Source organism: Cinclus cinclus, chromosome 11 (assembly GCF_963662255.1).
Source record: "Cinclus cinclus chromosome 11, bCinCin1.1, whole genome shotgun sequence".
In the NCBI taxonomy this organism is placed as follows: Eukaryota; Metazoa; Chordata; class Aves; order Passeriformes; family Cinclidae; genus Cinclus; species Cinclus cinclus.
The window spans coordinates 21,881,044-22,022,434 of NC_085056.1; the positions used below are offsets into that span (position 1 = coordinate 21,881,044).

A 141,391-nucleotide genomic window follows, 5' to 3' on the forward strand; every position below is an offset into this window, starting at 1 on the left:
GGCAGGGATGTATTTCTGTTTTGGATCACGGGTAACTGCACAGAACCCTGAACCTTGTCACCGTAGGAGAAAAGCTGTGTGAGGTCCTGCTGCGATGACTCATAGATTTGAAACCTCTGGATCAAGTTCTTATCCATCTCAGCTGGGTACTCTGGGATTTCGGCTTCCCCCTTGTCATGGGCTTTGGTTTCCCCCATCCCAGGGGCTTTGGTATCCTGCTTGTCAGGGGCTTTGGGCTCCCCCTTCTCTACGTCCTTGAGTTCCCCCTTCTCTGGGGATTTGGGTTGTTCCTTCCCTTGGGCTTTGGGTTCTTCCTTCTCTGGGGCTTTGGGTTCACCCTTCTCAGAGGCTTTGGGTTCTTCCTTCTCTTGGGCTTTGGGTTCATCCTTCTCAGGGGATTTGGGTTCTTCCTTCTCTGGGGATTTGGGTTCATCCTTCTCAGGGGATTTGGATTCTCTCTTCTCTGGGGCTTTGGGTTCATTCTTCTTTGCGGCTTTGGTATCCCCCTTCTTTGAGTATTTGGGTTCCCACTTCTTTGGAGGTTTGGGTTCCCCCTTCTTTGGGGCTTTGGTTTCCCCCTTCTCAGGGGCCTTGGGTTCCCCCTTCTCAGGGGCTTTGGTATCCCCCTTCTTTGGGGATTTGGGTTCCCTCTTCTTTGGGGCTTTGGGTTCCCCCTTCCCAGGGGCTTTGGTATCCCCCTTCTTTGGGGCTTTGGGCTCCCCCTTCTCAGGGGCTTTGGTAGCCGCCTTCTTTGGGGATTTGGGTTCCCCCGTCTTTGAGGCTTTGGGTTCACCCTTCCCAGGGGCTTTGGTATCCCACTTCTTTGGGCCTTTGGGTTCCCCCTTCTTTGGGGCTTTGGTATCCCACTTCTTTGGGGCTCTGGGTTCCCCCTTTGGGGCTTTGGGTTCCCCCTTCTCTGGGGCTTTGGGTTCCTTCTTTTCTGGGGATTCTGTTTCCTCCTTTTCTGTGGATTCCGTTTCCTCCTTTTCTGGGGATTCGGTTTCCTCCTTTTCTGTGATTTCCCAGATCCTTTGGCCTTTGTATATACGCTCCTCTAGGATTTCAGTTTCCTCCTCTAGGATTTTGGTTATCATATCCTCTAGGATTTTGGTTATCTTTTCCTCTAGGTTTTTGGTCTCCTTCTTCTCTGGGGCTTTGGGTTCCCCCTTCTCTGGGCTTTTGGTCTCCTTCCTCCCTGGAGATTTGATTTCCTTCTTCTCTGGGATTTTGGTTTCCTTCTTCTCCAGGGCTTTGGTTTCCTTCTTCTCTGGTTTCGCAGACTGCTTCCCCAAGGAGACACCCTTCTTTTCCTTCTTCCGCTTCTCTTCCTCCTTCTGCCTCTCTTCCTCCTTCCACTTCTCTTTTTCCTCTAAGGCTTTTGCCTCCTCCTCAAGCTTTTGAGCCAGCTGCTTCATCTCCCTTCAGCAAACAAAATAGAAAACATCTCTGAGAGTCACCACCACAAGCCTGGGCTCACTAGTCCTGGCTGGCCCTGCAGTTTATTCCTTGACCCTGAGGCCAGGCATAACCATGAGACCATTTCCCTGAATTTTCCTCAACCCACAGAGGTTGGGAACACCCCAAGTGAACTGTGGAAGGGGACCTCCAGGACCAGCCAAACCTAAGCATTGCCATTGTAAGGTCTCGACTGTGCAACCTCCCTCTTAAGGCACACCCAGACACCTCCAGCCCACTGCCAAAGGCTGATCCACCAGCTCTCTGCACTGATGACTGAAAACGCCCTTCGTCTCTTGATTTCCCAGTTTAAACCACTTCACAAATTGCTAACATCTGCTTGTCCCTCCCTACAATTCTTACTCGATTCATGCAGCCCCCTTCTCCCTGGACATAGCCTGCTCCTTAATGAGAATAATCCTATCAGTCAGAAAGCAAAGGCTGCAGGAACTCTTCTCCTGCAAGACAGGCTCTTGTCAGCCAGATTTCCTGCTGGAACCCAGCTGTAACCAAGGCAAACTTGTGCTATCTGCCATGGAAACAATTTGAAGCAGCCTCGTCTGTCTCCTCCCCATGAAACCAACTTCAGCCTGAGCTGAAAGAAGTCCTGATACACAGGCTTGCTTTAAGCAGCCTCACCTCCCAGCTCCACACTTTTCCTGTTTGTCCTGAGCTGGGCTGCCTTGCTGGAGCAGAGCTTGCCTACTTCTGCAGTTTCAGGGGAGCCTAAAGGACATGGGCTTTTATGGGTGGTGTCCCACCATAAGGAGAACCTTGGCAGGTCAGCATTGCAAGGATTTCATCTGTAGCAGGACCAGGACCCAAACCAAGGGTTTGTCTGTGCCCCACACCTGCCCATACCACAATCCCACTGTTTTGGTGAAGAAGGGAGATGATGAATAAAGTGCAAATCAACACCATAGACTGAAATACACTTCTACAGGCAAGCCCTGAGCCCAGCTCCCTGCAGGCAGCATCTAAACTGGCAGAGCTCACCACTAAAATAGAGAAGATATTCTATCTCAGTAGAAGAAGGTCTTTCCTCTCTTGGGAGCCAGGGAGCTAAGAGTGGCCATCCCTGTGCTGCTTCTTGCCTTTGCTATCAAACTGAGCTCAGAGGCCTTGGAGCAGGGAAACCTTCCAGGGACACTACTCTAAGCAGTAACCCATGGAGGGCTTACTCACCTCTCCCTCCGTAGATGCTTTCTTCCCTGTATTATTTTATCCACTAGAGCTTGCTTCTCCTCAGGGAGGGCATAATACTCATCCTCATCCATTTTCAAGATACGTTGCATGTTCCTCTGAAAAGCTTTTGTCTGCTGCAATTCTTTAGCACAAACCAGAAGAGAAACCATGAGTGACCAGAAGCAGAGCTGGGTGCTCTGGGTCAGCCGCAAGGATTCACAGCTTTTCCCAACCCAGCCTATCATACCAGGAGATGTTGGGGAGCTCATAACCCTGCTCCAAAATTCAAACAATCACCCAAACTATGGCCGGGCAGTGAGTTCCTGTGCTTTGCCTGGCTTAAGCGCACCAAGGCTGAGGACAGTCATTTGTCACTGAGCTACAGCAGTTTGCACTTGTGCCCAAACTTTAATGTTAGAGATTAGGGTGAATCGTAAAACCTCAGATCTGCAACTCTGAGTTCTGGTTATGCTGAGGCAGAAGGTGGAAAGATTAATAAAAATGTTTCTTACAAGCTCTGCTGCAAACCCAGATACGCAGAGATAAGGTCGAGGGCTTGAGAAAGATTTGAGAGGGAGGGAGATATCTTACCTTCCTTCTCTCTTTTAGCGTCCCTCCTTTTTCTTTCATCTTCCTCCTTGGTTATCCAAGAAGCACAATCCTGATGCAGGTTCACTATGTAGATATGATGATGATTGTTAACAGCTTTGAGTACACAGAGCAGAGAAGATTCCAGGCTGCTTGTGAAGAGGCTCTCCAAGCCATCAAAGACCACTCCCTTGGAGCAGTCTTCATGCTGCAAATAAAGGGAAGAACAAGTCAGCCATTGCACGCAGGGGGCTCACAGCTGGACAGTTAAGAGATGTCACAGGGCACCAGCTATCCTTGTTCCAAGGGCATTAGCTAAGAACAGCTTGGATCTGTCCTTAGGCTCTGCCAACTAGGGGCATCTGCAGCTTCCCCCAAGGTTCCCTGCACACAGTCCAGGATCCTCCAGCAGCATGTACAGACCTCCTCCTCTCCAAGTCATACATCTCTGCCTGTCTCTCCAGAGCAGGAATGTCTCCTTTTCCCCCACCCCACACACCTTCAGCCTCTCACATAGGATGTCCACCAGCAGGTCCTCGGGCAGCACACAGCTCAAGCAGTTCAGCTTTTCCCCATGACTGCTGATGATGTTCAGCTGTTGTGGTGCAGGAGCAGTGGAAACTGTGAACTGTAATGTGGAGCATTGTTAGGAAAATAAACCATGGTGGAAAGCCCTGAACAATTCCCACTGCTGGGCTTGCAGCTGGGGTTCCTCACTAGTGGAGAGTAGAACAACCCTGCAGTGCAGTATGTGAGGCTCCAGGGGATGGTCCTGGAGGGTCCATGCCTTGGCCAGCAGAGACCCAAGCTTGCAAGCCCCCAGTGCAGCCTTCCAGCACTTTACTCACTGCCTGCAGCCATACTAGCCAGGACTGCACTTCACCAGCAAACCACTTAGAACCAGTATAGCTGTCTGCCAGAGCACATTCCCAGCTCAAGTCATACCCAGCCTGCCAGCTGGGCTTGGCACTATGGACCCACATAACAGGCCCTGGCTGGCACACAGCCTCCACGGTAAGCAGCCCCTGCCCATCTCAAAAACAATGCAAAGGTCCCAGACATCAACCAGAGCAGACTGTGTTTACCTTTTTGTTGGATTTGCTGGCTGGCTCCTTTTTCTTTTGTGCTGGAATGTTCTTGCCTTTGGCATTTTTCTTGATGATTTTTTCTCCAGAGGCTTGTTTATTCTTGGTCCGAGCAGTAAGCTTTTTACCTGCATAGGGGACAGATGGTTCAGGGGGGCTTTGAAAAACAATTAGGTACCTTTCCCCACAATGGGCGTAACCTTGGGCCCTTGAAGAAATGTGGCACTTTTTCCCCAGTCTGCCGGGCACTGGCAGCACGGTTTCCCAGAAGCAGCTCCTTCCCTCCTTCTCCTACCAGCATGGTAAAACATGCCATCCCGTATTTGATTTTAAAGCCAGCACTATGTCCCTCCTAACAACTGTGCATGCAGGTGACACTCTTGCACAGCAGCTCCCCTGCAGATCAAGCCAAAGATTTGTCCTTCAGGACCATTTTTCCATACACTGCACCCATCCTGCATTCTCATGTGGGGACCTGAAGCCCTACCCCACTTGCATCACCTGTCTCCACTGAAATGAAATCTTCCTTGTGGGAAAATCCCAGCTGGAACCCAGACTCTTCTTCCTTCCACCAGCTCCCAACCCAGCCAGGTTCAAAACTGAGCAATGCAAAACTTCCCCCTTGCACTGAGCCAGGTCTGCCTCACCCTGCAGAGCTCAGGGTACCAACTTCCCAGTAAGTTTCATTAAAGTCTTCAGTCTTACACGTAGAACAGCCCAGCATGCATGAGCTGTGTGCCCTGACAGTGGGCATAGGTAAATCTCTGGAGAAAAGAGCTCATCTGTAGCATGTCTCATTGGAAATTCCTCTGGGAGGTTGTCCTTCCCTTCTTCTCCTTTGCAAGGTTAAACCCATAGTCAGTCCTCTTGTGCTTAATGAGCCACTTCAGAAGGCTTTTTCCTTGTTAAAGTGGGCAGCAGTTCTGCCTGCTGCCCATGAGGAGCAAGCTTGACTCAGCTTAGAGGAAATATAAAATATTTGGGAAAGGGACAGAAGTGCTTCACCACCCGCAGAAAAATAAACATGTACCAATTATGTGCCAAGAACGGCAGCAAAGGGGCTATAAAAGAACCCCTGACTGAGCTCTTAAAATTTATTTCTTTTTTTTTAGACAAGCCAGAGATGCACTTCACCCATGTTCCCTAGGAGACCCAAGGACTGAAAAGGTGCTGCTCTGAGTAAGCAGAAGTGGAAAGTTATGGTAGGTTTCTCAAGCACTGGCTCTGGGTCCAGCATTTCTCCTTACCAGCATCATCTTGGTCTTCGCCTTTCAGCTCCATGGCAGCCTTGGTGCAAAGCTCCCGGGCGCGGCGCCCTGCTTGGCTCTGATCATTGGCGATGGCCTCTTTCACCATGGTGTCAATGGACAAGTGAGCAGTGTCATAATAGTGACACAGGGCCGCCACTATCTCTGTCTTTCCTGAGAGAGAGGAGGACTGCTTGGTGACACTTGCATACGAGGCATTACAGGGACAGGCCTTGGAAGAACCTCAAACAAGATGTCGAAGTAAAAAGGACAGTGGGAAAGCAAGTGTCCCTCTGGGGAGGCCATGAGGGAGGCAGCTGGAGTGTGGGTACAAGCTCTGAATTCTAGAGCCAAGAGGATCATCTCCACCTCCTGTTCAGCTGAGGACTTTGCCTTAAGCACCATGGTCCACCAGGATGTGTTCCTCCTGCCTGCCCCTCTCCCTGCAGCCCAGGGCTGCAGCTCACATACCTGCCCGGGGTGGCCCATGGACAATAACAACAATCCCTCTGTCCTGCTGTGCTTCACAACTCTCTGAAGATGGGTCGATGCCCAGGTGGCGCATGACAGCCTGAGAGATAGGGCTCCCAGTCACTTCCACCATGGGCTCAGGAGAGGGTGTGACAGCCCCATGATATGCTGCAGTGCAAAACCAGGGGGAAAAGTCAGCCTCCCGCCCTCCTTTGATCCTCATCATCCTCCCCATCTCCTCAGATCCCACGAAAGGAGACTTGGTGAAAGCAACATGAGCTTGTTCTTTTGTTGCTCGGAAGGTGCAAATATAAAAGAGCCAGGGATATTAGACCTGGTCCTACTGGCTGAAGAACTCATCCAATCCTAGTCTTTGTGGCTAAGGGACACAAGGGAATATCCTGATTTTATCCCCAGTCTATAGCAGCAGAGAGGAGCTTCCTTTGGTGACATTCAGGGTAGAGAGAGGATGCCCCAGCCCTTCACCCAAGAGTTCCTCCACCAAGCTGGGGAACAGGCAGCTGCTAAAAGCATGGGCTTTCCCTGGAGAACAAGGTGACAGACAGTTCAGGGTGTATGGGCTGGACTCCCTGCTGTGGCCACAATCAAGACAGACATGGCCAAACCCTCACTGTTTTCCTGACCTGGTGCTGCCTTGTCTATGGCCTCAGCCATGTCCTTGGCCTCTGCCATGGCCTTGAGCTCTGCCTGTTGAGCCTTCGGCCTCTTCTGTGCTTCACAGTCCTCCAGCACCTCTGGGGGCAGCATCCCACCCACGGTGCGTGGAGGCATTAGAAAGTTCTTTTGGTACTCAGACCCCGCTGCCATCCACAGGATCTGTGCAGGTAGGGAAGAGAAACCATACACAACGTTCCTTTTCTCGCCTCTCTTCACACACACTCAACAAACCCATTTTCTGTCTCCTCCCATCCTCCCAACAACACAAACTAGTTAAGTCCTCCCACAGCACATCAGCAGACTTGGCTTTACTCTGGGGATTGCCTCCATCTCCCTGGCACAAGCCTGGGAATGCTGGAGTGCTGTGAAGCTTGGGCAGCATGTACATGGGGACCAGACCTGCCTTCTCACCTTCTCCTCCTCAAGGTACTGCTCATCAAAATCCAGTGAGTAAAACTCAACAGGGAAGTTGCATGGGTTCTTCACCACCACTGTGGCATCCACCCCATCACTGTCCACCAGCACCCATCCCATCTTGAGTGCTGGGGGGCTAAACTCCAACCGTGGCTCTAGACCTTGTCCTGAGAGGTGCAGCTTTAAGTGATTGCTGCTTCCACAAATGTTAAGCTTCAGCTCATTCTTGTAAGACCTCTGAAAAGAGAAAAGTGCAGAAAACTCATCCACAGAGTCCCGGGTGACAGGACCCCAAATACAACGCTTGCCCCAAGGTCAGGGTGTTACCAGTCCCTCCAAGGTGAATGGAAACCAGGTATTTACTTATGCTAGATACTACAGCCTCTGTGTCCTGGGTCTGAGTAACTGGGATGAATCCTGGTGTGCATTCTAACTGCGTGTTTGGGTATCAGATGGAAGTACAATGGACTGTCAGGCGTTTCCACCTAGTCATGCAGGAGTGCAGTGCTCATGAGAAGGGCCCTCGGGGTTACAGTGTCCAGACACAGTCCTGGCACTGCCAAGTCAGGCAAACACCAGCTCCAGGAGAGAAGCAAATGAGCTCTCACTGGCTAGAAATAAGGGTCATCTTCTCTGCTTAGTGTCTGGCTCTGGTCATAGCCAGACACAAGATGGTTACATCTCTCGAGCAAATAAAGACCCCTGCGACTGTTAGCGGGCACAGAAGCACTTGTGTCCATACTGGTACACACTGTCAGTTTCCAAGAGCCAGCAGCCACAGCCAAACTGCTCTTGGGAATACTCCATCCTTTAAGTTGAATCCCCAGCTGCATAGGAATGAGCAGGCAGGCCAGAGCCCTGGCTACTGCTGGCAGCACACCAGTACAGGTGATTGTCCTGCCGTGCCCAGGAAGGTGTCTGGTGACTGTTTTGTCTGTCAGTTCTGCAGCAGGACGAGCCTAGACTGGCCATTCCAGGACTGTCCTCTGCAAGTGTGCAGCGGCAAATACAGCCAGGCAAGAGGGAGGCACAAGGGGAGTTGGGCACATCCCCCTCCTTGTGCCAGGAGGCAGCCACAGAGCCCTGATGCTCTCTCTCTGTGCAAGCTCCCTGTGGGCATTTCGAAGCACATCTCGCAGGAGTACTCTTGGGGTGAACTGAGCCATGCTGAGAACGGGGCTTGCAGAAAGCTCCCTGTGAAGGCAGAGCTCATACCTCTGCACCAGGCCCTCATTTCCAGATAGCCCTGACAGGCCTCCTGGGCTGACACCTGCCAATCTCACCTCCTGCTTGGGTGTAAACTGGATTTGTAAGTTCTGCCACCTTCCTGGATTGAGGGTTCCTTTGGAGGGCGTCACTTCAAAGGGACAGGGCTCATCCTCCAGCACCTGCTGCTTCTGACACATGGCTGGTGTAATGCGTTTGCGTTGATTGTCCTGGGCACAGAAACCAATTGTGTGAGGTCTCCTCAGTGTGTGAGGACAGAGCCTCAGTTCTTGTAGTGCTCTGAGGCACTGATGATACTGTGCTCAGAGTACCCACAGCCAAACCAAGTGTGGCCCCCATAGCCTGGAGCTGCAGCAAAAACCTGTGAACTGGGCAGGCAGATAGGGAACTACTGTCCTGAGAGGAGGAGGAAGGGGTGAAGATGGCAGAGAAGCAAAGCATCAGATAATGGAACAGGTCCAGGCAAAACAGTCTTGATTTAGACCCTCAGAAGCTTCCTCAGACACACTGTAGATCCAAGTGCTCAGGCAGCCACAGGAGCAGAAAGGGCAAGAGACACAAAGAAAACCCAACCAAGAAGTTACATGTTCGACGTCGCCTGTGCTTTACCTTCCTGACAGGCTTGATGGCAGTAATGAACCACTTGCAGGGTATTTGGAACCAGTTGTAGAGCTGGACTGTCTCAATCTGGCACTGCCCAACGAGGGTATCAGAGAACTGCAGCATGTTCTTGGAGAGGTTGAGCGACAGTCCCAACACAGTGGCATGGAGGTGGATGTTATACGTGGGGCCTTTTGCCACCTGGAGAAGGACAGAGAAGTCAGCGGAGGGTGCAGGTGACATCTGCTGCTGCACCCAGCCTGCTGCATGCCCCAAGAGCTCTGGTACCTCTATGGGCAGCAGCACATCCACATCACCCCATGGCCGGCGGGTGCTTTCAAAGCACACCTCAAACATTATGGTGTGTCTGTGAGGCAGACCCTGCATCTGGTCCAGATTCACTCTGAAACCTTGAACAGATGAAAACAAAGCAGCTGAGATACTCAAGAACCACAAAATGTGTCTTAAGCACGTTAAGGTCTTACAGGTGCCCTGGCTGAGAAGTCTGGGAAAAACCCCATGCCATGGTGTGACCTGGACAAAAAAGAGTGCACCTGAACACCCCTCAGACACAGTGAGCCCTTGTGTGATGGAAACACAGCCCTGCCTCAAGGCCTCTTTTGGAAGACTCTTTTGATCCACCAGAGGATGTCACAGGCTGTTTCCTCAATAAAGGCTGAATACAAGTGCTGTGACAGTGTGGACTCCAACCAAAGCACTTCCAAAACACAGCAGAGTCTGCTGGTTTGCAAAACAAGCCCACTGAGTGCCCAGAGAGACTTGATGCTTGTGAGAGCCAAGGGCAGAAGATGCTGAGAGGTGATCAGGGTGATGAGCCCTTCTGGCCTCTGCACTGAAGCATTAGGGCAGTCACAGACAGCCCAGGTCCCCTGGGCATGGCTGGCCAGGAGAATTCTGCCTCTAAAGCTCCCAGCAGGGGCACTGAGAAGAAAAAGCTCAAAAACCTCACCAAGTTCAGTGGCTTAAGCTAATCTGTCTGAGACACCTCCTTCAAGCCCACAGGAAGTGTCTCCAGCACTGCTTACCTGTGTCCTGCAGGGCAGATACATCGACCTGGAAGGACACTGGGATCTGCCCAGGGTTGGTGATCACCAGAGTGCGTCTCTCAGTGTAACCCTTACGTACAGTGCCCATGTCCAGCACATATTCAGGCAGCTCAACTCTGCAAGGAGGAATAAGGACAGTCCTTAAACCACAGCCTGGCTGCATGTCCAAGTGGATGGGGGATACAAATAAAGTGGCTAGTTCTTTATTCTCTGCTGTAAAAACTCAGCTCAAGCCCATGAAATCCATGGCCTGATCACCTGACAATGACTTTGGGAAGTCAGGAGTACAGGTCCTAGGTTTTATCAGCTACTAATGGTACGTGAAAATGAAATTAGTTTTAAATGGACACCTGCCACAGCTGCTCTGCCATGAAAAGCCAGTATAGGTGAGTACACTGGGCCTTCACTGATCTCAGTGAAACTGCTTAGCCTGTGTATAGCCTGAGCCTGAAATTGCTTTGGGGCCTAGCAATAAGTTTGGCCTGCACAGATCTTCATTGTTCTGCAACCAGATTACATGATCTGCTCTGCAGAGAATCTTCTTCCTGAATTGAAGCATCCTGTACTTGTGCTGCATCATGGTGGTGTAAAGGGACAGACCAAGTTACCTAGATAAGCCCTGCCTGCCCACCAGGATTCAAGCCATCTGATTTTGGGTTTTAAAGGGTTTGCTGACATGTGCAGTTCCCTTCCCTTCTCTTCTTTTTGTTTTGTTTTGTTATTGTTGTTGTTTTTGTTTTTGTTTAGTGTGCTCTGTTTCTTGGAACCAAGATATCAGCTGGGAGTTGTCTCTTTCAGAGCTAGTCAGCAGGGACAGAATTTGTGCTGTCTGGAAGGCCTTGAAGGTCTGCACTGGGTCCCCTCAGCTCAAGGGACAGAACCCCACACCTGTGGGGAGCTGAGCAGTCCAAAGCTCAGCGTAGTGCTGGGGAAAAGAGGACACTCCACTGCTCACATGGAGAGTGTCACAGCCACCAGGACCACATCCTGTCTCAAGTCCAGGCTATTCCCAGCTCTGCAGACACAAGGAGATCTCAGGACAAGGGGACATTGCTGGGTGTTCCCCACGAGGCACCTGGTGATGGGGATGGGAGTCCCTACTCACTTGACAAGACTCTGGCGCAGCTTTTTGTCAGGGAACCTGCTGTATGGGGGATGGGATGGGAGCTTTTCCTGCAGCTCCAGGGCAGCCTCCTCTATCAGCATCATCACCGTCTCTATCTGCAGCTCAGTGTTTGGCTGAGGAAAGGGAAGACAGTGCCTGGTTAGCAAAGGTCTTTCCCAACGTTGGCATCTGAGAAAGGATCCCACCCTGCTCTTATGGACAGGGGGTGTGGGGTCCTCCTGTCTGGCTGCTCAGTGTCGGTGACACCTCCTGCTCTCTTAGCCAGGACCTCATCTCCACAGCAGTTAACTCCAGCATCTTCACCTGCCCAGCCACTGTTAGCAAAGTTTGCCTCATCTGGCCAGGCAGACAAGCCAGGAACCTTCCAGAGCTCCAGAGACTTGCCTGCCCCCAGCCAGTACCAAGGCAGCTTGGACAAAACCTGTCTTGAAAGGGAACTGGGACCAAGCTCATCTTGGAGGTGAGCACTACCAGCACAGTCCCAGGGCACAGTCAAGCAGCTGCTGTTCAGGTCTGTAAATCTAGCAGGGCTTGGGTTGGGACCAACAAACTCCCCAGCAATGACCTGCATCTCCTTCAAAGCACCATCAACTCCATCCCTTGAGCATGGCCTTCAGGATCTCTCCCTGGGGTAGCCAGGAATCTGGTGCAACCCCAGAAGAGAGCATGAGCAGAGTGGAAGCCCTAGGGGCAATGCTGTGGTGACACATGCTTGTAAGTGGGCAGGGAGGTCCCAGGTGCCATCAGGGCACCGGTGGGCTGTAAGGGGCTCGGGTGCCATGGAGAGGGTGGCATGTGCCAAACGGGGCTGCAGCTGCTCTTACTACAGTGCCAAAGCCAGGTGCGTGGGGCTTCAGGTTCTGAGTCTTCAGGGTCTGAGTCTTTGGAGTCTGAAACTTCAAGGCCTTAGTCTTCGGACTCTGAGTCTTCTGAACAACTGATTGATTCCTCTGACTGAATTGTTGCAGGGGTTTTATGAGCTTCTCATATTTTTCATTTCCTGAAGGAAGAAAACGTCCACAAAGTGAAGTGTGAGCAATGTGCCAATCCCATTTAAGCTGGGAAGTCCCCACCTCTCAACACTGGTTTCTTCCAGAAAGAAATCCCTCCAGCCATCTATGGAAGGTGGATGCTGCTGTTCCTCTCTGAATCCTCATTTTATTTGCTCCCACCCATCAAGTTTGTCCATCCCCACAGAGGAGCATCTCATTGCCTGCAATGTCACGCAAATCCAACCCTGTCAGAAGCCCTGCCATCCTCTCTTACAGTTTTCCCAAGCCTTTCAGTCTAGCCATCATCCTTCAGGACCCTGCCAGATGTGCAGGCAAGCTCTGCAGGATGGCTTCTGAGACAAAGCCCACGTGGGATCCTCTGCTCAAGACTCATGAAGCAGTCAGAGGGCTTGAGTTGGTCTTGGAGTCCTGTAACCCTCAGGCTTGGTGGAGCTGAGCATGAGCTACCCTATGTGCATATGGTAGGAAACAAAACCAGAAGGACCCTTCCTAGGGGCAGACAGGCAGTGCCCACCTTCGATGTTCCAGGGCAGGTTCACACTGATCACAGGAAAGAATGCTTCTCCTTTCAGGCAGATATTTTCTGGGTCCAGGTCACCCACTTTAAGCTGGAAAGTCCTGCTGAAGGCTCCTGGTACTCCTGGCATGTAAGAGAATTTCAGCACTTGCTTCTCACCAGGTGCAACGGAGCCCTGCAGGGATGGGAGAGGAGGGAGGGAATGCATCAGAGTGTTTGATGGGGGGATGGCTCAGGGGACAGACAGGCTGAGAGGACAGGTCCTCATCTAGAAGAAACCATCAGACCACATCACCTTCATGATAGACGTATTACAGTCTTGGCTTTGGCGATTGTTAAAGTGAATATTACCTGTTTCATAATGTTTTCTTTTGTAAAAGATGTTTTGCTAAAGTTTAGAGTTCTTTCAATGTGAATGTTATCTTGCATTGCAATACCAATGTTGGTGAAGAGTTGATGCAACATTAACATTTAACCAGTGGAGGAATGGAAACCTGTTGAATGTGCTGAAGAGTGACAAATGACCAGGACTAGGACAACTGCACGTGCTCCAAAAAGGTGGGACGGAGGAGGAACTATGTTAAAATATTTCAATACATATAACCATTTGTAAATATGTATGAGGCTGATGCAATACCCCGGGTATATAAGGGGTCTTGATGTGTGGTGTGGTGTGCCTCTGGCTGCAGCTAAGCACCCAAGTCAAGCACCCAGTGCTGTTACTTTTGCTTTATTGATTTTGTCCCCCTTTAGATTTTAACTGAGGAGTGGGCTTCGCTTCTCACACCTTCTACGTCTCTTGTGCCCATAAGGTCGAGCCTCCAGCCCCAGGGTGCAGTGTGTTTTCCCAAGGGCTCATAAGGCTGCAGCCTCAGCACAGCCTGATATAAACACAGCTCTGCTGCCAATGGGGTTTGCCCTCTGCCAGCAAGAGCCCGCCTCAACAAAAAAATTAAAAAAAAAAAAAACCAAAAAAAAAAGGCTCTTTTGCTGCTGCTGTGGAAGAGAAATCCCTGCGCTCAGCAGGGCCAGCAGCTCCTCTCATCCCTTGTAGGAGACAGGCATGAAGAAATGGGAACGCCATCGGCTTCCTCCTCCCGCTGCAAGGAGGGACAAAGGCAGGAGTGCTACTTTGGCTGGGAGACATCCAGGCAGGACTGAGAAGCTTGGACAGTGGTGGGATGCTGCTAATTTTTCTCCTTGCTCTTCCAGCCCTGCTGCTCCCTAGCTCCCTCACTGCCCCACAAAGCCGCTGCACAGCAGCAGAGCTGCAGGAGGCAGGGAGCAGCAAGCCTAGGAAGGGATATGGAAGTGCTGCTTAGCGCTGGCAGCAGGGAGGCAGGGCCAAGGGCTATGTCCTGTGTGATCACACAGCCTGGCTAAGGTGACCCTCAGCAACGCTCCAGTGCCAGCACAGCCTGAGATCTCAGCTGTCAGAGTCCCAGAGTGACTGTGAGGAACCAGTTAAATTTTAATTTATGCCTCAATATATGTTAAGAAGACACTTTCTGATACGGGGTGAAAAATTACTATGGGGGCTGTACCCTAACCCTTAACACCCTCCACGAGGAAAGGAAGTTTCGAGGAGAAAATGCATGCAGGCTCCACCTCTGGGGGGCTGCGAGCAGACTCCAAAGCCCAGGAGAATTTTGCCTGTCTGAACAATAGTCTTCCTAAAAGGGCTGAATTACAGGAGGAATCTTTCCATATGAAAGCAGTCAACGCTGCCAGTTTTTCCCTGCCGTTTTTGGCTTTTTGTTGGGCTGGGAACAGCTGGAGGGTCCGGCTCCCGGCAGAGCCACTCCCCGCTCACCGCGGCACCCTGGTGCTCGGCTGTTTGCCCGCGGGCCAGCCGCGCCTGCTGCCGGCTGCGGGTGGTGGCCAGCACTGCGGCAGGCGTGCCCGCTCGGGGCGGCTGGCCGCACACAGCTCCATCTGCCGAGCGGCACACGGACAGAGCGCCCCAGGGTTACAGCAGCACCGCTCTGTGCCTGCCAACTGTTACTTTGCGTTTCTCACTTTCTCTCTCCGCTGTTTTATCCCCTTCTGGTTGGGACCGCACACTTTCTTCATCAAAAAACAGTTTTCAGATATAATACTTGTTTTGTTTACACTTTGTTTTCATCTGAGAAATCTAGCAAGTACAATTGTTCTCTGTTCCCCTTACAGCAGCACAAGACAATAACTGTGAAGGGCAACCAGCCTGCTACTGGCACTGTACCACTTCAGCTCTGGAGAGGCAGAAGCAGGCAAGGAGAAACGCCCCTCCAGGCTGGGGTGAGAAGTGCCTCCCTCCCAGAGGCCTTTGCAGGCACATGTTAATATCTTGAGTTCTATTGGTTTGTACAGTTGTTCCACCCCTGTTCACCTTGGATGTACCCTTTCTGGAAAGTTCTTCCTTTCCTTGATGCCCCTTGGCTATAGTTTGCCCTATTGCTCCAGCCCTGTTACCCTATTGGTTCCCCTGGTTGGCTGCCCCTCCTCTGCACTGCTTTTCCCTGTCCCTATAGGACCTTGATCCTCAGGACTCGCCTCTTTCGTCCCATATTTAACCCTGTGCCCTAAACCCAGTTTTGTCTTTGTCCCTGGATTCCCTTCCAGACCCAATAAAGCTTCACTCAGATTTCCATACAAAGACCTGCCCTTCACCTGTTTTGTCAGCCACTTCTTGTTTTTAGCAAGTGTGCTTGGGGCTCCAAAAGCACAGCTCGTTCTCAGAGGAACCCAGTGAAGCGCATCACTTGAGGTGACCAACAGACTTGTGCCTCCTCCCACTGGTGTGTGCCCTGTGACAGCAGAGCCACCCACCAGCCAAGGCCATGAGGGAGTCTGTCAGGAGAGCACTTGCTTCTCTGCACCCAGCAGAAACAGCAGAAATTACTTACAGCCCTCTCTCTCTAACAGCTGGGTTTGGGATTTTCCCCTCTGTTTTTTTTTTTCGCCCTTCCCCCCCTTCTTTTTTCCTTTTAACACTCTCCTGGGCCACTTGACACAGGACTGGGGTCAGTCACTTGTGGTACTTACAGTGGGGGGGATGACCAGAAACACGCCAGGCAGATGTTGCTCTGCAGTGCTAGGATTTAGCACCCAGTTGAATTCAGTGTTGCCAGTGTTCGCCAGGGTGACTGTGCTGTGACGAATTTCATTAAATATCTGGAGAGAAGGCATAGGAGTGGGAAGTTACAGACACAGGCCTGCTGCTGGGAATCTCCTTCCTCTCTCCTGGGGCTGAAACCAGACACATAATGGGAGCAGGGACCACGGAGGAGATACAGGCACGGGGGGACCTAAGGAACTCCCAGGCACAGGGCACCTGCACAGGAGCAGGGAGCTCTGGCAGCACACAGAGGTGTGGTAAACAACCATGTGAGGGCCAGTAATAAAGGAACCAGGGGACCCAGGCCCTCTGCACTGTGAGGGTTCACCAACAGCCAGGAGAAACAGAAACAGCACTGAGGCATCCCAGAAGAAAAGGCACCTGCATGCAAGTATTGGCAAGCAACATACATGCAACAAGGGAGTCACACAGGGCAAAACAGACAGGGCCAGCAGCTGGAAATATCTCTGTGCTTTCAACTGAAAAAGAGTGAAGTGGGAGTTATTCTGGGACAGACTCTCCAACTAGAGCAACTGGAAGCCCAACTTGTTCCCTTGATTATTGTGTGGATTAAGCAAGACCTTTAGACAAGAGCATGTCCTTGGGAGATCAGGCTTTAGGAGTGGATCAGCAAAGGGATGTCTCAAGACATGCCCCTCCGAGCATCCCCCCTGGGGCCCTGCCTGCCCCAGGAAGCAGTGTTAGGTACCCTGAAAAAGAGGCATTCCCAGCCTTTTGGAGAGGGTTAGAGATGGCCATTTCAAACCAGCTTGGATGCCAGATGTGTCCCTCAAAGGTTGCAATTCCAAGCCCCAGAGCCAACAAAGGGGCTGGGAAGGGGGAGGAGCCCTGGACTGAGGTGGGCAGGAACCCATCGGCCGTGGTTCAAAGGCAAGGAGCTGTGCCAGGGCACACGTGTGGTACCTGAAAGCCGCAGTTGATCTCCTGGAGGCTCAGGGCGTAGCTGATGCATGAGGCCTCCCCGGTCAGCTCCACCTTGTAGGTGGGGCCTCCCTCTACATGGCACAGCGCCGTGACACTGGCGATGGTGTTGAGGTGGCCAAAGAACTTGAAGGAAACCTTCTGTCTCTCTCCTGGCTGCAGCACACCCGACTGCGGCAGGACACTGAAAACCTGGAGGACAGGAACGATTGAGATGTTCAGTGTGGAAATGGATGCAGAAGAGCACCTTGGAGCAAACTGCAGCTGTAGCTGGAGGTGCCTATTCCTCAAGCACAGCCAGAATCATCCTGATCTCATCCTGTGTCCATGCCACTGACCAGTGGAGAGACCACAGGGAAGATCTTTTCCCATACTCACAGATCAATGCATTAATTGTACATTCAAGTGAACTGGGATATCTCCTGGCAGTAGAAATTCCCTCTGATGCACAACTTGCCTTTAAAAAGCGTTTCCTACTGCTTTTAGAAAAGGAGGAGACTCAGAGTGAGAGCTCTTGGAGCTCAGGGATCTCAGTGAAGGACTCCAGCCCAGCTGCTCTGACTCCTGAGGCTTTTCCCCTTGCTCTCTGATTTATATGCTGCATTCACAAGGTGCTACAGCAAAAGGCCCTGCAAAAATGTCCTATGGACCACCTGATGAGCTCCAGGGGGAACAATGCCCTCCATAGGTGCTGCACAGTGTCCTTGGGCAGCCCTATGACATGTCCTGCACGGCCTCTCCAACAACCAGTTGCTTCAGCAGCGCTTTGAGATAGGTCTAGAGGGATGTGAGGCCCCTCTGTGGGCAATGTTGAGGGCTTCCAACGGGACTGGGAGCTACAGCTCTGCTTGCCATACCGAAAATGTGGAAGTGAGACAGATTCCCTCTTACATTCTCCACTTTGAGGGGAGTGTGCAGTACGTCCGTGGATAACCTGAATCCCCCCCCAAGCCTAGTGGGATGTAATACTTTTCACAAATATATGGCAGCACCTGAAAAACAAGCCATTTTCTATGCTAGGAGGAAGAGACAGCCACTTTGCAAAGTCTCAGTTTATAAGACAGCTTCAGGGCCACCACTGCAATACCAGCTCTTGGGTAAAAGCAGAGACCTGAAAACACTTGGTTTTGGCTGGGTTGGGAAGAGGGTACATGGAGATCAGCACTCATCACAGCTTGCTCTGGGAAGGAAGCTGGAGGTCTTATCATCATGATGCAGATAAAAGCCTCATCTTACCTTTGTGAAGAAAACATGGCCACAAAGTCCCACACTCCGCACAGGTCTGTAGGATCTCAGCAGGCTTCTCCAAAGAAAACTCTCTCCCTCCCACACACCCCATGTCCAGCCACTGGCCCTGCTGCCCAGCGCACTCTCGGGGCACAGGACAGTAGGGCAGCAAAAAGGGAGGACAGCAGGAGCATGACTTGGTGGTGGTAAGCTGGGGAGGCAACACAAGCAGTAGGTGTACAAGAAAATCTACCTCTGCTCCTAAAGACTGGACAGGCACCCACGATTCTCTGAGGGCTGTGTCTGGGTCCTCCCCATTTCTAATCTTGAAGCGTCTCCTTTGAGATGCTGAGTAATCCAAGCAGGTTCTCTTCTCCTTTGGTGGTTGGGGTTTGAACTTAGGTGGGTAACGCTCATGCCTGGAAAATAATGTAACTATGAACAGGGACCTGCCATGGGAGGAAGGGACACCTGCACGAATAGCTCCTGGTCAGGATGCAGCTGCTGGGTGGGTGCTGGTGCGTTGAACTGAGAAAGGCTTTGATCCAGCCCTTCTCAATCCAGGCTGGAGCAGCTCTGTTCTAAAGACAGCCCAGGGATGATACTGGTAGCAGTGGTGCAGGCAGCTGCAACTGCTTGCATTGAGGAACTCCAGAGGATGGGGATTAACACCTTGTGGGGATGCAAAAAGCACAGTGGGAGAGGAAAAGACAGAGAAGGCAAGCCAAGAAGGTGAGATCTGAGGCACCAAGGGGCACACCTGGCCAGTGATGAGCCAGCACAGCCCCCCCAGTGCCCAATGCCAGAAATTCTGCAGCTCTACCAGGTATTTATCAGGGATGTTTCCCTGACACTCTTGGGGGGTTGGATGATATTTTCCAACACTCCCAAGTGACTCAGGTCACATTCCCCATTTTAAATTGAAGCAGGTGCTCAGGGTAACTCTGCTTGTGTTTCTAATGCCACGTCAGAGACACAGTTGAGCCATGCCTGCCTGTCACCCTGCTGAGCTGCAAGTGCTCCCCACACAGTCAAACACAACCTGGATGTTCCATTCCCAGACCGGCATTCAGTGCCTATAATGACCTGCTCCCCAAAGAAGCCCTGTCTTTAGCTTTGTAGCTTGTTATCTAAAGCTGGGTTTTATTTCTGGATGAGGGGCTCTCTCATCATAACCCCCAAGAGCCCCCTAATCATCTGTTCTACTGTCTTTAGTTTTAATGAATGGTTTGAGGCAACTTCTCAGGACCATGGTGCCCAGACAATGACATTTTTCACTCTAAAGTAGAAACTCTCTCGGAGGCAGGGATAGGAGATGATGTGATGAACAAGTCCTGCTGTCAAGCAGTACAGTCCCCATAAGGGACATGTTGCAGTGGGGAAAAGTTAAAAATAGTAATAAGTGTCACCAAAAAAGAATCCAAGGTGTCCACTGAAAGCGGAGCCCTGTGAAAGAAATCATCCTGACACTAAAAGAGTTGCCTCAGAAAAGAAGGAAAGGGAAGGTAACAAGATGTTCAGCATCAGCCCAGGCTCTAAGTAGCTCTTTCTCTGGTGTTGGGACTTTCTGGGCATCCTCCAGCACAATGCAAGGGAGGAAGATAAGGAGCAGACAGGAGCTCCTGCAAAGAGAACCCATCCCAAAGCAGAGGGGTCAAAAGGGCCTACCAGAAGCACTGTGGGAGCTGGGACTAGGGGCCCTTCATCAAGGTGGACATTGCCTCAGGCCACAGAGGTCTGAGAAAGCAGCTTTCAGCCCAGCTTTAGCTTTCTTTCCCAAGGAAACCACTACGGGTTTGCCCCAGGAAGTATAAAATTGGTGGAAAACCAATTCCCTGAGCATCCAGCTTGACCACGGCTGGTCACTGCTACTTACAAAAGGAAAAGTCAGAAGCAGTCTGTCAGATCCTAGGCAAACAGCTTTGTTCTTTGCAAAGCAGAAACAGGACACCAGGAAGAAGAGCTTCAAGGAGAGAGCAAAGGTGCACATACCTCAGCCTGTTCACCTGGCCGTCTGAATGGAATGACCAGTGATACTGGACAGGCAGTGGGCTGCAGTTGGTTATCTCCAGAGAACGCCCTTCTGCAGTGCCAGCCAGGATGCAGCCAAACTCCAGGGTGCTGCGCTGGATTTGGAGATTGGGGAAGTGGACTTCTCCTTGAAGGGTGATACACTCCACATAAGGATGGCCGTTGACCATGTTTATCTTCAGAACCTTCTCTTCCTTCCAGCTATGAAAATCCAGTTTATAAGATGGGTCAAATGCAATGTAGAGATGACAGGTCTGTCCTACATCCACTGTCACAGGCTGCAAGGAGATGAACAGTAATTAATCACCCGTGTGATGACGTCCCAAGGTCTCACAGCTGAAACAGTAAATGCTTGAAGTGTGATTCCCAGCATGGGCTTCTTGGTTCATCGTGCATTTCTTTACAGCAACACTGTGACTGCAGCCACAGCAGTCTAGTCCAGGATTCCCTCAAGCCCATGTTTCTGTGCTCAGCAGCAAGACAAGGGGGTGGCTGCTGGAGAGCTGGGATGCTTTCCAGGAGACACCTTTACTGCATGGCTGGCCCAGACCTAGTTGCCTGCTCCTTCTCCTTGTGCCTTAAAGCCAGGATGGACCTTCTCAATTCAGATAAGATTTTGATTCCTTCAGCAGCTCTGCTGATGCAGCTCAGGCCAATCCACTGCTGACACTACAGAATAAACTTCTTGACTCAAGGCTCTCCCAACAGAAAGGCACCACCACATCCCTCCTCTTCAGACCCCACTGGAGGAGTCCAGGGCTGCTCACCTGGCCATCCGGGAGGGGCTGCTGGTCCGCATCGCAGAGCAGAAACGGCTGCTCCAAGTCCAGCATAAGGTCGAGTGGCAGCAAGCAGGTGTTCTTTAAAGCCAAAGGCTTGTACTGCAGAGTCAGGACATCATCACTGGGTTTCTATGGAAACGGGAGACAAGGAAAAACAAGCCTCAGCTAGCCACAGACCTCCTTCTGCTTCTGCTGCATCTCACAATTTTCAGCCCCAGAAGTGCATACATCCCTATTTACCCTTTCTATTTGTTTCTACCCTTCCAGGACATTTGTCTTTAAAGCAGATGCTTTTCATGTTTAGAACCACAGCATTCCCTGGGGGACAGGGAAACACTCCCACACATGGATGAGGGAATAGCCCCCTGAGAGGAGGCAACTGCTTAAACAAGATCTAAATCACAAAAGTCAATCCAGACCATTTGTCTCCAGTTTTGTCTCTCTGTTGGGCAGAACAGCAGTAGATGGTCATCACTCACATACAGACATTTCTTGCAACCTTAATGGCTCTAGCAGCCTCATCAAAGCAGTTCATCTGAAACATGTGTCCTGCAGCCCCTGCTACAGGGACACAGTGTCTGGTCTCAAAGCTATGAGCAGCCTAGGCTCCTCCTTCCTCTCTATCCATAGTGATGGGCTTCCTGCACGGTTTGCAGAAACCAGAGGGTTTGGGAAACTAGTTCTGCATGTACTGATATCAGGCAGGTGCTGTGCCATGGCATGCAATGAATCAGTTTGTGTGTGTGGCATCAAGCAGAAGCCAGGCAGAATCAGGGAGAGCTGAAAAGCTTCTAGTTACACCTGAACTGCCTGTTCCAGGGATTCTGTACTTCAGTGGAAGCCTAGGAATTGGAAGAGAGGCCTGAAACTACAGACACCAAATAAGGAAACATCCTCTCTTTTTCAGACAACTGTCAGGAGAGGAAAAGGTGATGCTGGAGTTGGGATCCAGAGACTAAAGGACACCTGCTCTGCCTCAGTGTTATCATCGCTGCAGCTGCAGGATGTCTGGAGGTCCTTTGAAGCAGGTGAGGCTCAGGGAAATGCACAGAGCTATACCATATAGCTATATCATAAAGCATCCATGCCAATAGCAGAGAAGGCAAAGAGACACAGGAGATGGTGGGTTTTTCCTTGTCAGCCTGAGGAATTCACAGGAATCTCCATTTTTCCCAGCCTCCCTACAGCATCGGGGTACAGACATCCCTGTGCCTTGGAGGATCCAGAAAAACCTCCCTTTACACTGAGCAGAGAGACTGGCATTTCTCTGGAAGTGGCCACAATCCCCCATGGCAGTGAAGCTGTAACTGCAATTTTACGTTGTGGAAGTTAAATACCACTCTCATCCCTAAAAGTATCTTCACTCACTTCACAAAGTGCCTCAGGAAGGGTAAAGAGGGGCTTTAACACATGCAAACAGCCCCCCTCAGCCATGCTGTTAAATGTCAGGATGCAATCCAGAAACTTACCTTCTCCACCCAGAAAGAGAATTGTCTGGCTGATATTTCGATGGAGGGATCAATAAACTTGCAGGTAATGGTGGTTTCCATTATCTTCTCTGTCCTGCTGGCTGTCCCAGTGACAGCTTCACACATCACATAATCCTGCACCTCCTGCATGCAAGGGTCTCTTGTCACTGCTGGGTGGTGGCAGAGCATCCAGACAATGCCCTGCCCTGGCTCAGCACCCACCACCCACCACAGGCCCTATTGTTGCCTTAGAGTTATGGCCACTGTGCCTTTTTCTTCCTGTGATGCAGCTTCTTTATTCTCCACTCAGTTGTCCGTAACAGTGCACCCAAAAACCACAAAAGGCACCTGTGAGAAACTCCATCCCTTCACACAGCTTATGTTTTACTCTGTTCTTACCCCAGATAAACCACTTGGCATTTTTTTAATTCACTTCCTTTCTGGGCTTCTAGTCTAAATTATCTCTCTGCTCTTCTTTGCTGACTAAGCATGAAACACGGTTTGCCTCAAAAGAGCAACATTTCCATCCACCCCTACTTTGGGATCAGCACTGGGTTTTGGTAGCTGTGCCTGCAAAGGCCTATGGGAGGGAGGCACCTGTCACCATAACCTTAGAGGGGTGCTTCTCCTTGCCTGCTTCTGCTTCTGCAGGACTGCAGCATATGGCCCTAGTGGCAGGCCCCTGGGCCTCCACACACCTTCCCTTCCCTTCCCTTCCCTTCCCTTCCCTTCCCTTCCCTTCCCTTCCCTTCCCTTCCCTTCCCTTCCCTTCCCTTCCCTTCCCTTCCCTTCCCTTCCCTTCCCTTCCCTTCCCTTCCCTTCCCTTCCCTTCCCTTCCCTCTCCTTCCCTCCCCTTCCCTCCCCTTCCCTCCCCTTCCCTCCCCTTCCCTCCCCTTCCCTTCCCTTCCCTTCCCTTCCCTTCCCTTCCCTTCCCTTCCCTTCCCTTCCCTTCCCTTCCCTTCCCTTCCCTTCCCTTCCCTTCCCTTCCCTTCCCTTCCCTTCCCTTCCCTTCCCTTCCCTTCCCTTCCCTTCCCTTCCCCCCTTCCCTTCCCTTCCCACACCTTCCCACACCTTCCCACACCTTCCCACACCTTCCCTTCACCTTCCCTTCCCTTCCCTTCCCTTCCCTTCCCTTCCCTTCCCTTCCCTTCCCTTCCCTTCCCTTCCCTTCCCTTCCCTTCCCTTCCCTTCCCTTCCCTTCCCTTCCCTTCCCTTCCCTTCCCACACCTTCCCACACCTTCCCACACCTTCCCACACCTTCCCACACCTTCCCACACCTTCCCACACCTTCCCACACCTTCCCTTCACCTTCCCTTCCCACACCTTCCCTTCCCACACCTTCCCTTCCCTTCCCTATTCCAGCATGTGTTAGTAGTAGAGGAAAGTAATGACTGAAGGAGGGGTGAAATGCCACAGATATTTTTCTCCCTTTGTTTCAAATTAATACATCTTATGTATAACAATAATTAATTGTGTTACTGGGCTGCCAGGTTAGTGTCCTCTAATTTAATCCACTGACAATCTGGTTTTCTTTTCAAATGTGAAGGATAACTTAATTTTTTTAACCTTTCAGGACATTATTGAGACTGGTAGAATGTGGACACCCTGAGAGGCGTTCCCTAGTTAGGGAGACCCAAGAGGCTTCTCTAGACGCTGCTCTGTTATGCCAATGTAGCCCTGTTTTGTTCCCTCAGTCAGCCCTGTGCCCCCTCCCTGTCCCTCCGTCTTTCAGTCACTCCCACACTGTTTCCCCATCGGCTCCCATACCCAAACTCCACCTTTGTGCCACCCCTATGTCCCCTGATAATTGATCTCTGATGCTCTCCCTGCCCCGACCACCCATATGCTTGAACCTAGACCCTCACCATGAGGCTTTTGCCTTGCCTTTGACCCTGGAGTATCCACGTGTGTGGCTGAAATAAACATCTCTGTGGAACCCATTCAAAGGCCCTTGCCACCTCTTTACCTTCCACCATATTAACAGCTAGCCAGGCTACAACAGTGGAACAATGAAAGCATTGCTTTCAAAAATAAAACACAAGGAACCAAGGATGGTAGAAGTTGTAAGGTGCAAGGATATAGCCACTCACTAACATATTCAAATCATCTGGGTGAATACTCAGTGTATGCTGACAGGTGCTTGTTTAACTTCAAGTTTGGGAGGGAGGAAGCAAATGCAGGATGTGATCCTTATGCAGCTGCTTAAAAATTAAGTTGCTTAAACTGGGAAATTCACCCATGCACCACCATCTCCACTGCTCAAATTAATAAAAAAAGGTTTTATGGCTCTTCTGTGTAGTCCATGATGTCTGATGGATTCCCTGTTTCTTACTTCATGTTTCAAGGAAATTCATCCCTTCCATAGATTTTCTAATGACAAGACCCCGGATATTTTTTAATATCCTTAACTGTAGAAGTTTCCAGAATTTAAGTGTCTGTCAGCACTTGGAAGTTGACGTCAAGTAGCATTCTAGATCTACTTTTAGTAGATCACTAAAACAAAATTTTGTGGAATATCCCTGAGTCTGTCAAGTAACTACAATGCTTTAGAAAAAAACATTGCTTTATGCAGCAGTTATTCAGACAGTACTTCTAGTGACTGTCCAGGAGGTTCTCAGTTTCTTCTGAAGTGCACAGGCAAACCAAGAATAGAAATTATTTTGCAGAAGAAATTGTCCTTTTCTCCCTCCCTTCCTCCCTACCCACTGAAATCATTACCAGTCATTTGGACATGCTTCCCCCTCTGTGCTATTCTAGTGTCCTGGGGCATTGCTGCATGGAAGGGAAGTGATCTGAGACACAGGACTGGAGGGAACTGGAGGGAACAACGTAGAGCCACTTGGATATAGAGAATGGACTTAGATCAGAGCCTTTGCTTCTCCCTCCACTCCAAGGCTGAGCACTACTTCCTTCTCTGCAATAATCTCCCTGTTTTGACTTAAAAGCATGATTCTAGAAGCCTATGGGGAGGCGTGGCAGAAGGGAAGTCTACAGCTTAGAGCAAGAGGTATTTTAATAACCAACCTTCTCTGCTCTGCCTTACAGCCAGCTTGTTTAAAGGATATGTCAGGGTCCAGGTTACACACAAGACTGTAAGTATTGTGTTTTTCTAGTATCTTTTTTCTGTATTTTCCCAAACACAGTCTTACAATTTCATTTCAGGCAGCACATCTGACAACTGGCACATAAGTTTAATGAAGGCCAAGAGAAATGGGGAGAAAGGACATAAAAACCTGTGAACTAATGACCAGCTATTCCATCCTGAGACACCTCATGACCACCTTCTTTTTTTCCTCTGCTTGGCCTGAGCGCAGCTGTAGCTATTTGATATACAAATTTAACTATTTAGATAGCAGAAACAGAATCAAACCTTATCTCTTTTGCTTTGCTTTGACACTCGAGGGCATATGTTTTGATTCTGCATTATTAAACCTGCCTTATTCCCAAACTGAAAAGTCCTACTCAATCACAGTTCATCTACCGTCACTCAAGTAAAATCTCGCTCCTTGTCTCCTCTCCTAGTTCTAACTCATAACTAGGTTTTAAACAACTACTTTGTTAATAAAAATCATTCATTTAGCACCTTAATTATCTCACTGAGTAAAGGGAATAGTTCAAATTCTAACCTCTGCCATCAGTTCACAGCTCAGATTCTTAAGGAAGCATCCTGAAAGAGATGATGCCTATTACTCTTAGCTCGAGTATGTGTTGAATAGAAACTGTGCACTTAAAAGCTACTTACACCACTGAAGTATAAAAAGAACTGTATTTTCTTACAGATACAGGCTTTGAAATTCCAGATAAATTTGTGGTTGGGTATGCTCTTGACTATAATGAATACTTCAGAGATCTAGATGGAAGTACATGCACATTCCTCCACTGCCAGGTGCCAGGTACCTACCTACCACAGGTACCCAGGGAGAATATTTGCTTCTACTCAGAGCTTTTCAACAATTAAAAACCCTTCAATCCCAGCTAGAAACTTCCACTGAAAGAGCAAAACCACTTTTAAAGTGACGAGTTGGTAATGCAATGTAGGTGCATAAGAAATGTTTGTGCTTCACCTTTTTCTAATTCTACTGCACAAGTCTCATGGCTCAGCTATTCTGCAGGACATTCGGAGCACCCAGGCTGTTGAGCAGCATACAGTCTGCAGCCCCATCTGAAAAGAAAATAACTTGTAATGTGACTTTAACTGGATGTTTGTCTGTCTTAGTTCAATCCCATGTTGCTCTTCTGTCACCAGTCTTTAAAGCAGCCACGCAGGAGCTCCGTGTGAAGGTTTTCTGTACACTGAGGGATAACACGGCTGTAAGATCCTTCTTCCCTTGTTCCATTGCAGCTTCCTTAGGCTGCACAGAGTAGTAGACCCGGAAACATCCTAAATTAATAGGCTTGATGGGTTTTCTTCCCCCTCCTTTGTTTTCAAAAGTACTTCTAAAATTCTGGGGAACTTGGAAAGTGTTTCACTTCAAGGTCTTTTTACTAAGACAAACCACTTCTGAAGACACAAACGATCTGTGCTATTGCTCAACAGCATGAAGGAGTATGCAGTTATTTAACAAACCTAAGTTTTTTAAAATATATAAACCTATGTATTACAGATAAACTTGGAAAGACTATTAAAACCGCAAGTTTACTGCAAGTAGGAAACTTGGAACCATTATGGTTCCAGCACGTTTTAACTGCAATGCTGGTAATACAACTGAAAATCAGTCTTGCATTTCATTCGAAGATAGAGGTTGATAAATATTGTACTTTTTGGTTTTTCTTTTAGCACATCTTTATTCTGAAAGACAATGACAAAGAGAAATAAATACAGGATGTGGTAATGCCAGTCTTCTGGAGCACCAATTCCTGGCTGCTGATTAGGTGCTGAACCATGACACCAGGAAATTACTTCTGCTGCTTGTGTGTCCCTAAGAAGAACGGGAAGCTGCACGCTAGTGCCCAGGACCTGCAGCTCGCTGACTGGCACTTGCACGATGCGCCGAACACAAACTGTTGAGACTCTGGGTTTTCCCGTTCTGACGGGCGGCGCGGAGCTGGGTGCGAGGCTCTGGCGGTACCGAGCGCTGCCGCCGTGCCCGTCACGTTCCGGGCCCCGGAGCGGATCGCTCCCGCTCGGCCCGGGGACCGAGGGGCACCAAGGCTGGAACAGGCGGGGACCGAGCGGGGATCGAGGGGGGGAACGAGACGGGACCGAAGGAGGGAGCGAGGCCCGGCCGGCTCCGCCGCCCCCGGGCCGGCCCCGCCCCGCCTGTCGGGTGCCGCGGTTGCCCGGTAACCGCGAACGCGGCCCCTGCGTCTGCGGCGGCTTTGTGGCCTCAGCACCCGCTGAACGCGCTCCTGGCCCGCTGGTCGCAGCCTGAGCGTGTGCGGGCGGCCACACTGCGCCAGTGGCCAAGTGAATTGTTCTCAGAGCTTTGGTCTCTGAGGGCGAGAACTGAACTCGCAGAGCTTTGCTCGGGCCCTGCGAGCCGATGCTGAATTAGGTTTGAAGGTAAAGGTTGACTAAAGTTGCACTTTTTGGTTTTGTCACATCTGTGCTCTGAAAGAGAATGCCGAAGGGAAATACAGGATGTGATAATGCCAGTCTTCGGGTGCAGCAGTTCAGTGGCATGTACTGAACAGGGGCTGAGTGGATGAACAACATATGGTCTACTGATTGGGCTTTTTTTCACTGAAGACATGCAACTTTTCCGAAGTATACTAGTCCATACATTGGTTTCCCTATAGTGACTACTTACACTGCCTAAAGGTGAACGAGTTCTGTTCAAGTTTCAGTGAGTTGTTACCATCTGGTTACTAAAATTATTAGGGAGACACTCCTGAATTAAGGAGTAAATGAGACCATATGCCAAAGTAAAGAATCTGCATTTCATGGAAATGGGAGGAAGAGAGAGAGAAAAACAAGTAGAAAAAGGGAGGGAGGGTGAAAGGCGTTTGGGAAGGGGGGGGACAAAGAGTGTCAGAGACGATTAAGTAGAAAATATCACCATACCTCCCTGGGGTGGGGCAAGTTTGACTCTTTGTCTCTTGGTACTTTCGAAGAATATAAAATCTTTAGCACCAGTGCATCCTTCGAGTCTGCCATGAACTGGGCTCTGGATTTTCAGATCTGTTGTGTTACTTTGCATCCCATGCAGTCATCTGGTGAAAGGCCTCAGGCGTGGGTCTGGGGGCACTTTGGTGGGCTATGACACCCCCTCAGCTGCCCCCGTGGGAACGTCCTCTGGATGTGGTCTCGTGGGAGTGGGGAGTTTTAGAGCCAAGCCAGTTTGTGTGAGGGAGGATGGGTGTCCACTGCCTATTGCCAGAGGTTACACCACACCCAAAATTTCCTCCTTCTCCCTCTCTTGACGGGAGGTTTGTGTGCAAACCTGGCCTCAGCAGAGGAGCCTGTGGCTATGACTTCCCCACCCTGAACCCAGACAGAGCTGATTTTCTGGACAGCTGCTGCGTTTGGCTTTGTTGTGGATACATTTTTCTCCCTCAGCCTTGTTTACTTCTCCCCAGACATGAGATAATAGGACAATAGTGTTGCCTGTACCTTGTCTCAAGTTCCTTTAGGCAGCTTAGCTCACAGTCCAAAGTTCCAGCCAGGAGGCATTTTCAGCGAGGGGTGAGCTTCAGTGGTCACAGCTTCTTCATACAGTTTTGTCACAATGGGCAAAAAGTCCTTTAAAACAATATTTAAGCCATTTGGCATAACATTCCAGTCTCTCACAAGTCCTGTGAGGAGCAGCTGAGAGAGCAGGGGTTGTTTAGCCTAAAGAAGAGGAGGTCCACTCTACCTATTTTAAAGTAGCATTTTAGCTACAGCTTTGTCTCTTTTAACTATTATTAATTTTCAGATTTTTAGCTCTGCTTTTCAGTATGATCCATCTTTGCATTGCAGAACATAGCCATATATTTAAAGTCCAACTAGAGGCCTAACAATACTAGCTACTTACCTCAGACAAGCACTTAGCTACTTTCAAATAATATAAAATTTTTAGCACCAGTATCCTTTGAGTCTGCCATGAATTGGGTTCTGGGTTTTCAGAGTTCCATTGTTGCTCCTTCCAGTTTTGTTGAGGCATTGTCGTTCATCTGCGACATCCTGCCTCCACAATGGCTTCTGCATCCCCGAAAAAGACATCGACACCTCGTCTTTTGTCCAGGGAAAGACTGAAGTCTATTACTGTAAGTACCCACTGGGGCTGTGTTGAGGCTGGAAACCCCCCTCGTGTCCCTCCTCTCCCTGCCCTGCCTGTTGTGCAGCAGCACTGTGAAGCTGCAGAACCCCTCCCCACCTCTCTGTGCCGTGTTCCTGTGGCTGGGGGCTGTCCTGGTGCAGTAGGGAACATCGTGTGTTTCTTCAGGGACAGCCCAGTGTCTTGCCTGGCTGTGCCACCGCAGCCAAGTTAAGCCAGGTTCAGCCAATGTAAAGCTGAAGCCCTGAGCATGTGCTTCTTTCCCTTTCCATTTCCCACGGTGATTCCTTCTGTCAGGCTGGACACTCACCTGTGCTGCTCTGACCAACCTGCTCCTGGGCATGTGAGGATGGGGGGGGGAAGCTCAAACTCTGCCCAAAGCCTTGAGAGACACGGCTGGTCCCAGCTGGGGGAGCTTCCACACCAGCTGCTCTGTCTCATCTCCTGTGTGGGGCACAGATCCAGCCCTGCAGACAGCAGAGGAGGAGTCAGGGCCACAGAGGTCCCCTGGCTGGCTGGAGCTCACTTGACTGAAGATGCCCCAGTGCTGAGGTTCTGTCAAGGAGATCCCTTTGGCTTCTTCTGTGGAGGCATCTGTGAGCCCAGACAGAGAACACAAATGCTAATTAACAGAGAGGACTAAAACTTGGACACACTCCTGTGCACCTCACTCTTGGTACAACTTGGCTTTCTGTGTCTCTTGGACGCACCCGGCGGTGTTCTCTCCATGCTGTGAGTTTTGACTGTTGTGCAGGGATGGAGTTAGGGGAGTTCTGAGAGCTCCTCCCCACTCTCTGAAAAGGTCACTGCCTCAGGCCAATGACACAAAAGAGGAAACAGATGCCCAAAGAGCAGAAATCCCCAAACATGTCACATCTAATCACGGAGAAGCTAATGGCACAGAGCCATGTGTTTGGAGCATGTGCATTATGAATTTACTGGTGCTAAGTATTTCAGCAGGTAACTTCCAGGGCTTCCAGAACTGTCCTAGATGATGGGGTCACAAATTATTCACCGGTGCCACTTGTTCAAGGAAAGCCTTTCTGAACAAGTGCATCTCTGAGTATCTGAGGTTCTAGCTGGTTTTTTGTTTGTTTGTTTGTTTGTTTGCTTTTTGGGGTTTTTTTTGCGTTTTTTGCCTTTCAGCTGCTTCCTTCTCAGTTCCCGAAGGAGGAGTTTCTCAATGTGAAGAAGGTGGCCAGCACTGGGGCGAGTTTTCTGCCCAGAATTGGCCCATTTCAACACGTGAGTGAGACTCGTCAAAAGGTAGCCTTTTCCTGCTCTTTTCTGTTTGATGTGAAGTTTGAAGAGGGCGTGTGCTTGTGACAGGCTTGTCTCCAGCAAAATACCTCAGTGACCAGGTCCTGTTGACATTGCCAACTGCTGGTCGTGCTGGACTTGGAGTCCTGATCTGCACCAAGCCAACACAAATAACCTCTGCTGAAGCTGCTGGTGTTTACTGAATGTAGCTGCCATTGCTAAAGCAACAGGGGGAAGGCAGGGGGCACAAAGACACAAAATTGCCATCTGCCATTCTCCTGCTGAAATAGCCACCTCTTGCTTAGGTGTGGTCACCATCAAATGCTTGGGGTCATAGGATTCCCTCCAGAGTGGCAGTGTTGGCCTTTGAAGGCCAAGGACCTGCAGTAATTCCTTCAGATTTAACAAAATTTAATGTGTTAATGTTTTGGGTTGGAACAATGTGTTGGGACCCGGATGGGGTGTTTGATTTTGCAGGCTGCCAGATGTACAGGGGACTCCCCCTGGGCAGAGGCAATGGATGTGCTTTATCTGGATCAGTGCCTACATAGAGAGGTGTGTTTAAAGCTGCCTTTCTTGCAGGACTGGCTCAGTATAAAGCACTGTCCAAACAGGTAGGTGGCCGAGGTGGGCTGTTGAGCAGGAAATTGGCAGCAAGAGACATGTAATACATGGGTTAAGGATTGCCCTGGAGAGGGGCCTTAGGGACACCTCAGAGAGGGGCACAACTAAGGGACAAGTGTGCTGCAGCCATTCCCTTCAGCAGATTGTGTCTGCTGTGAAGGCACACAGGAGACCTGCTTGTGTCTCTGCACTGACAGCAGTGCAGCTGGAGAAGGCAGACAAAGCAGGGGAGAGTTTTCTCAAAGCAATGTCTGCTCCAGAAGCATTTGCTGCTGTTGTGTCATTCCAGACGTGCCTCTGCAATGATATCAAATAAGAGAGCAATAATAGATTACAAGAAAGCACCCATTTAAAGCTTATGGAAAAAGGAGATACCAACTCTACTCTTACCCAGGTTGCTGAGAAAAGAACTGAACCTTATCATCATTCAGCATTCACCTCATTTGTCATTTTCCCAACTTCTGCATTACTTTAGTTTTGCCTTTACCTCTGTTAGAAATGCACTGATGTTTAAATACAAGGGGACAAAATCATTGATGCAAAAGAAAACTGTTTATTAGTAACGATTCAGATGAGCCAGGTGTGTCACCTTCTCCCCCGAGACAAGCACACCCTCAAGTAAAATGGCAATCTTTCTATACCCTTTATACCTGTCCAGGGCACTCCCTGTCCTCTTTGCCAGTGGATGGGTACTGGGGAACTCACGTACTCTCCAGACCGCCAACTTTTCTGTGCCCTCCCCTCTCATCCTACTTCCTTTTGGTCAGGTCTTCAAGCCCATCTCTCTCCCAGCTCACAGCAATAACCAACCAACCAACCAGAACAATCCAAACCACAAACAACACACAGAACCAACAACTTTCATTCTTTCACTTAATAACCTTTTGGCTTCAGCAAAATATCACCTCATCTCTCACACCTCCTCTGGTACTGTTCTCTTCTTACTGATGTCTAAGTTCTAGATCAAAAAAGATATTTGCAGCTGTGTGGGCCTCGGTTTCTCAGAGTAAAGGACATCCCAAAATTGTTTCCCAAGGAGTCTGATGTAAATTTGCGGGTTTTACTGACTCCATGAGTGCTCAGTCAGTGCCCCAGACCTGTGTGATCACATGGGCACAGAGCTGTGCGTAAGGTAAGTGCTGCCTGGCATTCTGGAGAGGAAACCTGGAGAAATACATGCCAAAAGAGCAGCTTGGCTTGAACCTGCTCTGTGTGGCCCAGCAGCTCTTGATCAGCTCAGAGCAGAGGTGGGTGAGCTACTGTTTCCCCAATGTGTCCTGGGCACATGTGCTCACCCAGAGTGTGTACTTCAGTGGGGATCAGTGTAAAATTCTCCTTCATGAACCTTCCTCCCAGCAGCTGAACCTCTCCCTGCTCTCTCTTGCCTCTCCAGTTGTTGCCAGTTCCCCCGATAGAGAGCTTGCTCCAAGTTTCCCCACCAGAGATGGTATTTCAGAAATTCATCGCTCATGAGGTCTCGGAAATGGTACTGTCTCTCACAAACAAGGACAAGGTAAGTGCTGGCACGTGGAGCTTCAAGACTGTGCTGAATGAGGAGAGTGGTGTAATTCCCACAGTGTACAGCAAAGCGAGTTATCTGCTGCAGCACATGCAGAAGAAAATGTCGCAGGTGGAAATCTTTGTGTGCTGGGAATTCTCCACTGACTTTGGCCATGCATTGATGGTATCCACTTCAAAGGAGTTTCCTTCTCTTGAAAGCTCTGGATTAATAGGAATGCTGGGGGCTGTACAGCTCTTACCTGCTCTCATGCTTTGTCTTGAGTGTATGCCACATCCTGTGTCTCCTTGGCTAATCTGGGTTCCTGGGAGGACTCTCTGCCTCTCTCAGCCTGTTTAGCTCCCTTTGTGCAGCTCACAGTCAAAGCCCAGAGGCTGAGTCTTCTCCAATTTATGCTGGAATCACTTCTTATTAATGGCATTGGCACTGCAGGATATGTGTTCTGAAACAGCCCTCGAATCAGACTGATGTAGCAGAAGCAGCGGGAGGCCTTTAGGTGCCACTTCAGGCTCCTGCTAAGCTTCATCCAGCTCCACTCAGGTTTTCCAAAAGTGACATGGTGCTCTGCTTTCCCTTTGGAGAAACCACAGCACATCCAAAGCCACATGCTCTTAGAGGTTTACACATCTGCCTGAAGAAGTTGAGATTGTTTTGCAGTTTCCCAAGAGAGCTGAGAGGGGAAAAACGTGAAAATGTCAGCAGTTTTGTTCTACTGTAAAGAGGAAAACTGAGACCATTTGAATTTCAGTCAGGGAAACATTTTCTCAAATGAAGCTTGTGCCAAGAGTGGGCTGGTGGGAAGAGACAGGAGGGTCTCAAAATCAGCTGGTTTTGACTTTTTGAGAGCATGTTACAGGTGCTCAGGGTTGATTATCTAAGTGCTGCAAAATGCACGTTTGCTGTGTCTGTGGTTCCCAGAGGGCAGGACCTGTCAGGAATGCCCAGGAGCCCAGCTTGCCTGCACAGGCAGCAGGAACCCCTGGAGAGCCAAGACTGGCTTTTAATACTGGAACCAGAGTGTGAGTCAGTGCCGGTCATGTTTCTCCAGGAAGAAAATGCCTTTGTAGCCCATAGTCGATGGGCACAGCCTGGCTGTGTTTCTGTCACCTTTAACAAGCTGATTGCTCTCATCATTTTGTGATTCTTCCTTGCTGCTTTACTGCCCATTTAAATGCTCTTTGCCAGCTCCTTGTTTTAGGGATAGTCTTGCTGTATTCCTTCTTTTGCTTTTCAGTTTGCTTCCATTCCCAGTAAGGCCACAGTGTTTGGTCTCCTCTCTTGCTGCTCTGCCTGCATGACCGTATCCCCAGAACTGCCTTACCCAAACCTGATCTGCTAGAAGGGAATTTCTTCCTTCCCTCAGGACAATGTGCTGTTTTGCTTTCCGGTAGCACATCCCCCCTCTGGAACACAACAGCATGGCTGTGTGCAGGCAGAAGCCAGCAGGTGTTTTGGCCTTGTTGAAGATGCAGATGACTTGGTTCAGGGGCTCTGTCCCCATCCTTCTGGTGCTGACCTGCTCAGCCCTTCCTTCCCACCAGACATTGCCCTACTGCCCCTGGCCAAAATGCTGCACCCAGACAGAAGGGGTTCAAGTTCACCCTTGTGAATTATGTGCCTGTACCTCCACAGCTGCAAGTGCTTTGGAAAAGGGGTCAGGGAAGGATGTCACCAGGGCATGGACAGGTCTCCTCTCGTCCTGCTTCCACAAGTTGCAAAATCATTCTTTCATTCCTTTCCTGCAGTCTCCTCGGCTGGTGAAGGTCTACATGGAGAGATCACCTTATTTTGAGCTCGTGTGCCCCAGTGATGTACGCCACATCATCCTACCAGGCACTTCTTCCCATGTGCGCATCCGCTTCACCCCCGACGAGACCGAGGTGAGACTGGAGGAGCCAAAACACAGAATTATCTCCAATGCCACTGTTTTTTCTGCACTCTGGGTACGGCCCACTCCATGCTGTGAGCTTGGCTCCAGGCTGGGGACAGGCAGCCTGCAGCCAGTCACACCTTGGCATGTGCTGTCAGGCACTGCAGCCAGGCCTGACGGGCTCTGCCTGCCCTCCTTGCACATTGCTGAGCATTCCCGAGGGAAGATGCACAGGGAGCAGTCTGAAAATAACAGAGGGGTGTTGATGGATATTCAGCCATCTCTAGGTACACTGGAAAGGGTTTAATTAGATGGAAAACAGTAGCGGAACAAAGAGCTTTCCTCCTTCCTGGCTGGCAACAGCTTCCCTGCCTCACCCTGGGCTGCAGCAAAGATGGTGCTTTTTCACACCCTCTGTTCTCCAGCCTTGCAGCTGTGCTGTCCCAGAGCACAAATGACCATGACACAGCTGCAAGGCCAGGGCAGAGCACGTGCTATGCCTGTGAGCCCAGCCTGGCACAGGCACACTGAGCTCTAGGGGCCCTTAGTCAGCAGCAGGTTGCTGAGCTGCAGGGGACTTGGACACCTGCCTGAAAGAGCTCGTGTAGCACAGGTACAACCTGCGGGCAGACCTGTGACCCCAGAGCCTGTGGCGGTGACACTGCTGTGGCTCTGTCTTCATGCCTGTCACTGTGGTTGCTCTGTTAACTGGAACCCATTCCATGCCAAGCATGCTTTTGTGTGGAGGTTTGAATACCAGTGCTGAGGCCCTGGCAAGTCTGATCTCAGCGCTGTGATCTGGAGGCTTGTTCATGCAGAAGGGTTTAGGACATGGCATGGAAGGGAGGAAGCCTTGCAAGAAAACAAAGACAGGCTCTTTCCAACAGCATCCTGCTACCTCTTAGCACTGTTCTTCCCGTCTTGGTTGGAGAGGCAAAGTTAGAGTGGAGTTCTGAGCCAAGTGATGTTTCTACACCAGGCCAGAGGTGCAGGAGCTCTTTGGGTACAACTATTTTCTCATCTTCCTTTTGCTTCTTAGTGTCAGTATAACACTTTGTCCTACACTCAAATAGCGGGGATAGAAACCTAAACAGGAATGTCCTGTGTTCCCTAGCTCCATGTTTCTTAGAAGGAACTTAGGAATTAACCTCATGAAAATTTAGAGTAAAAATTGTGATGGCCTAGAGCAGTTCTCTGTATGATCCAAGTGACACACGATTTTAGTGCCACTGAGACAGGTTTTGTAAAGTGCACTGGTGCCTTTAAAATGTCACAATTTAGTACAACTTAAGCATTCATTTTGGGGCGGAAGAGGCAAGTTGATGCCCTCGAAGGGTTATAGGAAATGGCTTTTCTTCTGCCATGGGGATGGCACTAAATGCCCTGTGCTGAGACAGTTTCTTTTCCTGCAGAATTACTCCCATGAGCTCGTCTGCCTCACTGCAAGGGACAGGATAGTTGTGCCTATTCAGGCCATTGCTGCCCAAGCTATCCTCCTGGACTTCCCTGACCAGCTGGACTTCTCACGGTGCCCAGTCAAGTACAGCAGCCAGAAGACTCTGCTGGTTCGCAATGTTGGTAACGTGGAAGCTCATTACCAGCTGAGCACCCAGAGGTGAGGCAGCTCACGTGTCCTTGTGAAAAAACACCTGTGGGTGATAACAGAGCTGGTAAAGAGCAACAAAAGAACCAGAGCATGGGAGCTGCTGCCCTGCAGGCCTGGCTGGAAATGGGCAGGATGTGTGGGGTTTGCTGGTGCTTCTCATGTTTTAAGCAGGATGCAGCCTTTGAGTTTTCTCTGTTCCAGATTTCCTGGAGGCTGCTAGAACCCTCCTGGGCACAAGCAGCTTCTGAAATGGTTACTCAGCACTGTCAGCCAAACAGACCCGTTCTCTGGGAGGCCAGAGGCATGTGGCTTTCCTGTGGTCCCTGCATCAAATGCCCAACATGAGCTGTGTTACAGGGAGCTGGTGCTGTTCCTGTCACTAAAAGCTGATCTGATTTCCCTTGTCAGCTGAGGGCATCAGTCACCTCTTCTGTTCTATGACAAGCCTTTGCAAGCCAGTTAAAATTTTCAAACAGATGATTTCAACCTCTGAATAAGGTCTTGCCCCCATTCTTTGAGATTTATTTTTAAATACTCTAAAGTTCCTGTATTTCTGCTGCTTTTTCATTTTGGCTTGTGTAAAATGTTTGCCAAAAGATCATGAATTCTTCCTTGGAAACCTTCATAAAGGGCAAGCTCCTCTAATGCCTATCAACATACCACATGCCCATAGGTACATGCACAGGTGTGTAGGAAATACGAGATATTTAGTGAATATGTGAAAAGCAATTGGGTTGATTTAGAAGACAGAAGTATAGAATAACTTTTGCTGGATGGGACCTCTGGAAATCATGTGAGCAGACACACTGCTCAAAGCAAGAGCGGTGTCTGGGGATTGCAAGGTTCCATTGGGAGATCTGGACCTGTCTTCAGATGCCATACAAGAAAACAAACATACAAATGGACCTAGTTAAAAAGCAGAAGAAAACAACCCATTAAAAACTCCCTCCCTACCTTCTCTTTTCTGCCTGTTGGGTGCAGTGGTGTTTCATTGAAAGGGTAGATCTAACAGGATGAGAACTATCTTAAGGAACAGCTCACAATTAACAGATAAAAGGCCAAAATTTAGCCTGCCAGCCCCATCTCTTGGTAGTGGTTTCTTTTGGTTCTAGCAGTGTCAGTGATGTCTCCTTCACAGCTCTTCTATCTGTGGCCTCAGGGAACAGCTTTGTGATGTTGACTGAAATTCCGAGGAATTAACTGCAGAGCTTGTGTCCTTGGGTCTTGGGGAGCCAGGTCTGTGTGAGAGATGACTGCTACTGCACTAACAGGGGAGTCTGCTGGGTACAGCCTGGGGTGGGATGTAGGAGATGCAGGGGCTGATTTGCGCTCAGTTTTTAGTCCTGACAATTGAGTCCTGAACTTGGCTGTATCCTCTTCTCTTGATCATTTGAAAATAAGAAGATCCCCTCTTTCTCAGGTGACTTCTGAAGTCACACCCAGGATTGTTATTCCCATCCTGTCAGCTGAGGGCAGGAGTATGTAACATGGGGCAAGAGTGGGAATGGGATGGAATGGAATGGAATGGAATGGAATGGAATGGAATGGAATGGAATGGAATGGAATGGAGTGCTGAAGTGTGGCCAGAGATTCCCTTAACTGGGAGCTTCTCTCTTCCGGCAAAATTTTTGGCAAAAGAATATGTCCTGTGCCCTGCCCACACCAAGCTCCAGCAGAGACCTGCAGCAGTCCTGGCATCACTCCCGGGGCACATGCAGGAGCATGTACAGTAATCCAGCTCTGGGGCTGGTGGGGTCTTGTCATCCCTCCCCTCTCTCCAAACTCTCTCGTCCAGCACATGAACAGTGCTGGCCCAAGGCTTCTCCCTCAGCCAGCAGTGATGTTCTCACTGGTGGTAATGGGAACAGCCTTAATGAGCACAACCTGAAGCAAGTTCATCTGCTGTCATTGCCCACATGAATAAAGTTCAGCTTGCCATATGTTCTCCTTATTTTTGCATGTGATGCATTCATCACCAAACTCCCCAGAATTAAATGACAGATTGAGCACCAGCAAATCACCGAGGCCAGGAACTTTTCTTTCCTCAGTGGTGCTGCAGAAGAGCACGAAGCCCAGCAGCTGCTGGTCAGAAGCACATTTCACCGGAGCTGTCCCTGAGCATCAAAGTACTGAGCCTTGTGTTTGTCAGGCAAGAGCGTTTGACCTGGTGACCAATCCTAATTGCTCCTGTTAAATCCAAAGTGCACCAACACATCTGCATAATTATTTCCAACACATTGCACAGTTTGTCTGGTGGGCCAGGCAAACAGTTACCAGCCTGGATGACAACCTAGAGTCCCAGACTGCATTGCTGGTAAATACACAGAAACCTCCTGTTCTGCTTCCTTGATGTGCTCCTGATAAGGATGCTACATTTAGCTGTGATTGGATCCTTCACACTGTACATGGCATCCTCCTTTTGGGTCTTGTTTCCAAAGTCACTGTATTCTCTGCATTTGCCCTCTGTTTCAGAGTGTGGACTGCTCCTTTTCTTAGAGCAGCTTCCATTGAAATGCTGATAAAATTTGCTCTTTTAGGCTAAATCGGGATGTTATCAAGGTAAAATAAACCAAAGAACCACACTTTAAATTCACAGTAATTATTCCTTGCTCTTCAAAGAAAAGTTCATTCTCCCTGTCTGACTCCTAGGCTGTAATCTCACAGGACAGGTAATGCCCTAACATTTGCATCTCTTGAAATGAGGTTTATAGGCAGCAGGAAAAGGGAAATTCCTGAGGCAGTCGGTGTCAAGCTGTGCATGCAGATAGCTCTTAGCCTTCTCTGTGCTTTTCACAAACCATTCTCTGATGGGATTGCTGGCAGTCAGACCCTTGAGTCTCCTTGCAGGGGGCTGGATGCAGAGTATGGGGGAGATGAGGTAATTTTATCCCACAGGATCTTCTGAGGGCTGGATCTTCTCAGAAGTGGGTCAGTAGCTGTTCCTGATCCTGTCTGTTCTGTCTGTCTTCTGTTGACTGTGATCTGTTTGCTCCCTGCTTGCCCAAGTGAGCTGAAGTGACCTGCACTGCAGAAGGAGTATCATCCCCAGATGTGGCCCTGAGTCCTGATCCCTGTCTTTGTGTTGCAGTCCTTTCTGCGTGGTTCCAGACAGGGGAACTCTGGCCGCTGGTGACACCATGCAGGTGACAGTGGGATTTCACCCGCTGACGGTCGGTGACCATTCCGGGTCCCTGGTAGTGTGCTGCAACACAGGTGAGTGCTGGGCACTGCATGGGGCACAGGACAGTTCTCCACCATCACTCCCTGTTGTCCCATCCCCCTCGATTCCCTCTAGGTGTACCACCACCCCTGTTACAGCTTTACCCCAAAGAAATCTTGAGAACTCATTGGTGTTTAGGGGGTTGATAAAGTGGATCCCCTCTAACAGGGCTGGGATTTTTGGAATCCTGTTTTTCTGGGAGTTGCTGAGTGGAGGAAGGAGGAATCCTGAATCTCCACTATTGTGTGGCTATGCCTGGGTGCAGTTAAATTATTTTATTGTTGGGCAGTGCTGTATGTGAGGCGTGAGGTCTCCAGCACAGTCTCTCCAATGCAATGTATTCCTTGCACACCTCTGTCCCCATCTGCTGCTTCTCCATTGGCATGGACCCTTTTTCTGTGTTGGCTTCTACACACATATCTAGTTTCTGTCCAATAACATTTTCAGGCCCTCGAGTTCCTGTTTGGTGACAAATCAAGACAAATTTTTCCACATCCCCATTTCCTAGGCCGCTCATGATGTTGCAAATTTCTCACATCTCTCTCCCATTTGATTTGTAGACTGAGGAATCCCATTCATTCTTCATATAGACGCTGCTCTGTACTTATTAATATTTCTTTTGTCCCTTTTAAATTTAATTTTAAATGGGTCTTGAGATCAGAACAATACAAAATATTTCAAGACTGATGTGGCTGTGGGTTTGGACAGGGAGATAATGATGATGATGATTTTCATGGTGTTCATTTTGTAGAGGTTTGTCATCTTGCAGAGCCGGGCTGGTTGTGTTTCCTCACCTGTGTCCCCTCCTGCTGTGGGCTGTCACTTCACTGGTTCCTCTGGGCCTCCTTTTTCTGCCCACATGCCCCCAGGCATATTTGCTTGTCAGCAACAAGGGGTCCAAGGGATCAGGAGAGACAGGAGTCTCGTGGGATGCCCAGGGGAGACCCTGGGCAAGGCCAGACTGAACAGGGCTCCTCAGCATCACCTGGAGGGCTTTGATGCAGAAATCCTGGTGATCTGAGTGGGTCACCTGAGCACATCTGCCCAATCTCACTGTACATACTGTCACCTTGGGGCCAAACCTCTACCAACACAGTGAGAAATAAGGTGTTTGAGGAGGTGCCCAGGACATCCTCACGCTGTACACACAGAGCTGTCAGGATGTGATAAATGTACTGATCCATAGAATGGTCATTCAGCTAAAAACTGTGACACTTCCTTGTGCAACCTGTGGTTTGTTCTGCTCCTTGTGCTTCCATCAGCAACTGAGCTGAGCAAAGACTCCTCTTTGCTTTGTTCCAGGTGAAAAAGGTATCCGCACAAACCTTCACGGAGAAGCTGTAGATGTCAACGTTCGGTTGAGCACCAATTCCGTGAAGGTTGAGAACACTTTCATCACCACATCAAACTACACAACCGTGTTCATCAAAAACAGGAGTAACATCACAGCCCACTTCCAGTGGAAGACTTTTCCTACTGAGGAAGATGAGAATAAACTGAAGAGAAGGTTGGTTTGAAAGATGCGTTTCAGAGAGATACATGGCCCAAGACTAAATCTAACGTATGGCCTCAGGGGGGTGTGGGTGCTTTTGAATGGTTTAGGCCAAGTAAAGCATCTTTGGTATTAGGATGTGTGTCTTGGGCTTCAGGAGCTCAGCACTCAGCATTCCATTTCCATTTGTACTCCAGCCAAGGATGGCATTTTGGGAAGGAAAGGTTGATTGCAATGACTGGATTTCCTGAAGTTCTAATTGGGCTTTTGCCTCTCTAATCTTCTTCCTACATGACTTGGCAACATCCTCAAACATTTCCTGAGTTGCCAGGCACTCTTTCCAAAGGTGATACACCCACCTTTTTTTTTTTTTTTTTTTTTTTTTTCCCCTTAGTTCCTTCAAAAATTCCTTGCCCATCCAGGCTGGTTGTGGTTCCTGTCAGCTCATCTTTCAGCACGCAGGGACAGTCTGTTCCTGTGCCTCCAAGACTTCTTTCTTGAAGTATGTCTATCCTTCCTGGACCCCTTTGCTTTTAAGGGCTGTTTCCCAAGGTACTCTCCAAACCCGTCTCTTGAACAGGCTGAAGTCTGCCCTCCAGAAGTCCAGAGTGGAAGTTTTGTTGATGCCTCTCCTTGTTTCACTGAATATTGAGAACTCTTTCACAGTCACTGTATACCAGACAGTGGTGAACAGATGAAGTTCATTAGTTCTTAGGGAATCTCCTGCTGATATCCAGTACCTGGGTCCCAGGGAGGCAGCAGACTTCCCTGTGGAATGGATCTGGTCAATACACAGGACCCTCAGTTCCCCTTACAGGGGAGTCACCCACTACCCTTCTTTTCTTCTTAATACTTGAGGCTGTGATCTGGCTGACAGACAAAGTGCAACTGGGACACTCTCCAGACAGAATTTTTTTCTTTAGTGCCATCTGTCTGACCCTCTGGATCCAGGGCCCCATACCTATTCTGTCAGGGCACTGGGTAGGTGATAGGGGTCAGGATGGAATTTTATTACCTCTCCAGTAGAGAGCCATTTCCATTCCCCATTGTCTCCTAGGTCTCCTCCTTCTGCCTGAGTGCAACAAGGGCAGGGCTCCTCTGACTCCCGCTGAGCTTCTCTCAGAGTTGGAAGGGTGTAACTCCACCAGTTAATTTCTGTTTTGTTCAACAATGCCCAACCGTAACTGTTGTGCCAGAACTGCCATGCCCAAATTGCCATGGCAAGCCCCAGCTTCCTTCGGGTCAGGTTGCTCACACTCCCCAGAGTCTTTTAAAATTGCCTAGAAAGCACCAGGAGACGCACCCTTGCCCACTTGAATGGATGGCAAGAGGATCCTTTAGTCCCCTGGACTTCTTGGTTTTCCACTGTTCTCTATCTACTTACATAGTATCTGACTTCCATACAAGCTCTCTGTGCTGAAAGAAAATCCTCTTACCTTCTCTGGCTACTTTCCTGGGCTGTTGATTTCCATTTTTTCTCATTTGGCTGCCTCAGCCTGAATGCCAGTTGATCCACTGTTCCCTCTGAAGCAACAAGGTTTCCCCAGGGTAAACTTCCAACTGGTTGTGGTTTTGTGGGCCTTTTCCCAGTTATATCTGTCTGCATGCTAGTTAAACTGTCACCAGGACATTTTCTCCTTCCTTCCTTCCTTCCTTCCTTCCTTCCTTCCTTCCTTCCTTCCTTCCTTCCTTCCTTCCTTCCTTCCTTCCTTCCTTCCTTCCTTCCTTCCTTCCTTCCTTCCTTCCTTCCTTCCTTCCTTCCTTCCTTCCTTCCTTTCTTCCTTCCTTCCTTCCTTCCTTCCTTCCTGCCTTCCTTCCTGCCTTCCTTCCTGCCTTCCTTCCTGCCTTCCTGCCTTCCTTCCTGCCTTCCATTCTTAGGGATAATTTTAGCTCCAAGACCACTGTCCTGCTGTCACAGAAGCTTCTGAGATCTCAGAGTAGAGAGGACTTGTTTATGAGAGGAGATAGTGCAAGATCCTTTCCCTCTCAGGACATTCTACTACCATGTACTGGCATGGGACCCAAAAAGCTCTGGATCATGAAAAGGTCTCTCCAGGAGTTTGCTGTCTCCCTCCTGCACAACAAAGTCCCTCGCTCTCTCAGAGCCTCTCTTTTCATCCATATAAAACCTTGAATGTCACTGAAGGGGTGCGGTGTCTCAATTAATTGATTTCCTTTGGAAGTGCTCTGGGATGCTCTTGTGAAAGACAGAGTAGGGAACAGGCCAGGTCCAAAATGGAAGAAACAAAGAGTGATGCTGGTAACACGTAGCTGCAACCCAGAATTGTCTCCCCTTCCCAGGGAAGTCCTGCAGTGGGCAATCCATGATCTTTATCTGCCTTCCCCGAGCAGCTCAGGGGTAGGAAAAGACAGTTGAGGTGCCTGGTGGATTCTCCCTCAGTTTTGGCAGAGGCTTTGCGACAGAGGCTTTGGGGCTTCTTCTGAGGGGTGCTGGCTTTCCAAAACTCTCCTGAGCTTGCAAGTGTGAAGTAAAACTACCTGCTGTGCCAGTGAACAAGTTATCCTCTCATTGATTTGGGACCCCCGTGGCTTGGGGTCAGCACTTGCTGGGGAGCTGCTGCTGCTCCTCCCCAAGTGCTTTGCTCTCCTGCACTCAGACGTCTCTCTTCAAATGCGTGGTTTATTAAATGATCTGCTGGCTTTGTCTCTCCCTGCGGCTGCAGGCAGTGCTATTTTCTGCAGCCACTGAAAGAGGTGTCGCTGGAAAAATTCATTGAGGAGGAAAATATAGAGCAGGAGAAGGGCTATTGTGAAGATAACACTGCCCTTGTGAGCCACACAGTCCAGGAGGAGATGGCAAAGGTGAAAGAAGACCCCATGCTGTTTTCCGATGACATTTTTTCCATTGAGCCCGTGGTAAGTGATAGTTGAGAACCTCATTTTCCTCCTCTTCCTCCTCCCTCTCTTCCTCCTCCCACCCTCCCTCCCAATCCTCCTGGATGCCGATGCACTCACTCAGCAGATCCTCAGGTGGATCCATGTGCTGGGACGAAAGACATCAAGTCTCTGGTGGGGCTGCAGAGCTCGCTGCTAAAAGCAGTTCTGCCCTGCAGGCTCAAGGCAGGGCTGGGAGCCTGACAAAGCTGAGCTCTGCTGCCAGGGCTCCAGCTCAAGGGCACTCAGTGCATGTTCTTGCACTGTCCACAGGGACCAGTTCTTGTAGGTAGGGGCTCCCCTGGCTCGTGGTGTGCAGGGTTTAGCAAAGGGTGTTGGAGCTCTGCCAGTTCCCATCTTGACCTGAAGCATGCAATGGTTTGCCGGGAAAAGGAGGCCAAATTCAGCCCAAGGTTAATCCTAGAAATGACAATCCTTTCCTGCATCCATGACTATTTCTGAGTCTCCCTTCCTGTGTCATCTGTGAGCCTGGACTCAAGGCTGGAAGGTCTAAATGGGCCTTTTGAGTTCTCTTGCACACAGGGACAGAAAGCCTTTCCTGTTTGTGTAAGCAAACCCCCATGTCCTCCCATCAGCCAGAGCCCTGATTCTGAGTATTGGTATGGTGAGAGATGATGAATGCCTGGTGCCTGCACAGTGCAAAATCCCTTCTCATCCTGGAGTAAACCCTAGAATAATGCCAACCTCCGCTTTCTTTCAGAACACGGGAAACTATTCTTTTTATTTCCAAGTAAGGGGATCATGGTCTCTTCTTGAGAAGAGCCACCAGTGCACAATGGCAGTTCCACACCGCTGTAGCTGACAGCAGCATGATGTGACCAAGAGCTTGCTGTGTCAGAGCAGTAGGATTGTTGTGGAGAGTGGGAGCTGATCAGCTGAGCATGAAGAGCTTCCAGCAGTGTGCTGAGCTGGGTTTGGAGTGCTTCCTTGGGCTCCTTGTGTTCTTCACTCATCACTGACGCTCTAAATAAAGGCTTAGAGGACTGAGGTTGAAAACAAGAAATGTGAAGTTGGAAGATTAACGTTTTGCTGTCTCTTTGTGCCTTAGGAGGGAGAAATTGGGCCGAACTGTTGCGCCAAAATCAAGGTGACCTTTAAACCTCTAGAAGCACTGGAGTATCGAAGTGTGGCTTACTGCAACATCTCAGGTACAGCTCCTTTCCCCTGCTTGTCTCACCCACAGTGAAGCCATGGTGCAAGCCTGAGCCCGCTGGGCTCCCCTGTAACTGCTGGGAAGAGTCCCTGCTCAGCAAGGCAGAGCTGGCACATTCCCACTGTCCCTGCAGCTTCCAGGGAGTCTCTCGTGCAAGGCCAGGGCTCAGAACACCTGTGTCTGGATTACTGATCCCAGAACAAGCCAGGCAGTGCAGGGAGACGTTTTCATGCCATGACTTTGCCAGCATTTCCACAAAGGCCAAAGAGCTACAGAGCAGAACAGCTTTAGTGAACCAGCACTAAGCCCCTCTAGACCACTGACCTCCAGGATGGGTCCATTTGACATGGATCCATCATCAGGCAGTAGGAGCTGAGTTAGAAATGTGCTCCCTGCCCCTGGATCACATCCCACTGCCCAGACACCAGCAGACCAGAGGTGGCTGAGCCCTGCTGAGCCCAGGGTGTTTGTAGAAGGACCACCCTCAGCCAGCAGCTTCTTCTCTCCCTGTGTGGCAATTGTCACCTTGCAGCTCTGTCTGTGGAAATGGAACAGAGTGCCGAGTGTCAGAAGTTGAGGGCTTTGGCAACAAAGTTGTGTGCTACTGGGCTAGACAGTTTGGCAGTTGCCAAACCATGAGCTTTGTGCCTTCATTGAATGGATTTCAAAGCTCCTCTAAGTGCATGAGAAGGAAAGCATAGAATCTTAGTAAGTTAATGATATTAAGGATGGAATGGACCTTAGTGGCAAGACCAAGTAGCTCCAAGCCCCATCCAGCCTGGCTTTGAACACTTTGGGGCTGGAACCTCCACAACTCCCCTGGGGAACCTGCTCCAGTGTCTCCCCACCCTCACAGTACAAAATTTCTTCCTACTATCTAACCTAAACTTCCTTTCTTTCAATTTTCCTCATTACTTCTTGGCCTGTCACTACAAGACATCAGAGATGTTTTAAACTCGGCAGATTGGTGGCTAAAATTGGAAAGCAGCCCAAGGAATGGCTTAGAAATTGGAAGTCAGCCCCAAGGGATATCTCCCAAGGGAAGAGAAGAGTCCAGATCTTCTCCTGTAGCAACAGGAGCTGGTTGCATCCAGCTCAGAGTCAGGGACTAGCATTGAGGTAGCCTGGAAAATGCAGTATAACAGAGAGAATTATTGTACTGAAATGGACATCTCTCCCCAGGCCGAGAGAGCAGGCTGCCCCTGCGCCTCATCGGGGAAGGCCAAGGACCCTTCGTTGAACTCCGCTCTCATACACTGAACCTTGGGAACATTTTTGTCAACACCCCCTACGTCTATGAGGTGAGCAGCAGGCCTAGGGATGGATCCTGATGGCTCCTGAGGCAGCAGCAAGCCTGGTGGATCTGTGGAATTCCTGCCAACCTGGCTAGTTGTGAGCAGGGAATATTTGATGTACTGGTCAAATCTGGGAGGTCAGGAAGGTGTGTCTGTTGTTCATGAAACCCCAATCCCTGCTTTTGTGTGGCCTTCCTTGGGGATCAGCTGGGAGGCTTCCTGCAAAACAGCCCCCTGGCATATGAAACCAGCACTGGGTTCAAAAAGCTGCATGTTCAGAGGCTTTTGTGGCAGCTCCAGACACAAGGCACCTTTGTACTGAGCTGTTCAGAAGCAGCTGGAACAAACTGGCTACGTTTGAGCTTCGGTCCATTGCAAACGATTTTCAGTCAGGTGTCTCCTGCTTATTCCTGGAAGTCACAGGAAAGCCATCCAGCCCTCTGGCTCAGTGCTGGCCCTTTCAAAGGGCTTGGCAGTTCTTCCCTTGCTGACCAGTCCAGCACCACACTTCAGCCTTGGTGCATCTCTGACTCTAGAAAGAGAAGAGTGTTCCTAGGAATAAAGCAAAGGATTTTTCTACCTATTTGCCTTCCCCCTCCCCGCCACAGTAGTGTCAAGTTTGCAAAAGAAAACGGAGAACAACTAAAAGAGGTAAAAAATGAGGCACTACATCATGCTAGACACTTTCAAGAGCTTGGCTGTGGAAGAGAAAGACATGCTGAGTTTTCTTACCAAAAGATGGTGCTGTCTATACATTTTGATGTTGATGCCTCATTTTCAATGTATTGTTTTCATGATATGGGACAAGGTGAATGAGTAGATGATACTGCTGGAGCTGTGTTAACTGGGGCAGCAGCAGCAGCTCTGTGGTGATTCACTGTGCAGCTGCAATCACCCCATGCTGCTCTCAGGGCCAGATCTGAATGAGCTTGCTGATGCTGACCAGAGGTGGACTGCTCTGTGTCCATGGGATAGCCCCAGAGTGACTCCGGTTATGTGGAGTTAACACTGCTTTGCATGAAAACCCAAAGGCAGAACTTGTCCTGTTGTATTTTTTTGCTTTCTGCCATTCAGCAGCACAAAGCATCTTCTGCCTTTTCTGGGTGTTAATTGTGTCATTAGACAACAATTCACACAAAGGGAAGACTGCAGGTGCATTTCCGTTTTGCTTTCTTGTTGCTGCAGGTGAAACTGATTAACCAAGCACCTATTGATGCTCCCTTCACCTATATCTGTACAACTGCAAACGTGGGCTACTGCTTCAAGTTTGCACCTGAGGAGGGCATCATTGCACCAGGTGGGATCCAGACCATCCAGATCTCCTTCAATGCCACCGTACTGGGGAGGTTTGAGGAAGAATTCCAGTTCAGTGTGGCTGGATCTCCTACGCCTGCAATCCTGATTATCAAGTAAGGACTCTGGGAGCTTGCTGGGCACATCTGTAGCTGTCTCTGGGACATCCCCCACCGACCTCATTTTGGGGTCAGGAAGAGAAGTGCTGCCTGAGGTCCTCATCTCTGCTCTGATTGTGGCATTGCCTTAGGGGGGAGGTGCCTGCTGCCCTGTGTGCTACCTGAGAGCTGGAATGACACCTCCCTGCAGGGATCTCCCTCTGCCTTGGGCCATAGCAGGCAGTGGGAGGGATCAGCTTTGGGCAGTAGCTGCTCTGGGATGTCCCACCTAAACTCCCAGCAAGGCTCCCAGGGCTTTGGAGATGGGCCAGCCTGGGTGATTCTGCACCAGCAGCAGTGATTTTAAAAACTTCTGTGAATAATCCATCCCAAATGGGCAGCAGCAGCCTCACCTCACCTCTCATGGCCATGCTGTGGGGGACAATCTGTGCTCCCAACTCCTGTGCAGAGAGTGCTCTGGTACCTCCTTTCCACAGCCAGGAAAGGGCTGATCCCGTGGGCTGGTGCCATTGCAAGAGATAATCCTGGTCCAGTAGAAGGGAGAAGGGGTGATAACAGGGGAGGCCGAGCTCAGTCCTCAGGACCACAGCAGCATGAGGGCTTGTCCCTGCTAGCCCGAGCCATGTGCTGGAAGGATGATGTAGTGTAAGCAGGAAAGCTGATGCTGGCTGCACTGGAGCTTTGGAGCTGGGCTGTTGCTGTTGGGAGGCCCTGGATCAAGGCAGCAAAGAAACAAAAACAATCTGCAGTCCATTATACCAATGAGATAAGGGAGATGGATAGGAAAGGACAAGCAAGTGATCACTTAGCAAGAGAAAAGTAGTGAGTAGATCTTCTCATAGTAGAGAAACAATTATGCTGGCTTTGTCTTTGGAGTACTGCTTTTTTATTTTGGAAATTAAGAGGGAGCCTTCCACCATCAAATGACTGATTCTCCTCTGTCCCTGCCCCAAACTGGTCACAGGATGTTATTGCATAAGCAGCTTTCTCCTTGAGCAAGGGCAGGTGTGCCCTGTTGAGGTGTGTAGAGCAGAGCCAGTGGCAGTCCCGTGAACACAACAGAAGGCACAGTTCACTGGTCCTGGATTTTTAACCAAAGGCCAAGTGGGCATTGATTGGCATCAGCCATGAAATAAACTCGTGAGTGTTGTGCAGCTTCAAGTGCTGATTTCAGTGGATGTTGGGGCCTGTCTGCTGAGTTCAAGCACAGCTGAGGTGGTGTGGTAGATTCAGGACATCCACGTCCTGAACGGATGAAGTGCAGTAGCTGTTGGCTGTGCCAGCTGGTGCACTTGTGACAAGCTGATCCTTTCCTGAAGCGATGCACTTCACTGGGCTCCTCTGAGAACGAGCTGTGCTTTTTGGAGCCCCGAGCACACTTGCTAAAAACAAATAGTTGCTGACAAAACAGGCGAAGGGCAGGTCTTTGTATGGAAATCCGAGGAAAGTTTTATTGGGTCTTGAAGGTAGTCCAGGGACAAAGACAAAACTGGGTTGAGGGCAAAGGGTTAACTATGGGACGAAAGAGGCGCGTCCTGAGGATCAAGCTCCTATAGGGACAGGGAAAAGCAGTGCAGAGGAGGGGCAGCCAACCAGGGGAACCAATAGGGTAACAGGGCTGGAGCAATATGGGCATATCAGGAGCAATAGCGATCAGGAGAAGGGAGAACATTCTAGGAGGAATAGCAATGAGGTGAACAGGGGCTGGACAGGGGTGGAACAACTCTACAAGCCAAGAGAACTTCAGACATCACCATGTGCCTGCAAAGGCCAATGGGAGGGAGGTACTTCTCACCCCAGCCTGGAGGGGTGTTTCTCCCTGCCTGCTCCTGCCCCTCCAGAGCTGAAGCGGTACAGCCCCAGTGGCTGGCTCCTGAGCCTCCGTGCTTTCCTCTAGGATTCATCTGTTGACTGGGTAGAATTGTTGCTGCTGTTTCCAGAGAATTCTTGAGGCTCCCTTGACTCCATGTCTCAAAACTCTGTTAATGATTGTGTGGGTTAAAATCTGCTGAGAAAGTTCCTGCATGGGAACACCAGTTACAGCTAAGAAGCAGCCAAGCAGGGAACCTGTGGCTGGAAAGGCTGGTTACAGAAGTTTGTGGGGACACCTTTATGTCCGTCATCTTACAGATGGGGAAACTGAGGCACAGAGCCATGTCTGGGTGTGTGTTCAGGGTCCTTCATGGGACCACCAGCAACTTGGGGGCTTTTCCTGCCTGCCCTGTGCCCGAACCCCATCCGTGGCTGTGGCTGCTAGCCACTTGGGCTTTAGCTGCCTCCTGTCCACATGACACTGTGCTGAGCACATGGTGGTGTGTTGATCCGAAACCCACAGTGCACCCGACTAGGTTTTCTGCCCCCAAGCCACTACAGCCAGACACTTTGCAATTGCCTTTAACCAAGCCATTTCCTCCTCATCGCAGGGGACATGTCTGTGAACTGACTGTATACTTCAACGTCGATGAGCTCAACTTCGGTGACGTTTCCTTTGGTGAGTGTTCCCTGGGCTTAGACACAGCATGAGGGATCTGTGCATTCCAAAGTGGAACGCTTGAATGTGAAGGCATCTGTCACTCATGTTCTGCCACTGCAGCAGCCTCTTCAGGGTGTGAACTCCAGGGCTGCTGGTGCCTCAGGTAGCATTTTGCCATTGTGAGATCAAATAGTACCAGGGAATAGAAAGGCAGTATTTTCTGATGGCTCTGTCCTGGTTTAAAAGACAGATGTCTGCCAAGAAAGGAGGAAGTCTTGCTGAATGGGAAGATGACCCCCTCCCTCCAAATTATTGTACCTGTGGAATTCCAGGGGTTCCAGGCAAAACTATGGGAAAAGGAATGACAGTTCTTTACTAGAATATAGCAGAATAGCACAAACAACAAGGCAGTAGCAGAAGTTTCCAACCAGCCAAGTACTGTTTTTCCCCTTTGGTGTAGTTACGATCACAGGCAGGAGGAACTGTGGGATCTGGCAGGGCAGTGATCCCCTCCCAGCTGGCAGGGAAGGAAGGAAGGGAAGAAGGAAGGAATTGTGCAAACTCACGGGCAGCAGGGGATCTCGGCAGTGCCAAACAGCAGCAGGCAGAAGCAGGGAAGGCAGGCGAGTTTGATGATGGTGCTGAGCTGCAGCCTAGTGAAGTGCTGGGGACAAGCACTCAACCTCCCACAGCACCACACGGCCGAGCTTCCCCATCCCCGAGTGGAAGGAAGGAAAGGTCCACTCCCTGCAAAACCTCAGGTCCCACTTCAAAACCGCCCATGGCATCATGCCACAACTCACAAAAAACCCTGAACAGAAAGACCCACCCCCCCACAGCCAAAACCCCCCAAACCCCTATCCCCCTTCCCAGACCAAGGGGAAAATTCACTACAAAGCCTAAACCCATAACAATGAAGTACATGAACTTTTTAAGAAAACTAATTGCCTTTCCTGAGCTGCTGCTTCCCCACACTTCATCACCTCTGAGGCACTTGTTAAGTTGCCTTTTGAATCAATGAAGCAAGAAAGGCAACAGGTAGATCTATGGTTCTGTAATAGCAGATTCATCCTGCTTAATCCAATTTCATTCCTGAGGTCTCTTCAGCTGAAGGCAGCTGTTGTAGTTTTGCTTCTTTTTAACTGTTGATTGCTGTCTGCATGTGGTGACCTCAGTCTAATTGGAGGTTTTGAAATCTGTGTTTGTCCTTCTTGTGGCCTCTCTTGTCTCCCTGCTGGAGTCACTGCTGGAGCTGGCACTGATCACTGTTGATGTGCACAGAGAAGCCCTGGGCTGTGCCCGCAGTTGTTTTTTCCCCCCATCTGTGTTCAAATGACTCTTGGTGAGCAGGCCTGGAGAGAAGTCTCCTCCCCACCGAGCTGGCCAGGCAAGCCAGACGTCCACTGCAGAGCAGGTTGTGGCTGGTGTCCGGGCTCTGCAGGACATCCTCACCGTAGCAGCGTGCACTAGAGGGTGAAGTGCCGCTACCTTCCTGAAAAGTGCCTTTAGTAGAAGGCGGTCAGGCAGGCACACAAACACACACTAAGTCCACACGGCCGCAAGGAGCAGAAAGGAGCCCACGGAGAAAAGACGAGAGGGATCTTCTGTATGGAGTTCTGATGGAGGTTTATTGTAGCCACACACCAAAGGGGTCCAGGAGCAGAAGAGCCAGAAAAAAGGAGGGTCGAGGCTTAAGTACAAGGCAAGACGGGGCAGAGTAGAACATGAGGGTCCAAGGGGCTGAGAGCACAGGGGCGATACAAAGGTGGGGCAAAGGGCAACAACCAACAAGGAAATGGGGGTGGAACGCTGTGGAAAATTTGGGCCAATGGGTAAAGAAGGAAAGGAGAACTTTGCAGAACTGGGGAGGACATTAGGGATGACATAACTGGGGTACATTAACATAGAGGAGCAAAGAACTGTGGGGAGAATCCCTTTTTGTCACCCTGGGTTAAATGCCCTTTAGACGTCTCCTTGTCTTTCCTTCCAGGGCATGGAGATTGGTATCTCCCTGGCAGGCCCCTGGGTCTCCACGCCACACCATGTGTGGCTGTATCTCTGGCTTTCCAGCAGGGAAAGCAAATCTCAGAGCTAAAGCGGGGTAAACACTTGCAGGCAGCAATCACAGGGAGCAGCACGGGTGTGATGTCCGGGTTTTTTGGGTGAGGTGGGACATGTTATTAATTGCTAATCTCAAAGCAAGGCTCGGGTTTGCCTCCAGCTGAGTGGGCTCTGAGCTGTCACGTGCTCAGTGTGTTTGGCCCAAACCAAGAGATGCCTTAAGGATCCTGCAGAGAGAAACTGCATTAGTGTGCTTTGCATCATATTCCAGTTCCTGATTCCATCCTCGCTTTCTTTGATGTAGCTTCTCTCAATGACAACTCACTGTTTATGTACCTTGAACATGGTGGGAGTTTTGGCAGATTATCAGGGAATTCGACAGCTTGGATTTTCAGAGTAAATGCTTGGTGTGGGTGCACACTCATCAGTGGGAAATAACTGGTGCTGGTTTGGGGCAGGTGAGGGAGCTCCTCCCCATCAGAGAGAAGCTTGCAATACTCAGCAGGGCTCAGAGTGGGCATTTTCAAGGCTACAGTCTGGAATCAGCGTCAAAGAGAACTAAATGACAATTAATTTCTCATGCAGCTTCTCGGTGAGCTGTAGTTCAGACAATAAAGAGCTGAACTCCAATCACACTTTCATCCTACCAGGATATTCACAGCAGGAGTCATGACATAATTGGTGCCTAAATGGAATTTTGTGTCCTTTTCCTAGGCTTTCCCTACACCATGACCTGTCGCCTCACTAATGCCTTCCCAGTGTCCCAGAGGTTTAAGCTCCGCATGTCTGACGATGGCACTCAGCCTGCTGTTAGTAGCTTTGATCAAATACAAAAGCAGAGTGACCCATCCTGGAGGCAGGGAATTCATTTTTATGTGGAGCCAAGGGAGTTTACAATGAATCCCAGCCAAGGGACCATTGCTCCCCAGGGACACCAGGATATCAAGGTATGGGGGGAGTCCAGCTGAAGCTTCACTGCTGTGTGGGAGGGCTTTAGCTCTGCTGCCAACTTTGAGCATTGTGTGAGTGAGATCTGCACTGGCGTGAGGCCTCTGTTAGCTGGGTTAATCTGGACGCTCCTGAAGGAGCACTGTTTTGTTTCCAAAATCCTACACCGAGATCACATACCAGATGGTCAAGTACTGAACCATTCTTGTGTTCTTGAGAGTGATTTCTTTGATTGCAAATGGGCAGAGGAAGGATGAGGAGAGAGGGCAGCTGTTAGAGAGATGTCATTGTATGAAGCAGTTTGCTTTTCTGCTTGGTCTCATTTCTCCTCTCCTGGGAAGCAAAATGATTCGTGTTTATGGCAGGGATCACCAGTGGAAGACAAAAAACTCTGCAGCTATGAACTGCCCAGCACCTGCTGAGCCACACTTTGCCCTCAACTTCCTGCTGTAAATCTGATTCTGTGCAAGTCAGCAGATTTCCTCTGCATTTATGTCATTGTAGTCAGATGAAAAATTGGCCCCTTAATTTGAATACAGTGGTGTGTAGAGCTTTTGTCTAATGTTTTAATTTATTTGACCTATACCCTGATAGCAAGGTGTGTTTAACACATCTGGTATTGCCAGGAGGCTTTGGTGACTTTCAGAGACTGTGCTCCACACATGGAGCAGCAGAAGAATTAAGGCAAAATCCACCCTTTCCTTAGCATGAAACAAGAACTGGAGGATATCACACGTGGGTAACGAGCTTTTGTAAGGAGGAATTTACTGCCCTCTCCTCTCCTCTCCTCTCCTCTCCTCTCCTCTCCTCTCCTCTCCTCTCCTCTCCTCTCCTCTCCTCTCCTCTCCTCTCCTCTCCTCTCCTCTCCCACCAGGTGACCCTGTGTTCCAACACCGTGATGGATTTCTGCCGGAGAATGCTGGTGGACCTGGAGGGTATTGGCAATGGAGTGGCATCAGTGACCATCATGGCCAGGTACCAGCACTTCCCTGGCCTCCCCCAGCACGCTGCCTTGACCTGGATTTTCTGGCTGGAGCTGCCAAGGAGACGTGTTGTTTAATGACCTCATGTTCTGCCCAGCCGGATGAGAGAACAGCAGTGCTTGGAAAGCAGCCTGTGCTGAAAAGCACCCCTGCTCACAGCCCAGCATGGTCCTGGGCCTTTTTCTAAAGGGACCAGGAATGATGTGATTTATTGGCCTGGTTTTTGGTGCCTGAAGTGGAAGAAATTTCCCGGGGGACTCCTCTCGTCCTTCCTGCAAGAGGTGGAGTTGTGCTGGGTTGTAACCAACCTGCACTGGTTTGGGACACACCAAGCAGCTTGCTGAGAGTCAGGGCCTGGTTCTGTTAATGAGGGCACGTGACCGTGGGGAAGTGGCTCACAGCAAGAGTGGTGAGGGCAGGATCTTACAAGGGGGAAACAGCCCTTGAAGTGACAGGCCAGCTCTTGTTTTTCTCCTTGCCTCTGCTTCCCATTTTGAGCGTTAATGTTCTCAGACTAAAACCAAAAGTTGTTCTTGCTGCAGCAGCATTCCATCCTGCTATGCTGCCGCAGGCGTCAGTTTAATGAGAAGAGAGATGCAGTTCCCTGGTGCTGTTCCCTCTCCCAGGTAGAGCCATCCAGTCAGTGCCTGGGCTGCAGTTTTTTTAAGCACGTGCAACTGGAAACAGGCATAGACCTGTGGACTGAAGGACTGAGGGAGATGTAGGAACTGGGAAGGGGTGATCACCCACTCTGCAGGACAGGTGGTGTCTCATGCCCTCCAAGGTTAGGGCAAATTGTTGAGTTCTCAGGCAGGGCAACAGTGCCAAGGGAGAGAAGGGAATCATTTTTATTGAGACACTAGAGTCGTGTGTTCCTTGAGCCTTGGTGAGCACTGCTCCTTGTTGGGAAGGCTCCCCCAGAGCTCATGGATCACTGGAACTGTTACAGGAGTCCTTGTAAGCCTTCTTGGGTAAAGGAGGGGCTGAGGCAGCTGTGAGACAGCTGTGCTCTGCTTGGGGCACTTGGCAGTCTCTGGGTGCTGCCTCTCAGGATTTGCCCCTCCTTGACAGGACATGTTTGAGTGGGAAGACATTGAAGGCAATTTATCAGTGTCGGGCTGTTAAACGTCTATTTGACAGTGACAAACGTGTTATGCTCCATTTCACAATCTTCGAGGGTAAACGTTCCCCATCCTCTCAGTATCTCTGATTCCCCTGGGGTCATCTCATTGCCCAGATGTCTCGTTCCTGAGCTGCGAGTGTACCCTCACGTCCTGCTGTACGACGAGTGCCGCCTCAAGGTGCCCTACGAGAGGAAGTTCCTCGTTGTGAATAACACCGACCTTCCTGGCTGCTACGGGCTTATTCCCCAGGTTTGGTATCACATCCACCTCCTTCTTGCAAATATTACTGAGGAGATTACTACAGGGGAAAAGGGTTTGGGTAGGTCCATGCTGGTTTCTATTCAGTCTTAAAGAGTTGCTGAGAACAGGATCCTACCTGAATGTAAATTTTAGGATGCAGTGTAATCTCCTGAGGAAACAGTTTATGTTTTAGTCTTCAGGGTCTTTTCTTGTGGGACACCTTAGAGGGCTGTGAAAAGCTGCTGCACCCACAGACACCCATGCCTGTGTTGGCAGCCTCCTTGCAGGACCACCCTGAGGATGCTAAGCCTACAATTCTTGCATCTTGTTTCTGCCTTTTATCTTTGCCCTGGGGATTTTTAAAAATGTGTGTAAGTTGGCATTGTGGTGAATGTTAAGGAGTTTGAAATTTCTTGAGAGGTCCCTCCTAAATTGCATTTGATTCTGTCCCTTCTAGAAACGCAGGGAGGACACTCCTGTGTTCTACTCCAGCCCCAAACCCTGTGGGATTGTCCAGCCTCACAGCATTGCAGAGATTCCAGTTACAATCGAAGTCCAAACATTGGGCAAGCATCGCACCAGTGTTCTTATCAGCGTGTTTGGGGATGAGAGAAACCCACGGGTGAGTGCAAGGGGAGATGTGTGCCTTTGTGCAACTCGTCCTGGCAGGCTGCAAAGTGTACGGGGATTCTTCTGGGGAAACCAGGCACAGGCTGCTTTGGAGGACAGGAGGGATTGGTGGCATAAACAGCTCATGCCTTATAGGTGGTAATCTCAGTGTCTGACACAGAAAGTGGCGCATCTTAGGTGGAATCGAGGATAATTCTAGTTAATTAACCTTTCAAATGCTAGTAACTTTGGAAACATCTGTTATAAAATGTCTTGTCATCTCTCTGAGCACAAAAGAAGATGTCAGAAGACTTCTGGGAACCTTGAGCTTTCTCTGAAAGAAAGGAAATGTGACATTTGAAGAGTTGTTGCAAGGATTTCAACTTCCATTAAAACCTATGCAAATGAGGATGCCAAATTCCCTGGATGGCACCAATCATCTGAACCTGGGCCACTGTGGCACTGCACAGAAATCAGTCACCAGGAAGGACTGGCAGTGCAGGCTGTGCCAGTGAACCTGAAGTTGGACAAAACAGTTGTTTCAACTCTCAGGCTGCTTATCTTTTAAGCTGAGTCTCTCCCCACCACAATAACTAGTTGTTCAACTGTCTGCCTGGTCTTAACCTGACATTTCTTCCAAAGCTTTACCCTTGGGGCCAATAATTTGTACTTCGAAAGTTTGTCTTTACCTTGATCCTTTTGAATTTGGAGGTGAATGTGTAACTTTGTTTTCTTTTCCAAAAGGCCAGCATTTCAGCAGGAGAGTGGTAGCTGTCCCTAAAGAAAGTAACTTAGGCAGTGTTGAGCTGCTTAAGCTTTTCTAGGTTTCCCTGTTGAGGTTTGTTTTGGTTTTTCAAAAAATCTTTCTTGCTTGCTTCCTGGAACAGAGACAAGAATTACAGAGCACTGGACAGCTGGCAGACATCTACCCGAGTCCAAGGCTGATAGAATTTGGCATGATCCCAGCACTACAGCCTAATTCACAAACTTTTACCCTCTTCAACAAACGTCTTGTCCCTACAGACTTCAGGGCAGAGATAGTAAGTATCTGTGGGGCTGTTTTCCAGGGAAATTGACTGGTCAGTAGCAGCCATTACTTGGTTTTTAGATGCAAGCTAGATTGCCCTGTGTGAGAGGAGGCAAGATACTCCAATATTCCATCTGAGCGAGGCAAGAGAAACCTGGTTCTGGAGGTTTTAGCTGGGGCACCCCTCAGTGAAATCAGGGGCAGAGATGCTGGAGCACAAATTAGTCTGGGTTGTGTTGACAAGTTCTCCCTTAATTTTACGGAAGGCATTTAGCTGGGTGTGTCACAGTTTTGGAGCTCTGAGATCAAGAGAAACCTGTGGTCCTTTGCTCCCCGGAGCGCATGGATCGCCGTAATGGTTTCCCTACATTTCCCTAGGGGTTCCATCTATCCATTTGCTTTGTGCCAAACTGCTGTTAATAGAGGAGGGCAGGCTACAAGGTCTGTCCTCAGACTGCTTGCAGGGAGACAATTTTCACAGCTCCTGTGGGTCGAGCCAGTTGGGCTGTCCACACAAAGACATGTCTGGGGGTTGTGCACCCCCACATCCTATGGTCTCTGTGCCTGACACGGTGCCAGAGCTGCTCAGCCAGCTCCCGAGCCCATGCCCAGAGTGGCTGCTCCCCGACCAACGCTGGGCTGGGTAGCAGGAGGGCAGGGCTTGCTCTCTACAGCACGCAGATACGTGGAAGCGTGGAGGACAGAGGCAAAGAGAAGACAGGGATCTTCTCTGTGGAATCCAAGGCAGCCCATTCCAAGGAAGGCCCAGGCACAATAGACACAGACACTGAGTGTGCAGGAACTTTTATACAGGGGAGGTTCTAGGGGAGGGTACAAATCCTCAAGCAATAGGGGGAAGATTGGGGAGGAGCACAAGGCAGGGTTTACAATGCTTTAACCAATGAGGAAACACAGGGAGAGGGAGCAATTCAAACAAACCCATGGAGCTTCAAAGCTTAGGGGATTGCCCAAGGGGATTTCCAAAGCAGGGGCTTGGCACAAGGAGGGATTGACAGCTTGGCAGGGGGAAGGGCAAAGAACATTCCACAGCAAGGGGCAGGTACAATGTGGGATTGACAATTCAGGAGGAGGAGGGACAGAGAACATTCTGTAACAAAGGGGAGGTCTTAGGGAAGATTGACAACTGGGTAGGAGGGTACAACTTGGACTAGACCAGCAATAGAGGGGGGAACAGGGGCAAACCATTAAAGAAAAAACACACCGCAACATGTGCCGCTGAAGAGCATCTTTGGGGACCAGCTGCAGAGAAAGGCAGCTCCTCAATATGTGGAGGTTGCATTGGGCAGAAGGAGCTGGGGCTACTCCCCAGGCAGGGGGAGCAGGGCTGGTGCAGCCAGTGGAGGGCTTGTAGGCTGGGGCTGGGACTGGGGGGATGACTGATGGAGGGGGTGATCTGTGAGCAGCTTGAGATTTGTTCTTCTTCACGTTGGGTGTGTTGAACTTGTGGAGCTGGTTAAAACCTGATACTACGGACTTGTTTGAGTCTGTGGATAAAGCATCAGGCTGTGTGGGAGAGTCCAGGCTCAGCCTCCTGCGCCAAGGAGGAGGGCCGTGAACTTTCCTCTTGCTGCTTTTCCATCTGTTTGGGGATAAATGTAACCTTAAAGTGAGGGATTTTTCCAGGACAGCTTTCTCTAGCTCCACAATGAAATTCTGCTTTCAGCCTGTGCAGGGAGCAATGCACCTTGGCTGGGTGGGCCTGGCGTGTCAAGGATGGGTTTCACAAGCTCGTACCAGGGCCGGACCTGCAGAGCTGTGTCCGTGCAGCTGTGCTGCTGCAAGGCCTTTCCTCCCTGCCTAGGGCAGCTTCCCACTCTCTTGCCCAATCCATGAAGTCCATGAGAAAGCAGATGAAGAGAAGAGTGGTGGGAAGAGTGGGCCATGTCCACACGGCGCATGTTATCCAGTTTCCTTTTTGCTTCCTGCTTTTCTGCCCTGCTGTAACCATTCAGAGGTGACTTTTCCAAAGCAGAGGGCACTGGGGCACCTCTCTACAGCTGATGATCAGTGGGAAGTGAGGGCTTCAGTCCTTCAGGGGATGTTGAGAAGCACTGATGGCCCTTTGGGAAAGAACAGTTTGGTGTTGGGGTTTTGCTGAACTGGTTTTACAGAGTTATTCTTCAGGCTCTCAGCAGTATCCCCCAGCTCTGTGGTTTCTGGAGTGGGATTTGAACAGTCCTGGCTTCCTCTGGCCTCGAGCCTTTGTAAGAAGCCACAAGAGACAAAGCAGCTTTCCTTGGCACATAGTGCAGAGAAAGACTGGGGAAGGAACACTCTCCTGTGGAGGAGTGTCCCGTCGGTCGGGAAAACTGGGATAATTAGGAGAGTCTGTTAAAGGAGGGGGAAATACAGGTTGTATAAGCTCTGCTGTTTCCTGGTACTATAGCTTAAATTTAGGGAAATTAAGCCTTTATGATTTTTTATCCTCCCCTCTTTATTCTTTCCTTTTCTTATATCCCCCAGAACACCAGGGTGTGTCATTTCCATCCTAAATGCGTAATATGCTTTTCTTACAGGCCTGCAAAGCCCACTGCTATGTCATCGAACCCAAAGAAGGAGTGATCCCTGCTACGGGTGAGGTTCCTGTGACCATCACAGCAACCTTGGATGACACTGGGATTTTTGCTGACACTATTCAGCTTTTCACTGGGAACAGCCTTTGGACCACCTTCATGGTGCTGGCTGTGGGCACCGGCACCACAATTGTCATGGACAAACCATTCGTCCCAGAGCTCAGCTTGGGACACCAGTTCAGGTAGGAGATCTCTCCACTGCCACCTCTCCTCCTGTCTCAACAAGGAGCAGTTTTGCTGTAGTTCTTCAGAAAAGATCTTCTTCAATTTACAAAGCCCTGACACCTTCCCCAAAGGCAGAGACTCCTTTAGAAACATGGGATGGCCAGTTGAATGTTGTTAGATATCCTCAAAAGCCACTGAAAGGGAAACCAGTTGCTAAATGGCCAGTGAATTGTCTTTAGTTCTCATACATTGTCCTGACTTGACCAAGTAATGCTCTCACAGGCTCCCCAGAACAAAAGGTTCTGAAATGGTGCCCGGATGAGGCGGTCCCTCCATGTGGCTGAGGGACCAAGGGAAGATGGCATCACAGCCTTCCCTTCCAAAATGGTGCCTCTCAGGCAAGCAGGGGCCCTGGGAACAAAGAGACAGGAGGGTGATAACGCCCAGCCGGAGGGCAGGAGCCCTCAGAGCAGTTCCAGAGGCAGATGGAAACTTGCTGGTTTGTGTGGGGTCCACAGCACCGCTGCTGCCGCTTCCTCGTGCTGTTCGTGGGCTCTGCTGCTGCCCTGCTCTGCCCAGGACCTCGCTTGGTTTTTCGCTGCCAGCAGAGTTTGCAAAGTTCACTTTAAAACAGCTTCTAATTGCAAAATGGATACCAGTGCAAAAGTTTCTACAAATGGCTACCAGTGCAACCCAAAGGTGCTATGAACCTGGAGGAGAGTCCCTGCTGCCCTGGTTTCCGGTCCTGGAGCAGGCAGATCATTTTTACCAGCTTGCTGGGATCATTCAGAAAGTGTCTCTGAGCTGGCTTTTAAAAATGCCTGCAATGGTACCCCCCCACACAAAAGGACCCCAAGTGCAGGATCTCAAAGATTCAGTAACGGTTTGGGGCCTAGATTAATACAAGATACAGTCACAGTATGAATCACCCCAGAACAAGCATTTTGGAGGAAAAACCAGGGCCTGAAGGGCACCTTATCAGACACTGTTTCTGATCCACATTAAGAGTTGGAAATGCAGACAGTCTCCAAGCTATTAACACCTCAGACTGCTCACTGGGAGCACTCTGTTGACCAAGGAAATAGCTACTCCCATACTGTTTTCCATCCTGGCCTCTATTCTAGGCTCGTTCCCTGTATTTGTCAGTTCAAAGTAACAAACAGGGGCCACCATTTCCATCGGCTCTTCTGGAGTGTGGAATGTCACAGCCCCCCTAAGAAGAAGGGCCAGAGCATCCCAGCCCTCAGCAGCCCCCTGGCCGAAGATGATTGCCAGAGCCCCAAAGGCACCAGCCCCGTGTTTGGGCTGGAGCCACTGTCGATGGAGCTGCAGCCGGGCGAGTCTGTGGACATGGTGCTGCGAGGCTTCTCCCCCATCGAGCAGGTGAGGTCCCCACCAAGGGCTGAGCCTGGGGAGCCATCAGATGCCCTCCCCTGGGCTTGTTCCACATTCCTTGACACTCGCCTGGGGAGATGAGCAGGGGCCTTCAAGAAACTGGTTTAAGGCCACACGTTCCTGTGGCAGCACCAGTTGCTTTCCTTGCTGGCCACCGTCAGACCAGCTAAGGCTTTCTTGTGATTCCACAGCTACAAAAACCCAGGGCTGATCCCAAAGTAGGGGCGGATGGAAATGTTGCTCTTTTGAGGCAAACAGTGTTGCCTGCTTAGTCAGCAAAGAAGGGCAGAGAGATCATTTAGCCTAGGAGCCCAAAAAGAAAGTGAATTTAAAAAGTGCCAAGCGCTTTATCTGGGGTAAGATTAGAGTAAAACATAAGCCGTGTAAAGGGAGGGATTATCTCCCAGGTGCCTTTTGTGGTTTTTGGGTGCACTGTTAGGGACAATTGAGTGGAGAATAAAGAAGCTGCCTCACAGGAAGAAAAAGGCACAGTGGCCATAACTCTAAGGCAACAATAGGGCCTGTGGTGGGTGGTGGGTGCTGAGCCAGGGCAGGGCATTGTCTGGATGCTCTGCCACCACCCAGCAATGACAAGAGACCCTTGCATGCAGGAGGTGCAGGATTATGTGATGTGTGAAGCTGTCACTGGGACAGCCAGCAGGACAGAGAAGATAATAGAAACAACCATTACCTGCAAGTTTATTGATCCCTCCATAGAAATATCAGCCAGACAATTCTCTTTCTGGGTGGAGAAGGTAAGTTTCTAGACTGCATCCTGACATTTAACAGCATGGCTAAGGGGGCTGTGTGCTTGTGTTAAAGCTCCTCTTTACCCTTCCTGAGGCACTTTGTGAAGTGAGTGAAGATGATTTTGGAGATGAGAGTGGTATTTAACTTCCCCAGTGTAAAGCTGCAGTTACAGCTGCAGTTACAGCTGCACTGCCAGGGGGGGATCGTGGGCACTTCCAGAGAAATGCCAGTCTCTGCTCACTGTAAAGGGAGGTTTTTCAGGATCCTCCAAGGCACAGGGATGTCTGTACACCGATGCTGTCGGGAAGCTGGGAAAAATGGAGATTCCTGTGAATTCCTCAGGCTGACAGGGAAAAACCCATCATCTCCTGTGTCTCTTTGCCTTCTCTGCTGTTGGCATGGATGCTTTATGATATAGCTATATGGTATAGCTCTGTGCATTTCCCTGAGCCTCACCTGCTTCAAAGGACCCCCAGACATCCTGCAGCTGCAGTGATGATAACACTGAGGCAGAGCAGGTGTCCTTTAGTCTCTGGATCCCAACTCCAGTATTATCTTTTCCTCTCCTACCAGTTGTCTGAAAAAGAGAAGATGTTTCTTTCTTTGGTGTCTGTAGTTTCAGGCCTCTCGTCTGATTCCCAGGCTTCCACTGAAGTACAGAATCCCTGGAACAGGCAGTTCAGGTGTAACTAGAAGCTTTTCAGCTCTCCCTGATTCTGCCTGGCTTCTGCTTGATGCCACACACACAAACTGATTCATTGCATGCCATGGCACAGCACCTGCCTGATATCAGTACATGCAGAACTAGTTTCCCAAACCCTCTGGTTTCTGCAAACCGTGCAGGAAGCCCATCACAATGGATAGAGAGGAAGGAGGAGCCTAGGCTGCTCATAGCTTTGAGACCAGACACTGTGTCCCTGTAGCAGGGGCTGCAGGACACATGTTGCAGATGAACTGCTTTGATGAGGCTGCTAGAGCCATTAAGGTTGTAAGAAATGTCTGTATGTGAGTGATGACCATCTACTGCTGTTCTGCCCAACAGAGAGACAAAACTGGAGACAAATGGTCTGGATTGACTTTTGTGATTTAGATCTTGTTTAAGCAATTGCCTCCTCTCAGGGGGCTATTCCCTCATCCATGTGTGGGAGTGTTTCCCTGTCCCCCAGGGAATGCTGTGGTTCTAAACATGAAAAGCATCTGCTTTAAAGACAAATGTCCTGGAAGGGTAGAAACAAATAGAAAGGGTAAATAGGGATGTATGCACTTCTGGGGCTGAAAATTGTGAGATGCAGCAGAAGCAGAAGGAGGTCTGTGGCTAGCTGAGGCTTCTTTTTCCTTGTCTCCCGTTTCCATAGAAACCCAGTGATGATGTCCTGACTCTGCAGTACAAGCCTTTGGCTTTAAAGAACACCTGCTTGCTGCCACTCGACCTTATGCTGGACTTGGAGCAGCCGTTTCTGCTCTGCGATGCGGACCAGCAGCCCCTCCCGGATGGCCAGGTGAGCAGCCCTGGACTCCTCCAGTGGGGTCTGAAGAGGAGGGATGTGGTGGTGCCTTTCTGTTGGGAGAGCCTTGAGTCAAGAAGTTTATTCTGTAGTGTCAGCAGTGGATTGGCCTGAGCTGCATCAGCAGAGCTGCTGAAGGAATCAAAATCTTATCTGAATTGAGAAGGTCCATCCTGGCTTTAAGGCACAAGGAGAAGGAGCAGGCAACTAGGTCTGGGCCAGCCATGCAGTAAAGGGGTCTCCTGGAAAGCATCCCAGCTCTCCAGCAGCCACCCCCTTGTCTTGCTGCTGAGCACAGAAACATGGGCCTGAGGGAATCCTGGACTAGACTGCTGTGGCTGCAGTCACACCCTTGCTGTAAAGAAATGCATGATGAACCAAGAAGCCCATGCTGGGAATCACACTTCAAGCATTTACTGTTTCAGCTGTGAGACCTTGGGACGTCATCACTCGGGTGATTAATTACTGTTCATCTCCTTGCAGCCTGTGACAGTGGATGTAGGACAGACCTGTCATCTCTACATTGCATTTGACCCATCTTATAAACTGGATTTTCATAGCTGGAAGGAAGAGAAGGTTCTGAAGATAAACATGGTCAATGGCCATCCTTATGTGGAGTGTATCACCCTTCAAGGAGAAGTCCACTTCCCCAATCTCCAAATCCAGCGCAGCATCCTGGAGTTTGGCTGCATCCTGGCTGGCACTGAAGAAGTGCGTTCTCTGGAGATAACCAACTGCAGCCCACTGCCTGTCCAGTATCACTGGTCATTCCATTCAGACGGCCAGGTGAACAGGCTGAGGTATGTGCACCTTTGCTCTCTCCTTGAAGCTCTTCTTCCTGGCGTCCCCTTTCTACCTTGCAAAGAACAAAGCTGTTTGCCTAGGATCTGACAGACTGCTTCTGATTTTTCCTTGTGCAAGTAGCACTTACCAGCCGTGGTCAATCTGGATGCTCAGGGAATTGGTTTTCCACCTATTTTGTGCTTCCCAGGGCAAACCCCTAATGGTTTCCCTTGGGAAGGAAAGCTAAAGCTGGGCTGAAAGCTGCTTTCTCAGACCTCCGTGGCCTGAGGCAATGTCCACCTTGATGAAGGGCCCCTAGTCCCAGCTCCCACAGTGCTTCTGGGAGGCCCTTTTGACCCCTCTGCTTTGGGATGGGTTCTCTTTGCAGGAGCTCCTCTCTGCTCCTTATCTTCCTCCCTTGCATTGTGCTGGAGGATGCCCAGAAAGTCCCAACACCAGAGAAAGAGCTACTTAGAGCCTGGGCTGATGCTGAACATCTTGTTACCTTCCCTTTCCTTCTTTTCTGAGACAACTCCTTTAGTGCCAGGTCGATTTCTTTCACAGGGCTCCGCTTTCAGTGGACACCTTGGATTCTTCACTCCCTTTTTTTGTGACACTTGTTACTAATTTTGACTTTTCACCACTGCAACATGTCCCTTATGGGGACTGTACTGCTTAACAGCAGGACTTATTCATCATATCATCTCCTATCCCTTCCTCCCAGAGAGTTTCCACTTTAGAGTGAAAAATATCATTGTCCGGGCACCATCGTCCTGGGAAGTTGCCTCAAACCATTTATTTAAACTAAAGACAGTAGAAAAAATGATGAGGGATCTCTTGGGGGTTATGATGAGAGAGCCCCTCATCCAGAAATAAAACCCAGCTTTAGATAACAAGCTACAAAGCTAAAGACAGGGCTTCTTTGGGGAGCAGGTCATTATAGGCACTGAATGCCGGTCTGGGAATGGAACATCCAGGTTGTGTTTGACTGTGTGGGGAGCACTTGCAGCTCAGCAGGGTGACAGGCAGGCATGGCTCAACTGTGTCTCTGACGTGGCATTAGAAACACAAGCAGAGTTACCCTGAGCACCTGCTTCAATTTAAAATGGGGAATGTGACCTGAGTCACCTGGGAGTGTTGGAAAATATCATCCAACCCCCCCAAGAGTGTCAGAGAAACATCCCTGATAAATACCTGGTAGAGCTGCAGAGTTTCTAGCGTTGGGCACTGGGGGGGCTGTGCTGGCTCATCACTGGCCAGGTGTGCCCCTTGGTGCCTCAGATCTCACCTTCTTGGCTTGCCTTCTCTGTCTTTTCCTCTCCCACTGTGCTTTTTGCATCCCCACAAGGTGTTAATCCCCATCCTCTGGAGTTCCTCAATGCAAGCAGTTGCAGCTGCCTGCACCACTGCTACCAGTATCATCCCTGGGCTGTCTTTAGAACAGAGCTGTTCCAGCCTGGATTGAGAAGGGCTGGATCAAAGCCTTTCTCAGTTCAACGCACCAGCACCCACCCAGCAGCCGCATCCTGACCAGGAGCTATTCGTGCAGGTGTCCCTTCCTCCCATGGCAGGTCCCTGTTCATAGTTACATTATTTTCCAGGCATGAGCATTACCCACCTAAGTTCAAACCCCAACCACCAAAGGAGAAGAGAACCTGCTTGGATTACTCGGCACCTCAAAGGAGACGCTTCAAGATTAGAAATGGGGAGGACTCAGGCACAGCCCTCAGAGAATCGTGGGATCCTGCCCAGTCTTCAGGAGCAGAGGTAGATTTTCTTGTACACCTACTGCTTGTGTTGCCTCCCCAGCTTACCACCACCAAGTCATGCTCCTGCTGTCCTCCCTTTTTGCTGCCCTACTGTCCTGTGCCCCAAGACTGGGCTGGGCAGCAGGGCCAGTGGCTGGACATGGGGTGTGTGGGAGGGAGAAATAGGAGTTTTCTTTGGAGAAGCCTGCTGAGATCCTACAGACCTGTGCGGAGTGTGGGACTTTGTGGCCATGTTTTCTTCACAAAGGTAAGATGAGGCTTTTATCTGCATTATGATGGTAAGACCTCCAGCTTCCTTCCCAGAGCAAGCTGTGATGAGTGCTGATCTCCATGTACCCTCTTCCCAACCCAGCCAGACCACCTGTTTCCAGGTCTCTGCTTTTTCCCGAGAGCTGGTATTGCAGTGGTGGCCCTGAAGCTGTCTTATAAACTGAGACTTTGCAAAGTGGCTGTCTCTTCCTCCTAGCATAGAAAATGGCTTGTTTTTCAGGTGCTGCCATATACTTGTGAAAAGTATTACATCCCACTAGGCTTGGGGGGGGGATTCAGGTTATCCACGGACGTACTGCACGCTCCCCTCAAAGTGGAGAATGTAGGAGGGAATCTGTCTCACTTCCACATTTTCAGTGTGGCAAGCAGAGCTGTAGCTCCCAGTCCCATTGGCAGCCCTCAGCATTGCCCACAGAGGGGCCTCACATCCCTCTAGACCCATCACAAAGCGCTGCTGAAGCAACTGGTTGTTGGAGAGGCCGTGCAGGACATGTCATAGGGCTGCCCAAGGACACTGTGCAGCACCTATGGAGGGCATTGTTCCCCCTGGAGCTCATCAGGTGGTCCATAGGACATTTTTGCAGGACCTTTTGCTGTAGCACCTTGTGAATGCAGCATATAAATCAGAGAGTGAGGGGAAAAGCCTCAGGAGTCAGAGGAGCTGAGCTGGAGTCCTTCACTGAGATCCCCGAGCTCCAAGAGCTCTCACTCTGAGTCTCCTCCTTTTCTAAAAGCAGTAAGAAATGCTTTTTAAAGGCAAGATGTGCATCAGAGAGAATTTCTACTGCCAGGAGACATCCCAGTTCACTTGAATGTACAATTAATGCATTGATCTGTGAGTATGGGAAAAGATCTTCCCTGTGGTCTCTCCACTGGTCAGTGGCATGGACACAGGATGAGATCAGGATGGTTCTGGCTGTGCTTGAGGAATAGGCACCTCCAGCTACAGCTGCAGTTTGCTCCAAGGTGCTCTTCTGCATCCATTTCCACACTGAACATCTCAATCGTTCCTGTCCTCCAGGTTTTCAGTGTCCTGCCGCAGTCAGGTGTGCTGCAGCCAGGAGAGAGACAGAAGGTTTCCTTCAAGTTCTTTGGCCACTTCAACACCATCGCCAGTGTCACGGCGCTGTGCCACGTGGAGGGAGGCCCCACCTACGAGGTGGAGCTGACTGGGGCGGCCTCATGCATCAGCTACGCCCTGAGCCTCCAGGAGATCAACTGCGGCTTTCAGGTACCACACGTGTGCCCTGGCACAGCTCCTTGCCTTTGAACCACGGCCGATGGGTTCCTGCCCACCTCAGTCCAGGGCTCCTCCCCCTTCCCAGCCCCTTTGTTGGCTCTGGGGCTTGGAATTGCAACCTTTGAGGAACACATCTGGCATCCAAGCTGGTTTGAAATGGCCATCTCTAACCCTCTCCAAAAGGCTGGGAATGCCTCTTTTTCAGGGTACCTGACACTGCTTCCTGGGGCAGGCAGGGCCCCAGGGGGGATGCTCGGAGGGGCATGTCTTGAGACATCCCTTTGCTGATCCACTCCTAAAGCCTGATCTCCCAAGGACATGCTCTTGTCTAAAGGTCTTGCTTAATCCACACAATAATCAAGGGAACAAGTTGGGCTTCCAGTTGCTCTAGTTGGAGAGACTGTCCCAGAATAACTCCCACATTCACTGTTTTTCAGTTGAAAGCCCACAGATATTTCCAGCTGCTGGCCCTGTCTGTTTTGCCCTGTGTGACTCCCTTGTTGCATGTATGTTGCTTGCCAATACTTGCATACAGGTGCCTTTTCTTCTGGGATGCCTCAGTGCTGTTTCTGTTTCTCCTGGCTGTTGGTGAACCCTCACAGTGCAGAGGGCCTGGGTCCCCTGGTTCCTTTATTACTGGCCCTCACATGGTTGTTTACCACACCTCTGTGTGCTACCAGAGCTTCCTGGTCCTGCAGGTGCCCTGTGCCTGGGGGTTCCTTCGGTTCCCAAGTGCCTTTATCTCCTCCGTGGTCCCTGCTCCCATTATGTGTCTGCTGTCAGCCCCAGGAGAGAGGAAGGAGATTCCCAGCAGCAGGCCTGGGTCTGTAACTTCCCACTCCTATGCCTTCTCTCCAGATATTTAATGAAATTTGTCACAGCACAGTCACCCTGGCGAACACTGGCAACACTGAATTCAACTGGGTGCTAAATCCTAGCACTGCAGAGCAACATCTGCCTGGCGTGTTTCTGGTCATCCCCCCCACTGTAAGTACCACAAGTGACCGACCCCAGTCCTGTGTCTGGTGGCCCAGGAGAGTGTTAAAGGGAAAAAGAAGGGGGGGAAGGGGGAAAAAAATCAGAGAGGAAAATCCCAAACCCAGCCATTAGAGAGAGAGGGCTGTAAGTAATTTCTGCTGTTTCTGCTGGGGACAGAGAAGCAAGTGCTCTCCTGACAGACTCCCTCATGGCCTTGGCTGGTGGGTGGCTCTGCTGTCACAGGGCACACACCAGTGGGAGGAGGCACAAGTCTGTTGGTCTCCTGAAGTGATGCACTTCACTGGGTTCCTCTGAGAACGAGCTGTGCTTTTGGAGCCCGGAGGACACTTACTAAAAACAAAAAGTTGCTGACAAAACAGGCAAAGGGCAGGTCTTTCTATGGAAATCCGAGGGAAGGTTTATTGGGTCTTGAAGGGAATCCAGGGACAAAGACAAAACTGGGTTGAGGGCACAGGGTTAAATATGGGACAAAAGAGGCCAGTCTGAGGATCAAGGTCCAACAGGGACAGGGAAAAGCAGTGCAGAGGAGGGGCAGCCAACCAGGGGAACCAATAGGGTAACAGGGATGGAGCAATAGGGCAAACTATAGCCAAGGGGCATCAAGGAAAGGAAGAACGTTCCAGAAAGGGTACATCCAAGGTGAACAGGGGTGGAACAACTGTACAAACCAATAGAACTCAAGATATTAACATGTGCCTGCAAAGGCCTCTGGGAGGGAGGCACTTCTCACCCCAGCCTGGAGGGGCGTTTCTCCTTGCCTGCTTCTGCCTCTCCAGAGCTGAAGTGGTACAGTGCCAGTAGCAGGCTGGTTGCCCTTCACAGTTATTGTCTTGTGCTGCTGTAAGGGGAATAGAGAACAATTCTACTTGCTAGATTTCTCAGATGAAAACATAGTGAGAACAAAGCAAGTATTACATCAGAAAACTGTTTCTTGATGAAGAAAGGGTGTTGTCCCAACCAGAAGGGGATAAAACAGCGGAGAGAGAAAGTGAGAAACGCAAAGTAACAGTTGGCAGGCACAGAGCGGTGCTGCTGTAACCCTGGGGCGCTCTGTCCGTGTGCCGCTCGGCAGATGGAGCTGTGTGCGGCCAGCCGCCCCGAGCGGGCACGCCTGCCGCAGTGCTGGCCACCACCCGCAGCCGGCAGCAGGCGCGGCTGGCCCGCGGGCAAACAGCCGAGCACCAGGGTGCCGCGGCGAGCGGGGAGTGGCTCTGCCGGGAGCCGGACCCTCCAGCTGTTCCCAGCCCAACAAAAAGCCAAAAACGGCAGGGAAAAACTGGCAGCGTTGACTGCTTTCATATGGGAAGATTCCTCCCGTAATTCAGCCCTTTTAGGAAGACTATTGGTCAGACAGGCAAAATTCTCCTGGGCTTTGGAGTCTGCTCGCAGCCCCCCAGAGGTGGAGCCTGCATGCATTTTCTCTTCGCAACTTCCTTTCCACGTGGGGGGTGTTAAGGGTCCCGGCACATGTACAGCCCCCATAGTAATTTTTCACCCCGTATCAGAAAGTGGATTTTTAACATATATTGTGTTTGAAAAGGCCAGGAGACCAGCTCCTTTTTAAAGGCCTTTATTAAAGGTCAGCTCTGGGTGGGGAGCCCAAGGGGTCACGCACACCACTGCTGCTGCTCCTTCTGGACAACGCTGAGGGCGAGAATGCACAGCTTTGTCTCTTGGCGGAGCTGGGGCTTCCATCCTCAGGAGAGTCCCTAGGAATACACCTGTTGGCTTGTGGTCTAGGGCTGTTATTCTGGCCAGATGCTATTAAGGTTATGTGACGAGATGGAAACCAGCTCTGGCTGATGATTTGATGTTCTTTATTGTTTTGCCGGCTCAGGATTGTTATTTTCAGTCTTTAGTTTTACGCTTCCTCATTGTCTTTGGGGGTCTTTTGGTCTATAAGATGCTGGATGTCTCTAATTTGCATATAGGCTTGGGCACACAATCTCTTGGGAGCAGCGGAAGTGATACCCGACAGAAGGGGGTACAGGTATGGGGTGGGTGATGGGAAGGAAGACAAACACAGGATCAGCAGAACACCTCTTAACTTATCAAGGGATATTAACACTTAACAATGACAACAAAAGGTAAGTTTTAGAATTTAAACATTAACATTCAATAGCAAACAAAGACTTTAAAGGTAAGTGTTAGATTTTTCACATTGAACATTCAACAGCAAACTAGCACTTTAATTAAGAGCTTATTAACACTTGATATTCAAAGGTAAACTGACACCTTAAGAGTTTGTGGCTTTGGGGTTTTATTCTTTACATATTGAGGCATAAATTAAAATTTAACTGCTTCCTCACAGTCACTCTGGGACTCTGACAGCTGAGATCTCAGGCTGTGCTGGCACTGGAGCATTGCTGAGGATCACCTTAGCCAGGCTGTGCGATCACACAGGACATAGCCCTTGGCCCTGCCTCCCTGCTGCCAGTGCTAAGCAGCACTTCCATATCCCTTCCTAGGCTTGCTGCTCCCTGCCTCCTGCAGCTCTGCTGCTGTGCAGCGGCTTTGTGGGGCAGTGAGGGAGCTAGGGAGCAGCAGGGCTGGAAGAGCAAGGAGAAAAATTAGCAGCATCCCACCACTGTCCAAGCTTCTCAGTCCTGCCTGGATGTCTCCCAGCCGAAGCAGCACTCCTGCCTTTGTCCCTCCTTGCAGCGGGAGGAGGAAGCCGATGGCGTTCCCATTTCTTCATGCCTGTCTCCTACAAGGGATGAGAGGAGCTGCTGGCCCTGCTGAGCGCAGGGATTTCTCTTCCACAGCAGCAGCAAAAGAGCCTTTTTTTTTTGTTGAGGCGGGCTCTTGCTGGCGAAGGACAAACCCCATTGGCAGCAGAGCTGTGCTCATATCAGGCTGTGCTGAGGCTGCAGCCTTATGAGCCCTTGGGAAAACACACTGCACCCCAGGACTGGAGGCTCGATCTTCGGGGCACAAGGGATGTAGAAGGTGTGAGAAGTGAAGCCCACTCCTCAGTTAAAATTTAAAGAAAATTAAGTAAGAGACAACAGGGGACAAAGTCATTAAACCAAAAGTAACAGCACTGGGTGCTTGGCTTGGGTGCGTAGCTGCAGCCAGAGGCACACCACACCACACATCAAGACCCCTTATATACCCGGGGTATTGCATCAGCCTCATACGTATTTACAAATGGTTATATGTATTGAAATATTTTAACATAGTTCCTCCTCCGTCCCACCTTTTTGGAGCACGTGCAGTTGTCCTAGTCCTGGTCATTTGTCACTCTTCAGCACATTCAACAGGTTTCCATTCCTCCACTGGTTAAATGTTAATGTTGCATCAACTCTTCCCCAACATTGGTATTGCAATGCAAGATAACATTCACATTGAAAGAACTCTAAACTTTAGCGAAACTTCTTTTACAAAAGTCAACATTATGAAACACATAGTATTTATTTTAACAATCGCCAAAGCCAAGACTGTAATACGTTTATCACGAAGGTGATGTGGTCTGATGGTTTCTTCCAGATGAGGACCTGTCTTCTCAGCCTGTCTGCACCCTGAGACATCCCCCCATCAAACACTCTGATGCATTCCCTCCCTCCTCTCCCATCCCTGCAGGGTTCCGTTGCACCTGGTGAGAAGCAAGTGCTGAAATTCTCTTACATGCCAGGAGTACCAGGAGCCTTCAGCAGGACTTTCCAGCTTAAAGTGGGTGTCCTGGACCCGGAAAATATCTGCCTGAAAGGAGAAGCATTCTTTCCTGTGATCAGTGTGAACCTGCCCTGGAACATCAAAGGTGGGCACTGCCTGTCTGCCCCTAGGAAGGGTCCTTCTGGTTTTGTTTCCTACCATACGCACATAGGGTAGCTCATGCTCAGCTCCACCAAGCCTGAGGGTTACAGGACTCCAAGACCAACTCAAGCCCTCTGACTGCTTCATGAGTCTTGAGCAGAGGATCCCGCGTGGGCTTTGTCCCAGAAGCCATCCTGCAGAGCTTGCCAGCACATCTGGCAGGGTCCTGAAGGATGATGGTTAGACTGAAAGGCTTGGGAAAGCTGTAAGAGAGGATGGCAGGGCTTCTGACAGGGTTGGATTTGCGTGACATTGCAGGCAATGAGATGCTCCTCTGTGGGGATGGACAAACTTGATGGGTGGGAGCAAATACAATGAGGATTCAGAGAGGAACAGCAGCATCCACCTTCCATAGATGGCTGGAGGGATTTCTTTCTGGAAGAAACCAGTGTTGAGAGGTGGGGACTTCCCAGCTTAAATGGGATTGGCACATTGCTCACACTTCACTTTGTGGACGTTTTCTTCCTTCAGGAAATGAAAAATATGAGAAGCTCATAAAACCCCTGCAACAATACAGTCAGAGGAATAAATCAGTTGTTCAGAAGACTCAGAGTCCGAAGACTAAGACCTTCAAGTTTCAGACTCCAAAGACTCAGACCCTGAAGACTCAGAACCTGAAGCCCCACGCACCTGGCTTTGGCACTGTAGTAAGAGCAGCTGCAGCCCCGTTTGGCACATGCCACCCTCTCCATGGCACCCGAGCCCCTTACAGCCCACCAGAGCCCTGATGGCACCTGGGACCTCCCTGCCCACTTACAAGCATGTGTCACCACAGCATTGCCCCTAGGGCTTCCACTCTGCTCATGCTCTCTTCTGGGGTTGCACCAGATTCCTGGCTACCCCAGGGAGAGATCCTGAAGGCCATGCTCAAGGGATGGAGTTGATGGTGCTTTGAAGGAGATGCAGGTCATTGCTGGGGAGTTTGTTGGTCCCAACCCAAGCCCTGCTAGATCTGCAGGCCTGAACAGCAGCTGCTTGACTGTGCCCTGGGACTGTGCTTGTGGTGCTCACCTCCAAGATGAGCTTGGTCCCAGTTCCCTTTCAAGACGGCTTTTGTCCAAGCTGCCTTGGTACTGGCTGGGGGCAGGCAAGTCTCTGGAGCTCTGGAAGGTTCCTGGTTTGTCTGCCTGGCCAGATGAGGCAAACTTTGCTAACAGGGGCTGGGCAGGTGAAGATGCTGGAGTTAACTGCTGTGGAGATGAGGTCCTGGCTAAGAGAGCAGGAGGTGTCACCGACACTGAGCAGCCAGACAGGAGGACCCCTCACCCCCTGTCCACAAGAGCAGGGTTTGAAGGAGGACCTCTCACCCCCTGTCCACAGGAGCAGGGTGGGATCCTTTCTCAGATGCCAACGTTGGGAAAGACCTTTGCTAACCAGGCACTGTCCTCCCTTTCCTCAGCCAAACACTGAGCTGCAGATAGAGACGGTGATGATGCTGATAGAGGAGGCTGCTCTGGAGCTGCAGGAAAAGCTCCCATCCCATCCCCCATACAGCAGGTTCCCTGACAAAAAGCTGCGCCAGAGTCTTGTCAAGTGAGTAGGGACTCCCATCCCCATCTCCAGGTGCCTCGTGGGGAACACCCAGCAATGTCCCCTTGTCCTGAGATCTCCTTGTGTCTGCAGAGCTGGGAATAGCCTGGACTTGAGACAGGATGTGGTCCTGGTGGCTGTGACACTCTCCATGTGAGCAGCGGAGTGTCCTCTTTTCCCCAGCACCGCGCTGAGCTTTGGACTGCTCAGCTCCCCACAGGTGTGGGGTTCTGTCCCTTGAGCTGAGGGGACCCAGTGCAGACCTTCAAGGCCTTCCAGACAGCACAAATTCTGTCCCTGCTGACTAGCTCTGAAAGAGACAACTCCCAGCTGATGTCTTGGTTCCAAGTAACAGAGCACACTAAACAAAAACAAAAAGAGAAAGGAACTGCACATGTCAGCAAACCCTTTTAGAACCCAAAATCAGATGGCTTGAATCTTGGTGGGCAGGCAGAGCTTATCTAGGTAACTTGGTCTGTCCATTTACACCACCATGATGCAGCACAAGTACAGGATGCTTCAATTCAGGAAGAAGATGCTCTGCAGAGCAGATCATGTAATCTGGTTGCAGAACAATGAAGATTTCCTGTGCAGGCCAAACTCATTGCTAGGCCCCAAAGCAATTTCAGGCTCAGGCTATACACAGGCTAAGCAGTTTCACTGAGATCAGTGAAGGCCCAGTGTACTCACCTATACTGGCTTTTCATGGCAGAGCAGCTGTGGCAGGTGTCCATTTAAAACTAATTTCATTTTCACGTACCATTAGTAGCTGATAAAACCTAGGACCTGTACTCCTGACTTCCCAAAGTCATTGCCAGGTGATCAGGCCATGGATTTCATGGGCTTGAGCTGAGTTTTTACAGCAGAGAATAAAGAACTAGCCACTTTATTTGTATCCCACATCCACTTGGACATGCAGCCAGGCTGTGGTTTAAGGACTGTCCTTATTCCTCCTTGCAGAGTTGAGCTGCCCAAATATGTGCTGGACATGGGCACTGTACGTAAGGGTTACACTAAGAGACGCACCCTGGTGATCACCAACCCTGGGCAGATCCCAGTGTCCTTCCAGGTCGATGTATCTGCCCTGCAGGACACAGGTAAGCAGTGCTGGAGACACTTCCTGTGGGCTTGAAGGAGGTGTCTCAGACAGATTAGCTTAAGCCACTGAACTTGGTGAGGTTTTTGAACTTTTTCTTCTCAGTGCCCCTGCTGGGAGCTTTAGAGGCAGAATTCCCCTGGCCAGCCATGCTCAGGGGACCTGGGCTGTCTGTGACTGCCCTAATGCTTCAGTGCAGAGGCCAGAAGGGCTCATCACCCTGATCACCTCTCAGCATCTTCTGCCCTTGGCTCTCACAAGCATCAAGTCTCTCTGGGCACTCAGTGGGCTTGTTTTGCAAACCAGCAGACTCTGCTGTGTTTTGGAAGTGCTTTGGTTGGAGTCCACACTGTCACAGCACTTGTATTCAGCCTTTATTGAGGAAACAGCCTGTGTCATCCTCTGGTGGATCAAAAGAGGCTTCCAAAAGAGGCCTTGAGGCAGGACTGTGCTTCCATCACACAAGGGCTCACTGTGTCTGAGGGGTGTTCAGGTGCACTCTTTTTTGTCCAGGTCACACCATGGCATGGGGTTTTTCCCTGACCTTTCAGTCAGGACACCTGTAAGACCTTAACGTGCTTATGACACATTTTGTGTTTCTTGTGTATCTCAGCTGCTTTGTTTTCATCTGTTCAAGGTTTCAGAGTGAATCTGGACCAGATGCAGGGTCTGCCTCACAGACACACCATAATGTTTGAGGTGTGCTTTGAAAGCACCCACCGGCAACGGGGTGACGTGGATGTGCTGCTGCCCATAGAGGTACCAGAGCTCTTGGGGCACGCAGCAGGCTGGGTGCAGCAGCAGATGTCACCTGCACCCTCCGTTGACTTCTCTGTCCTTCTCCAGGTGGCAAAAGGCCCCACGTATAACATCCACCTCCATGCCACTGTGTTGGAAGGGTGGCTCAACCTCTCCAAGAACACACTGCAGTTCTCTGATACCCTCGTTGGGCAGTGCCAGATTGAGACAGTCCAGCTCTACAACTGGTTCCATGTACCCTGCAAGTGGTTCATTACTGCCATCAAGCCTGTCAGGAAGGTAAAGCACAGGCGACGTCGAACATGTAACTTCTTGGTTGGGTTTTCTTTGTGTCTCTTGCCTTTTCTGCTCTTGTGGCTGCCTGACCACTTGGATCTACAGTGTGTCTGAGGATGCTTCTGAGGGTCTAGATCAAGACTGTTTTGCCTGGACCTGTTCCATTATCTGATGCTTTGCTTCTCTGCCATCTTCACCCATTCCTTCTCTCAGGACAGTAGTTCCCTATCTGCCTGCCCAGTTCACAGGTTTTTGCTGCAGCTCCAGGCTATGGGGGCCACACTTGGTTTGGCTGTGGGTACTCTGAGCACAGTATCATCAGTGTCTCAGAGCACTACAAGAACTGAGGCTCTGTCCTCACACACTGAGGAGACCTCACACAATTGGTTTCTGTGCCCAGGACAATCAACGCAAACGCATTACACCAGCCATGTGTCAGAAGCAGCAGGTGCTGGAGGATGAGCCCTGTCCCTTTGAAGTGACGCCCTCCAAAGGAACCCTCAATCCAGGAAGGTGGCAGAACTTACAAATCCAGTTTACACCCAAGCAGGAGGTGAGATTGGCAGGTGTCAGCCCAGGAGGCCTGTCAGGGCTATCTGGAAATGAGGGCCTGGTGCAGAGGTATGAGCTGTGCCTTCACAGGGAGCTTTCTGCAAGCTCCGTTCTCAGCATGGCTCAGTTCACCCCAAGAGTACTCCTGCGAGATGTGCTTCGAAATGCCCACAGGGAGCTTGCACAGAGAGAGAGCATCAGGGCTCTGTGGCTGCCTCCTGGCACAAGGAGGGGGATGTGCCCAACTCCCCTTGTGCCTCCCTCTTGCCTGGCTGTATTTGCCGCTGCACACTTGCAGAGGACAGTCCTGGAATGGCCAGTCTAGGCTCGTCCTGCTGCAGAACTGACAGACAAAACAGTCACCAGACACCTTCCTGGGCATGGCAGGACAATCACCTGTACTGGTGTGCTGCCAGCAGTAGCCAGGGCTCTGGCCTGCCTGCTCATTCCTATGCAGCTGGGGATTCAACTTAAAGGATGGAGTATTCCCAAGAGCAGTTTTCCTGTGGCTGCTGGCTCTTGGAAACTGGCAGTGTGTACCAGTATGGACACAAGTGCTTCTGTGCCTGCTAACAGTCCCAGGGGTCTTTAATTGCTCGAGAGATGTAACCATCTTATGTCTGGCTATGACCAGAGCCAAACACTAAGCAGAGAAGATGACCCTTATTTCTAGCCAGTGAGAGCTCATTTGCTTCTCTCCTGGAGCTGGTGTTTGCCTGACTTGGCAGTGCCAGGACTGTGTCTGGACACTGTAACCCCGAGGGCCCTTCTCATGAGCACTGCACTGCTGCATGACTAGGTGAAAACGCCTGACAGTCCATTGTACTTCCATCTGATACCCAAACACGCAGTTAGAATGCACACCAGGATTCATCCCAGTTACTCAGACCCAGGACACAGAGGCTGTAGTATCTAGCATAAGTAAATACCTGGTTTCCATTCACCTTGGAGGGACTGGTAACACCCTGACCTTGGGGCAAGCGTTGTATTTGGGGTCCTGTCACCCGGGACTCCATGGATGAGTTTTCTGCACTTTTCTCTTTTCAGAGGTCTTACAAGAATGAGCTGAAGCTTAACGTTTGTGGAAGCAGCAATCACTTAAAGCTGCACCTCTCAGGACAGGGTCTAGAGCCACGGTTGGAGTTTAGCCCCCCAGCACTCAAGATGGGATGGGTGCTGGTGGACAGCGATGGGGTGGACGCCACAGTGGTGGTGAAGAACCCATGCAGCTTCCCTGTTGAGTTTTACTCACTGGATTTTGATGAGCAGTACTTTGAGGAAGAGAAGGTGAGAAGGCAGATGTGGTCCCCATGTATATGCTGCCCAAGCTTCACAGCACTCCAGCATTCCCAGGCTTGTGCCAGGGAGATGGAGGCAATCCCCAGAGTAAAGCCAAGTCTGCTGATGTGCTGTGGGAGGACTTAACTAGTTTGTGTTGTTGGGAGGATGGGAGGAGACAGAAAATGGGTTTGTTGAGTGTGTGTGAAGAGAGGCAAGAAAATGAATGTTGCGTATGGTTTCTCTTCCCTACCTGCACAGATCCTGTGGATGGCAGCGGGGTCTGAGTACCAAAAGAACTTTCTAATGCCTCCATGCACCGTGGGTGGGATGCTGCCCCCAGAGGCACTGGAGGACTGTGAAGCACAGAAGAGGCTGAAGGCTCAACAGGCAGAGCTCAAGGCCATGGCAGAGGCTGAGGCTGAGGCCGAGGCCATAGACAAGGCAGCACCAGGTCAGAAAAACAGTGAGGGTTTGGCCATGTCTGTCTTGATTGTGGCCACAGCAGGGAGTCCAGCCCATACACCCTGAACTGTCTGTCACCTTGTTCTCCAGGGAAAGCCCATGCTTTTAGCAGCTGCCTGTTCCCCAGCTTGGTGGAGGAACTCTTGGGTGAAGGGCTGGGGCATCCTCTCTCTACCCTGAATGTCACCAAAGGAAGCTCCTCTCTGCTGCTATAGACTGGGGATAAAATCAGGATATTCCCTTGTGTCCCTTAGCCACAAAGACTAGGATTGGATGAGTTCTTCAGCCAGTAGGACAAGGTCTAATATCCCTGGCTCTTTTATATTTGCACCTTCCGAGCAACAAAAGAACAAGCTCATGTTGCTTTCACCAAGTCTCCTTTCGTGGGATCTGAGGAGATGGGGAGGATGATGAGGATCAAAGGAGGGCGGGAGGCTGACTTTTCCCCCTGGTTTTGCACTGCAGCATATCATGGGGCTGTCACACCCTCTCCTGAGCCCATGGTGGAAGTGACTGGGAGCCCTATCTCTCAGGCTGTCATGCGCCACCTGGGCATCGACCCATCTTCAGAGAGTTGTGAAGCACAGCAGGACAGAGGGATTGTTGTTATTGTCCATGGGCCACCCCGGGCAGGTATGTGAGCTGCAGCCCTGGGCTGCAGGGAGAGGGGCAGGCAGGAGGAACACATCCTGGTGGACCATGGTGCTTAAGGCAAAGTCCTCAGCTGAACAGGAGGTGGAGATGATCCTCTTGGCTCTAGAATTCAGAGCTTGTACCCACACTCCAGCTGCCTCCCTCATGGCCTCCCCAGAGGGACACTTGCTTTCCCACTGTCCTTTTTACTTCGACATCTTGTTTGAGGTTCTTCCAAGGCCTGTCCCTGTAATTCCTCGTATGCAAGTGTCACCAAGCAGTCCTCCTCTCTCTCAGGAAAGACAGAGATAGTGGCGGCCCTGTGTCACTATTATGACACTGCTCACTTGTCCATTGACACCATGGTGAAAGAGGCCATTGCCAATGATCAGAGCCAAGCAGGGCGCCGCGCCCAGGAGCTTTGCACCAAGGCTGCCATGGAGCTGAGAGGCGAAAACCAAGATGATGCTGGTAAGGAGAAATGCTGGACCCAGAGCCAGTGCTTGAAAAACCCACCATGACTGTCCGGGAATGTGAGTGAAATGCATCTGTAGCTCGTCTTAAATAAAAAAAATAAAAAAAAAAATAAAAAAAAAATAAAGAAAGAAAGAAACCATTTATAAGGGCTCAGTCAGGGGTTCTTTCATAGCCCCCTTTCCCCTTTGCTGCCGTTCTTGGCACATGTTCATTTTTCTGCGGGTGGTGAAGCACTTCTGTCTCTTTCCCAAATATTTTATATTCCCTCAAAGCTGAATCAAGCTTGCTCTCCATGGGCAGCAGGCAGAACTGCTGCCCACTCTAACAAGGAAAAAGCCTTCTGAAGTGGCTCATTAAGCACAAGAGGACTGACTGTGGGTTTAACCTTGCAAAGGAGAGGAAGGGAAGGGCAACCTCCCAGAGGAATTTCCAATGAGACATGCTACAGATGAGCTCTTTTCTCCAGAGATTTACCTATGCCCATTGTCAGGGAACACAGCTCATGAATGCTGGGCTGTTCTCCATGTGAAACTAAAGACTTTAATGAAACTGACTGGGAAGTGTGTACCCTGAGCTCTGCAGGGTGAGGCAGACCTGGCTTGGTACAGGGGGAAGTTTTGCATCGCTTGGTTTTGAACCTGGCTGGGTTGGGGGCTGGTGGAAGGAAGAAAAGTCTGGCTTCCAGCTGGGGTTTTCCCACAAGGAGGATTTCATTTCAGTGGAGACAGATGATACAAGTAGGGTAGGGCTGCAGGTCTCCACATGAGAATGCAGGATGGGTGCCGTGTATGGAAAAACAGTCATGGAGGACCAGTCTTTGGCTTTCATCTGCAGGGCAACTGCTATGCAAGCAGTGTCACTTGCACGCACAGTTGTTAGGAGGGACATAGTGCTGGCTTTAAAATCAAATATGGGATGGCATATTTTATCATGCTGTTAGGAGAAGGAGGGAAGGAGCTGCTTCTGGGAAACAGTGCTGCCAGTGCCCAACAGACTGGGGAAAAAGTGCCACATTCCTTCAAGGGCCCAGGGTTATGCCCATTGTGGGGAAAGGTGCCTAATTGTTTCTCAAAGCCCTCCTGAACCATCTGTCCCTTGTGCAGGTAAAAAGCCTCTGCTTACTGCTCAGACCAAGAATAAACAAGCCTCTGGGGGAAAAAACAACATGAAGAAGAAGAGTTCCAAAGGCAAGAACCCTCCAGCAATAAAGAAGAGGAAGCCAGCCAGCAAACCCAACAAAAAGGACACCAAGGTAAACATGACCTGCCCTGGGACCTTTGCATTGTCTTTGAGATGGGCGGGGGCTCTTATGTGGGTCCATAGTGCCAAGCCCAGCTGGCAGGCTGGGGATGACTTGGGCTGAGAATGTGCTCTGGCAGACAACTCTGACACGGCTACTGGAGTCCGGGCTAGCTCAAGAGAAACACTGGCACCACAAAAGGTGCGGGGAACTGCCTCAGTGTGGGTTTACTGCAGGCAGAACCTTATGTGCCACTTGCTCAAACGGTATAATAGCATCAGAGGTCAGGCAAAGGAGAAAAGGGAAGGCTCTCAGCTGCTGAGGTTCCAACAAAAGGCTTATTAGGCCTGAAGGGAGCAGGAGCAATAGAGCCCCAAGCACTGCTGTGCCCGGGATTTGTACCCACTGGGGGGGTGGGTACAAACGATCAACCAATAAGGAATTCTTAGGGGACGAGTGAATGGCAGGGTCTAACAAAGTACAAACCAATGAGGGAAGCCGGGGGGGAGGGAGAAAGGGTGACATGGGCCAATGGGGCCAATGGGGCCAATGGGGCATCGAGTATTAGGGGATTTCCAGGGGGGCAGAGCAACAAGGGATTGGCCCAGGGTATTCTCAGAATGACAGGGAAGGTTTGGGAACAAGGGGTGGGGAATGTCAAACAAGGTAGTTTCAGGGGCGGGTAGAACTTAGGGATAAACCAACTTGGGGAAAACACAGAAAACGACACGGAAAAGTAAGAACAAGCCATTATGACAACTTTAACAATGAACTGAATGAAACAAATATGCACCGCAACAAACTCCACTGGTTCTCAATGGTTTACTGGCAAGTATTGGCTGCAGGCAGTAAGCAAAGTGCTGGGAGGCTGCACTGGGGGCTTGCAGACTCAGGTCCCTGCTGGCCAAGAGATGGGCCCTTCACCTGGAGCTCCAGCCTGCACTGCAGGGTTGTTCTACTCTCCACTAGTGTGAACCCCCAGCTCCGAGCCCAGCAGTGGGAATTGTTCAGGGCTTTCCACCGTGGTTTATTTTCCTAACAATGCTCCACATTACAGTTCACAGATTCCGCTGCTCCTGCACCACAGCAGCTGAACATCATCAGCAGTCATGGGGAAGATCTGAACTGCTTGAGCTGTGTGCTGCCCGAGGACCTGTTGGTGGACATCCTCTGTGAGAGGCTGAAGGTGTGTGGGGTGGGGGAAAAGGAGACGTTCCTGCTCTGGAGAGACAGGCAGAGGGGTATGACTTGGAGAGGAGGAGGAGGTCTGTACGTGCTGCTGGAGGATCCTGGACTGTGTGCAGGGAACCTTGGGGGAAGCTGCAGATGCCCCTAGTTGGCAGAGCCTAAGGACACATCCAAGCCGTTCTTAGCTAATGCCCTTGGAACAAGGATAGCTGGTGCCCTGTGACATCTCTTACCTGTCCAGCTGTGAGCCCCCTGCGTGCAATGGCTGACTTGCTCTTCCCTTTATTCTCAGCATGAAGACTGCTCCAAGGGAGTGGTCTTTGATGGCTTGCAGAGCCTCTTCACAAGCAGCCTGGAATCTTCTCTGCTCTGTGTATTCAAAGCTGTCAACAATCGTCATCATATCTACATGGTGAACCTGCATCAGGATTATGCTTCCTGGAAAGCCAAGGAGGAAGCTGAAAGAGAGAAGGAAGGTGAGATATATCTGTCCCTCTCAAAGCTTCTCTCTCAAGCCCTCAACCTTATCTCTGTGCATCTGGGTTTGCAGCCAGAGCTTGTAAGAAATGTTTTTATTAATGTTTCTACCTTCGACCTCAGTGTAACCAGCACTCATCTCAGAGTTGCAGGAGATCTGAGGTTTTAAGACTCACCCAAATCTCTTAACATTAAAGCGTGGGCACGAGTGCAAGCTGCTGTAGCTCAGTGACAAAAGACTGTCCTCAGCCTTGGTGCGCTTAAGCCAGGCAAAGCACAGGAGCTCACTGCCCAGCCATAATTTGGGTGATTGTCTGATTTTTGGAGCAGGGATATGAGCTCCCCAGCATCTCCTGGTATGATAGGCTGGGTTGGGAAAAGCTGTGAATCCTTGCGACTGACCCAGAGCACTCAGCTCTGCTTCTGGTCACTCATGGTTTCTCCTCTGGTTTGTGCTAAAGAATGGCAGAGGAAAAAACCTATTCAGAGGAGCACAGAATATGTCTTGCAAATGGATGAGGATGAGGATGATGCCCTTCCTGAGAAGAAAGCTCTAGTGGACAAAATAATACCAGAAAGGAAGTGTATACAGAGAGAGAGGTGAGTAAGCCTTCCATGGGTTACTGCTCAGGGTAGTGTCCCTGCAGGGTTTCCCTGCTCCAAGGACTCTGAGTTCAGAGGTGTTTGATAGCAAAGGCCAGCAGCAACACAGGACGGCCACTCTTAGCTCCCTGGCTCCCAAGAGAGGAAGGATCTTCTTCTGCTGAGATAAAACATCTTCTCTATTTTAGTGGTGAGCTCTCCCAGTTTAGATGCTGCCTGCAGGGAGCTGGGCTCTGGGTTTGCCTTGGCACTACCTGTAGAAGTGTCTTTATGATGTTGATTTACACCTTCTTCATCATCCCTCTTCTTCACCCATACAGTGGGATTGTGGTATGGGTAGGTGTGGGGCCCAGACAAACCCTTGGTGCTGGTCTTGCCACAGATGAGGTCCTTGCAATGCTGATCTGCCAGGGTTCTCCTTATGGTGGGACACCATCCATAAAAGCTCATGTCCTTTAGGCTCCCCTGCAGCTGCAGCAGTAGGCAAACCCAGGAGAAGCTCTGCTCCAGCAAGGTAGCTCAGCTCAGATCACACAGGAAAAGTGTGGAGCTGGGAGAGGAGGCTGCTTAAAGGAAGCCTGTGCATCAGGACTTCTTTCAGCTCAGGCTGAAGTTGGTTTCATGGGGAGGAGACGGACGAGGCTGCTTCAAATAGTTTCCATGGCAGATAGCACCAGTTTGCCTTGGTTACAGCTGGGTTCCAGCAGGAAATCTGGCTGACAAGAGCATGTCTTGCAGGAGAGGAGTTCCTGCAGCCTTTGCTTTGTGACTGATAGGATTATTCTCATTAAGGAGCAGGCTATGCCCAGGGAGAAGTGGGGTGAATGAATTGAGTTAGAATTGTAGGAGGGATAAGCAGATGTTAGCAATTTGTGATCTGGTTTAAACTGGGAAGTCAAGAGATGAAGGGCGTTTTCAGTCATCAGTGCAGAGAGCTGGTGGATCAGCCTTTGCAGTGTGATGGGGTTGTCTGGGTGTGCCTTAAGAGGGAGGTTGCACAGTCGAGACCTTACGATGGCAAAGCTTAGGTTTGGCTGGTGCTGGAGGGCCTCTTCCACCATTCCCCTCACTTGGGATGTTCCCAATTTGTGTGGGTGGAGGAAGATTGTGCTTCTGCCTGGCCTCAGGGTCAAGCAGTAAAGTGCAGGGCCAGCCAGGACTAGTGAGCCCAGGTTTGTGGTGGTGACTCTCAGAGATGAGCGCAGGTTTGTGGTGGTGACTCTCAGAGATGTTTTCTATTTTGTTTGCTGAAGGGAGCTGAAGCGGCTGGCTCAAAAGCTTGAGGAGGAGGCAAAAGCCTTAGAGGAGGAAGAGAAGCGGAAGGAGGAAGAGAAGCGGAAGAAGGAAAAGAAGGATTTCTCCTTGGGGAAGCAGCCTGCAAAAACATGGAAGAAATTAAGGAAATCCCCAGAGAAGAAGAAAAGCAAGCCCCCAGAGAGGAAGGAAAGCAAACAGCGAGAGAGGAAGGAAAGCAAAACACCAGAGAGGAAGGAAATCAACATTCTAGAGAAGGAGGGTACCATAATCACAGAGAAGGGGAGACCGAAAGCCACAAAGAAGGACGAAGCCAAAGCCCCAAAGAAGAGGGAAACCAAAGCCCCAGAGAAGTTGGAAACTGAAATCCCAGAGTACTCTGCTGAGATGGAGAAGAGGTTTCAGATCTATGAGTCATCGCAGCAGGACAATGCACAGGTTTTCTCCTCCTGTGACAGGATTCAGGGTTCTGTACAGTTACCTGTGATCCAGAATGGAAACACATCCCAGCCTTCAGCTGAAAACAAGCTTCACAAGACCATAAAGCCTCAGGAGAAGGTGGAGAAGAAGCCTGAACAAAAATGTGGAGGCCAAAGGAGTCTTCAGTCATCTCATCTGGAGACACGAAGCGAAGTTGCAGAAGGGACTGTCAGAGATGAGCATGTCGGGGTGTGGTGCTTGGACATCCAGGTCACAGATCCAAAGGCCATGATTAGGGAGATCCTGAGGGATGGGAGGCTGCCAACAAAAGATAAGGTAAAACCTTGCAAGGCTCAGATTTTGAGCTTGCTGTGGTCTTGGATCCTGGAGTATTGTGTCCCCCCAGGTGACAATGGCACAGAGCCTTGTCCAGGCACCTGATGATGTTCCACAATGACTCTGTAGCATCTGTGTGGATGGGGAGGTTATCACCATCCATCCCTCAGTGGGCAGAAAGTGGGAGTGCTCTGTGTACAAGTATCCCATCTGTTCAGAGTTTCCCAGCCTGGAAATCATTAGAAATGGTCCCAGGACAGGGCAGCTCATGGTCATTGTTTTCTTCAGCTGAGTCACTTGGGAGAGGTTTCTGTCCCAGTCCTGCTTGTAGCTCTTGCCTCTGCTCTGGAGCCTGCTCACCCCACTGGGCATAACAAAGCACTTGTATACTTCAGATAAATCAAAAACCCCATTGCCAAAAGATCAGTGCCTTGAAAGAAGGAGCTGTGAGGATGAAGGCAACAGAAGTATAAGCAGGATTTTCTCTTCTGTTTTAGATGCTGAGACATCTGGGACTGCATCCCGAAGGGCCTCCCCTGCCCCCTGCTGCTGTCTTCTCCGTAGTCAACTACCCAGAGGAGTGGTTGGGTTCTGCAGAGTGTGTGAAGCCCTTCACCATTGTTGCACCGGAAGGTGCTGCTATGGAAGACAATCGGGTGGGTGCTCCAGTGGTGCTGGCACTGAAGGTGCCAGGGCAGGGACCAGGCTAGATGGGGGCATGGGGGACAGGTTGGATGGAGAAGGATCACTGTGGAGAGGTAGTGAAGATGTGATGGGGCCCCGTGTCTGCAGGTCTCCTTTCTGTCAGGGATGGGACAAAAGCGACAGCTCTGCGGGAGACAGAGCAGTTCTGTAAGACAAGAGGGAAAAAAATCACCTAAAACTGTCAACTTCCTTTGAGAACAGGGTCCTGAAGTGAGAAGGGGTGTCCTAGGTAAAACAAACACCAGTAAGGAAGACCAAGACCCTGGGCAGGTGGACTTATTTGTTTATTTATTCTCTCTTCCATTGGTTGAGAAATACCTGCTTTGCTTTCCAGGATGGGGATGTCTTAGGGCTCACCTGTCCCTCCCTTTTCTCTCTCCCCTTAGGCCAAGGCCCCAGATGCCAAGGGCAGTTCTGCCGAGGGCCAACCAAAGACACATAAAGCAGCCAGCAGAGACAACTCTCCAAAGGAGAACCAGATCTCCACACACAGAACAGAAAGTCCCCAGGATTCCTCTGCAACCAGATCCAAAAGTGTGCTGAAAAGAGCCTCAACCCCCACAGAATTCCACAGGTGAGCCACATGGGAAGAGGTGATGCCTCTGCTTCTTGGTCCTCTTGCCAAACAAGGTCCGTCATCCCCAGCTCCACAGTGACCCTGTGCCAGTGCCTCCACGGGATGGCCAGTGCACCCTCCTTGTTTCATTTGCTCCTTAGCAATGTCTGAAGCCTCCTCTTTAATTGCCAGGCTGAAACGGTACCGATGGATAGTGCCTGGCCACGGTGAGGTGGAACTGAAGGTCCACTTCTCCACCAAAAGGCCAGGGAAGTTTGAGCACACGCTGAGGTTTGAGCTCGTGGAGACAAAGCGCCAGTACGAGCTGCCCTGCAGTGGCACGGGCGTGTACCCCAGCATCAGCCAGAACCCGCGGTAAGGCTGGCCCTTGGCAGCCTCCCACACTGCTGCCCCCTGAACTCACAGCCAGGGCTGCCCCTTGGTGCTTCTGGCCTGGGCAGGTGGTGCTGCTTGAGGTCACCCAGCATCTCTTCCTGTGCTGGGAGCTGGGAAGGCAGATGGTGCCTCAGCCACCAGGAAGGGTTATGGCTTTCTGACTACATTTCCTACTTGGAGCATCTCATAGTTCCTTCTTCCCCACTTTCTCTGCCCAGGCTGGTGTTTCCACAGTGGAGGGAGACCATGGAGGCAGATGAAATCATCTTCAAGGAATATGTTGAGAGCACAAAGCAATTCCACTTTGGACCTCTGCTGTGTGGGAAATCAAGAGAGTGGTATGTGCTCCCTGCTGGGCCTTGTTCTTTCCTGGACATGCTTGGAGAGACATGCTGTCCTGCTGGCACAATCCAGGGCAGTCCCCAGCAGAGTCCTGGGAGACACATGGGATTGAAGGACCACAGATGTGTGAACTTGAGCAGATAAGAGGCAAATGGGCCTTGGAGGAGCTGCTCTGCCTACCCGGTGGGTGTCTTGGTGGCCGCCTTGGTGGCCAGAGCCGCATGCTGCTTCCAGACCAAAGGAGACTTGGGGGGCAACTTCTGTCCCCCTCCACATCTCAGCTTCACCCTGTAGGGAATGAACTGTATGGTGGTTTTAGAGGTGCTTTGAGCTCTGCAGGTAGCCTGATTGAGCAATTCTTCTGTAGATGGTTTTGTGAACCTTTCATTAATCTGTAATTAATAATAAGATTTATGGTTCACCTGCCAATGGGTGTCAGGGGGAATGTACAGCATCATGTACATTTTCCTGTGATGACATTGCATCCTCACTGCTAGGTAAAGTCTGCCTAAACACGCTGTCATTGAAGCTATTGTGTATTTCTACTTTTACTGTCATTTTTTTTTTAATTTTAAGAATATTTAACATCAAGTTCTTGTCTCCATGGGAGCTCTGGAGGGCTAGGTCTATTTTGGCAATGCAAGGAAATGAAATCCCGATAGTTAAAAAAAATAAAAGACAGTTGTTAGCCAGGTTGATGGATAATCTGGGATTTCTCTTTGCCTCTTTAACCCTTTCACTCCAAAGTAATCTCCACACCTGAGAGAAGGGTCGCTTGTTATCTATTTGCATTCCTCTTGGGAATTGGTGCTTTAAATTTCCTTCTCAGATGCTGAGCTAACGCATGAAATCCAAAGCAATTTCATGACTTTTATGAAAGAGACTAACTAAAGCTTTTTTACAAAAGAAAGGAGTTTAAAGAAGGAGTTTTCTTTCTTTATACCCTGCAGGGAAGGCACCCCATGAAGGGGAAAGAACCCATGTGCCTGGTGTACTGTTGTTTTTCTAGGCACCTTTGAATTTATATTGTATTAAAAACTCTTGAAGTGGCCTGAGCATCATCAGGCTTCTGGGGTGGAGGCACCAAGTCCAGGGGAAGGCATCAAAGTAAGGCAAGGATGAGCACACGTCCATGCCCCTGACTGGGATCCATTTCCCTCACTTGTTTGTTAGAACTGGGTCTTCCAGCACCGCTTCTTTGGGTGCACATGGAGCTCTCCTCGACGTGTGGCAAAGGCAACAGTCTCCTCTGCAGCCTTTTCCCCTTTTGTGGACAGGTACAAGGCCCGGAACTGTCCCGGCAACTCAGAGAATATAACCATCCTCAACAACTCCCCTGTGGATGCAGAGGTCCAGTTCTCCTTTGAGAATGATGGGAAAGCAGAGACATTTCTTTTGGACCCTCCCAGCATGACACTCAAACCAGAGGAGAAGCAGGTAGGAGGAGGGCAGGTAGAGCAGGCACTGTACAAGTGCCCAGGAGCTGCTCCTCCTGCTCACACACAGTGCTCTTTCTATTTCTTTCTGTGGGGCCGGGTCCAGGAGCTGACCATTTGGGCATACCCCACTTCCCCTGGCTTCCTGGAAGACAAACTCATCTGCTGCATTGAGAAGAACCCAGACCCAGTGGTTTTCAGCCTGTGCTGCCATGGGGTGCACGTGATGCTGGAGGTCAGCCCCCTGGAGCTGTCTTTTGACAAGCTGCTTCTGCACAGGTCAGTCCTCCCACAAGCACTCCAGGACTTGTGACAAAGAGAAAATGTTTGACCTGGTTTCCAGGGCATGGATGGAGCTGCTGCAAGTTGCATTAAGTGGTGAGGCTGGTGTGACTGTCCAGCAGATAATGCCAAGTGCCTTCCTGTCTCTGCAGGACTGACAGCAGGACCTTGGTCCTGAAAAACAACACCCTACTGCCCATGGCCTGGCAGCTCACTGGGCTGGATGACCTTGTTGAGGCCTTCTCCTTGTCACAAGATAACGGCATCATTGATCCCCGCTCAGAGTTTGAAGTGACCCTGAATTTCAAGGCCGAGCAGATTGGCAGCATTGAGAAGACCCTGCGACTAGAGGTGAGAGGGACTGGGCCCTGCCCTGCAGCTGTGTGCTCTTAGGGGTGGACTCAGGAAGAGCTGCACCTGACAGATTCAAGGGTGCTGTGACCCCAACCTCTGCCTCTACACAGCGTTTGCCAGGACGTGCAGTGCATCCACATCCCCCCAGATAACCAGACACTGCATCCTGAGCCTGTACCACAACCACTTTGTCCCTGTGAGTGGCTGAAGGCTGTTGTTTGGTTGTACAGACTGCAGTGTTATCTCTGCATTCCTCCTGGACTTTGTCTGAACCTCTTGCATAGTGCAACAAACACTCCCGCTGGGATTTTGTTCCCCGTGGTATAGGGGCTGAGTTTCAGAGAGGGTGCTAGGTGATTGGAGAGGCATGTCAATGCCATCTGCTCTGAGACACCTCACAGTTCTTGTGGTTGTTCTTACATCCCTGTGCCTCTCAAGGATGCTCTGGCAGCAGTGTTCCCTGCTATAGGAGCACAGATTTGGGCTGATAGGGCTTTTTTTCTGCAGCAGAATCCCACTGGGGCAGGCAAACAAAGCTTGTGAGTTCACCAACATTTGTGAAGCCAGGGAGACCACAGAGGAAGCAGCCAGCAGAGACAAGGACTTACAGGCTGTCTACTAAAAGAATCATCTGAACAATGTTTGTTTCTTGCTGCTTCAGGTTTCAGATACAGGAAACGTCCTGGGGATTGTTCAGGCTGAAGACATTGAGATCTCTGCAGAAGTCTGTGATGTTTCTCTGAGCATCGACATGCCTGAAGGTCAGTGGATGCCTCCCAAAGAAAGCAGTCCAGGTGCACTGCACTGCCTTGGGAGGTGGGAGACCAAAGCATTTGGGATGGGATGGGATGGGATGGGATGGGATGGGATGGGATGGGATGGGATGGGATGGGATGGGATGGGATGGGATGGGATGGATACATAAAGCACATACCCTGCAAGCTGTGTGTAATAAAACCTCATCAGGGCACTGACAGCCTTAAGTCCCTCCTCTCTGACCTTTCAAGTGTACAGCTTCACGTGCTGATTGGATTTGGGGGCTTTGAAACCACAGAGATGTGAACAGGCAGTTGGCAACTGCCACAGGCTCAGCACAGCATATAAAGTAATTGGATTTGTGCTTGGAAGTGAGGAAATGGAAGCCAAGCTCCTAAGGCTTAGCTACTAAGCTTGCAGATATTTTGAGTAAGAAGAGAACGGGTAGACAAGTAGCTGAAAACACTTTCAAGAACAGAAACTTGCTGAAAAGGGTTTTGTGCCAAGACCTCCATGTAGCTTGTGACCTGGTGTATTCTGCAGCAGCTCACAAATACCGTGTTTGACCTTGTTCTGCGGGTTTTCTGCAGGTCCAGATGGAAGCTTGGAATTTGGAACCATTAATGTCCTGGAAAATGTGAAGAAAGTCCTGAGTCTAAAGAACAAAGGGATGTACAACATTGAGTACTGGTGAGTCCAGCTGCCTGGTAGTGAGCCTTTCCTGGGGTCGCCAGGCCTGCCTTCTGCCTCTGTCAATGGCTAGAACGTGTTTCAATGCTGGCTACCTCTTGGTAAATATCAAACTAGGGCTCTCTAATCTCAACTATTATACCAGAGAATCCAGCAGTTCTCCACAGCCCAGGAGGAACCCAAAGGAGAGTCCCAGAAATGTCAGCCACTGAAATGCTGAGATTCATTGCCTTTCTTTGATGGTCACCTCCTTTCTCTTTCTGAGGCTCTGTAAAGAAGTGAATGAAAAATTTTGGTGTCAAGGGTTCTTGCAGTAATCTCATGATTGCCTGCACTCTCTGTCAAGATCCAGGATTCCCTGAGCAGAGTTGGACTCTCCCTTTTCTTTTTTTTCCCTGGTCCTATACAAAGTCCTGGCTGTGCTGGTGGGATGTATACTTTTAACTGCAGAGATCTCCATTCCTTCCCTTTCTCCCCTTCAGTTTTGTGCTGAAGAATGCAGGTCCCAGGATGCAAGATTTGGCATCCCACTTCACTATTGAGCCTCAGTCGGGCATGCTGATTGCCTCCCAGCCTGGTGTGAATGTTGAGATGGTCTTCCACCCCACAAGGGAAATGCTCCTCAAGAACAAACCCATCCTGTACTGCCAGGTGAGCCCCCTGGGCCAGGCTCTGTTATCACACGGTGTTTTGGGAGCATCAACAGGATAGGTATCTAAAGGAAGGAAGGCTTTAACTGGAGAATCCTCTCTCCTACATACACAAAGTCTTTCAAAACCATTGGGAGGCTTCCTAAGTGGAGCTGAGAATCTGACTCTGGAGGAGGTGCTTAAACAGGGAGGGTAAATTGATGGAGGCCTGGGGTGGAGGCTGGCGACTGGGGTAGAGCAAGCTGGCCTCTTGGCTTTGTTTACCACCCCTTCCTGTGCACACAGGTGATAGATGCCAGCTCAGGGGAAGGAAGCCAGACTGTTGCCACCATCCCAGTGAGGGTGTCGGCAAAAGCTGTGTACAGCAAGTACAGTATTGAGCCTGCCTCACCCATCAACTTTGGGGCCATGCTCAAGGGCACCAAGAAGACCCAGACTGTTGTGCTGGAGAACAGAGGCATGCTCAACTTCAAATTCCACATCCTCCAAGCACCCGAGGATGCATCTGCATTGGCAAGCAAAAGGTATGAGAAGCCCTGCACCACCCTTCCTGTCTGAGGAGGCACCACCCCATGGCTGGTATGTGGCAGGCAGCCAGGAGACCTGGGCTATCATCCATCTGCATCCCTGGCTTGGGGAGAGGGAGCAAAACATCACCTTGGTGTCCCCATGTGTACTATGAAGCTGGTGGTAGAGCTGCTCTGTCGAGCACTGGGTGCTGCAGGCTGCTCTCTGGGAGCCATCAGCAGCAGGAAGGCTTTCCTCTGTGGGGAGGAAAGCCAGCTTTGACCTCAGAGAAAGGCAGGGGAGCTCAGCATGACAGACACCTCTGCTTTCTCCTTCCTCAGCTCAAAGCAAGAGGAATCCTCTCCATCAGGAACAAAGCTGAAATCAAGCTCCTTGACACAGGTGGGTGACTCCTGCTCCCCAGCAGTGCTGCTGCAGGGGATGTGAGAACATGCTGCTGTGCCCAGGCTGGGGGCTGATCACCACAGGGTGGGATGTAGTCTTCAGGATGGAGTCCTGGATGTGCTCAGTCCCACTGACAGTCCTGTACTCTGGCTCAGACCTGGAGCTGTGGGGTCAAGAGAGGGGAGCAGGTCCTGTGTTTGACAGCTGCTAGCCAGCATAGGTGTGTGAACACCACAGAAGCAAAAACATCCCCCACTAAAATCCCAGTCCACAGAGCTCAGAACACATTGCTTTTTCTTCTACCCAGTCCCTTACCTCTCTCCCATCATTTCTCACAGCCATTTCTACTGTCCTGTGTTACCTCTGGAGGTTGAAGGATCACAGCTACCACCTTCATTCTGTACACACAAACTCCTTTCTCTCTGTCACTTGTGACAGGCTTGCAGCTCCTCTTGGCTTGTTGGTCTCAGCCTGGAGCTGCCTTTGGGCCATGGATTCATCCTTCCCTGCCCTGGGACTGGGTACTTGGCCCCAGCTGGAGGCCAAGGCAGGACATATTCTTTGTTGGGGTGCTCAGGGCACAGCTATTAGCCATCAGCCTCTCTTGGAACTTTTTCTGCAGGGTTACCTCAGTCTTGGCATGTTCACGGTGTCCCCCTGCTCCGGCTCTGTCGCTCCATGGGGCCAGCAGAAGATCACAGTGGAATGCCTCGCAGGGCAGGAGGGGACATGTGAGGGGCAGCTCTACATTGACATCACAGGCAGAGACCCCAAGGACAATCCCCTGGGCATTCCCTTTACCCTGATTGCCGAGTCCTGCCTCCCAGGTACGTCCTGTCCACAGGTTCCCTTGGTCACACCTGCTGCTGATCAGTACCTCAACTTGCTGCTAGGTTAGGCACACTAGCCCTGGTGTCCCACCTTAAAATCCTTGAAGAGGTTCCAGCCCTCTTCAAGTCTACCAGTGGACTCATCCCTCTCAGGCTGAGAGGGATGCATGGACGGATAAAAGGAAAGCACTGCTCTCTAAGACTGAGGATGACTGAGCTCCATCCTCACAGCCAGCTCCCTCACCCAAACCTGGGTTTAGCAGTCACGTCGGCAGAAGGGGCTCATCAAGCCTTCTGAGAGGCCAGCAGGGTGCAGATAAATTCATCAGGGAGGCTTTTCCACGCTCATTCCTCTTGTCTGTCCACAGCACTTGTTGAGGATGTCACGTTAACCTTCGAGGAGTACCCGATCTGCAGCAGCACCAACCTCAGCTGCAAGCTGCGGTCAGTCAAAGGCACGGGTCTGTTTGTCAGAGAAGAGAACAAATTCGTCTTCACCAAGGTTCTGGTTGGGCAAGAGGCTGAAGCTCATTTCAGCATCTACAATACAAGTGGTCTGCCATGGGACGTGGTCCTCTCCATCAAACCCCTGCCTGGAAAGGTAAGATCAAGAGGCCAAAGTGGTGGCTGCCCTCTAAAGGCCTTGTGAGAGTTTGTTTTGTTCTCCAGATGGATTGTTTCCTGTGGCCCAGACTAGTCTAGCTTAGTGCAGGTTAAACTGCAAGGGAGAGCAGCAGAGCCAGGGAACAGTTGAATGTGTTGTTGAATTTTGCATGTCCCAGGCAAGGTTTTGGCTCACACCTCTGGGTCTTCAGTGGGAAGCACACTCAGAGAGGGGCTGTTATGAACTGACATGCCAGGGCTCAAAGCAGAGCATTTCCTCGGGCTCCCTGGCTTTTCCTTCTCTTTGAAGGCCAGTTCTAGGTTATTTGCAGGGTTTTTCCTTGCAGCACCCACCTTCCATATATGCTGGGGCAGCTGCCAGCACTCAAAACACACAATGCTTTAGCACGAGGTCAGCATTCCCTGGGAGAGAGGGAGCCTGCCTCGGGAAGCAGGAAGGATGACACACTGTCTGGGGCTGTTCTCAGTAATGCATGTACGAATACAACCATGTCATGTTGAAAGGTGCCTTCTCCTAACTTTTCTCTCTGGGTTTCCCCAAGGAAAAAAGCCCTATCAATAACATTTTCAAGTTGTATCCTGACACGATGTCCATTCCTGGCTCATCCAATGCCATTGCTACGGTGACCTTCACCCCACTGGAGGAGCAGAACTACAGCTGTATTTTCAAGGCTTCCCTTGTCATCCCAAAAAGGTAAATTGCCAGTGGAATACTGGGGGTGGCCTCACTGAAAACTGCCTCTCCACTGGGAAGGCACAGATCTCTTGTTAGCTCTAATGCTTTCAGTAGCCTTAGGCAGAGTACTTGGCATGAGTTGATCTGGGAGGCAGTAGCTGTTAGAAAGAGCAGAAAAATGAGGCTGATGGTTTAGCCTGGAGGAGGAACTATGAAGACACAGAAATATTAGGTAGCCAACTGGAAGTTACTGAGATGTGCTGCAGCTGAGCTCTGGGTATCCAAGGACAAAGGCTAAGATGAAGCAGTTTGGTGCCAGCCTGTCAGCAGTCAAAATTTCCTGTTTGTTTCAGTAAAATTAAGTGATCCTCTGTGATTCCCTGACATTCATTAAGCTGTTTTATATGAGTGGTTGGAGCTGGTTTGAAAGAGGAGCCCAGTTCCTCTGCCCTGGGACCTCTCTAGTGGGGCTTTGACCGGTCCTTCCTCAAGCCTTTAGTGGCTGAATTGGAACAAGAGAAGTCTCATTCCTAATACAAAATTGCTTTTTTACTGTTCTTGGAAATTATCTTTATTGATGGTGATGATTTACTTTTGCCTCCTTGCTTTTGTACTGCTTTCCTGCTGTGCTTTTGCTTGTTGCAGATGTCTCATCTCCCTGCAGCCAGGGGATTTGCCATATCTCATCTAGTGCCTCATTATTTACCTGCTGTACTGCATGATTCAATTAAGTGAAATTATAACTGTTATTGTGGAAGGCTCTGGCTCTTTGGAGCAGATTCCTCTTGTGAATGGCCCTGCATGGATTGGGAAGAGGCTGGTGGGGGGCTGTGTTGTGGGGTACAGGGGCACCAGGCAGGGAAAAACATTGTGGGTGGCGCTTGCTGCTTCCCTTGCCCAGAGAGAAATGGGTTAGTGCCAGCTGAAATTGTTTCTGTGCCTCTCCTGCAGCTCTGTGCAAATTAAGCCCCAAACCCTGACCTTCACCATCAGTGGGAAGGGGCATGAGCCACAGGTGACAGTCGTGTGCCCAAGTGCTCGCAGCAAGAGGGGAAATGCTGTGCTGCGCTTCAAGAGACTCCGGGTGGGGGATTCAGAGATGCTCCCCCTGGTCATCCATAACAATGGCATCGTACCTGTCAAGGTGAGAACCTGCTCAAGGAATGGTCTGATTTGGGAACAAATGCCTTTGGCACAGGGGAAGGGTCCCAGAAAACATGGCACACCTAAGAAGAGGTGTGAGAAATTAATTTTAAGCAAGTGACTGACATCCAAGAAGGGAGTTCTTGGGAATTTTCCATCCAGTCTTTCTTCTTTAAGTTAAACACAGGTGGAGTGGTGGTGGAGTATTTTCCCCTATTTCTCATCACCTTTTCTTCTCACGGTGATGTGTGATTTCCCAGTTCCATTAGATTGCATTTGATCCTAGTTTACTACATTTCAAGTAAACTTAGTTGTAGTTTAATTACATTCTGCTCATTACTTTCTGTCCCGTTTGGTTCTGTGTTAGTTCTATCCAAATGCCTCTGAACAGCCTTTCTTCCTGGCTGGTTTGACTTAACTGTTGTGCTAAGGGCTGTTTGTAGTGGGAGAGGTGCTGGGTTCCCCTGCGGGACCAGCAGCACTGCGGTGTCAGTCCCTGTGCCATCCTGTACTCACACCAGTATCACTGTGCTCTCTGTTCCCTTTTCTCAGTTTATGTTACACCTGGAGGATGAGCACGGAGCGTTCTTTTTGAAAGGCAGGGGCTCCACACCTGAGAGATTCTACACTGAAGATGTGGAAGAGGACTGCGTTGGAAATGGTAAATTTATTAACCATGAAGCGTGATCATGCACAGAGGGAAAACATGTGCCCTGCTCTTGGCTTCTCTGAGCAGCAGCCAGATGTTAGACACAGTTTCTTTCCTTGGGCTCTCTGTCCCCCCAGCTTTTCTTGGAGACCTTCCTAGAAAGTTGTGAGAAGTTGTTCAGTTCTTCTAGACACGGTGGGTTGAGCTGGGGGGGACTGTCACTACCTCAGTGGACCCTCTGAGGTATTTGCTGCATTGGGAAGGTACCAGCTGGAACAGATGCAGCCCCTGAGCACACAAACAGCCAGCAGAAGCCAAAAGCACTCTCTGGCTCAGCTTTCCATATGGCTGGAACTGGCTGGAAGCAGATGGAATGACAGCTGGGCATCAACGTGAGGTTCAGCTGCTCTAAGTGCTGATGTGTCTGGAGGTGGCAGTCTCGTGAACATAGGAAGAGGGTTTGGAACCACTGGGGTAGAACCTGTGCTTAGAGGGCAGCTGGTTTCAACCTCTTCTTCCTCATATATCCTATGGAAGTATTTCCTCTGTAGAGCTGTATCACTTAACTCTGATTTCCATTGCTGTGCAGAGAGCAAGCCCCCAGAGAAGCCTTTCTTCCTTCTGCATCATGGGCAATCGACAAATATTGACGTCATTTTCAAACCCACCTTGACTCAACATCTGGAAGGGAAGATTTGTGTGTTACTGGAAGACATCTACTCTAAGAAGACCCTAATAGAGCTGGTGGGTGAAGGCCACAAGGATGAATTCACCCTTGATGGACTAGAGGAAGACACAGATGAGAGGAGAGCTAAGCGCAGTCTGAAGAAAGACATTATTGATGGTAAGAGAGGAGAGGCTGCCAAGGTGGAGCAAGGAAGAAGAAAATATCTGATCAAGTGTGTCCTTTCTCTAGCCAGGCCTGGGCTGTCAGCCATGGGACTTGGTGGCCCGTGGCTGTGGCAGCCATGCATGCAGAGCAGCGTGTGCCGTGCTGCATGTCGCTGGCTTAGGGATGTGTCAGAGTGTTTCTCTGAAAGTGGTGGGATGGGGAGAGGCCTGGGGAACTCCCTCCCACGGGGAGGAAGGCTTGGAGCAAGGAAGCATTGAACATACAGCTGTCTGTGCACATGAAAGGGGCGGGTGGAGCTCCCTGCATACTGAGATCTCTTGCTCTCCTCCTTAACAGCTGTCAGATTGAATCACATCCAGTTTGGGGACTGTCCTGTCGGGAGGCCCTACCGCAGGACCTTCACCATCACCAACCATACCAGTATGAAGGTCATGCGCTTTGAGTGGGAGGCAGACGCCGCATTCCAGTTCTCCCCCAAGGTGAGCGTGGACTGCTCTGCCTTTCCCCATTGCTCAAGCCCTGCCCTGCTGTTCCTGGGCGCTGGCAGGGAGTCCTGACATAGCAGTGATAGCCACTTCCAGTGCCATCCATGTAGGAGATGCAGTCCCTGGCTTGGCTGGGCCAAGGCTGCCAGCCTTGCAGAAAAGGCTTCACGTTATGGGAGGTGGCACCTTCTGTTCACACTTTTGTCTATCAGAGTTCACATAAATCCACACCGAGGTGCAGATTCCTGGCACAGCATCTCACCACATCAGTACCTTTCGCTGTCAGTCCTGCCCTTGGCAGTGCTTCCTTCCAGTTTGGTCTTGACTGCCTGATTCTCCCTAGATGGGACACCTCCACCCTGGATGTGCCAAGGACATCACAGTCACCTTGAAATCAGATGTCCCAGCCACCTTCAGGAGGCACCCTGTGAAATGTAAGGTGATCAAGACCAACTCTGAGCTACCACAAAGGAAGGTTGAGGACTGGGAGGACCGAATGTGCATTGTCACAAGGGAGGATACCACCAGGAAAGACATGGCAGCCAACCGGCCTGTGAAAAAGAAGGTAAGGAGCACAACGGCAAAAAAGCCAACCCAGCTTTTACAAAAAGAACCACCATAACACCATCACTGTTGGTTGGCTGAGCAGCTCCTGCTTCCTCTGGACATTGGGCAGCAGTGGGGTTCACCAGCAGTGCATTCTAGGGGAGATGCAGTGACCTCATACAATCACACAAGAGGGGGAAGCCTTCTGACAAGAGACCTTTAGCCACACACAAACTTTCAGTCTGTGGGGTTCAGCAGCAGTGCATTCTAGGCGAGAGGTGGATGCACAGTGACCAGATAGAAACACACAAGAGGGGAAAGCCTTTTGACAAGGGACCTTTAGCCACACACAAACTAGAAGTCTGTGCCACAAGCACAAGTGTTGCAGCCCATGTTGAATGGGAGACAACGTTATATGATTTTATCCCATTTAATGGTGTTAGAAATCTCTTCATCTCATTTGGTGCCTTTTCACCAACGAGCAGTTAAGTCTCTTGCACTATGTCTCTTCTTTTGAAGTGGAGAGAAATACACTTCTGCTGCACATACTGGTGAACTCCGAGTTTTGTCTGCATGGATACCAGAGTATGGTTGTGGTCTCTGTATTGTGGGGGATATCTCATCATGGAGTAGCCCAGGCTCAGTATGACAGAATGGAGGAGTCTGGAGAAGGATCATCTCCAGAGACTCCTGCTTTTATTGTCATTATTGCCAAACATACTCATCTTGGGTGAAAGTCCTGTCCGAGTATCTGGACCATTTTAAGGCCTCTAAACCATCCTCTTTTCTGTCAGCACATCTGCAGTTGGAGACTTTCCTAGTGAGATCTTTCACTTCCCAAAGTGCCCACTCCCAGCTCCCAGCAGTGTGGCTGTTGCTCCACACATGACATCTGGAGAGCACTTGCTCCTAAGACAAGAAGAAAAAGGTGCTTTCTAGAGGTCTTCAGTCTTGGGGTTCTCTATCCACAGAACTCCAGCAGGCAAACTCAATCCTAATTGTGAGACCTGCTGGATTTGTAGGGGACCAGGAAAAAAAACAGTCCCTCTACAAGGCTGAAGTACAGGGACTGGAATGCAGCTATAGTCTCCATGGATATATTAACAGCTGTGGTAGTGATTGCTTTGATCAACAGGTAGGAACAACTACTGTAGCGGATCAGTCCCAGTCTTGTCATCTTTCCAGGAAAGTAAAAGTGAATGGTCCTTTCTAGTCCCTCTGCGAGGCTGATCTTGGAGGCCAAGAGATTCCCTTGTCATCCTGACTCTGTGGGCTCTGCTCAGTGATTCTTCCCTCCTCTGTTTGCAGATGGTCCAGACAGCCCCAGAACCAGAACCGGCACCGGCTTACACTGTGGATGAGAGCATCCAGGAGGCCAAGGTGTACCTCAGTGCTGTTGTTGGCTACACCGAGTTCAAACAGAACCTGATAGTGGTTCAGCTCAAGGACACCTTGCCCAACCAGACAAGGAAAGACATGTGAGTGCTGGAGGCCAGCAGGGCCCTGTGAGCGGGTGCTGCCTTTGCCAGGGCTGAGCCAGAGCCCGCTTCCCCGAACTCTACCCCAGCCAAAACCAGCACAGGCCCATTTATGTGCACACAAAGCCAAGCAGGAGACGGTGGTCAACAGAGGTTCAGTGCTGCCATATCTTTCTGCTGAGACCAGCCATGGGTTTGTTTTTACTGCATGTCACTTGTCCTCATCTGCTCAAGAATAAGTTTGCAGTCAAGCCAAGACCTAAAGTGCAGAGTAAGCCTCTTAGCTTCAATGTCCTGGGCACCGCGTTGGCCCTTTCTTCTTAAACTTCCAGACTTGGAAATACTTTTTGGGCCACCCAGGACAGCAGTCTGAGCATAGTAGAGTTGCCTGGAGAAGAAGATGGTCCTCAGCAGAAAGTGGTACCAGGAGTCCATCAGACAATGTTATTGCACTATTTGCTTTATATTTATTGGACTTGTTTTATTTTTTTTATTTTTATTCCTCCTTCTTGCTTTTTAGTTTCAGGATACACAACACAGGAAATATAACCCTGGAATACAGCTGGATGGAAGCTGCAGATAGTAAAGCAGTGAAGAAGCCATACTCAACCACTCGGACGGGTAAGGGCATTTCACTTGGTGGCTGAGGGCCTGGGGAGAAGACCCTGCCACTTGACCCCGAAACATGAATTGCTTTTGCATCCTTGTCCACACGTCCGCTTTGATCAGCATCTTCCCCAGTGCAGCTGGAGAGTCTTCTCCTTGTCCCCCTCTGCCTTTCCACCCCTTCTGTTCTTGCTCTGCCCATTCTGCTCTGCAAAGGAGCTGAGCCAGCCACTGGGAAGAGCCACACGCTGGGTCAGGACCTGGAAGGGGGTCATCTCTTTGAGAAGTCTGAGACTGGGAAAAACAATGGTGTAATGAGTGAGCTGCCCTGCAGCCACTGTCTGTATGCAGTTCCCCACTCCAGGGCAAATGTAAAGTCACTGTCTAAAACCAACTCTTCTCATTTGGCACAGGAGTGTGTTCTGCAGGCAGACCCTGCTCCCAGATGCTCTATTTCCTGCTGAACGTACTCGGCTAGAGATGTTCCAAGTGCATTCCAGATCTCCTCCACCTACCTGCAGCAGGAGGCAGAGTTGCTGGGAACATAGGATTTTGTCTTTGAAAGGTGTTCTCTTCTTCTCTGCAGGTCAGTTCCTCTCCTCCACTCCTCTGAGGCATCACAGAAAGCTGCCGCATCCTTTCAGATGGCAGCAGGAGCATCCTTTTGAGATGCATCCTTCTGGAGTGCGGCAGCTTGCCAAGAAGCAGCAGCAGTCCAAGCAGCAGCAGCAGGATTCTGAGCAGCAGCAGCAGGATTCTCAGCAGCAGCAGCCCAAACAGCAGGACCGCTCCAAGAAGCTACAGCGCTTCAAACAAAAACACCTCTCTGTGCAGCGTTTTAGTCCCTCCCTGGAAATCTGCCCAGATGACAAAAAAGACCTGCCACTGTTCTCCATCCACCCCTGCCACGGCATCATCCCTCCTGGCCAAAAGCAGATCTTTCACGTGCTGTTCTCCCCAAAGCATGTGGGGAAGTTTAGGACCAGCATACTCTTCAGGTGAGCAACGTCTACACACTTGCCCAGAACTCCCGCTTCGGATGGGTATCACTGAGTCACAGGGTGGCATGGGATGGAAAGGACCACAGTAGGTCATCTGGTCCCACTTCCCTGCTCAAGCAGGGCCAATCCAGAGCACATGACATGGGGTTGTGTCCAGAGGGCTCTGGAATAATTCCAGTGAGGGACACTCCCTCACTGTTGCCTCTCTGGGCAACCTGTCACCTGCACAGGAAAGGAGTTCTTCCTCAGGTTCAAGTGGAATTTCCTGTTCAGATTCTGCCCATTGCCTCCTGTCCTATTGCTGGCCATCACCAAGCTCAGCCTGGTTCATCCCTTAAGACCCTCCCTTCAGTCCCTCTGACTGGGATGGGGAGGTGGGCTTGGAGACAGGCAGCCCCAGAGAGGCAGCAAAACACCCAGAGGAGCACAGAAAGATCATCATCTGGCCTTGCTAGGGAGACACTGTGAAAAGACACTCTATGAAACATTAAGCTCCTGGAGGGTTGCAAAATCTGTAACGAGAGATACGGGGACCAGCCAGTCCCTAGCTCTGCTTCCTTTTGGAACAAGCAAGGCCTGCTTCTCCACATGGAACCCCATGTGCTGTGGTTGGTCCCCAGGCACTTAGCTGGTCATGTTGCTGCCCTTGCACCTCTGCAGCCTCCCTGCAGCGAGTGCAGTTGTTTAATTTGCTGCTCACTGCTTGCACAGACAGAGGATGCAACACGGTGTGCAGTGCAAGGAGACAGAAAAGTGGCTGGCTGGAAATGTTCATCTGACTAATACCAGTCCCTTTCTTCCTAGGACTCATAAGCTGAAGCCGGCTCTGAAGAAGGTAGAGGTGATTGTGAAAGGCAGAGCCCAGGAGCAGGAGTGTCTTGATAAACCAAAACGCTCTGCGTTACGGCAGACAGACAAAGGCCAAGGACCCAAGAAGCAGGTGCACTGGAAACTAACACCTGAGTGACAGCGTTTGTGTTAGCTGCAGCATCCAGCAGGAGCCAGCAACATCGTGTCTTCTGCTGCTGATGGTCTCCCACCCTTCACCAGAGACCTCTGCAGCTACCCTTGCAAGCTCCAGTGAACACCTTTATCCTATCTTTAATTACCTAAATTAATTAACTAATTTTTAATTAAACAGTTGGCAATAAATTGTTAATTGTCAGCTTGTCTTGGTTGGAAAGACAGGTGTCTGCAGGATCTCTCTAGAATGGAGAATGTGACCCCCTTCCCTCCAAATCATTCTAACTTTGAAATGAAGGTGCTTTACAGCAAATTTACGGGAAAAGGAGTAACAGTGCTTTTCTAGGATGTCTAGCCAGGCAAATAAGCCAGAAAAAACCCAGAAAAGGCTCTCACTCAGTGGCTCTTGTCCAGCACACTGTTACTATGGGAAGAGAGAGAGAGATGTATAGAAAATAGCAGGCCTTTTTGAACCCAGGGATAGGGGAGGGAAGAATAACATCACAGCCAAGGGGACGGCGCTGAAGGGGAGAGATTGGTAAGAGGGATAAACCATGCTACAAACAGAACAAGGGGAAACAGAACAGACCATTTTCCATGCAATATAAAACAATGATTATAAACTACAACAAACACTGAAATATTTTTTTCCTAACAGCTAAATTTCCTCTCTCAGCGTGAGGCCAGTTCCTCTGGATCTCACTGCAGGCCCAGCAGAAGAGACCGGCCCCGCCTCACTGCACGCTCCTGTCAGGGAGTTGGAGAGAGCCCTGGAGCCCCTCCTGAGCCTCTGCTCCAGACTGAACAAACCCAACTCCCTCAGCTGTTCCTCGCAGCACATTTTCTCAACCCTTCATGAGCCTTGCTGCCCTTCTCTGGACACACTCCAGCCCCTCCATGTCCTTTTCCAAGTGAGGGGCCCAGAGCTGGACACAGCACTTGACGTGTGGCCTCACCAGTGCCCAGCACAGAGGGGCAGGCGCTGCCCTGCTCCTGCTGCCCACACCGGTGCTGATACAGGCCAGGGGCCATTGGCCTCTTGCCCCCTTGCGCACGCTTTGGCTCACGCTGAGGCGACTGCTGACCTGCAGGATGTGGCACTTGGCCTCGTGGAACCTCACGCCTCTGTGCTTGGCCCATGGATCGAGTCTGTCCCAGTCTCCCTGCAGAGCCTTCCTGGCCTCCAGCAGATCCACACTGCCACCCAACCGGGAGCCTGCAGATCTACTGAGGCTGCTCTCAATCCCCACATCCAGATCGTCGATTAAAGTGTTAACCAGGACCAGCCCCAACACTGAGCCCTGGGGAACACATTTCAATGCAGCTCAGTTTGCATACTCTGCAGCTGGAGGCTGCAGTGCCCCCACAGCAGAAAGAGCTGCCATCCCGTGGCACTGGCCACACACACGGGTGCAGGAAAAAACCCTTTGACTAGGTGAATGTGGCTGACAGAACAGAGCTTTCAGGCACACACTCCTTTCCCCTAAAGACCCCTGAACTCAATAAATGGTATTTCACCTTCCAGCTCTTGGCTCCATTGGATCCTCAGACCATCAGAGATCCATCAGCCCCTCTCACCCTTTTGCACCTTCTCCCCACTCAAGCTGATGAGCAGCTTTTATAAGAAAAAATGCAGTCCTGCTGCCAACAAGGTGAACCAATTTGTAAATGCAACTTACCCTGCCAAAAGCATCTACTGCCCTTTTCTTTCAGAGGTGAGTCATCAGAAGTAATGAGAATGTGTTGCATTTTAAACCAAAGAGGAGAAGAAACGAAAGCACTCACACAGGATTTTGCAAAGCCAATATATGCCAATATGACTTATCCTGTTGGCTGCTCAGTTATTGCAGCCCTTTTCTACTTTGCCGTTTGTCTTGTTCGGACATTGTGCTCAGATGATTCAGTGATGGGAACAACAGAAATTAAAAAAATCACGGCTGATCGCTAAATAATACAGCCTAGGAAAATTTAAATGGATTGTGAAGTATTTCCATCATGGGGATGACAGTTATCACATAGAGACCAAAACAAGCCCTTTTAACAAAACTTCATTTATATCCTTGTTGCTCAAGCCCTACTGTCCATTTGTTTGGCTGACGTAGTATAATGTAAAAATACTGTTCAAGATCTTCTACTGTTTATGCATTCCAACCCTTCCGTTGCGTTTTCTAAACGCTCTGAGTATTTTTTACTTTGAAAACAATTCATAATATTTTGGAAGTAACATTTAAGTTCTCTGTTTCCTTTTGACACTCAACTGCAGAAATGAGAAAACAAAAAGGTCAGAAAAAATTGCAGAGGTGGATAGTAGTTGACAAGGAGCAAACTTATAGGAGATGAGTACATTACTACCGCTACTGCTTAAGAGCATCTCTCACAGAAAACAGACAGGTGACACTGTCCCAACTCCTTCATTTCAACTCTCCATGACTTGTTTCCTGCTTTGTAAAGCTGAGTTGAGCCATTTTTACCTAAGACGAATAACAACTAGTAATACACACTTACAGTTCTCTTGTAATACTGCACCAGCACCAGGTACCCTTAGAATTTTTTAGGGTATTGCAATGCCATCCCTGAATTTAAACAGGTTCAAGTTATTATTTGCAGCTTATTCTTTCAGGCAATTTGTAGCAAAAGTAAAAAAGTTATTGCACATGTTGAATCTCCCTTTTTAAGTAGTATTGTCAGTAACCGGACTATTATGTGTATGGGGATGCACACGAGGATTTATCTATTGCTTCATTCTGTGTGACTGCAGGCTTTGAGAAAGAGTAATCCCACTTGGCATTTTGGCTCACTTTGGTCTCAGTGATTATAGATCCAGAGTAAGTTGTTAGAAGTTTGTGAAAAAAAAAGTCTCTGAAATTTACAGCAGAGCAGAAGTGTACAGAAGGATGAGACTTCAATGAATACTAAGAATAAGTTTGAAAAGTATATCCAGCTGTCCTACTGGCTATGTCCAGTTGTTATCCACTGTTACAGTACAGTGCACAAACAGCTTTGTTCTTTGCAAAGTACAAACGGGACGCCAGGAAGAAGAGCTTCAAGGAGAGGGCAAAGGTGCACATACCTCAGCCTGTTCACCTGGCCGTCTGAATGGAATGACCAGTGGTACTGGACAGGCAGTGGGCTGCAGTTGGTTATCTCCGGAGAACGCCCTTCTGCAGTGCCAGCCAGGATGCAGCCAAACTCCAGGATGCTGCGCTGGATTTGGAGATTGGGGAAGTGGACTTCTCCTTGAAGGGTGATACACTCCACATAAGGATGGCCGTTGACCATGTTTATCTTCAGAACCTTCTCTTCCTTCCAGCTATGAAAATCCAGTTTATAAGATGGGTCAAATGCAATGTAGAGATGACAGGTCTGTCCTACATCCACTGTCACAGGCTGCAAGGAGATGAACAGTAATTAATCACCTGTGTGATGATGTCCCAAGGTCTGAGAGCTTGAAATAGTAAATGCTTAAAGTGTGATCCCAGCATGGGCTTTTTGGTTCATCATGCATTTCTTTACAGCAAGGGTGTGACTGCAGCCACAGCAGTCTAGTCCAGGATTCCCTCAGGCCCTTGTTTCTGTGCTCAGCAGCAAGACAAGGGGGTGGCTGCTGGAAAGCTGGGATGCTTTCCAGGAGACCCCTTTACTGCATGGCTGGCCCAGACCTAGTTGCCTGCTCCTTCTCCTTGTGCCTTAAAGCCAGGATGGACCTTCTCAATTCAGATAAGATTTTGATTCCTTCAGCAGCTCTGCTGATGCAGCTCAGGCCAATCCACTGCTGACACTACAGAATAAACTTCTTGACTCAAGGCTCTCCCAACAGAAAGGCACCACCACATCCCTCCTCTTCAGACCCCACTGGAGGAGTCCAGGGCTGCTCACCTGGCCATCCGGGAGGGGCTGCTGGTCCGCATCGCAGAGCAGAAACGGCTGCTCCAAGTCCAGCATAAGGTCGAGTGGCAGCAAGCAGGTGTTCTTTAAAGCCAAAGGCTTGTACTGCAGAGTCAGGACATCATCACTGGGTTTCTATGGAAACGGGAGACAAGGAAAAAGAAGCCTCAGCTAGCCACAGACCTCCTTCTGCTTCTGCTGCATCTCACAATTTTCAGCCCTAGAAGTGCATACATCTCTATTTCCCCCTTCTATTTGTTTCTACCCTTCCAGGAGATTTGTCTTTAAAGCAGATGCTTTTCATGTTTAGAACCACAGCATTCCCTGGGGGACAGGGAAACACTCCCACACATGGATGAGGGAATAGCCCCCTGAGAGGAGGCAACTGCTTAAACAAGATCTAAATCACAAAAGTCAATCCAGACCATTTGTCTCCAGTTTTGTCTCTCTGTTGGGCAGAACAGCAGTAGATGGTCATCACTCACATACAGACATTTCTTACAACCTTAATGGCTCTAGCAGCCTCATCAAAGCAGTTCATCTGAAACATGTGTCCTGCAGCCCCTGCTACAGGGACACAGTGTCTGGTCTCAAAGCTATGAGCAGCCTAGGCTCCTCCTTCCTCTCTATCCATAGTGATGGGCTTCCTGCACGGTTTGCAGAAACCAGAGGGTTTGGGAAACTAGTTCTGCATGTACTGATATCAGGCAGGTGCTGTGCCATGGCATGCAATGAATCAGTTTGTGTGTGTGGCATCAAGCAGAAGCCAGGCAGAATCAGGGAGAGCTGAAAAGCTTCTAGTTACACCTGAACTGCCTGTTCCAGGGATTCTGTACTTCAGTGGAAGCCTGGGAATCAGACGAGAGGCCTGAAACTACAGACACCAAATAAGGAAACATCCTCTCTTTTTCAGACAACTGGCAGGAGAGGAGAAGATGATGCTGGAGTTGTGATCCAGAGACTAAAAGACACCTGCTCTGCCTCAGTGTTATCATCGCTGCAGCTGCAGGATGTCTGGGGGTCCTTTGAAGCAGGTGAGGCTCAGGGAAATGCACAGAGCTATACCATATAGCTATATCATAAAGCATCCATGCCAATAGCAGAGAAGGCAAAGAGACACAGGAGATGATGGGTTTTTCCTTGTCAGCCTGAGGAATTCACAGGAATCTCCATTTTTCCCAGCCTCCCTACAGCATCGGGTTACAGACATCCCTGTGCCTTGGAGGATCCTGAAAAACCTCCCTTTACACTGAGCAGAGACTGGCATTTCTCTGGAAGTGGCCACAATCCCCCTTGGCAGTGAAGCTGTAACTGCAATTTTACATTGTGGAAGTTAAATACCACTCTCATCCCTAAAAGCATCTTCACTCACTTCACAAAGTGCCTCAGGAAAGGTAAAGAGGGGCTTTAACACATGCACACAGCCCCCCTCAGCCATGCTGTTAAATGTCAGGATGCAATCCAGAAACTTACCTTCTCCACCCAGAAAGAGAATTGTCTGGCTGATATTTCTATGGAGGGATCAATAAACTTGCAGGTAATGGTTGTTTCTATTATCTTCTCTGTCCTGCTGGCTGTCCCAGTGACAGCTTCACACATCACATAATCCTGCACCTCCTGCATGCAAGGGTCTCTTGTCACTGCTGGGTGGTGGCAGAGCATCCAGACAATGCCCTGCCCTGGCTCAGCACCCACCACCCACCACAGGCCCTATTGTTGCCTTAGAGTTATGGCCACTGTGCCTTTTTCTTCCTGTGATGCAGCTTCTTTATTCTCCACTCAGTTGTCCGTAACAGTGCACCCAAAAACCACAAAAGGCACCTGGGAGAAACTCCGTCCGTTCACACAGCTTATGTTTTATTCTGTTCTTACCCCAGATAAACCGCTTGGCACTTTTTTAATTCACTTCCTTTCTGGGCTTCTAGTCTAAATTATCTCTCTGCCCTTCTTTGCTGACTAAGCATGAAACACTGTTTGCCTCAAAAGAGCAACATTTCCATCCGCCCCTGCTTTGGGATCAGCACTGGGTTTTGGTAGCTGTGCCTGCAAAGGCCTATGGGAGGGAGGCACCTGTCACCATAACCTTAGAGGGGTGCTTCTCCTTGCCTGCTTCTGCTTCTGCAGGACTGCAGCATATGGCCCTAGTGGCAGGCCCCTGGGCCTCCACACACCTTCCCTTCCCTTCCCTTCCCTTCCCTTCCCTTCCCTTCCCTTCCCTTCCCTTCCCTTCCCTTCCCTTCCCTTCCCTTCCCTTCCCTTCCCTTCCCTTCCCTTCCCTTCCCTTCCCTTCCCTTCCCTTCCCTTCCCTTCCCTTCCCTTCCCTTCCCTTCCCTTCCCACACCTTCCCACACCTTCCCACACCTTCCCACACCTTCCCACACCTTCCCACACCTTCCCACACCTTCCCTTCACCTTCCCTTCCCTTCCCTTCCCTTCCCTTCCCTTCCCTTCCCTTCCCTTCCCTTCCCTTCCCTTCCCTTCCCTTCCCTTCCCTTCCCTTCCCTTCCCTTCCCTTCCCTTCCCTTCCCTTCCCTTCCCTTCCCTTCCCTTCCCTTCCCTTCCCTTCCCTTCCCTTCCCTTCCCTTCCCTTCCCTTCCCTTCCCTTCCCTTCCCTTCCCTTCCCTTCCCTTCCCTTCCCTTCCCTTCCCTTCCCTATTCCAGCATGTGTTAGTAGTAGAGGAAAGTAATGACTGAAGGAGGGGTGAAATGCCACAGATATTTTTCTCCCTTCGTTTCAAATTAATACATCTTACATATAACAATAGTTAATTGTGTTACTGGGCTGCCAGGTTAGTGTCCTCTAATTTAATCCACTGACAATCTGGTTTTCTTTTCAAATGTGAAGGATAACTTATTTTTTTTAACCTTTCAGGACATTATTGAGACTGGTAGAATGTGGACACCCTGAGAGGCGTTCCCTAGTTAGGGAGACCCAAGAGGCTTCTCTAGATGCTGCTCTGTTATGCCAATGTAGCCCTGTTTTGTTCCCTCAGTCAGCCCTGTGCCCCCTCCCTGTCCCTCCGTCTTTCAGTCACTCCCACACTGTTTCCCCATCGGCTCCCATACCCAAACTCCACCTTTGTGCCACCCCTATGTCCCCTGATAATTGATCTCTGATGCTCTCCCTGCCCCGACCACCCATATGCTTGAACCTAGACCCTCACCATGAGGCTTTTGCCTTGCCTTTGACCCTGGAGTATCCACGTGTGTGGCTGAAATAAACATCTCTGTGGAACCCATTCAAAGGCCCTTGCCACCTCTTTACCTTCCACCATATTAACAGCTAGCCAGGCTACAACAGTGGAACAATGAAAGCATTGCTTTCAAAAATAAAACACAAGGAACCAAGGATGGTAGAAGTTGTAAGGTGCAAGGATATAGCCACTCACTAACATATTCAAATCATCTGGGTGAATACTCAGTGTATGCTGACAGGTGCTTGTTTAACTTCAAGTTTGGGAGGGAGGAAGCAAATGCAGGATGTGATCCTTATGCAGCTGCTTAAAAATTAAGTTGCTTAAACTGGGAAATTCACCCATGCACCACCATCTCCACTGCTCAAATTAATAAAAAAAGGTTTTATGGCTCTTCTGTGTAGTCCATGATGTCTGATGGATTCCCTGTTTCTTACTTCATGTTTCAAGGAAATTCATCCCTTTCCATAGATTTTCTAATGACAAGACCCCAGATATTTTCTAATATCCTTAACTGTAGAAGTTTCCAGAATTTAAGTGTCTGTCAGCACTTGGAAGTTGACGTCAAGTAGCATTCTAGATCTACTTTTAGTAGATCACTAAAACAAAATTTTGTGGAATATCCCTGAGTCTGTCAAGTAACTACAATGCTTTAGAAAAAAACATTGCTTTATGCAGCCGTTATTCAGACAGTACTTCTAGTGACTGTCCAGGAGGTTCTCAGTTTCTTCTGAAGTGCACAGGCAAGCCAAGAACAGAAATTATTTTGCAGAAGAAATTGTCCTTTTCTCCCTCTCTTCCTCCCTACCCACTGAAATCATTACCAGCCATTTGGACATGCTTCCCCCTCTGTGCTATTCTAGTGTCCTGGGGCATTGCTACATGGAAGTGATCTGAGACACAGGACTGGAGGGAACTGGAGGGAACAACGTAGAGCCACTTGGATATAGAGAATGGACTTAGAGCCTTTGCTTCTCCCTCCACTCCAAGGCTGAACACTACTTCCTTCTCTGCAATAATCTCCCTGTTTTGACTTAAAAGCATGATTCTAGAAGCCTATGGGGAGGCGTGGCAGAAGGGAAGTCTACAGCTTAGAGCAAGAGGTATTTTAATAACCAACCTTCTCTGCTCTGCCTTACAGCCAGCTTGTTTAAAGGATATGTCAGGGTCCAGGTTACACCCAAGACTGTAAGTATTGTGTTTTTCTGGTATTTTTTTTCTGTATTTTCCCAAACACAGTCTTACAATTTCATTTCAGGCAGCACATCTGACAACTGGCACATAAGTTTAATGAAGGCCAAGAGAAATGGGGAGAAAGGACATAAAAACCTGTGAACTAATGACTAGCTATGCCATCCTGAGACACCTCATGACCACCTTCTTTTTTTCCTCTGCTTGGCCTGAGTGCAGCTGTAGCTATTTGATATACAAATTTAACTATTTAGATAGCAGAAACAGAATCAAACCTTATCTCTTTTGCTTTGCTTTGACCCTCGAGGGCATATGTTTTGATTCTGCATTATTAAACCTGCCTTATTCCCAAACTGAAAAGTCCTACTCAATCACAGTTCATCTACCGTCACTCAAGTAAAATCTCGCTCCTTGTCTCCTCTCCTAGTTCTAACTCATAACTAGGTTTTAAACAACTACTTTGTTAATAAAAATCATTCATTTAGCACCTTAATTATCTCACTGAGTAAAGGGAATAGTTCAAATTCTAACCTCTGCCATCAGTTCACAGCTCAGATTCTTAAGGAAGCATCCTGAAAGAGATGATGCCTATTACTCTTAGCTCGAGTATGTGTTGAATAGAAACTGTGCACTTAAAAGCTACTTACACCACTGAAGTATAAAAAGAACTGTATTTTCTTACAGATACAGGCTTTGAAATTCCAGATAAATTTGTGGTTGGGTATGCTCTTGACTATAATGAATACTTCAGAGATCTAGATGGAAGTACATGCACATTCCTCCACTGCCAGGTGCCAGGTACCTACCTACCACAGGTACCCAGGGAGAATATTTGCTTCTACTCAGAGCTTTTCAACAATTAAAAACCCTTCAATCCCAGCTAGAAACTTCCACTGAAAGAGCAAAACCACTTTTAAAGTGACGAGTTGGTAATGCAATGTAGGTGCATAAGAAATGTTTGTGCTTCACCTTTTTCTAATTCTACTGCACAAGTCTCATGGCTCAGCTATTCTGCAGGACATTCGGAGCACCCAGGCTGTTGAGCAGCATACAGTCTGCAGCCCCATCTGAAAAGAAAATAACTTGTAATGTGACTTTAACTGGATGTTTGTCTGTCTTAGTTCAATCCCATGTTGCTCTTCTGTCACCAGTCTTTAAAGCAGCCACGCAGGAGCTCCGTGTGAAGGTTTTCTGTACACTGAGGGATAACACGGCTGTAAGATCCTTCTTCCCTTGTTCCATTACAGCTTCCTTAGGCTGCACAGAGTAGTAGACCCGGAAACATCCTAAATTAATAGGCTTGATGGGTTTTCTTCCCCCTCCTTTGTTTTCAAAAGTACTTCTAAAATTCTGGGGAACTTGGAAAGTGTTTCACTTCAAGGTCTTTTTACTAAGACAAACCACTTCTGCTGAAGACACAAATGATCTGTGCTATTGCTCAGCAGCATGATGGAGTGTGCAGTAATTTAACAAACCTAAGTTCTTTAAAATATATAAACCTATGTATTACAGATAAACTTGGTAAGAATATTAAAACCCCAAGTTTACTGCAAGTAGGAAACTTGGAACCATTATGGTTCCAGCGCGTTTTAACTGCAATGCTGGTAATACAACTGAAAATCAGTCTTGCATTTCATTCGAAGATAGAGGTTGATAAATATTGTACTTTTTGGTTTTTCTTTTAGCACATCTTTATTCTGAAAGACAATGACAAAGAGAAATACAGGATGTGGTAATGCCAGTCTTCGGGTGCAGCAGTTCAGTGGCATGTACTGAACAGGGGCTGAGTGGATGAACAACATATGGTCTACTGATTGGGCTTTTTTTCACTGAAGACATGCAACTTTTCCGAAGTATACTAGTCCATACATTGGTTTCCCTATAGTGACTACTTACACTGCCTAAAGGTGAACGAGTTCTGTTCAAGTTTCAGTGAGTTGTTACCATCTGGTTACTAAAATTATTAGGGAGACACTCCTGAATTAAGGAGTAAATGAGACCATATGCCAAAGTAAAGAATCTGCATTTCATGGAAATGGGAGGAAGAGAGAGAGAAAAACAAGTAGAAAAAGGGAGGGAGGGTGAAAGGGGTTTGGGAAGGGGGGGGACAAAGAGTGTCAGAGACGATTAAGTAGAAAATATCACCATACCTCCCTGGGGTGGGGCAAGTTTGACTCTTTGTCTCTTGGTACTTTCGAAGAATATAAAATCTTTAGCACCAGTGCATCCTTCGAGTCTGCCATGAACTGGGCTCTGGATTTTCAGATCTGTTGTGTTACTTTGCATCCCATGCAGTCATCTGGTGAAAGGCCTCAGGCGTGGGTCTGGGGGCACTTTGGTGGGCTATGACACCCCCTCAGCTGCCCCCGTGGGAACGTCCTCTGGATGTGGTCTCGTGGGAGTGGGGAGTTTTAGAGCCAAGCCAGTTTGTGTGAGGGAGGATGGGTGTCCACTGCCTATTGCCAGAGGTTACACCACACCCAAAATTTCCTCCTTCTCCCTCTCTTGACGGGAGGTTTGTGTGCAAACCTGGCCTCAGCAGAGGAGCCTGTGGCTATGACTTCCCCACCCTGAACCCAGACAGAGCTGATTTTCTGGACAGCTGCTGCGTTTGGCTTTGTTGTAGATACATTTTTCTCCCTCAGCCTTGTTTACATCTCCCCAGACATGAGATAATAGGACAATAGTGTTGCCTGTACCTTGTCTCAAGTTCCTTTAGGCAGCTTAGCTCACAGTCCAAAGTTCCAGCCAGGAGGCATTTTCAGCGAGGGGTGAGCCTCAGTGGTCACAGCTTCTTCATACAGTTTTGTCACAATGGGCAAAAAGTCCTTTAAAACAATATTTAAGCCATTCGGCATAGCATTCCAGTCTCTCACAAGTCCTGTGAGGAGCAGCTGAGAGAGCAGGGGTTGTTTAGCCTAAAGAAGAGGAGGTCCACTCTACCTATTTTAAAGTAGTATTTTAGCTACAGCTTTGTCTCTTTTAACTATTATTAATTTTCAGATTTTTAGCTCTGCTTTTCAGTATGATCCATCTTTGCATTGCAGAACATAGCCATATATTTAAAGTCCAACTAGAGGCCTAACAATACTAGCTACTTACCTCAGACAAGCACTTAGCTACTTTCAAATAATATAAAATTTTTAGCACCAGTATCCTTTGAGTCTGCCATGAATTGGGTTCTGGGTTTTCAGAGTTCCATTGTTGCTCCTTCCAGTTTTGTTGAGGCATTGTCGTTCATCTGTGACATCCTGCCTCCACAATGGCTTCTGCATCCCCGAAAAAGACGTCGACACCTCGTCTTTTGTCCAGGGAAAGACTGAAGTCTATTACTGTAAGTACCCACTGGGGCTGTGTTGAGGCTGGAAACCCCCCTCGTGTCCCTCCTCTCCCTGCCCTGCCTGTTGTGCAGCAGCACTGTGAAGCTGCAGAACCCCTCCCCACCTCTCTGTGCCGTGTTCCTGTGGCTGGGGGCTGTCCTGGTGCAGTAGGGAACATCGTGTGTTTCTTCAGGAACAGTCCAGTGTCTTGCCTGGCTGTGCCACCGCAGCCAAGTTAAGCCAGGTTCAGCCAATGTAAAGCTGAAGCCCTGAGCATGTGCTTCTTTCCCTTTCCATTTCCCACGGTGATTCCTTCTGTCAGGCTGGACACTCACCTGTGCTGCTCTGACCAACCTGCTCCTGGGCATGTGAGGATGGGGGGGGGGGAAGCTCAAACTCTGCCCAAAGCCTTGAGAGACACGGCTGGTCCCAGCTGGGGGAGCTTCCACACCAGCTGCTCTGTCTCATCTCCTGTGTGGGGCACAGATCCAGCCCTGCAGACAGCAGAGGAGGAGTCAGGGCCACAGAGGTCCCCTGGCTGGCTGGAGCTCACTTGACTGAAGATGCCCCAGTGCTGAGGTTCTGTCAAGGAGATCCCTTTGGCTTCTTCTGTGGAGGCATCTGTGAGCCCAGACAGAGAACACAAATGCTAATTAACAGAGAGGACTAAAACTTGGACACACTCCTGTGCACCTCACTCTTGGTACAACTTGGCTTTCTGTGTCTCTTGGACGCACCCGGCGGTGTTCTCTCCTCGCTATGAGTTTTGACTGTTGTGCAGGGATGGAGTTAGGGGAGTTCTGAGAGCTCCTCCCAACTCTCTGAAAAGGTCACTGCCTCAGGCCAATGACAGAAAAGAGGAAACAGATGCCCAAAGAGCAGAAATCCCCAAACATGTCACATCTAATCACGGAGAAGCTAATGCTTGGGGTCATAGGATTCCCTCCAGAGTGGCAGTGTTGGCCTTTGAAGGCCAAGGACCTGCAGTAATTCCTTCAGATTTAACAAAACTTAATGTGTTAATGTTTTGGGTTGGAACAATGTGTTGGGGCCCTGATGGGGTGTTCGATTTTGCAGGCTGCCAGATGTACAGGGGACTCCCCCTGGGCAGAGGCAATGGATGTGCTTTATCTGGATCAGTGCCTACACAGAGAGGTGTGTTTAAAGCTGCCTTTCTAGCAGGACTGGCTCAGTATAAAGCACTGTCCAAACAGGTAGGTGGCCGAGGTGGGCTGTTGAGCAGGAAATTGGCAGCAAGAGACATGTAATACATGGGTTAAGGATTGCCCTGGAGAGGGGCCTTAGGGACACCTCAGAGAGGGGCACAACTAAGGGACAAGTGTGCTGCAGCCATTCCCTTCAGCAGATTGTGTCTCCTGTGAAGGAACACAGGAGACCTGCTTGTGTCTCTGCACTGACAGCAGTGCAGCTGGAGAAGGCAGACAAAGCAGGGGAGAGTTTTCTCAAAGCAATGTCTGCTCCAGAAGCATTTGCTGCTGTTGTGTCATTCCAGACGTGCCTCTGCAATGATATCAAATAAGACAGCAATAATAGATTTACAAGAAAGCACCCATTTAAAGCTCATGGAAAAAGGGGATACCAACTCTACTCTTACCCAAGTTGCTGAGGAAAGAACTGAACCTTATCATCATTCAGCATTCACTTCATTTGTCTTTTTCCCAACTTCTCTATTACTTTACTTTTGCCTTTACCTATGTTAGGAACGCACTGACGCTTAAATACAAGGGGACAAAATCATTGAAGCAAAAGAAAACTGTTTATTAGTAATGTTTCAGCTGAGGCAGGCGTGTCTCCCTCACCGCTGAGACAAACACACCCTCAAGTAAAATGGCAATCTTTCTATACCCTTTATACCTGTCCAGGGCACTCCCTGTCCTCTTTGCCAGTGGATGGGTACTGGGGAACTCACGTACTCTCCAGACCGCCAACTTTTCTGTGCCCTCCCCTCTCATCCTACTTCCTTTTGGTCAGGTCTTCAAGCCCATCTCTCTCCCAGCTCACAGCAATAACCAACCAACCAACCAGAACAATCCAAACCACAAACAACACACAGAACCAACAACTTTCATTCTTTCACTTAATAACCTTTTGGCTTCAGCAAAATATCACCTCATCTCTCACACCTCCTCTGGTACTGTTCTCTTCTTACTGATGTCTAAGTTCTAGATCAAAAAAGATATTTGCAGCTGTGTTGGCCTCGGTTTCTCAGAGTAAAGGACATCCCAAAATTGTTTCCCAAGGGTCTGATGTAAATTTGCGGGTTTTACTGACTCCATGAGTGCTCAGTCAGTGCCCCAGACCTGTGTGATCACATGGGCACAGAGCTGTGCGTAAGGTAAGTGCTGCCTGGCATTCTGGAGAGGAAACCTGGAGAAATACATGCCAAAAGAGCAGCTTGGCTTGAACCTGCTCTGTGTGGCCCAGCAGCTCTTGATCAGCTCAGAGCGGAGGTGGGTGAGCTACTGTTTCCCCAATGTGTCCTGGGCACATGTGCTCACCCAGAGTGTGTACTTCAGTGGGGATCAGTGTAAAATTCTCCTTCATGAACCTTCCTCCCAGCAGCTGAACCTCTCCCTGCTCTCTCTTGCCTCTCCAGTTGTTGCCAGTTCCCCCGATAGAGAGCTTGCTCCAAGTTTCCCCACCAGAGATGGTATTTCAGAAATTCGTCGCTCATGAGGTCTCGGAAATGGTACTGTCTCTCACAAACAAGGACAAGGTAAGTGCTGGCACGTGGAGCTTCAAGACTGTGCTGAATGAGGAGAGTGGTGTAATTCCCACAGTGTACAGCAAAGCGAGTTATCTGCTGCAGCACATGCAGAAGAAAATGTCGCAGGTGGAAATCTTTGTGTGCTGGGAATTCTCCACTGACTTTGGCCATGCATTGATGGTATCCACTTCAAAGGAGTTTCCTTCTCTTGAAAGCTCTGGATTAATAGGAATGCTGGGGGCTGTACAGCTCTTACCTGCTCTCATGCTTTGTCTTGAGTGTATGCCACATCCTGTGTCTCCTTGGCTAATCTGGGTTCCTGGGAGGACTCTCTGCCTCTCTCAGCCTGTTTGGCTCCCTTTGTGCAGCTCACAGTCAAAGCCCAGAGGCTGAGTCTTCTCCAATTTATGCTGGAATCACTTCTCTATGGCATTGGCACTGCAGGAAATGTGTTCTGAGACATCCCTGCAATCAGACTGATGTAGCAGAAGCAGGAGGAGGCCTTTAGGTGCCACTTCAGGCTCCTGCTAAGCTTCATCCAGCTCCACTCAGGTTTTCCAAAAGCAACATGGCGCTCTGCTTTCCCTTTGGAGAAACCACAGCACATCCAAAGCCACATGGTCCTAGAGGTTTTCATCTTCGCTTGAAGAAGTTGAGATTGTTTTGCAGTTTCCCAAGAGAGCTGAATGGGAAAAAGGTGAAAATGTCAGCAGTTGTGTTCTACTGTAAAGAGGAAAACTGAGACCATTTGAATTTCAGTCAGGGAAACATTTTCTCAAATGAAGCTTGTGCCAAGGGTGGGCTGGTGGGAAGAGACAGGAGGGTCTCAAAATCAGCTGGTTTTGACTTTTTGAGAGCATGTTACAGGTGCTCAGGGTTGATTATGTAAGTGCTGCAAAATGCACGTTTGCTGTGTCTGTGGTTCCCAGAGGGCAGGACCTGTCAGGAATGCCCAGGAGCCCATCTTGCCTGCACAGGCAGCAGGAACCCCTGGAGAGCCAAGACTGGCTTTTAATACTGGAACCAGAGTGTGAGTCAGTGCTGGTCATGTTTCTCCAGGAAGAAAATGCCTTTGTAGCCCATAGTCGATGGGCACAGCCTGGCTGTGTTTCTGTCACCTTTAACAAGCTGATTGCTCTCATCATTTTGTGATTCTTCCTTGCTACTTTACTGCCCATTTAAATGCTCTTTGCCATCTCCTTGTTTTAGGGATTGTCTTGCTGTGTTCCTTCTTTTGCTTTTCCGTTTGCTTCCATTCCCAATAAGGCCACAGTGTTTGGTCTCCTCTCTTGCTGGTCTGCCTGCATGACCGTATCCCCAGAACTGCCTTACCCAAACCTGATCTGCTAGAAGGGAATTTCTTCCTTCCCTCAGGACAATGTGCTGTTTTGCTTTCCAGTAGCACATCCCCCCTCTGGAACACAACAGCATGGCTGTGTGCAGGCAGAAGCCAGCAGGTGTTTTGGCCTTGTTGAAGATGCAGATGACTTGGTTCAGGGGCTCTGTCCCCATCCTTCTGGTGCTGACCTGCTCAGCCCTTCCTTCCCACCAGACATTGCCCTACTGCCCCTGGCCAAAATGCTGCACCCAGACAGAAGGGGTTCAAGTTCACCCTTGTGAATTATGTGCCTGTACCTCCACAGCTGCAAGTGCTTTGGAAAAGGGGTCAGGGAAGGATGTCACCAGGGCATGGACAGGTCTCCTCTTGTCCTGCTTCCACAAGTTGCAAAATCATTGTTTCATGTCTTTCCTGCAGTTTACTCGGCTGGTGAAGGTCTACATGGAGAGATCACCTTATTTTGAGCTGTTGTGCCCCAATGATGCATACCACATCATCCCACCAGGCACATCTTCCCATGTGCGCATCCGCTTCACCCCCGACGAGACCAAGGTGAGACTGGAGGAGCCAAAACACAGAATTATCTCCAATGCCATTGTTTTCCCTGCACTCTGGGTACGGCCCACTCCATGCTGTGAGCTTGGCTCCAGGCTGGGGACAGGCAGCCTGCAGCCAGTCACACCTTGGCATGTGCTGTCAGGCACTGCAGCCAGGCCTGACGGGCTCTGCCTGCCCTCCTTGCACATTGCTGAGCATTCCCGAGGGAAGATGCACAGGGAGCAGTCTGAAAATAACAGAGGGGTGTTGATGGATATTCAGCCATCTCTAGGTACACTGGAAAGGGTTTAATTAGATGGAAAACAGTAGCGGAACAAAGAGCTTTCCTCCTTCCTGGCTGGCAACAGCTTCCCTGCCTCACCCTGGGCTGCAGCAAAGATGGTGCTTTTTCACACCCTCTGTTCTCCAGCCTTGCAGCTGTGCTGTCCCAGAGCACAAATGACCATGACACAGCTGCAAGGCCAGGGCAGAGCATGTGCTATTCCTGTGAGCCCAGCCTGGCACAGGCACACTGAGCTCTAGGGGCCCTTAGTCAGCAGCAGGTTGCTGAGCTGCAGGGGACTTGGACACCTGCCTGAAAGAGCTCGTGTAGCACAGGTACAACCTGCAGGCAGACCTGTGACCCCAGAGCCTGTGGCGGTGACACTGCTGTGGCTGTGTCTTCATGCCTGTCACTGTGGTTGCTCTGTTAACTGGAACCCATTCCATGCCAAGCATGCTTTTGTGTGGAGGTTTGAATACCAGTGCTGAGGCCCTGGCAAGTCTGATCTCAGCGCTGTGATCTGGAGGCTTGTTCATGCAGAAGGGTTTAGGACATGGCATGGAAGGGAGGAAGCCTTGCAAGAAAACAAAGACAGGCTCTTTCCAACAGCATCCTGCTACCTCTTAGCACTGTTCTTCCCCTGTCTTGGTTGGAGAGGCAAAGTTAGAGTGGAGTTCTGAGCCAAGTGATGTTTCTACACCAGGCCAGAGGTGCAGGAGCTCTTTGGGTACAACTATTTTCTCATCTTCCTTTTGCTGCTTAGAGTCACTTTAACACTTTGTCCTATTCTCAAGTAGCGGGGATAGAAACCTAAAGAGGAATGTCCTGTGTTCCCTAGCCCCATGTTCCTTAGAAGGAACTTAGGAATTACTTAACATCATGAAAATTTAGAGTAAAAATTGTGGTGGCCTAGAGCAGTTCTCTGTATGATCCAAGTGACACAAGATTTTAGTGCCACTGAGACAGGTTTTGCAAAGTGCACTGCTGCCTTTAAAATGTGACAGTTTAGTACAACTTAAGCATTCATTTTGGGGTGGAAGAGGTAAATTGATGCCCTCGAAGGGTTATAGGAAATGGCTTTTCTTCTGCCATGGGGATGGCACTAAATGCCCTGTGCTGAGAGTTTCTTTTCCTGAAGGATTATTCCCACGAACTCATCTGTCTCACTGCAAGGGACAGGATAGTTGTGCCTATTCAGGCCATTGCTGCCCAAGCTATCCTGGACTTCCCTGACCAGCTGGACTTCTCACGGTGCCCAGTCAAGTACAGCAGCCAGAAGACTCTGCTGGTTCGCAATGTTGGTAACGTGGAAGCTCATTACCAGCTGAGCACCCAGAGGTGAGGCAGCTCACGTGTCCTTGTGAAAAAACACCTGTGGGTGATAACAGAGCTGGTAAAGAGCAACAAAAGAACCAGAGCATGGGAGCTGCTGCCCTGCAGGCCTGGCTGGAAATGGGCAGGATGTGTGGGGTTTGCTGGTGCTTCTCATGTTTTAAGCAGGATGCAGCCTTTGAGTTTTCTCTGTTCCAGATTTTCTGGAGGCTGCTGGAACCCTCCTGGGCCCAAGCAGCTTCTGAAATGGTTACTCAGCACTGTCAGCCAAACAGACCCGTTCTCTGGGAGGCCAGAGGCATGTGGCTTTCCTGTGGTCCCTGCATCAAATGCCCAACATGAGCTGTGTTACAGGGAGCTGGTGCCATTCCTGTCACTTAAAGCTGATCTGATTTCCCTTGTCAGCTGAGGGCATCAGTCACCTCTTCTGTTCTATGACAAGCCTTTGCAAGCCAGTTTAAATTTTCAAACAGATGATTTAAATCTCTCAATAAGGTCTTGCCCCGATTCTTTGAGATTTCTTTTTAAATACTCTAAAGTTCCTGTATTTCTGCTGGGTTTTCATTTTAGTTTGTGTACAATGTTTGCCAAAAGATCATGAATTCTTCCTTGGGAACCTTCATAAAGGGTGAGCTCCTCTAATGCCTGTCAACATACCACATGCCCTTAGGAACATGCACAGGTGTGTAGGAAATACAAGATATTAAGTGAATATGTGAAAAGCAATTGGGCTGATTTAGAAGATAGAAGTATAGAAGTACAGAATAACTTCTGCTGGATGGGACCTCTGGAAATCATCTGAGCAGACCCACTGCTCAAAGCAACACCGGTGTCTGGGGATTGCAAGGTTCCATTGGGAGATCTGGACCTGTCTTCAGATGCCATACAAGAAAACAAACATACAAATGGACCTAGTTAAAAAGCAGAAGAAAACAACCCATTAAAAACTCCCTCCCTACCTTCTCTTTTCTGCCTGTTGGGTGCAGTAGTGATTCATTGAAAGGGTAGATCTAGATCTAGATCAGGATGAGACCTATCATAAGGAACAGCTCACAATTAACAGACAAAAGGCCAAAATTTAGCCTGCCAGCCCCATCTCTTGGTAGTGGTTTCTTTTGGTTCTAGCAGTGTCAGTGATGTCTCCTTCACAGCTCTTCTATCTGTGGGCTCAGGGAACAGCTTCGTGATGTTGGCTGAAATTCAGAGGAATTAACTGCAGAGCTTGTGTCCTTGGGTCTTGGGGAGCCAGGTCTATGTGAGAGATGACTGCTACAGCCCTAACAGGGGAGTCTGCTGGGTACAGCCTGGGGTGGGATGTAGGAGATGCAGGGGCTGATTTGCGCTCAGTTTTTAGTCCTGACAATTGAGTCCTGAACTTGGCTGTATCCTCTTCTCTTGATCATTTGAAAATAAGAAGATTCCCTCTTTCTCAGGTGACTTCTGAAGTCACCCCCAGGACTGTTATTCCCATCCTGTCATCTGAGGGCAGGAGTATGTAACATGGGGCAAGAGTGGGAATGGGATGGATTGAGATGGGATGAGAGGGCATGGCATGGCATGGCATGGCATGGCATGGCATGGCATGGCATGGCATGGCATGGCATGGCATGGCATGGCATGGCATGGAATAGAAAGTATTGCTGAAGTGTGGCCAGAAATTCCCTTAACTGGTAGAATCTCTGTTCTGGTGAAATTTTTGGCGAAAGAATAAGGAAAAAGTCCTGTGCCTTGCCCACACCACGCCCCAGCAGAGACCTGCAGCAGTCCTGGCATCACTCCTGGGGCAGATGCAGGAGCACGTACAGTAATCCAGCTCTGGGGCTGGTGGGGTCTTGTCTTCCCTCCCCTCTCTCCAAAGTCTCTCATCCAGCACATGAACAGTGCTGGCCCAAGGCTTCTCCCTCAGCCAGTAGTGATGTTCTCACTGGTGGTAATGGGAACAGCTCAGGCCCATAACTGCAGCAAGAGGTCCTTAATGAGCACAACCTCAAGCAAGTTCATCAGCTGTCACTGCTCACATGAATAAAGTTCAGCTTGTCAGGTGTTCTCCTTATTTTTGCATGCGATGCATGCATCACCAAACTCCCCAGAACACACTCTTAAGTGACAGATTGACCACCAACAAATCACCGAGGCCAGGAACTTTTCTTTCCTCAGTGGTGCTGCAGAAGAGCACAAAGCCCAGCAGCTGCTGGGCAGAAGCACATTTCACCTGAGCTGTCCCTGAGCATCAAAGTACGGAGCCTTGTGTTTGTCAGGCAAGAGCTGTTGACCTGGTGACCAATCCTAATTGCTCCTGTTAAATCCAAAGTGCACCAACACATCTGCATAATTATTTCCAACACATTGCACAGAGTTTGTCTCGTGGGCCAGGCAAACAGTTACCAGCCTGGATGACAACCCAGAGTCCCAAACTGCATTGCTGGTAAATACACAGAAACCTCCTGTTCTGCTTCCTTGATGTGCTCCTGATAAGGATGCTACATTTAGCTGTGATTGGATCCTTCACACTGTACATGGCATCCTCCTTTTGGGTCTTGTTTCCAAAGTCACTGTATTCTCTGCATTTGCCCTCTGTTTCAGAGTGTGGACTGCTCCTTTTCTTAGAGCAGCTTCCATTGAAATGCTGATAAAATTTGCCCTTTCTAGGCTAAATCGGGATGTTATCAAGGTAAAATAAACCAAAGAACCACACTATAAATTCACAGTAATTATTCCTTGCTCTCCAAGGAAAAGTTTCTTCTCCCTGTCTGATTCCTAGGCTGTAATCTCACAGGACAGGTAATGCCCTAACATTTGCATCTCTTGAAATGAGGTTTATAGGCAGCAGGAAAAGGGAAATTCCTGAGGCAGTCGGTGTCAAGTTGTGCATGCAAATAGCTCTTAAACTTCTCTGTGCTTTTCACAAACCATTCTCTGATGGGATTGCTGGCAGTCAGACCCTTGAGTCTCCTTGCAGGGGGCTGGATGCAGAGTATGGGGAACATGAGGTCATTTTATCCCACAGGATCTTCTGAGGGCTGGATCTTCTCAGAAGTGGGTCAGTAGCTGTTCCTGATCCTGTCTGTTCTGTCTGTCTTCTGTTGACTGTGATCTGTTTGCTCCCTGCTTGCCCAAGTGAGCTGAAGTGACCTGCACTGCAGAAGGAGTATCATCCCCAGATGTGGCCCTGAGTCCTGATCCCTGTCTTTGTGTTGCAGTCCTTTCTGCGTGGTTCCAGACAGGGGAACTCTGGCCGCTGGTGACACCATGCAGGTGACAGTGGGATTTCACCCGCTGACGGTCGGTGACCATTCCGGGTCCCTGGTAGTGTGCTGCAACACAGGTGAGTGCTGGGCACTGCATGGGGCACAGGACAGTTCTCCACCATCACTCCCTGTTGTCCCATCCCCCTCGATTCCCTCTAGGTGTACCACCACCCCTGTTACAGCTTTACCCCAAAGAAATCTTGAGAACTCATTGGTGTTTAGGGGGTTGATAAAGTGGATCCCCTCTAACAGGGCTGGGATTTTTGGAATCCTGTTTTGCTGGGAGTTGCTGAGTAGAGGAAGGAGGAATCCTGATTCTCCACTATTGTGTGGCTATGCCTGGGTGCAGTTAAATTATTTTATTGTTGGGCAGTGCTGTATGTGAGGCGTGAGGTCTCCAGCACAGTCTCTCCAATGCAATGTATTCCTTGCACACCTCTGTCCCCATCTGCTGCTTCTCCATTGGCACGGACCCTTTTTCTGTGTTGGCTTCTACACACATATCTAGTCTCTGTCCAATAACATTTTCAGGCCCTCGAGTTCCTGTTTGGTGACAAATCAAGACAAATTTTTCCACGTCCCCATTTCCTAGGCCGCTCATGGATGTTGCAAATTTCTCACATCTATCTCCCATTTCATTTGTAGACTGAGAAATCCCATTCATTCTTCATATAGACGCTGCTCTGTACTTATTAATATTTCTTTTGTCCCTTTTAAATTTAATTTTAAATGGGTCTTGAGATCAGAACAATACAAAATATTTCAAGACTGATGTGGCTGTGGGTTTGGACAGGGAGATAATGATGATGATGATTTTCATGGTGTTCATTTTGTAGAGTTTTGTCATCTTGCAGAGCCGGGCTGGTTGTGTTTCCTCACCTGTGTCCCCTCCTGCTGTGGGCTGTCACTTCACTGGTTCCTCTGGGCCTCCTTTTTCTGCCCACATGCCCCCAGGCATATTTGCTTGTCAGCAACAAGGGGTCCAAGGGATCAGGAGAGACAGGAGTCTCGTGGGATGCCCAGGGGAGACCCTGGGCAAGGCCAGACTGAACAGGGCTCCTCAGCGTCACCTGGAGGGCTTTGATGCAGAAATCCTGGTGATCTGAGTGGGTCACCTGAGCACATCTGCCCAATCTCACTGTACATACTGTCACCTTGGGGCCAAACCTCTACCAACACAGTGAGAAATAAGGTGTTTGAGGAGGTGCCCAGGACATCCTCACGCTGTACACACAGAGCTGTCAGGATGTGATAAATGTACTGATCCATAGAATGGTCATTCAGCTAAAAACTGTGACACTTCCTTGTGCAACCTGTGGTTTGTTCTGCTCCTTGTGCTTCCATCAGCAACTGAGCTGAGCAAAGACTCCTCTTTGCTTTGTTCCAGGTGAAAAAGGTATCCGCACAAACCTTCACGGAGAAGCTGTAGATGTCAACGTTGGGTTGAGCGCCAATTCCGTGAAGGTTGAGAACACTTTCATCACCACATCAAACTACACAACCGTGTTCATCAAAAACAGGAGTAACATCACAGCCCGCTTCCAGTGGAAGACTTTTCCTACTGAGGAAGATGAGAATAAACTGAAGAGAAGGTTGGTTTGAAAGATGCGTTTCAGAGAGATACATGGCCCAAGACTAAATCTAACGTATGGCCTCAGGGGGGTGTTGGTGCTTTTGAATGGTTTAGGCCAAGTAAAGCATCTTTGGTATTAGGATGTGTTTCTTGGGCTTCAGGAGCTCAGCACTCAGCATTCCATTTCCATTTATACTCCAGCTAAGGATAGCATTTTGGGAAGGAAAGGTTGATTGCAGTGACTGGATTTCCTGAAGTTCTGATTGGGATTTTGACTCTAATCTTCTTCCCACATGATTTGGCAACATCCTTAAACATTTCCTGAGTTGCCAGCCCCTCTTTCCAAAGGGGGGCAAAATTTCAAATTTTTTTTTTTTTTCCCCCTTAGTTCCTTCAAAAGTTCCTTGCCCATCCAGGCTGGTTGTGTTCCCTGTCAGCTCATCTTTCAGCACGCAGGGACAGTCTGTTCCTGTGCCTCCAAGACTTCTTTCTTGAAGTATGTCTATCCTTCCTGGACCCCTTTGCTTTTAAGGGCTGTTTCCCAAGGTACTCTCCAAACCCATCTCTTGAACAGGCTGAAGTCTGCCCTCCAGAAGTCCAGAGTGGAAGTTTTGTTGATGCCTCTCCTTGTTTCACTGAATATTGAGAACTCTTTCACAGTCACTGTACACCAGACAGTGGTGAACAGATGAAGTTCATTAGTTCTTAGGGAATCTCCTGCTGATATCCAGTACCTGGGTCCCAGGGAGGCAGCAGACTTCCCTGTGGAATGGATCTGGTCAATACACAGGGCCCTCAGTTCCCCTTACAGGGGAGTCACCCACTACCCTTCTTTTCTTCTTAATACTTGAGGCTGTGATCTGGCTGACAGACAAAGTGCAACTGGGACATTCTCCAGACAGAATTTTTTTTCTTTAGTGTCATCTGCCTGACCCTCTGGATGCAGGGCCTCATACCTATTCTGTCAGGGCACTGGGTAGGTGATAGGGGTCGGATAGAATTTTGTTACCTCTCCAATATAGAGCCCTTTCCATTCCCCACTGTCTCCTAGGTCTCCTCCTTCTGCCTGATTGCAACAAGGGCAAGGCTCCTCTGACTCCTGCTGAGCTTCTCTCAGGGTTGGAAGGGTGTAACTCCACCAGTTAATTTCTGTTTCACTCTCCCTGATGCTCCTCAGCCTTTGCACTTCCTCCTAAAGCTTTGCCACCAGACAGAGCAGGTCATTCACCTGCTGACACTGCACGCAGGTGTCTTTTGCACTATCCTCTGATATTAACACCAGGCTCAGACCCTCCTTGCAGCCAGGGGCTGGACAGCTGAGTCCTTCCTGGGGGGTTCTGTTTGAGTTAGTACACTCTTGCTGGCAGAAGCAGCAATGGCTTTTGATCATTTGTAAACCATTGCTGGGGGGGGAAGAAAGAAAGAAAGAAAGAAAGAAAGAAAGAAAGAAAGAAAGAAAGAAAGAAAGAAAGAAAGAAAAAGAAAGAAAGAAAGAAAGAAAGAAAGAAAGAAAGAAAGAAAGAAAGAAAGAAAGAAAGAAAGAAAGAAAGAAAGAAAGAAAGAAAGAAAGAAAGAAAGAAAGAGGCAATCACCTCTCAACCAGCCAAAAGACACAACCCACTACACAACGAGGGTGGATGGCTGCACCCTTTCTGCTCAGCTGCTTGCATGAACTGAAGTGCAAAATTGAAAAAACACCACACAAACTGCTGTGCCAAAACTGCCATGTAAAAACTGCTGTGCCAAAACTGCCATGCCAAAAAACTGCCATGCCCAAAACTGCCTTGGCAGAACTGTTGTGCCAGAACTGCCATGTCCAAATTGCCAAGCTCCAGTTTCCTTTGGGTCAGGTCGCTCACACTCCCCAGAGTAATTTAAAATTGCCTCCAAAGCACCAGGAGATGGACCCTCACCCACTTGAATGGCTGGCAAGAGGATCCTTTAGTGCCCTGGACTTCTTGGTTTTCCACTGTTCTCTATCTACTTAGACAGCATCTCACTTCCATACAAGCTCCCTGTGCTAAAAGAAAATCCTCTTACCTTCTCTGGCTACTTTCCTGGGCTGTTGATTTCCATTTTTTCTCATTTGGCTGCCTCAGCCTGAATGCCAGTTGATCCACTTTTCCCTCTGAAGCAACTAGGTTTCCCCAGGGTAAATTTCCAACTGGTTTTGGTTTTGTGGGTTTTTTTCCCAGTTACATCCGTCCACATGCTAGTTAAACTGTCACCAGGACATTTTCTCCTTCCTTCCTTCCTTCCTTCCTTCCTTCCTTCCTTCCTTCCTTCCTTCCTTCCTTCCTTCCTTCCTTCCTTCCTTCCTTCCTTCCTTCCTTCCTTCCTTCCTTCCTTCCTTCCTTCCTTCCTTCCTTCCTTCCTTCCTTCCTTCCTTCCTTCCTTCCTTCCTTCCTTCCTTCCTTCCTTCCTTCCTTCCTTCTTTCCTCCCTCCCTCCCTTCTTTCCTTCCTTCCTTCCCTCCATCTTAGGGATGGTTTTATCTCCAAGACCACTGTCCTGCTGTCACAGAAGCTTCTGAGATCTCAGAGCAGAGAGGACATGTTTATGAGAGGAGGTAGTGCAAGATCCTTTCCCTCTCAGGACATTCTACTACCATGTACTGGCATGGGACCCAAAAAGCTCTGGATCATGAAAAGGTCTCTCCAGGAGTTTGCTGTCTCCCTCCTGCACAACAAAGTCCCTCGCTCTCTCAGAGCCTCTCTTTTCATCCATATAAAACCTTGAATGTCACTGAAGGGGTGCGGTGTCTCAATTAATTGATTTCCTTTGGAAGTGCTCTGGGATGCTCTTGTGAAAGACAGAGTAGGGAACAGGCCAGGTCCAAAATGGAAGAAACAAAGAGTGATGCTGGTAACACGTAGCTGCAACCCAGAATTGTCTCCCCTTCCCAGGGAAGTCCTGCAGTGGACACTCCGTGATCTTTATCTGCCTCCCCCGAGCAGCTCAGGGGTAGGAAAAGACAGTTGAGGTGCCTGGTGGATTCTCCCTCAGTTTTGGCAGAGGCTTTGAGCCAAGGGGTTCTTCTGAGGGGTGCTGGCTTTCCAAAACTCTCCTGAGCTTGCAAGTGTGAAGTAAAACTACCTGCTGTGCCAGTGAACAAGTTATCCTCTCATTGATTTGGGACCCCTGTGGCTTGGGGTCAGCGCTTGCTGGGGAGCTGCTGCTGCTCCTCCCCAAGTGCTTTGCTCTCCTGCACTCAGACTTCTCTCTGCAAATGCGTGGTTTATTAAATGATCTGCTGGCTTTGTCTCTCCCTGTGGCTGCAGGCAGTGTTATTTTCTGCAGCCACTGACAGAGGTATCGCTGGAAAACTTCATTGAGGAGAAGAATATAGAGCAGGAGAAGGGCTATTGTGAAGATAAAACTGCCCTTGTGAGCCACACAGTCCAGGAGGAGATGGCAAAGGTGCAAGAAGACCCCATGCTGTTCTCCGATGACATTTTTTCCATTGAACCAGTGGTAAGTGATAGCATTTTCCTCCTCTTCCTCCTCCCTCTCTTCCTCCTCCCACCCTCCCTCCCAATCCTCCTGGATGCCGATGCACTCACTCAGCAGATCCTCAGGTGGATCCATGTGCTGGGACGAAAGACATCATGTCTCTGGTGGGGCTGCAGAGCTCGCTGCTAAAAGCAGTTCTGCCCTGCAGGCTCAAGGCAGGGAGCCTGACAAGGCTGAGCTCTGCTGCCAGGGCTCCAGCTCAAGGGCACTCGTTGCGTGTCCTTGCACTGTCCACAGGGACCAGTTCTTGTAGGTACGTGGTGTGCAGGGTTTAGCAGAGGGTGTTGGAGCTCTGCCAGTTCCCATCTTGACCTGAAGCATGCAATGGTTTGCTGGGAAAAGGAGGCCAAATTCAGCCCAAAGTTAATCCTAGAAATGACAATCCCTTCCTGCATCCATGACTTGCACTATTTCTGAGTCTCCCTTCCTGTGTCATCTGTGAGCCTGGATTCAAGGCTGGAAGGTCTAAATGGGCCTTTTGAGTTCTCTTGCACACAGGGACAGAAAGCCTTTCCTGTTTGTGCAAGCAAACCCCCATGTCCTGCCATCAACCAGAGCCCTGATTCTGAGTATTGGTATGGTGAGAGATGATGAATGCCTGGTGCCTGCACAGTGCAAAATCCCTTCTCATCCTGGAGTAAACCCTAGAATAATGCCAACATCCACTTTCTTTCAGAACACGTGAAACTATTCTAGTTATTTCCAAGGAAGGGGATCATGTTCTCTTCTTGAGAAGAGCCACCAGTGCACAATGGCAGTTCCACACTGCTGTAGCTGACAGCAGCATGATGTGACCAAGAGCTTGTGTCAGAGCAGTAGGATTGTTGTGGAGAGTGGGAGCTGATCAGCTGAGCATTAATACACATTTCCAGCACTGAGTTGAGCTGGGTTTGGAGTGTTTCCTTGGGCTCCTTGTGTTGTTCATTCATCATTGATGCTCTAAATAAAGGCTTAGCAGACTGAGGTTGAAAACAAGAAATGTGACGTTTGAAGATTAACGTTTTCCTGTATCTTTGTGCCTTAGGAGGGAGAAATTGGGCCGAACTGTTGCGCCAAAATCAAGGTGACCTTTAAACCTCTAGAAGCACTGGAGTATCGAAGTGTGGCTTACTGCAACATCTCAGGTACAGCTCCTTTCCCCTGCTTGTCTCACCCACAGTGAAGCCATGGTGCAAGCCTGAGCCCGCTGGGCTCCCCTGTAACTGCTGGGAAGAGTCCCTGCTCAGCAAGGCAGAGCTGGCACATTCCCACTGTCCCTGCAGCTTCCAGGGAGTCTCTCGTGCAAGGCCAGGGCTCAGAACACCTGTGTCTGGATTACTGATCCCAGAACAAGCCAGGCAGTGCAGGGAGACGTTTTCATGCCATGACTTTGCCAGCATTTCCACAAAGGCCAAAGAGCTACAGAGCAGAACAGCTTTAGTGAACCAGCACTAAGCCCCTCTAGACCACTGACCTCCAGGATGGGTCCATTTGACATGGATCCATCATCAGGCAGTAGGAGCTGAGTTAGAAATGTGCTCCCTGCCCCTGGATCACATCCCACTGCCCAGACACCAGCAGACCAGAGGTGGCTGAGCCCTGCTGAGCCCAGGGTGTTTGTAGAAGGACCACCCTCAGCCAGCAGCTTCTTCTCTCCCTGTGTGGCAATTGTCGCCTTGCAGCTCTGTCTGTGGAAATAGAACAGAGTGCCGAGTGTCAGAAGTTGAGGGCTTTGGCAACAAAGTTGTGTGCTACTGGGCTAGACAGTTTGGCAGTTGCCAAACCATGAGCTTTGTGCCTTCATTGAATGGATTTCAAAGCTTCTCTAAGCGCATGGGAAGGAAGCCATAGAATCATAGTATGTTAATGATATTAAGGATGGAATGGACCTTAGTGGCAAGACCAGGTAGCTCCAAGCCCCATCCAGCCTGGCTTTGAACACTTTGGGGCTGGAACCTCCACAACTCCCCTGGGGAACCTGCTCCAGTGTCTCCCCACCCTCACAGTACAAAATTTCTTCCTACTATCTAACCTAAACTTCCTTTCTTTCAATTTTCCTCATTACTTCTTGGCCTGTCACTACAAGACCTCAGAGATGTTTTAAACTCGGCAGATTGGTGGCTAAAATTGGAAAGCAGCCCAAGGAATGGCTTAGAAATTGGAAGTCAGCCCCAAGGGATATCTCCCAAGGGAAGAGAAGAGTCCAGATCTTCTCCTGTAGCAACAGGAGCTGGTTGCATCCAGCTCAGAGTCAGGGACTAGCATTGAGGCAGCCTGGAAAACGCAGTATAACAGAGAGAATTATTGTACTGAAATGGACATCTCTCCCCAGGCCAAGAGAGCAGGCTGCCCCTGCACCTCATAGGGGAAGGCCAAGGACCCTTCGTTGAACTCAGCTCTCATACACTGAACCTTGGGAACATTTTTGTCAACACCCCCTACGTCTATGAGGTGAGCAGCAGGCCTAGGGATGGATCCTGATGGCTCCTGAGGCAGCAGCAAGCCTGGTGGATCTGTGGAATTCCTGCCAACCTGGCTAGTTGTGAGCAGGGAATATTTGATGTACTGGTCAAATCTGGGAGGTCAGGAAGGTGTGTCTGTTGTTCATGAAACCCCAATCCCTGCTTTTGTGTGGCCTTCCTTGGGGATCAGCTGGGAGGCTTCCTGCAAAACAGCCCCCTGGCATATGAAACCAGCACTGGGTTCAAAAAGCTGCATGTTCAGAGGCTTTTGTGGCAGCTCCAGACACAAGGCACATTTGTACTGAGCTGTTCAGAAGCAGCTGGAACAAACTGGCTACGTTTGAGCTTCGGTCCATTGCAAACGATTTTCAATCAAGTGTCTCCTGCTTATTCCTGGAAGTCACAGGAAAGCCATCCAGACCTCTGGCTCAGTGCTGGCCCTTGCAAAGGGCTTGGCAGTTCTTCCCTTGCTGACCAGTCCAGCACCACACTTCAGCCTTGGTGCATCTCTGACTCTAGAAAGAGAAGAGTGTTCCTAGGAATAAAGCAAAGGATTTTTCTACCTATTTGCCTTCCCCCTCCCCGCCACAGTAGTGTCAAGTTTGCAAAAGAAAACGGAGAGCAACTGAAAGAGGTAAAAAATGAGGCACTACATCATGCCAGACACTTTCAAGAGCTTGGCTGTGGAAGGGAAAGACATGCTGAGTTTTCTTACCAAAAGATGGTGCTGTCTATACATTTTGATGCCTCATTTTCAATGTATTGTTTTCATGATATGGGACAAGGTGAATGAGTAGATGGCACTGCTGGAGCTGTGCTAACTGGGGCAGCAGCAGCAGCTCTGTGGTGATTCACTGTGCAGCTGCAATCACCCCACGTTGCTCTCAGGGCCAGATCTGAATGAGCTTGCTGATGCTGACCAGAGGTGGACTGCTCTGTGTCCATGGGATAGCCCCAGAGTGACTCTGGTTATGTGGAGTTAACACTGCTTTGCATGAAAACCCAAAGGCAGAACTTGTCCTGTTGTATTTTTGTGACTTCTGCCATTCAGCAGCACAAAGCATCTTCTGCTGCTTTTTCTGGGTGTTAATTGTGTCATTAGACAACAATTCACACAAAGGGAAGACTGCAGGTGCATTTCCGTTTTGCTTTCTTGTTGCTGCAGGTGAAACTGATTAACCAAGCACCTATTGATGCTCCCTTCACCTATATCTGTACAACTGCAAACGTGGGCTACTGCTTCAAGTTTGCACCTGAGGAGGGCATCATTGCACCAGGTGGGATCCAGACCATCCAGATCTCCTTCAATGCCACCGTACTGGGGAGGTTTGAGGAAGAATTCCAGTTCAGTGTGGCTGGATCTCCTACGCCTGCAATCCTGACAATCAAGTAAGGACTCTGGGAGCTTGCTGGGCACATCTGTAGCTGTCTCTGGGACATCCCCCACCGACCTCATTTTGGGGTTAAGAAGAGAAGAAAGGTGCTGCCTGAGGTCCTCATCTCTCCTCTGATTGTGGCATTGCCTTAGGGGGGAGGTGCCTGCTGCCCTGTGTGCTACCTGAGAGCTGGAATGACACCTCCCTGCAGGGATCTCCCTCTGCCTTGGGCCATAGCAGGCAGTGGGAGGGATCAGCTTTGGGCAGTAGCTGCTCTGGGATGTCCCACCTGAACACCCAGCAAGGCTCCCAGGGCTTTGGAGATGGGCCAGCCTGGGTGATTCTGCACCAGCAGCAGTGATTTTAAAAACTTCTGTGAATAATCCATCCCAAATGGGCAGCAGCAGCCTCACCTCACCTCTCATGGCCATGCTGTGGGGGACTATCTCTGCTCCCAACTCCTGTGCAGAGAGTGCTCTGGTACCTCCTTTCCACAGCCAGGAAAGGGCTGATCCCGTGGGCTGGTGCCATTGCAAGAGATAATCCTGGTCCAGTAGAAGGGAGAAGGGGTGATAACAGGGGAGGCCAAGCTCAGTCCTCAGGACCACAGCAGCATGAGGGCTTGTCCCTGCTAGCCCGAGCCATGTGCTGGAAGGATGATGTAGTGTAAGCAGGAAAGCTGATGCTGGCTGCACTGGAGCTTTGGAGCTGGGCTGTTGCTGTTGGGAGGCCCTGGATCAAGGCAGCAAAGAAACAAAAACAATCTGCAGTCCATTATACCAATGAGATAAGGGAGATGGATAGGAAAGGACAAGCAAGTGATCACTTAGCAAGAGAAAAGTAGTGAGTAGATCTTCTCATAGTAGAGAAACAATTATGCTGGCTTTGTCTTTGGATGAAAAGTACTGCTTTTTTATTTTGGAAATTAAGAGGTAGCCTTCCACCATCAAATGACTGATTCTCCTCTGTCCCTGCCCCAAACTGGTCACAGGATGTTATTGCATAAGCAGCTTTCTCCTTGAGCAAGGGCAGGTGTGCCCTGTTGAGGTGTGTAGAGCAGAGCCAGTGGCAGTCCCGTGAACACAACAGAAGGCACAGTTCACTGGTCCTGGATTTTTAACCAAACGCCAAGTGGGCATTGATTGGCATCAGCCATGAAATAAACTCGTGAGTGTTGTGCAGCTTCAAGTGCTGATTTCAGTGGATGTTGGGGCCTGTCTGCTGAGTTCAAGCACAGCTGAGGTGGTGTGGTAGATTCAGGACATCCACGTCCTGAACGGATGAAGTGCAGTAGCTGTTGGCTGTGCCAGCTGGTGCACTTGTGACAAGCTGATCCTTTCCTGAAGCGATGCACTTCACTGGGCTCCTCTGAGAACGAGCTGTGCTTTTGGAGCCCCGAGCACACTTGCTAAAAACAAAAAGTTGCTGACAAAACAGGCGAAGGGCAGGTCTTTGTATGGAAATCCGAGGAAAGTTTTATTGGGTCTTGAAGGCAGTCCAGGGACAAAGACAAAACTGGGTTGAAGGCAAAGGGTTAACTATGGGATGAAAGAGGCGCGTCCTGAGGATCAAGGTCCTATAGGGACAGGGAAAAGCAGTGCAGAGGAGGGGCAGCCAACCAGGGGAACCAACAGGGTAACAGGGCTGGAGCAATATGGGCATATCAGGAGCAATAGCGATCAGGAGAAGGGAGAACATTCTAGGAGGAATAGCAATGAGGTGAACAGGGGCTGGACAGGGGTGGAACAACTCTACAAGCCAAGAGAACTTCAGACATCAGCATGTGCCTGCAAAGGCCAATGGGAGGGAGGTACTTCTCACCCCAGCCTGGAGGGGTGTTTCTCCCTGCCTGCTCCTGCCCCTCCAGAGCTGAAGCGGTACAGCCCCAGTGGCTGGCTCCTGAGCCTCCGTGCTTTCCTCTAGGATTCATCTGTTGACTGGGTAGAATTGTTGCTGCTGTTTCCAGAGAATTCTTGAGGCTCCCTTGACTCCATGTCTCAAAACTCTGTAATGATTGTGTAGGTTAAAATCTGCTGAGAAAGTTCCTCCATGGGAACACCAGTTACAGTTAAGAAGCAGCAAAGCAGGGAACCTGTGGCTGGAAAGGCTGGTTACAGAAATTTGTGGGGACACCTTTATGTCTGTCATCTTACAGATGGGGAAACTGAGGCACAGAGCCATGTCTGGGTGTGTGTTCAGGGTCCTTCATGGGACCACCAGCAACTTGGGGGCTTTTCCTGCCTGCCCTGTGCCCGAACCCCATCCGTGGCTGTGGCTGCTAGCCACTTGGGCTTTAGCTGCCTCCTGTCCACATGACACTGTGCTGAGCACATGGTGGTGTGTTGATCTGAAACCCACAGTGCCCCCGACTAGGTTTTCTGCCCCCAAGCCACTACAGCCAGACACTTTGCAATTGCCTTTAACCAAGCCATTTCCTCCTCATCGCAGGGGACATGTCTGTGAACCGACTGTACACTTCAACGTCGATGAGCTCGACTTCGGTGACATTTCCTTTGGTGAGTGTTCCCTGGGCTTAGACACAGCATGAGGGATCTGTGCATTCCAAAGTGGACCACTTGAACGTGAAGGCATCCGTCACTCATGTTCTACCACTGCAGCAGCCTCTTCAGGGTGTGAACTCCAGGGCTGCTTGTGCCTCAGGTAGCATTTTGCCATTGTGAGATCAAATAGTACCAGGGAATAGAAAGGCATTATTTTCTGGTGTCTCCATCCTGGTGTAAAAGACAAGATGTCTGCCAAGAAAGGAGGGAATCTTGCTGAATGGGAAGATGACTCCCTCCCTCCAAATTATTGTACCTGTGGAATTCCAGGGCTTCCAGGCAAAACTATGGGAAAAGGAATGACAGTTCTTTACTAGAATATAGCAGAACAGCACAAACAACAAGGCAGTAGCAGAAGTTTCCAACCTCCCAAGTACTGTTTTTCCCCTTTGGTGTAGTTACGATCACAGGCAGGAGGAACTGTGGGATCTGGCAGGGCAGTGATCCCCTCCCAGCTGGCAGGGAAGGTGTGGGAAGGTGTGGGAAGGTGTGGGAAGGTGTGTTAAGGTGTGGGAAGGGAAGGGAAGTTCCGGGAAGGGAAGGGAAGTTCCGGGAAGGGAAGTTCCGGGAAGGGAAGTTCCGGGAAGGGAAGTTCCGGGAAGGGAAGGGAAGTTCCGGGAAGGGAAGTTCCGGGAAGGGAAGTTCCGGGAAGGGAAGTTCCGGGAAGGGAAGTTGAAGGGAAGGGAAGGGAAGGGAAGGGAAGGGAAGGGAAGGGAAGGGAAGGGAAGGGAAGGGAAGGGAAGATAAGGGAAGAAGGAAGGGAAGAAGGAAGGAATTGTGCAAACTCACGGGCAGCAGGGGATCTTGGCAGTGCCAAACAGCAGCAGGCAGAAGCAGGGAAGGCAGGCGAGTTTGATGATGGTGCTGAGCTGCAGCCTAGTGAAGTGCTGGGGACAAGCACTCAACCTCCCACAGCACCACACGGCTGAGTTTCCCCATCCCTGAGCGGAAGGAAGGAAAGGTCCGCTCCCTGCAAAACCTCAGGTCCCACTTCAAAACTGGCCATGGCATCATGCCACAACTCACAAAAAACCCTGAACAGAAAAACCCACCCCCCCCCCACAGCCAAAAGCCCCCAAATCCCTATCCCCTTCCCAGACCGAGAGGGAAATTCACTACAAAGCCTAAACCCATAACAATGAAGTTCATGAACTTTTAAAGAAAACTAATTGCCTTTCCTGAGCTGCTTCTTCCCTACACTTCATCACCCCTGAGGCACTTGTTAAGTTGCTTTTTGAATCAATGGAGCAAGAAAGGCAACAGGTAGATCTATGGTTCTGTAATAGCAGATTCATCCTGCTTAATCCGATTTCATTCCTGAGGTCTCTTCAGCTGAAGGCAGCTGTTGTAGTTTTGCTTCTTTTTAACTGTTGATTGCTGTCTGCATGTGGTGACCTCAGTCTCATTGGAGGTTTTGAAATCTGTGTTTGTCCTTCTTGTGGCCTCTCTTGTCTCCCTGCTGGAGTCACTGCTGGAGCTGGCACTGATCACTGTTGATGTGCACAGAGAAGCCCTGGGCTGTGCCCGCAGTTGTTTTTTCCCCCCATCTGTGTTCAAATGACTCTTGGTGAGCAGGCCTGGAGAGAAGTCTCCTCCCCACCGAGCTGGCCAGGCAAGCCAGACGTCCACTGCAGAGCAGGTTGTGGCTGGTGTCCGGGCTCTGCAGGACATCCTCACCGTATCAGCGTGCACTAGAGGGTGAAGTGCCGCTACCTTCCTGAAAAGTGCCTTTAGTAGAAGGCGGTCAGGCAGGCACACAAACACACACTAAGTCCACACGGCCGCAAGGAGCAGAAAGGAGCCCACGAAGAAAAGACGAGAGGGATCTTCTGTATGGAGTTCTGATGGAGGTTTATTGTAGCCACACACCAAAGGGGTCCAGGAGCAGAAGAGCCAGAACAAAGGAGGGTCGAGGCTTAAGTACAAGGCAAGAGGGGGCAGAGTAGAACACGAGGGTCCAAGGGGCTGAGAGCACAGGGGCGATACAAAGGTGGGGCAAAGGGCAACAACCAACAAAGAAATGGGGGTGGAACACTGTGGAAAATTTGGGCCAATGGGTAAAGAAGGAAAGGAGAACTTTGCAGAACTGGGGAGGACATTAGGGATGACATAACTGGGGTACATTAACATAGAGGAGCAAAGAACTGTGGGGAGAATCCCTTTTTGTCACCCTGGGTTAAATGCCCTTTAGACGTCTCCTTGTCTTTCCTTCCAGGGCATGGAGATTGGTATCTCCCTGGCAGTCCCCTGGGTCTCCACGCCACACCATGTGTGGCTGTATCTCTGGCTTTCCAGCAGGGAAAGCAAATCTCAGAGCTAAAGCGGGGTAAACACTTGCAGGCAGCAATCACAGGGAGCAGCACGGGTGTGATGTCCGGGTTTTTTGGGTGAGGTGGGACATGTTATTAATTGCTAATCTCAAAGCAAGGCTCGGGTTTGCCTCCAGCTGAGTGGGCTCTGAGCTGTCACGTGCTCAGTGTGTTTGGCCCAAACCAAGAGATGCCTTAAGGATCCTGCAGAGAGAAACTGCATTAGTGTGCTTTGCATCATATTCCAGTTTCTGATTCCATCCTCACTTTCTTTGATGTAGTTTCTCTCAATGACGACTCACTGTTTATATATCTTAAAAATTGTGAGAGTGTTGGCAGACTTAACAGCTTGGATTTTCAGAGTAAATGCTCGGTGTGGGTGCACACTCATCAGTGGGAAATAACTGGTGCTGGTTTGGGGCAGGTGAGGGAGCTTCTCCCCATCAGAGAGAAGCTTGCAATACTCAGCAGGGCTCAGAGTGGGCATTTTCAAGGCTGCAGTCTGGAATCAGCGTCAAAGAGAACTAAATGACAATTAATTTCTCATGCAGCTTCTCGGTGAGCTGTAGTTCAGACAATAAAGAGCTGAACTCCAATGACACTTTAATCCTACCAGGATATGCACACCAGGAGTCATGACATAACTGGTGCCTAAATGGAATTTTGTGTCCTTTTCCTAGGCTTTCCCTACACCATGACCTGTTGCCTCACTAACCCCTCCCCAGTGTCCCTGAGGTTCAAGCTCCGCATGTCTGACGATGGCACTCAGCCTGCTGTTAGTAGCTTTGATCAAATACAAAAGCAGAGTGACCCATCCTGGTGGCAGGGAATTCATTTTTATGTGGAGCCAAGGGAGTTTACAATGAATCCCAGCCAAGGGACCATCGCTCCCCAGGGACACCAGGATATCAAGGTATGGGAAGAATCCAGCTGAAGCTTCACTGCAGTGTGGGAGGGCTTTAGCTCTGCTGCCAGCTTTGAGCATCGTGTGGGTGAGATCTGCACTGGCGTGAGGCCTCTGTTAGCTGGGTTAATCGGGACGCTCCTGAAGAAGCACTGTTTTGTTTCCAAAATCGTACGCCGAGATCACATACAAACAAAAAACTCTGTAGCTATGAACTGCCCAGCACCTGCTGGGCCACACTTTGCCCTCAACTTCCTGCTGTAAATCTGATTCTGTGCAAGTCAGCAGATTTCCTCTGCATTTATGTCATTGTAGTGAGATGAAAAATTTGCCCCTTAATTTGAATACAGTGGTGTGTAGAGCTTTCGTCTAATGTTTTAATTTAGTTGACCTATACCCTGATAGCAAGGTGTGTTTAACAAATCTGATATCGCCAGGAGTCTTTTGTTACTCTCAGAGACTGTGCTCTACACATGGACCAGCAGAAGAATTAAGGCAAAATCCTCCCTCTCCTTTAGCATGAAGAAAGAACTGGATGATATCACACGTGGGTAACGAGCTTTTGTAAGGAGGAATTTACTCCTCCTCTCCTCTCCTCTCCTCTCCTCTCCTCTCCTCTCCTCTCCTCTCCTCTCCTCTCCTCTCCTCTCCTCTCCTCTCCTCTCCTCTCCTCTCCTCTCCTCTCCTCTCCTCTCCTCTCCTCTCCTCTCCTCTCCTCTCCTCTCCTCTCCTCTCCTCTCCTCTCCTCTCCTCTCCTCTCCTCTCCCACCAGGTGACCCTGTGTTCCAACACCGTGATGGATTTCTGCCGGAGAATGCTGGTGGACCTGGAGGGTATTGGCAATGGAGTGGCATCAGTGACCATCATGGCCAGGTACCAGCACTTCCCTGGCCTCCCCCAGCACGCTGCCTTGACCTGGATTTTCTGGCTGGAGCTGCCAAGGAGACGTGTTGTTTAATGACCTCGTGTTCTGCCCAGCCGGATGAGAGAACAGCAGTGCTTGGAAAGCAGCCTGTGCTGAAAAGCACCCCTGCTCACAGCCCAGCATGGTCCTGGGCCTTTTTCTAAAGGGACCAGGAATGATGCGATTTATTGGCCTGGTTTTTGGTGCTTGAAGTGGAAGAAATTTCCCGGGGGACTCCTCTTGTCCTTCCTGCAAGAGGTGGAGTTGTGCTGGGTTGTAACCAACCTGCACTGGTTTGGGACACACCAAGCAGCTTGCTGAGAGTCAGGGCCTGCTTCTGTTAATGAGGGCACGTGACCGTGGGGAAGTGGCTCACAGCAAGAGTGGTGAGGGCAGGATCTTACAAGGGGGAAACAGCCCTTGAAGTGACAGGCCAGCTCTTGTTTTTCTCCTTCCCTCTGCTTCCCATTTTGAGCATTAATGTTCTCAGACTAAAACCAAAAGTTGTTCTTGCTGCAGCAGCATTCCATCCTGCTATGCTGCCGCAGGCATCAGTTTAATGACAAGAGAGATGCAGTTCCCTGGTGCTGTTCCCTCTCCCAGGCAGAGCCATCCAGTCAGTGCCTGGGCTGCAGTTTTTTTAAGCACGTGCAACTGGAAACAGGCATAGACCTGTGGACTGAAGGACTGAGGGAGATGTAGGAACTGGGAAGGGGTGATCACCCACTCTGCAGGACAGGTGGTGTCTCATGCCCTCCAAGGTTAGGGCAAATTGTTGAGTTCTCAGGCAGGGCAACAGTGCCAAGGGAGAGAAGGGAATCATTTTTATTGAGACACTAGAGTCGTGTGTTCCTTGAGCCTTGGTGAACACTGCTCCTTGTTGGGAAGGCTCCCCCAGAGCTCATGGATCACTGGAACTGTTACAGGAGTCCTTGTAAGCCTTCTTGGGTAAAGGAGGGGCTGAGGCAGCTGTGAGACAGCTGTGCTCTGCTTGGGGCACTTGGCAGTCTCTGGGTGCTGCCTCTCAGGATTTGCCCCTCCTTGACAGGACATGTTTGAGTGGGAAGACTTTGAAGGCAATTTATCAGTGTCTGGCTGTTAAACGTCTATTTGACAGTGACAAACGTGTTATGCTCCATTTCACAATCTTCGAGGGTAAACGTTCCCCATCCTCTCAGTATCTCTGATTCCCCTGGGGTCATCTCATTGCCCAGATGTCTCGTTCCTGAGCTGCGAGTGTACCCTCACGTCCTGCTGTACGACGAGTGCCGCCTCAAGGTGCCCTACGAGAGGAAGTTCCTCGTTGTGAATAACACCGACCTTCCTGGCTGCTACGGGCTTATTCCCCAGGTTTGGCATCACATGCGCCTCCTTCTTGCAAATATTACTGAGGAGATTATTCCAGGGGAAAAGGATTTGGATAAGTCCTTGCTGGTTTCTATTCAGTCTTAAAGAGTTGCTGAGAACAGGATCCTACCTGAATGTAAATTTTAGGATGCAGTGTAATCTCCTGAGGAAACAGTTTATGTTTTAGTCTTCAGGGTCTTTTCTTGTGGGACACCTTAGAGGGCTGTGAAAAGCTGCTGCACCCACAGACACCCATGCCTGTGTTGTCAGCCTCCTTGCAGGTCCCCCTGAGGATGCTAAGCCTACAATTCTTGCATCTTGTTTCTGCCTTTTATCTTTGCCCTGGGGATTTTTAAAAATGTGTGTAAGTTGCCGTTGTGGTGGATGTTAAGGAGTTTGACATTTCTTGAGAGGTCCCTCCTAAATTGCATTTGATTCTGTCCCTTCTAGAAACGCAGGGAGGACACTCCTGTGTTCTACTCCAGCCCCAAACCCTGTGGGATTGTCCAGCCTCACAGCATTGCAGAGATTCCAGTTACAATCGAAGTCCAAACATTGGGCGAGCATCGCACCAGTGTTCTTATCAGCGTGTTTGGGGATGAGAGAAACCCACGGGTGAGTGCAAGGGGAGATGTGTGCCTTTGTGCAACTCGTCCTGGCAGGCTGCAAAGGGTATGGGGATTGTTCTGGGGAAACCAGGCACAGGCTGCTTTGGAGGACAGGAGGGATTGGTGGCATAAACAGCTCATGCCTTATAGGTGGTAATCTCAGTGTCTGACACAGAAAGTAGCTCATCTAAGCTGGAATCGAGGATAATTCTAGTTAATTAACCTTTCAAATGCTAGTAACTTTGGAAACATCTGTTATAAAATGTCTTGTCATCTCTCTGAGCACAAAAGAAGATGTCAGAAGATTTCTGGGAACCTTGAGCTTTCTCTGAAAGAAAGGAAATGTGACATTTGAAGAGTTGTTGCAAGGATTTCAACTTCCATTAAAACCTATGCAAATGAGGATGCCAAATTCCCTGGATGGCACCAATCATCTGAACCTGGGCCACTGTGGCCCTGCACAGAAATCAGTCACCAGGAAGGACTGGCAGTGCAGGCTGTGCCAGTGAACCTGAAGTTGGACAAAACAGTTGTTTCAACTCTCAGGCTGCTTACCTTTTAAGCTGAGTCTCTCCCCACCACAATAACTAGTTGTTCAACTGTCTGCCTGGTCTTAACCTGACATTTCTTCCAAAGCTTTACCCTTGGGGCCAATAATTTGTACTTCGAAAGTTTGTCTTTACCTTGATCCTTTTGAATTTGGAGGTGAATGTGTAACTTTGTTTTCTTTTCCAAAAGCCCAGC

General features: G+C 49.8%; 1 protein-coding gene across 1 annotated transcript; it reads left to right on the forward strand.

Moving 5' to 3' along the window:
• The first annotated feature begins 27,206 nt into the window (after window positions 1-27,206).
• On the forward strand, window positions 27,207-102,176 carry LOC134048161 (hydrocephalus-inducing protein homolog). Its single transcript, XM_062499760.1, has 69 exons — window positions 27,207-27,504; window positions 28,276-28,397; window positions 30,567-30,665; window positions 32,698-32,817; window positions 34,569-34,703; window positions 36,106-36,308; window positions 39,388-39,518; window positions 40,831-41,026; window positions 43,696-43,888; window positions 44,976-45,075; window positions 46,263-46,381; window positions 47,561-47,784; window positions 50,211-50,278; window positions 53,036-53,130; window positions 54,144-54,244; window positions 55,490-55,625; window positions 56,074-56,238; window positions 57,113-57,265; window positions 59,790-60,028; window positions 61,136-61,394; window positions 61,598-61,656; window positions 62,068-62,161; window positions 63,512-63,655; window positions 64,145-64,461; window positions 66,016-66,180; window positions 67,417-67,714; window positions 68,582-68,710; window positions 72,305-72,482; window positions 73,010-73,185; window positions 73,938-74,071; window positions 75,029-75,165; window positions 75,802-75,923; window positions 76,011-76,202; window positions 76,600-76,752; window positions 77,799-78,038; window positions 78,291-78,483; window positions 78,960-79,127; window positions 79,356-79,598; window positions 80,708-80,856; window positions 81,932-82,030; window positions 82,325-82,508; window positions 82,971-83,109; window positions 84,366-84,402; window positions 84,844-85,122; window positions 85,620-85,778; window positions 86,214-86,401; window positions 86,576-86,758; window positions 86,998-87,117; window positions 88,399-88,558; window positions 88,664-88,836; window positions 88,992-89,190; window positions 89,855-89,954; window positions 90,540-90,639; window positions 91,122-91,290; window positions 91,575-91,813; window positions 92,138-92,198; window positions 92,824-93,028; window positions 93,400-93,632; window positions 94,198-94,349; window positions 95,283-95,475; window positions 96,027-96,135; window positions 96,713-96,967; window positions 97,313-97,455; window positions 97,805-98,026; window positions 99,316-99,485; window positions 100,006-100,106; window positions 100,957-101,089; window positions 101,897-102,032; window positions 102,081-102,176. Exons 1-69 carry the CDS (start codon window positions 27,207-27,209, stop codon window positions 102,174-102,176), a joined length of 11,184 nt encoding a protein of 3,727 aa, XP_062355744.1.
• Window positions 102,177-141,391: the final 39,215 nt, after the last annotated feature.

Excerpts from the sequence above, each read along its gene's own strand:
- LOC134048161 (XM_062499760.1), top strand. The coding sequence starts at position 27,207 with ATGCGCCGAACACAAACTGTTGAGACTCTGGGTTTTCCCGTTCTGACG. Across the intron at positions 85,123-85,619 it reads GGCTGCCAACAAAAGATAAG|ATGCTGAGACATCTGGGACT; the intron begins GTAAAACCTTGC and ends CTTCTGTTTTAG. Across the intron at positions 97,456-97,804 it reads CATTCCAGTTCTCCCCCAAG|ATGGGACACCTCCACCCTGG; the intron begins GTGAGCGTGGAC and ends GATTCTCCCTAG.